Below are 101,065 nucleotides of genomic sequence, written 5' to 3' on the forward strand. Positions count from 1 at the left end.
TAAACTCACCATCATCACAATATTAAAACTTTTTCTTTGACTTCTCAAAAACAAACCATGTGGCGTTTACAACGATATTCGGCAGGCCCATTCAATTATTCGTATGGGCATTGTTAGTATTGCAATTTTTCCATTTAAGTAAAACCAAATGGAAGGCTTGTTAAAATGCATAGAATTACAATATCCTCAATGCAACATATATAACATACATAGAATTTTCACTTTTTATATTATAAATATTTACTGTGTCAAAAGTGAAACAACATATAAACTAATAAATCATTTATTAACAAATTAAACATTTAAGTCACATGTAATAACAAACTTAAGTTTAAACCATTTAAGTTATATAATATATATAATTATTATAATTATACCACAAATTTTAAAGGTACGATTCTGACAACGACTGCAGATGGCAGTTACAGTTGTCACCATGACAGACGTCATTATTTTGCACTAATAATTTGCATAATTATTAGCAACTGACGTTCTGCCGGACAGCAGTTGCAGTCAGATGTCGGAATCAGTCTCATACAGATAAATAGTGCAAAGTAGTAACGTCCATAACGCCGAGAGCTGCAACTGATGTTTGCAGTTGCTGTCTGCAGTCGTTATCGGAATCGTACCTTTAGTCAAAAATGAATACATACAAATAAGACCCAATATATTGAATTTCAATGAAAACTATCTGCTTTATATTTATAAATTTTAAAGAAGACGATTGAATGATAAAAAATAGGACAAAACTATAATAGTCTGTGTTCTCACATTTATATTTCCATACTCTTATAATCCTCAAAATGATTTCAAATAATTATTACAAATAGTTGCATACAAAAAGATCCACAGACACCTGAAAAATATATTTTTTGATTAAGGGACTGTAATGACCAAATTAAAATGATAAAAACAATTTACGTGTGGTATCTGATAATACACACTTAAAAGACTAATAGGGCTTTTTATCGACTGTCATTTGTTTCGAGCATGTGCCATGTGTCACATAATATTAATATATCTACGCGATATGTCTTTGGTGTGTATCATTGGTATATACCAATAACGTATGACGTAGATATAATATTAATATTATGTGACACATGACAGCAGCTCGAAACAAATGACTGTGAATGAAAAGCCCTATACATAAATACTCATGATGAAGAAGTACATTATAATTAAAAATGACTAACCATTTTCATATCGCTGCAACATGAAGCCAAAGCCGTCTTATATTTCAGTTCGTTTAGAGAGAGCAACAAGCACTCTGACTGAACAGCTTGAAAACTCATTAGTTTTTCACCAGAGAATGTACATAGCTGTAACATATGTACATGCATTGGGTTCTTCTTCTTCTGTCTTGCTGTGGGCATACTCAGCTGCAAATAAGATTGCTGCAATATGGCTGCAAACTTCACTATTACCGGCAATACACATACAATGTGCATTTGCTATGCCATTGGAACTGGCTATCACCCAAGCATCTAGTGGTTTGGCATTAGCTTTTTGGGAATTCTTCACCTAAAAAAAATATTTTATCTTTGTGGGAATGCTTCAACTACAAATATTTATTTTCATTAGAGTATTTGCGTTCTTTACAATGATTGAGAATATTTTAAAATCAGACATTCATATAATATAATTTTAGAACAAACAATCATGACTGTTTATTATTCTCTTTTCTATCATAGCAATTACATGTCGTCGACCTAATCTGTAAACTGTGTAACTCCATTTATCCAAATTTTACAGAGGCAAAAAAATTATTTCTCTAAATATGACTAATGCGAATACTACGTATCTCCCATTTTAAAAGATAGAATGCTAAAATGGAATATTTTATAGGTAGGTACTAACATTTGTACCTATATTGTTTAATGAGTGTATTAATATTATTTACCACCAACTCTTTCTTGAAAATATCACTTTCTAAACAGTGAGGTCAATCGTGTGGTATGACAAACTGGGGAGTTACATATTTTTCGTACTAAATTTACTGCAAGGGAGATCAGTGTATACGAAGATGTCACTATTTACTCTTCTGGTAAAAATATGCATGTGTATCCTTTACACAGTTACACAGTTTACAAATTAGGACGGCAATATGTCTGGTTTCATACAGATATATAAACGTAAATAAATGTAATATTTAAAACCCATTTATCTGAAAGACACTAATACTGTTATCTATATATTTTTAATGGTGAATAAATATTATAAAGACTTACCTTTCCAACAATAATATAAAAATCATCAAAACATCAAATGTTTCAAAACAAATCCAGTTGTGAAGGCTTTTATGTGCCTGAAGGCTTTTGTATGCTTTCATCTGCTGCTTAAAGTAGTAACTGTGAGACTCTACCAGTCTATCTATAATAGCATTATAACAGTAATTGATGGAATGCACTGTAAAATCCAATTCTGATGACTGAATTGTATATGGATCTAAATCTCCAATTATTTTCAGCTTCAATGAATATCTAAAACAATAAAAGAAATAATGTTATTGCTTGCAAAATTCATCATTATTGATACATATCAGGGAAAAATGAATAGTAAATAAAAATTGTTTCGCCTACCTTTCTAAAACATCTGCGGAGTTTCCAATAATAATTTCCTTAAATAGGTAATCACTTTGCATTGTGGTAAATTTATAAAATTTACAAATGACAAAAAACAAAAGTTTTAAAAAATACACACAAAACAGCCAACAAAATCCAAATGAATCCAAAATAGGCAAAATACTAACACGTGACTAGGACAAACAAACGACAACGATACAAACAAACATAACCTTAGTTTTGTAACTTTTAAGCTCCAAGCTCCTCCCAATTTCGTGACGTCAGACTTAGGCTGGCTGAAATAAAAACGTCTTTTAAACGTATTTTAACGTCATTAATCTTACGTATTTAAAATCACCTACAAAAGACGTCGATATGACGTAATGTTCAACCACGTGTATATATTCCACCAAATACTGACGTCTCCTCGACGTTGTTGACGTCACTTGGTTGCCTGGGTAGAATGTTCTCATATTATGTCGGCACGGTCACGGAACGCCCTGGCTTAAAATACACTACAGAATATTTTGACGGGACGTTGACGTTACGTAAAATGCGAATCGACCTTTTATACGCGATTTATAATTTGAAATACGCGAAAATGGCCATTTTCAAAGCTTCACAATTCAATTAAATAAAAATTATTATCATGAAAGTCAGAAATAGTCTAGGCGCCAAATAGAGGTCACCGTGTCCTTTTCAATTCTGATGGACAAACTCAACGGTTTCTTATAGATTTTTGGCTGCTGATTACGAATTTCGAGGGTGGATTTCGATCCGAGTGGTCAAAAAATTGTTTTAAACAATTTAATTGTTTATAAATTGTTTATAAGGCTCGTTATTCTCAAAAAACCCTCTAAAAAAGTCGATTTTTTCGTCGAAAAACTGTTATTTTCAAGCGCGAATTACTCGAAAAATATTAGTTTTACGAAGAAAATGTAAAAGACATTTTTTTCTTAGAATCACTTTTTCCATCGACTTACATGGTTAAAATGTAATAAAAAATTCCCACCCCCGAGATGGGGTGGCAACCACCCCCAAGGTTTTAGCGTACAGCGGCATGATATAGAAAATGATCCTTAGACTATTCCCTACCTTCTTTGAAAATTTCAAGTAAATCTATGCTGGACGAAAAAATTGCGAACCAAAATGCTTCATTTTCTCAATCGACTATTGGGGCCGACCGACCGGCTCTGTCCCGTCATACAGCTGACCGACTAGAATAACTTTTATTTATATTTAATTTAGAATGTGTGTACTGATTTTCAGCCTTAGTAAATGGATTTAATTACCTTCGTAGGAAAGCAACTTTGATACCCTCTCAGTAACCCCTGTTCTACGTTTCGCTTGACCGACCGCAGTATGTTTCTCTACACACTCACAGTAATCAACTGTGAAAAATCTAGCTTTAGTAAATTCAAAGAGATTTTTCAGATCTGCCTCTCCGTCTATAAGGATCTCTTTTTGAGTAAGTTTGTGCAAAAAAAAACAAATCGGAATAATTTACCTAACGGAGGCTAGCATACAGCCTGGACTAGGTACTAGTACAACGTAAATTGCAGTGGTTGATATTTGTAGTTAATACGAGGACTGATTGGCAAGTTATGTTTGGTGTGGTATGCAAATGCTGCTGGTGTAATTCCAATTCCAAAGAAACTTTTATTATATATCGCCGTATTTTATAAAAGCAATTAGGTATATTGTAGTAAATTAATGTTAAGGTTTTGATAATGTATTTTTTCGATCACTTTTGTGGGGCGGAAGGAGATCCGCGAATTTTTACCAAATTTTACTAGGTATATTATTGTACCTTATAAAAGGTAGCCTATTGCTATTTTTTAGCCCTCAGGTCCAACCAGGGCCGGATTTAAGGCAGTGGGGGTCCCTGAGCAAAATTGGTGTGGGGGGCTTACCTCCTACCATTAAAAACAAAGTTGATCTACTTTTATAAATATAATTTTAAATAATAAAAAGTACAAGAGCTGTAACTTGTTACAGTAAAATATTAAAAATTATAGTAACATGTATTGTTTTAAAGTCCGGGAACTTTTCGAGATATTTTAATTGAAAATTTCTTGATTATGTGGGACATATCTAGTTGCATTAAGATATCGTGGCCAATGCTCATTGTAGAGAGATCATTCAAACACTCTTGGCCCATCATAGACAGAAGTCGATTTTTAATTAATTTAATTTTGATCTCTGACCACTGCAGTTAGTTAGCGTCACAACTAAATATAAACAAAGTGTCACCTCAACATTTGGAAAAGCATCCTTCATATTCTTTTCTTTTAGCAGTTGGTACATTTGAAGTTCTTTGCTTATATTTGATGAGCTGATTTCCTCTTTAAATGAATTGAAGAATCTTACAAACTGTAATAGATGGACACATAAGTTTTCATCTAAATCATTGCTATAAATTTTGGTAAGTTGATGATAATGTTGGTGAGTGACCTTCAATTTCATTGAGAGTTAAATTTTCCAATTTTCTCAAATGATGTAAAAATCCAAAATTGGAATGAATTGATTCATATCCAGAAAGCCTACGACTTAAAGAGGTAATGAAAATGAAGTGACTGAAATTTTGAGTTCTAAACTTCTCTGATGTTGTCATATCTTTCTAAATTGTCACGTCTTGACTGTATAATATATTTAAGTGTTTTAAGTGCTGCCACTCCTGAATTAAGGTCAAAATTTGGATCTTGAAGAATACGACTTGTGCTGTTTGTTCTCCCTAATATCTTCTCTGTTTCCTGTAATCACATTCGATTTGCAATGCTACGAGTTTTAAATTGTTGGTCATAGTCTTCCCGAAATTTTTTATAATGCTCCTTTAATCTGATTATAACCTTTAACTAGTCCTTTTGCGGTATTACCTCCATGAACCTCTGGTAGTATTTGCTCTTTTAGAAATAATATTTTTGCCACGGTCTGCGTTGCTGTCGCTTAAAGACGCAGTTTTTAAACATTCTGTTAAGTTGTATCTATAGAGGAAGTGAAAAATACAAGAAATTCTAAGAAATTATTCTAAGAAATTGATTGTTAATTGAGTGATATGAACTGAATAATATTTTAACTTCTTAATCCTTGAAACTATTTCATTTAATACGTTTTGACCCATCGGATGTACAATTTCCTCACATATATGGTTGATGAAAGATAGTTGACATGTCCGCTTCCAGGATTTGAATATTTATTAAAATGGTGCATCAAAAATTAATCATATTCAGCTAATATCAGGAGTATTCCCAAATAATTTTCATTTTGTGATGAATTCGACAACTCATTTTCGCTGCGAAATGCTAAATCTTGTTCACAAATAAACTTTATAACACTAAAATAAATTAGTCTTTGAGTTACCATTTTCCAATAATTGTTTATTTCTTCGGCCTGTTTTGCTATTTCAGTATCAATACGCCCAATTCTTTCGTGTGCTTTAGACATTTCGTGATCTATAAGCCTACTAGCTGTATGTTTCCAATCACAAAATCCTCTGTGGCTAAAATGTGTACGAACAGTAGATAAGAATTTACAAACGAAGCAATACACTCACCCTGTGAAACTTGAAAAACATAATCATGAATAATGTATTATATTATTATTCCTACGCTCCTTCATTTTATACTTGTCATACATTGTCGAGTTCCTGTATCTCCTGCCAATATTTGTTTAAATGAACCTCTTATGTTTGGGGCTTTGTGGGGGACCCCGAAATGTGGGAGCCCCGTGCAGCTGCCCAGCCTGCCACCTCTTAAATCCAGCCCTGGGTCCAACGTGACCTTGGGCCGAGATATGTCCCTCGAAAGGGTCAAAAATAGCCGCTTTTACACTATATTTGAAGAGCTACATCTCTCAGCCCAAATTGTGGACCAATTATATCGCACAAGGTCTCGAAAGAAAAAACTTTCATAATAATACCTATATTAGCATTTCGAGCCAAGCAGGCTCATGGCTTGGTTTACAATCTCCTCCATTTCTGTTTGTTTCTTCGTTTTTTCCCCTCCAAATATACAAGGCTATAAAGCTTTTAATTCGCATTTCACGTTCGCTGTCGAAGAGAATTCTTTCTCCTTATTTCATACAGATGATTGATCACATTTGCACCCTTAGAATTATCTTGGAACAAACAAATGAGAAACCGAGAAGTTTTTGGATTACCACTGCGACCAATTGTTAGCTCCATTGGATCTCCTCTACAACTACTGGCAAAATTTCTGGCTGAACAGCTGCAACCATACGCGGAGAAAGCGGATTCTTACGTCAAGAACGCGAGCCACTTCATCGAGCGTATAAAAGATGTGACTCTTGAGCTGGGACATTTACTAGTCAGCTTCGATGTAGTCTCACTTTTCACGAATGTTCTTATAGATGAATCACTGGACATCATAAGCAAAAAGTATCCAATATCACCGGATACTCTAAACCTAACCAAACACTGTTTTAATAACACATATTGCATCTATAAGGAACAAAGATTGGATATATAAGGAACAAATAAGTTGAGGGAGCACCGATGGGTTCCCCACTGTCACCAGTAATAGCGAACTTGTTTATGAAGGAAATAGAACAGCGGGCAATAGAAACAGCTGAACACAAACCTAAACTTTGGCTTAGATACGTGGATGACACTTTTATCATCTGGACCCACGGAGAAGAAAAACTAAAGGCATTTTGTGAACACATCAATAATATCCATAATAAAATTCAGTTTACTATGGAACTGGAAGAAAACGATCTAATACCATTCTTAGATGTGTTAATAATAAAGAAATAAGACGGACACATAGGCCATACAGTGTATCGGAAACCGACACATACCGATAGATATCTAAATGTTGCTTCACACCACCATCCTGCACAATTACATTCAGTCATCAAAACCTTGATTACAAGATCCGAAAGCTTGACAGACCAAGAACATCAAAATGAAGAAGTGCATAATGTGAAAAGAGCGTTAAGGAAAAACGGCTTCTCAACGTACACCATCGAAAAAGCTCAAAATGCTCAAAGAAAAATTAAAGACCCAACAGAAGAAGAAAAACCGATCGGCAAAAACATTCTGCCATATGTGAAGGGTACAACAGAGAAAATAGGGAGAGTTCTGAGAAAACACAACATAGAAACGATATTTAACACCGACAGAAAGATCTCAACTATTCTACCAACACCAAAAACCAAAATATCGTTAGAAAGTCAAGGAGTATACGAGATTCCGTGTGGGGATTGTGGAAAGTCGTACATTGGACAGACCAACCTAAGAATCCATGTAAGACGAGAAGAACACCGAAATGCCATCGAAAGGGGAGAAACCACGTCATCCCTTGCACAACATGTCGCATACAGGACATACAATAAACCTGAACCAAACAACGATGTTAGCTAACATAGAAATAAAAAGAAAACGTGAAATCAAAGAATCGGTAGAAATTGAAAGAAATCCCAACGGTCTAAACCAAAGAGATGATGCTCAACGGCTTCCTACAACATGGAAAACGATACTGAAGAAAAAGACCAAAATAAATAAAGCAGCGACATCTACGCGTGTCACCCTTCCGGACCCCCCAACATACACTGGGCGAATCACAAGATCCAAGAGACGCGCAGGTCCAGCAAATGCATCAGGATCAACTATATAAGTGACGGTATCGTGAATAAAAATTCAGTCTACTTCAAGCAGCAGCGAGAAGCGGAACTACCTGACTTGACAATGGCAAGTGAGATATTGCCTAAACGTCGTCAAAAAAAAAGGTTTTTCTCAAAACCAAAATATCCAAACCCGGAAAACAACAGAAAACACATATAGCTCCCGCGGAAACTTCAAGTGTAACATATATATATATATATATATATATATATATATATATATATATATATATATATATATATTGTTATGCTCTACATTTTTTATTTATTTAGATTAATTAGCAAATTCTTAATTTGATTGATTATCCAATTATTTTATTTATTGCCCATGTAAAGACATAACTAAATTCCAATTAAATGTTCCAATCAATTTTATTATCAGGGCTAATTTTGTATTTGATACAATACCTGTAATCTGTGGCTTCTAGTATTTCTAGTTGCTTACTTCTTCCGGGGTAGAAACAGGGAAATTGACAACACTCAAATTCATATAAATGTAATCTATTGTTTTTATTAAATGCCGTGTACATATGATTCAAAAATATTAAAATTTAACTTTGTTGCAACAATCTCTAACTTAATAAATTAAAACTCTAACTCTGATATCTCCTTGTTTTGACAAAATTATTTATTTAATTAATTTCTTATTTACTCATACTAAATTGAATGAATTTTACTTTTCTTCTTTTGAATTGATTTCTCAAATTTGAAATGACTAACTGTGTTACAAAAATATTGTTCAATAAACAAGTAAACAAATATGGTCTTGATATAAATGACTTTTCTCCATTCAGACAAATGATTTGACTAACCTTTTATTCTTCACTCCCTCGTTTTCTGGATTGCGCTGTCCTTGATTCTCTCAACACGTACTCTCTGGTTGTTGCGAAAAAATCCCCCTCGTCAAAACTGCTTCCAAGAAAAACACACAGGACTTGCTCGAATATCTAGTGCACAAACGGATAATAATCAGCTACTCGTTCTAGACAAAAGAAAAGAATCTCCCTCGGACCAGGAAACTAGCTCTTCAACCGGTCGACGATTTGGTTTCAACTTGATTCTGCTCGCAAAGGCTGATCACACCAACTCTACACTGATTCTACACTTTTAAAAAACTCGGCTGCCTTCTCTCGATGTTCATTACACACTGACCTTATTTTTCTCTCAAATCCATACTCTCACATCCATTATCCCTTCTCCCGATATTTTTCGTCCAATAAACAAACACCCTCTCTCAAACCATTTATTTCTTAAGAAACCCAATATTCTTCCACATAACTTTTTCCAATTTGTCAAATTTCAAGGAAAATCATAATTAGGTAGTTATTTTCTACATCCTACTTTTTACAACTAAAATAATACAGTTTGTATACCACATTAAAATACCTTCCCGGCAGGATCTTAAAAACGTTATTGTCCCGTCAACGCTCTCTCCACTTTCTAATCACCGAAATGTTTTGTTAATGCCCCGTCCATTTCGTCGAATAATTATCACTAATCGTTTTAATTTTTCCGAAACACTTGCTTAAAAGCAAACTTAAATTCTAAACAAATTTGGCCATATACAGGGTGATGAAAAACTATCATTTCATGGTCGTTGATATAAATTTAATTTTTTTTGAATTTACTTAAAAAACAATTCCACAACAATATATATGCAAAAAGAATAAAGGTCGCCTCATATTATAATGCACGTCGCGTTTTCGGCACGTAGCGTTTCGTTTGCGAAAAATATAATTTAATGGTTTTTAAATTGAACCATTCATATTGTGCGTATAAGACACGTAACGTAGCGTATAAGACACGTTACGTCTGCGTTCGGTTCATTCGAAAACAATATTTTTCGGATGTTGACAGCTACGGGTCGTTTTCCCCTCGTTGTTTATTTAGGTATTTCTTTGAATTTGATACAGAGTATTTAGACCGGTCAGTATCGTCGCCCTCGCTAGCGAAATTATTCCTATTCGATTTTTTGCACAAATTTACTCAAAGAGAGGTTCTTATAACATATCCACAGGGTGCCAGACGGTGCCGTGGTCGAAAAATTGTTTAAACAATCTTTTTTAAACAAATTCACAAAAATATTTTTTCATTCGAGCAATATTTTTTTAGATAATTTGGGTAATTCTGAGAAAAAAAGGTTTCTTGTCATTTTTCTCTAAAATTGCGAAAATGGCTATTTTCAAGGCTTAATAACTCGATTAAAAATTATTATTATGAATTTCAATAAGTGACCAAATCAAGTTTCAAACAACTTCTTTAAGGTCCTGAAGAGATTTTTGTCATTATTTTATTACAAAGCTGTTATTTTTAACTATTAACAATTACCGCTATAGTCCAACTGTATCGTCGCCCTCGTTAGCGAAATTAGATTTTTTTGCACAAACTTACTTAAAAAGAAGTCCTTATAACACATCAACAGGGTTCCGGGCGGTGCCGTGGTCTAAAAATTGTTTAAACAATTTTTGTTAAACAAATTCACAAAAATAATTTTTTATTAATAATTTAATTGAACCCAAATTAATAATAATTTGAGTTATTCTGGGCAAAAAAGGTCTCTTGTGATTTTTCTCTAAAATTGATTGTTGTCGAGTTATATGGCCATTTCCGCATTTTTGCAAGATACGTTTTTTGCTAAGAATAACCCAAATTATCTAAAAAAAAAAATCGTTCGTAATAAAAAAATTATTTTTGTGAATTTGTTTAATAAGAATTGTTAAAACAATTTTTTGACAAGGGCACCGCCTGGCACCCTGTGGATGTGTTTGTTATAAGGACTCTTTTTGAGTAAGTTTGTGCAAAAAAATCTAATCGAAATATTTGCTAACGGGGGCGACGATACAGTTGGACTATAGCGCTAATTGTTAATAACTAAAAATAACAGCTTTGTAGTAAAATAATGACAAAAATTTCTTTGGGACCTTGAAGAAGGGGTTTGAAACTTGATTTGGTCACTTATTGAAATTCATAATAATACTTTTAACCGAGTTATTAAGCCTTGAAAATGGCCTTTTCGCATTTTTCAAATTTTTAATCGCATGTAACTCGACAACAATCAATTTTAGAGAAAAATGACAAGAGACCTTTTTTGCCCAGAATGACCCAGTTTATCTAAAAAAATATTGCTCTAAATAAAAAAAATATTTTTGTGAATTTGTTTAAAAAAAATGTTTAAACAATTTTTCGACCACGGTACCGCCCGGCACCCTGTGGATATGTTATAAGGACTTCTTTTTGAGTAAGTTTGTTTAAAAATATCGAATCGGAATAATTTCGCTAGCCGGGGCGACGATACTGCCCGGTCTAATTTAAAAAGTAGTTTTCGAGGCAATTTGTCATGTAAACATGTGTTGTGACAATAAACACATCTGCACCGCATCAAACTGAAACCAACGTAAACGTTCTATGTATGATAATGTGAATGGCAGTCCGATTGCCGGTCTGCAAACGCTACGTGCCGAAAACGCGACGTGCATTATAATATGACGCGACCTTAAAGCTTCTAGCACAGCTTGCTATATCATATTAACAAAACATTCACTCGGATACGGTCCTGCCTACCACGATTCAGGAAATCGCTATCTTTAAAGTAAAATATGCCCGGACGTTGTGACCAGCATACAGTTTACAGTTATACAGTTAAAGCCAAAGCCAAGGTACGCACAACACAACAAACTCCCACCATAATAAACACAACGCATACCCACCACAGATAACATCTCGACATTTAGATATTTATCTAAGTATCGCTTAGAAATAAAAAACGGTGGAAATGGTACCTATCAGGCAGTCGACTTAATTGATCAGCTAGTGAAAGTTTTGTTTTGGTGAATGATTGATTATTGATAGTGCTGGTGTGTGTTGACAGAAATTATTTATTTATAATGGATCGAAGTCTGCGAAATGTTATGCTACTAGGGCTAGCATTTATGCTGGTTTTTACGGCCTTTCAAACTATGTCTAATATACAGGTAAGTCAGTGTTCTTTAAAGCTTCGAAAGTAACGGCATATTGTACAAAACATCCTAAATGACGCAACTGGTCCTTTTACTTTTTTTGTGCTACAAATTGACATTTTTTAATATTTAAATTATGAATGAAAACTTGCTGTATAGCAAAGTTTATAAATTTATTAGTAGAATTCTACCAAAAATATCCCACTTCTTTCTGATACCAAAAACATTTGAAATTTGAGGGCACACACTTTTGGGACCAATTTTTTTGTTCTTAAATCTGAAGAAAGAAATAGTGCCGCCACCCGGAACGAACCATGTCTTTTTTGCAAAATTTCAAAAATTTAATGATAAATATAGACCAGGGTGCATCTGTAAAAATAGTACATTTGGACGTTGAGAGGTGACTCAAATTTTTTTGCAGAAATTGCTTGAAAATAACTCAAATAATAATATTTGAGTTATCCTCCCACTCAAAAAGGTCCGGAACATTGTTTAAATAATCAAAATGTTAAAAAATGAAGGAAAAATTCGATTTTTTTCTTCGTTTTTTGAATATGGAGGTATCCGAATTGCGTCCAAAATTTTGAGGAATTTTCAGGTAATATCGCAATTCGGACTAGACCTTTGATTATAACTTTGAAAGTATTTATTCTGAGAAAATCTGTACTGACATAAAAGTTGCGCAGTTAAATTTCCTACAATATAGAATTAGTTAAAAATTTTAAAAATTTCTACCCTTGTTGCAAAATAGCAATAATTGTGAAAAAACGATAAAAACAAGTATTCGCATTTTACGTTTTTCAACCATTTATGCTAGACTTAGGACCTTCATATTTTACCAAGAAAAACTTTACAATATAAGAAAACAATACTGTGAATTTTATTAAGATCGATTGAATAGATTTTACAAAATAAACTTTGCAATCCAGCTTTCGCAAAAAAAATTAATTTTTTCAAAATCTTGCAGGACTGAATATAAAGCAGACAGCAAGTTTAGTTTTTTTACATATAGAAGAATACCGTACCTTTCATTTGCAATTTGCAAAATTAAAATCGGTTAACCACTACGGCATCAGGAATTTTTTTAAATACACATTTTTTTTGGTGCTACGCGCAGGACAGCGGATAGTTTGCTCTGATTGATCGACTGTCTTTGCTCTAATGACTGTCATTTCTGTCTTGTCATCGTTCTGAGGTCTCCACCTATTTCATTGTCATTTGCTACCAGACTTTCACCATGTAATCAAGTCACACCACAGCTCAGATGTTACCTGGGGCATAATATTAAAATAGTTTAAACATCCATGCTTTAATTGGCATATTTAACTGATGTTTCCTTAACGGACCACTTATACAGGGCTTTGACCCACATATTTTTGTTAAACTATATCTTGGTGGTTAGCATGTAAACTTCACGTAAGCACTGATGATGACTGGTAAACCAGTCGAAAACTAGTTATGTGATTGTGATGTAGCCCTTTTTAGGGATTTTAAATATATACCTTTTATAAAGGATTTACTAATTTTTTTTTGTATTACATGGTATACAGCCAACTACAGGAAAACTTTTTTCTTGTGGATTTTTACTTATTTTTATGTAAGGAATATAAATCTGCAATAAAAAATGTGGGCTCCCATTTAAGATTTTAAAGTAACCCCCACCCCACCTCCGTGGGGGTCGTGTTTGGCGCCATTCGATAGATTTTTCAAAAATATTGAATAAGTGTATGTTTCAGTTTTTCGATCTGATGTTCATTTCGTGAAATATCGCGTGATTCGTATTTAAAATATTAAATTTACCCCCCACCCCTCTCCGTGGGAAGTCATGTTTGGTATCGTTCGATAGATTTTTTAAAAATATTGAGTACGTCTTCTTAAGTTTTTCGATCTGTCATTTATTTCGCGAAATATTCGCTTTTTTCCTGTGAAACTTTGGGACTCACCCATTTCCTTACACCCCGCTCAAATCGTTAGATTTTTACAATATACACTGTTTTGCATGTATGTACTTAACACTTAACTTACCTTAACTTAATCTGACGATTTCAAGTTTTTCTAAGGATAGATTTTTTTTTCGGCCCCCCCCTTAACGAACTCCCCTGCATTAAGAGCCAATATATGGTAGAGGTGCATTTTCAGGGTACAAGGTTTCTCCCCATGTAATAATCTGACGCGCTCGAGTAACTGCAAAAATCCCCGCTTCCCCCCTACCATAAATTTAATTGATAATATCACAAATTCTGTACAATATTTTTAAATAACTAAAGTAAATAAATTGTAAGTTACTCAAATAAATAATCCATTACTGCCATCGACCACTTACATTCAATCTCGATTAACCGCGGCAGGTAAAGTAAAATTCTTCTTTCAATACAATAAAGTGTTATTTTACTGCCGCAAATGAGGGCAAATGAAATGAGTACAATAATGAATTACTTTAATGACGGTTGGCGATAATAGCTATTTGTATAACAAGGGAGGAAAGTACTACTTTTCCTCCCGAGAATGAAGTTTACTGCCCGACGCGTAGCGGAGGGCAGTAATCATTCAAGGGAGGAAAAGGCACTTTACTCCCATCTCCCATGTTATACATATGATTTTTCCACCTTCCTCAAATAACAAGTCATTTTTTCATTGTTAAATAATTTATTTATGTAACTAACTAACAAAATTTATTAGAGAACTAAAACTAACAAGTAGGTACAGTAGAACTGTCAACTGTCAAATATACGTCAAATTATTAATGTAAACATTGTTAAACCAAAATAAGAATTTACTGTTTTTTACCATTCTGCAAATTACAGGCTTTCTACAAATAAACGTTAAAATGTATAGATACTTACGTAATAGATAATAGAATATTGTATAGGGCGTCAATAAGTTATTTCATCAATGACATACCATGACGTCACTTTTACTTTTACTCCCTAGGGAGGAAAAGTACGACTTTGCTCCCTACAATCAGGTCAGGAAAAGTATACTTTCGGTATACTTTTAGGTGCTCCCTACAATCACGTCAGGAAAAGTATACTTTCGGTATACCTTTAGGTGGAAAAGGATTTATCCAAATTATAGCGCAGAACAGGGCCGTCTTAACCATACACGGCGCTGGGGTGCAAGACTTATCTTTGCGCCCCCTTTTGTCAGAAGATTATATAAGTTATAGTTACGCTAAAATTAAAACTAATTATGTTTGCTTTTTTTATTTATATATTAAAAAACATGGCTTCAGTATTTATAAAAGATCTTGTAACACTATACCATACTTTTTAAAGTATATCAAAGTCAACTTTTCTAGTCCATTAAATAGGTCATTGGAATGCCCAATCAGAGCAGACGTATCCGCTGTTTCTCGCGTAGCACCAAAAATTAATGTTTATTTAAAAAAATTCCTGAGCCGTGCTAATTAACCGATTTTAATTTTGCAAATTGCAAATAAATTGTTCTTCTAAAAAAAATTTCAGTAGTAATTGCACGAGAGCTCTAAAATTAACGATTTTTTTCCCGATTGACACTTTGACAGTTTTAATTTCACGAGCCGAAGAGGAGTGAAATTATGTCAAAGTGTCACGAGGGCAACAAGTCGATAATAATTTTAGAGATCGAGTGTAATTCGCTGAGATTATTTGATAAATAAAACTGTCTTTTTAAGGCCCGGTCTTTTCACCTCCGAATAAATAGTTATCGGGAAGTTTATCTGGCAGATTACATGTAAATCTGTCAAATAAACTTTCTGATAACTAGTTATTCGGAGGTGAAAAGATCGGGCCTAAATCATTTTAACTAATACTTTATTGATATCTTCACCTGAATATTTGCTAAACCCGTTTCTTGGCGTTTTCTGTGACAAGTTGTAAAACATTAATGGTCATTAATGGCACTGAATATTCATTTTTGCATAGTAACGAAGGGCATCTGACGTAATGAAGCATTAAGTCAAATCGGGGTATTATCAAAAATTATCGGCATTAATATCACAAGAGAGTGAGAAAAAATTGACAATTAATTATTTATATGGGAAATAAGCCACAATTAAAATGAAAAAAATAATTTTATTAACGTTTCGACGCCCAAATCGGGTGCCGTTGTCAAAATACAAAATATTACTAAAATAAACTAAAGTGTTGTTGCTAAGCAAAAAAATTCTTCTAATAATTTATTTAATCTCACTCATTTATATTGGCAATTCAGACATATATTATACATTTTAAAGTAGAAGACTTTAAAATGATATTGCCAATATTTATGAGTTGCGTTCCTGGGACGACTTACTGAAAGATAGTTCATTCGATTACATGAAATTAACCCCAACTCAAGAATATCCGTCATAAAAAATTATAGCATGTGATATGTCTTTAAAAAGACAACCAAATGCAACGACAGTAAAATTCTCGCGTTAGAGACTTCATAGTAAATCACAAGGGAAAACCAGGAAAAACCCTGTGATACTATCCCGACATCGTAAGTATTTGGTCTTACATTAATTTACTCTCAAAAAATAATACCAAATTCTGACTTGTAACATGTTTAAATTATAAATAATATTAATAATACTAGATATATAAGTAATACTAAAATATAAAATATGTACTAGCTCGATATTATTGACTTACTAATCTTGGTATTTTCTTTCTATTGACTTCCTCTTTCAGTATGGGTAACCACATCCTACTGCATTCTACCGAGGAATTTGCGACACAATTGGTTTCATTTAGCATAATTAGAGCCGCTTCTTTGATTTTTCTCTTTTTACTATCTGATTCTTTCAGGACTATACTTGAATCTCTCCACTGAACTCTATGTTCATTATCCCATGCGTGTTGACATATTTGAGATCTCTCAAATTCTCTATTTTTAATATAAGATTGATGTTCACTTATTCTAACGTCTAATGGTCTTGATGTCTCACCTAAATAAAATTGTTCGCATTCACAAGGTATTTTATAAATGCAATTCTTTGTTCTTTCTTGATCATTGTTAGGTTTAGTTTTAGATAGAATAGATCTCAATGTGTTTGTTGTTTTGAATGTTGTTGAAATGTTGAATTTATTTCCTATTGTTTTAAGTTTCTCGGATAGTCCTTTTATATATGGTATTGATATTTTCCTCGTATTATTTCTGGTGAATGTTGTAGGATCCCGTTCTAAGTTGTTCTGTTCCATTCGATCCAATCTTGACAATTCCTTATTTATAAACGATAAAGGATAATCATTTTTTAATAAAACAGATGTTAACAATTGTTTTTCTGCTAAAAAGGAATTTTCGTTAGAACAAGTAATTTTGGCTCTATCATATAAGGATTTAATGATTCCCTTTTTAACGTTGATGTTGTGATTTGACTTGTAATTGAGATATCTGTTGGTGTGTGTTGGTTTTCTATACACTTGAGTCTCATATCCAATATCCTTCTTTGAGATCAAAACATCGAGGAAAGGTAGGCTGTTATTGTATTCCTTTTCCATTGTAAATTTTATTGTCTCTTCTTGATCGTTTATAATATTCAGGAACGTATCCAACAATTCTGATCTATGAGGCCATATTGAAAACACATCATCTACATATCTCCACCATACTGTGGGTTTTAAATTTTGTTTAGAAATAATATTAGTTTCGAAATCCTCCATAAATATATTAGCCAATAATGGAGATAAAGAAGAGCCCATTGCTAGACCAAAATTTTGTTTATAGAATTCATTGTTTAGTTGAAAATAGGTATTATGGGTACATAATGTCAATAACTCCATTATAGCTGATACATTTAGTCTTGTCCTAGTTGCCAATGTATTATCATTCTCTAATTTCGTTTTGATTATGTTTAAAGTTTTATCTAATGGTATTTATAGCAATGGGCTCTTCTTTATCTCCATTATTGGCTAATATATTTATGGAGGATTTCGAAACTAATATTATTTCTAAACAAAATTTAAAACCCACAGTATGGTGGAGATATGTAGATGATGTGTTTTCAATATGGCCTCATAGATCAGAATTGTTGGATACGTTCCTGAATATTATAAACGATCAAGAAGAGACAATAAAATTTACAATGGAAAAGGAATACAATAACAGCCTACCTTTCCTCGATGTTTTGATCTCAAAGAAGGATATTGGATATGAGACTCAAGTGTATAGAAAACCAACACACACCAACAGATATCTCAATTACAAGTCAAATCACAACATCAACGTTAAAAAGGGAATCATTAAATCCTTATATGATAGAGCCAAAATTACTTGTTCTAACGAAAATTCCTTTTTAGCAGAAAAACAATTGTTAACATCTGTTTTATTAAAAAATGATTATCCTTTATCGTTTATAAATAAGGAATTGTCAAGATTGGATCGAATGGAACAGAACAACTTAGAACGGGATCCTACAACATTCACCAGAAATAATACGAGGAAAATATCAATACCATATATAAAAGGACTATCCGAGAAACTTAAAACAATAGGAAATAAATTCAACATTTCAACAACATTCAAAACAACAAACACATTGAGATCTATTCTATCTAAAACTAAACCTAACAATGATCAAGAAAGAACAAAGAATTGCATTTATAAAATACCTTGTGAGTGCGAACAATTTTATTTAGGTGAGACATCAAGACCATTAGACGTTAGAATAAGTGAACATCAATCTTATATTAAAAATAGAGAATTTGAGAGATCTCAAATATGTCAACACGCATGGGATAATGAACATAGAGTTCAGTGGAGAGATTCAAGTATAGTCCTGAAAGAATCAGATAGTAAAAAGAGAAAAATCAAAGAAGCGGCTCTAATTATGCTAAATGAAACCAATTGTGTCGCAAATTCCTCGGTAGAATGCAGTAGGATGTGGTTACCCATACTGAAAGAGGAAGTCAATAGAAAGAAAATACCAAGATTAGTAAGTCAATAATATCGAGCTAGTACATATTTTATATTTTAGTATTACTTATATATCTAGTATTATTAATATTATTTATAATTTAAACATGTTACAAGTCAGAATTTGGTATTATTTTTTGAGAGTAAATTAATGTAAGACCAAATACTTACGATGTCGGGATAGTATCACAGGGTTTTTCCTGGTTTTCCCTTGTGATTTACTATGAAGTCTCTAACGCGAGAATTTTACTGTCGTTGCATTTGGTTGTCTTTTTAAAGACATATCACATGCTATAATTTTTTATGACGGATATTCTTGAGTTGGGGTTAATTTCATGTAATCGAATGAACTATCTTTCAGTAAGTCGTCCCAGGAACGCAACTCATAAATATTGGCAATATCATTTTAAAGTCTTCTACTTTAAAATGTATAATATATGTCTGAATTGCCAATATAAATGAGTGAGATTAAATAAATTATTAGAAGAATTTTTTTGCTTAGCAACAACACTTTAGTTTATTTTAGTAATATTTTGTATTTTGACAACGGCACCCGATTTGGGCGTCGAAACGTTAATAAAATTATTTTTTTCATTTTAATTGTGGCTTATTTCCCATATAAATAATTAATCATAAAAATGCCACAAGGAAATAGCTTCAGAACAAAATTGACAATAATGCGACAATTTTTCGAAAACTTGTTGTTTGGCAATAGACACGAGAGCCAGCAGGGCTCGAGTGGCTATTGCACAATGACAAAAAGTTTGAGAAAAAGTGGAGCATTATTTTCATTAGAATACAAAGATTGCAATGGGCCGGACATGTGATAAGAATGGGAGAGGATAGGCTACCAAAAAGAGCACTGAATGCTAGAATGCAGGGAGGGAGATTGGTTGGAAAGCCAAGAAATCGCAGGCAAGACACAGTAAACAGCGACGCACAAGCCCTTTTAGGAGTCCGTGTATGGAGAAGAGCAGCCACAGACAAGCAAGGGTGGAGGCAAAAAGTTAAGGAGGGCGAGGTTCAATTTAGTGCCGTAGAAGAAGAAGTTTATTTTCTTATTTATTCTTACTGTCGTGATATTTGTAAGGTTATTTTTTAATTCTTATATATAAAATTCAAGTCTTTGTATAAAAACATTCAATGACATTCATCCCAATTAATGTGGCATTTTTCAACTTGTCAAAGTGAACAGCACAGTTTAGCAAATATTTAGACGAAGACATTAATAAAATATTAGTTAAAATTATTTATAAATACAGTTTTATTCATGAAATAATCTTTCCTAAGTAAACTCGAAGCTTAAATTTGCCGATTTGTGTTCTCCTCGTGATAATTTGGTATTAGATGCAGAACTAAAAGTTTATTATGGATATTTTCCTAAATGTGACAATTGTCAAAACTAGTAAACTGGTTGCAATTAAATAGAAACAATCTACTTAAAAAAAATTCCAACTGTAATTTTGTATAGTAGAAAATTAGCACTGAAATAATAATCTCATTGGACAGAATTAAACACGTGATAAAAAATCTTAATTTTTTATACACGCTGTAATTTTTATTTCTGTAGCTTTCTATTGGTCAGAATCTGCTATGAATGAAATAATCACTCGCTATCTGCTTTATTTTCAGTCATGCGAAATTTTTAAAAATTGCATTTTTTGCGAAATCTGGATTGCAAAATCATTTTGCAATCTATTGAACCGATCTGAATGAAATTTACAGTATTGTTTTATTATATCATAAAGTTTTTCTGGGTGAAATGTGAAGGTGCTAAGTGTAGCATAAAAGGTTGAAAAAAGTAAAATGCGAATACACACTTGTTTTATATTTTTTTTTCGCAAATTTGTGCCAAGGGTGACAATTTTTAAAAATTTTAACGAATCCCATCATGTAGGAAATTTAATTACGCAACTTGTATATCAGTGCAACTTTTATCGCAAATGAATACTTTTAAAGTTATAATAAAAAAAAAGAAGAAGAAATCGAATTTTTTCATTTTTTGACATTTTGATTATTTAAACAATGTTTCGGATCTTTTTGAGTGGGAGAATAATTTAATTATTATTATATTAGATATTTTCAAGCAATTTCTGCAAAAAAACTATGAGTCACATACATATTACAGATGCGCCCTGGACTATTACGCGTCCCCTTTTGAAATTATTGTCGGATTAATCTAAATGGGTTTCATATTTCATTTGCATATCGTAGGTGTAGTAAGCATTATATAACAATAGCCTTTGTAAAAAATACCGAAAGTGCACTTGTATGTTTTTGTTATTTGTAGTTTTTTAAGTACAAAAAGCGCAAGTTTGAGCCTAGCAAGTATTCAGCTAGCGCCCCTTGGACTTGGCGCCCGGGTGCCTCGCACCCTTTGCACCCCCGGCTTAAGACGGCCCTGGCGCAGAACACATACGGCAGCTGAAATCAAGTCGTTTTTTTTTCATTTTTAACGCGTTCTTTTGTTACTACATATCATTACGCCATCACCAAAATAAACGCACATAAAAACTAGAAGATTCTGAATATCTCCTTTGATAGCATTAGGAAATTAGGAAATTGGGAAAAAATATATGAAAACGACGCTGCGACAACGCAACGCAGGCAGCGTACCTACTAATGGGGCCTCGCCCTTAGAGGTATGTCAATACTTTAGTTAAGTAGTAGAAAAGTCAGAGGCGGATCTAGACATTTGCCTTAGGGGGGGGGGGGGGATTTGCCTTAGGGGGAACTTCCAATGAAACACCAACCAAAAGACATAACAAAGATTAACCCAAACTACATAAAAGGCATAAATAATAACTTATTTACTAACCACCGTGTTTATTGGGATGAATTTGTCTGTCTGTGGTTTAATTTTCATCTCAGCTAATATATTTTTATGTTTCAACAATTTTGTTCTATTCCAAAAAGGGGGGTTTTCCCTTTTTCCCTCCCCGTAGATATAGCATTTCTAGCATTTATTTTTTTACGTTTTTTTTTTTAAATTTCGTGATTACCTTTTAAATACATAACAAAAACTTCCAAAAAATTTCCTACTAGCATTCAATTATTCCTTTAGTTTTTTCATGTTTTCCACTTATAGAAGTGTCATCGTCAAGATCGATGAAAACTTTTCTGTCTCTGTTAATTTTTTCTTATTTCTAGTTATTATCATAATATCCACCACATTCCTGGAAACTACTTTTAAAAAACGAGCACCATTTTAATTTTTTTTTCAACTTAAGATTTAAAATGCTTCCCATTTTCAATATTAATCTTAATTTATTTTTCCGATATTCGATAAATGTATTTCGATTATAGCAATAAATTCATATTATGCAATGAACACAACTTTTACAGGAAAAAAGGAAAAATGGAAATAGCACAGAGTACAAAAATGAAAGTATTTAAGGCAATATATAGACCCATACTTAATGTGACCAACTAGCCCGAAAAATCCGGGACATGGCCCGAATTACGAAGTCGTGTCCCGGCGTCCCGGACAAGGCTTCCGGGCCATCCGAATTTTCAACGTTTTGGTAAAATTCCATATCGAAATTTTTAATACATCATTCTTCTAAGAATTCACATCAAATTGAATTGGTGGGACGAAAAAAAGTCGACAATTTCTAGACTGTTATACTGATAATACCACATTAAAAAAGCATGCATTTTATATCGTTATATTATAGTTCTACGAAAACTCTAGGTAATTCTGGACTTTTTCCGGATTCTGTATTTTAATTATCGTTTTCTGAAAAGACGATTTAAAAACATGAATATCAAATAATGATAATTATATTTTAACCCAAGGTTCAATTTACATGGAAATCCAACATTGGTTGATTTTCTAATTTTTCGTTTTTGAGAACGATTTCCGGCTTGAAAGTCGAAACGTCAAAAGCAAAAAAGTCAAAAAACAAAAATGTCATTATCATTACAACCCATTTCATCAAAAAATTTTTTGTCATCATAAAAATTTTAAATAATCAATAAAATGATGATATTAAAGTTTTATATTAAAAAAAAATGGCCCGATTTCCATTGAAAAGTCCCGGATTTTAGGTAGTTTTTTCAGTCTTGTCCCGAATTCGACTAAATTGGAGTTGGTTACACTACCCATACTCATCTTCGGTTGCGAATCGTGTACATTAACAGAGAGGCAGAAGAGCAGAATACAAGCGACGGAAATGAAGTAGGTAACTAAGAAGAACGAGAGGTATCACAAAACTTGACAGGGTAAGAAATTATCAGATTATAAGAGAATATCTGGAGGTGGAATCAATCCTAGAATTCATAGAAAAAAGACAAATCAGCTGGTGCGGACATTTACAACAACTAGACGATAGAAGACCAGTAAAAATGATTGGGAAGCGAAAGTAAATACCTACCAAGAGGAAGAGACGAAGACTAAGAGAAACATGGGACCAAGCTATTGGAAAAGTTCTGCAAAAGAAAGGCAAATCCTGGAAAGAAGCAAAACTCTTGGCACAAAACAAAAATCAGTGGCGGAAATTTTTACACAATATCTAAGTTATTATTGTAATCCCGACACCAATAGTGTAGAAGGGAATTTGACCAGAAGCCTATTTTGAAAACTCTTTTCCACGTCGAAATCGAAACGTCATACAAAGTAATTATTTTCCAATGTATGATTTGTTTCTAAGAAAATATAAGAAAAACTGGGAAGTCACAGACAAACATTTTTAGAGAGCTACGATAGAATCTTCATTGAATCAATTACGAATTATTTTTTTGGTTTTCCCATTAGCATAAAAAGTTTTTATTAATACTTCAGTTATGTATCGTAGGTTTGTTTGACGAATATTAAAATTGATTTTCAGTAAAATAAATTTGTAGTAAAAGTAAAATTGATTTTCAGTCTGTACTGGGTATGCAAAAATACTTTTCTCTGGTGCTGTCATTTCAAATAGAGGGTTGAGCGTATTTTTGCATTTCATAGCGAATAATGCAAGAAGGCTGATTGGCTAGATAAATACATTCTCTTTATGTCATTCCATGAAAATTTCCTCTCCAGTTTTTCCCTTTTCTCGCTCTTCGCTTGACTTTTCTTCAACCGAATCCAATTCTTTCATGTTCTCTTTCTCTTATAATAATTATTCACCAGCTATTATCTGGTCCCCCCTTCTTCTTTTCCGTCAGGTTCGTACCTGTCTGTCTGCCGATTATGTTAGTCTGATTTTTCCTTAGTATATACCCAATCCAGTTTCAAAGATGGGTGTCTTTTTGGCTCAATAAAACAGATTTTAGTAAGTCAGAATTAATTGATTGAAGAACTTAACACATGTGATTTTTTTGCATATGTTAAACAGCATATTAAATGTAAATGGGATAGACGTTGAATTCAGTTCGGTGAAAGTACAGGCACTAATTTGTTTAAATTACAACCAACAGTAGCTGTGAACCAATTTTACAAAGTTGTTGCACTAAGTAGAAATAGAGTGTCGACCATCCTAAGATTAAAAGTAGATCATGGATGGTTTCCGAAGCATCTACCTACACAAAATCGGAGTTCTCCCAACAGGAAGATGTGACTGTGGAACTAGCATAGCTGATCTAAATCACATATTTTTTAACTGTCTCTTACATCTCAATACAAGTATGTGGCTGCTACAAGAATTGCTGAAAGCAGGTTTAAATACTCCCCTAAACTTAAATGTACTTACTAAGTAAAGGTAACATAATTCTTTTTAAACTAATTATAACATTTCTGCGAAAAATTAAATTAAAGGTGTGAATGTAAAACGAATCGTGTGAATGGATAGGTATTTCCTTTGTATTATTAAGTATGAATGAGATATTTCCTGTAATTAATTATATTATTTTGTAACCTTTGTTCAGAAAAAAAAAATAATTATATAGGTATAAAAAAAATATTAAAAACAATAATAAAAAAAAGATTAAAAAATATATTAAAAAAATAAAAAATATATATATAAAAAAATTAAAAAAATATATACAGGGTGATTGATTAGTAGGGTAAAGCTAAATAGCTCCGCTATAGTAATAGATAGCAATAAAAGTTAATAACAAAAATTTTAGCCACCTTTGAGCTTTACATTACAGAATGAGTTAGAATATTACAGGGTGTTAAATAACACAGTGGCAGACCTAACTTATGTTTTTTTAAATGGAACACCCTATATTTTATTTTATGTTCGAAATACTGTTAACTTTTCCATTACAAAATTATAAAGGTTTGTAATGTTATACAGGGTATTTACAAAGTTATAACCAATTTTGTATGAAAATCGTAACAAGTTCAACTCCCTGTATAAATAAAAATAAGCACAACAGCAATGGTTTATTAATGCCATATTTTTTTATTTATTGTCAAAATTTTTAAGAATTATTGATATTGCTAATTTTCTTTATATCAAATACAGGGTGAGTCAAATCGCAAGTACATTATTTTCTTAGTAATGTTAATTGGAACACCCTGTATTTTATATCAATATTGAAAAGTAACGTTAACGTACTTTAATTTTTATATAGCATTCCCTATGCTCAAATTTATTAGTTTTCGAGATATTTTCATTTTTCAGAGAAAATTATTTTAGGTGTTTAAATTTATCTAAATTTTAAGTAAGCCATGACTGAATTGACAATTGAAGATTACCGATTATCAATCTGGTAATCAATGTAACACTGTAGCAAATAAAGAAATAAAATAATTTATTAGTAATACATTTTACAAACAAAAACACAACCACTACATGCAACATTTTTGAAACAATTAAAAACTATATTTTTATGTAAATGCAACAAATAAACAAAGAAAATTAGTAATAAATTTTACAAAAAAACACACAAACACAAAATACAATATTTTGTGAAGACAATTAAACACTACTTTTGTATGTAAATGTAACAATGTTACAAATAAAGAACGAAACATAATTTATCAGTAATACATTTTGCAAAAAAAAACATGTTTGAAAAAATCAGAAGCTACTTTTAATAAAATATTTTTAATATTTAATTACATACGGTGTTCAAAATTATCTCCTAACACATTTATGAATGAGCTACTTACTCTACGGAGCATTTGTAAATTAACAACATCGAAATACACTTTGTATTCTATTTTTCATCTCATCCCTTGTTGTAGGAGGTATTTTATAAACTTCATTATTAACGTAACCCCAAAAAAATCAGTCCAGTTTATTAAATTCTGGTGATTTGGGTGGCCACGCTACTGGTCCATTGAAAAATGAAAATATCTCGAAAACTAATAAATTTAGACATAGGGAATGTTATCTAAAAATTAAAGTACGGTAATGGTACTTTTCAATAGTGATATAAAATACAGGGTGTTCCGTTTAAAATTACTGAGAAAATAATGTACTTGCGTTTTGACTCACCGTGTATTTTATATAAAGAAAATTAGCAATATCGACCATTCCTGAAAATTTTCACAATACGTTAAAAAATATGGCATTAATAAACCATTGTTGTTTTGCTTATTTTTATTTATACAGGGAGTTGAACTTGTTACGATTTTCATATAAAATTGATTATAAGTTTGTAAATAGCCTATATAACATAGCAAACCTTTATATTTTTGTGATGGAGAAGTTAACAGGATTTCGAATTTAAAATAAAATATAGGGTGTTCCATTTAAAAAAAACATAAGTTTTGTCTGCCACTGTGTTATCAAACACCCTGTAACATTCTAACTAATTTTGTAATGTGAAACTCAAAGGTGGCTAAAATTTTTGTTATTACCTTTTATTGCTATCTATTACTATAGCGGAGCTATTGAGCTTTACCCTACTAATCAATCACCCTGTATTAAAAAAAAGATAAAAAAAATCACTAAGAGGTTCTAAATCTCCGAGAGGTTGAATCGGGTTTAGTTCCTATCGTAGTAAAAAAAAATAAATAAAAAAAATAATAATAATAATTAGCATAGTTGTATTTATTAACATAGTACGTAGACATTGTTATTTGTAAGCTTTATTTTTTATTATTCTTTATTTATAAGTGTATACTGTACAATTTTGTATGAATAAATAATAATTTTATATGTAAGTACGTGGCTAAAGGTGTAAAAAAAGAATTAATTTTATTTCTACAACCCAATATATTTACTATTATGTCGATACAACAATTAAACCTATAAAATGTTTCTTAATTATATTTTACAATAAATACATCATCATCATCATCATCATTATCATCATAATCTTTGGCTTTTACAATTCTTCGTGAATCTTTGCCGCGTTTACTATTGTCTTCCATTAGTTCCGAGCCTGTGCTACTATTTCTCGTGGTCTCACCTCTATCTTCTCCAGGTCTTTCCCTGACTGCATCTTTCCACCTTTTCCTAGGCCGTCCTGCCGGTCTTCTACCGTCTAGTCTGGTCTTTCCCAAAACACACTGCTAATCAGTCTGTCGCCATCACTCCGTACCACGTGGCCTGCCCATCTTAGTGTATTGGCTTTTATGTATCTCACGATTTTTCCCGGCCCGAAGAGAGTATCTAATTCATTGTTGTATCCTTGTATCTGCTCATCTATTCATTTGTCAACTGTCCCTGCAAGGTCCATATATAACTCGCAGGATTTTGCGTTCCCATACTAAGAGTTTAGTGATTTCTTTCTTTATCAATGTCCATGTTTCACTTCCGTATGTCACTGCTGGCCGTATTATGGGTTTAGTATTTATTCCCCGCCAGTATTCTTATTTCAACCTCCCGTTCTCCTGTATTTTTATTGGTAATTGTTCTTCCTATGTATTTGAATTCGTTGACCAGCTCAAAATTACGATCGTTTATAAATACATACACTAAAAACAACATAATTAATAATAATCATAAATATTCCTAAGAGGATCGGTACGTATTTTTGGCTGCAATGCTATTCAAATGGGGATTCATTTTTTTCGAATCCTGAGAAAACTAATAAGTATTTTTGAAAAATTTAAACGCAGAATGAAAGATTACGTTATTAGCGAGGGCCGAAAGTCCCTGAGAACTTCTATAATGTTTATTTTAATAAGTTACAAGGGTGAAAAACTAAGAGAAAATTTAGTGTGATTTTTAATTTCAAATATCTCATTTAAAATAAACTTTTTATTTATTCTAAGGGACTTTCGGCCCTCGGTAATAATTTAGTCTTTCATTCTGCGTTTAAATTTTTCAAAAATATTTATTAGTTCTTTCAGGATTCGAAAAAAATGAACACAATGCCGTGGTAATATTACCCAAATCTATCTTTGTCTTACAACGCACTCAGCCGAATATAATATTGTCAGCATATATTGCCAGTCAGACACTGACAATCAGTGACAATTTTAAATATTTGACATTGCATCGGGAATATTTTGAGTTATTGATTATATATTATTGATATATACGCTGTGAGCTCGTACGTAGAGGGGATATTTACAAATTCGCGAGCGCCAGTAGTGACAAGTCTGTAAACCTTTACCGGAAATTTGACATAAATGTCAAAGTGATTAATTTAAAATTAAAATTAAAGACATTAATTATAAAAAATATTAGTTGGTCAAAGCTGTGGTATATATTTTTACCTTAAATATACTTACGTTTTAAATACTGAATTTAAGTTTTTTTAATGTTCGGTAATATGTAATTATAAATTAATCTATTAATCTTAGCGCCATCTACACGATAATTGTGAAAGTATCCGAAGTAAGAAATTCATATTTTATCAATAGAACGTCAAAATGATTAGCAAAATCTTAAAAAAATCGATTACAATTTAATTACTTTTTTGCGTTGTAAATATTAAGCGATAACAATTAAATAATAAATTTAAAAATTACCGGTGAAAGTTGAATTAGTAGTCCGCTAGGAGCGACACCAGCGAAGCTCAGAGCGTATAGTGTATTTGATAAATAATTGATTTAAGACGTGAACTTAATAAAAAGTTATTTATTGTGTGTTATTTGTGGAAGATCCAAGCAGAGAATACATCAGGATAATATATTCTGTGATCCAAGTATTTTGTTGTTAAAGATGTTCAAAATTGTAAGCGTTCCATAACAATATATTATTAAAAAATCACTTTAACACTTTTCCTCTTTTCTTGATTGAGTATTAGTTTTTGTTGTACAAATAAATTATTACAATCACTGAATACATAGTTAATGAAAAAAATATCACATTTATTAATTGAATTAATAATTTGCAATTATAAAAATAACAGTTATCCAAGAACATTCAAAAGCCATCTCTGTAAATTAATGATGACATTTTCAAGTAGAATGACATTCTAGTAATGTTTACATATTTTGACAATTATTTCCCATAAAAATCCAACATAATGATTTTGTTTATTTTACTTTACTATACGATATTAATCTGTTCGAAAATTGTAAAAATGAAAGATTTAAAGTTAAAAACCACAAAGTGGTCAGCGAATTAAAATTAAATTGTGTTTTGTGTTGATTGTTGAGTAGACCATTAACATTTTTATGGAAGTAGTTAACAAACGTCATCCACTTGGAACGTTGCCGTTAAAATATGTTACAAATATGCTACAAAAGAGATTGTTTTGATATGATGTTACGTTTTATGTGGTTTACCTTGTTTAAATTCCTAAAATTCATTTCCCTTTTTCACTCCTTGAGTTGTTAATAAGTTGATTCTTTCAATCTCAGCATTTCGAGATTTCCATAAAGTAGAGCCGTTGATTGATTCGGATATTCAATCAACGGTAGAGCTGAAGTACCCTTAAAGACGAGCGGTCGTAGCTCAGTGACTATGATATTGTTTTACCAAGCTGGACGGCCTAGGTTCGATTTCCAGCAAAGGCTGGTAAGCAAAAGGCAATAGGTGGCTGGAAGAAAAATCTTCAGTTCAAGATTTGCTAGCGACAGCACACCTACGAGCAAATGAATAAGAAATGTTAGATATACAGTACAACCTCCGTTAACCAAAACCTTTTTAACCGAAACGGCTGAAAGATTCAATAATTTCGTCAATAAGAAGTAAATCTTTATCGCAAAACGGAAACAATTCGATATTAATTTGTCAACACCTTTAACATTGCTTTTATAAAACTAAAGAACGCAATTAAATATGTATACAATACATTACGAAATCACCTCATAGTATTTTTTAATACCAACTTTGACCAAGAATACTACGTAATGTGATACAAGATGAATACAAAAAACAATGTTATTTTTAACCGAAATTCTTGTTATCCGAAACGGCCTCCCCCCAATTATTTCGGTTAACGGAGGTTTTACTGTATTGCAAAGAGTTGAATATTTTTTTCTTGATGTACCATGTCCTTTCAGAACGTTGGTTACCATCATAGCTATCTTAATTTTATTTACTGCCACTTTAAATAGCATGTTGTATCAACATCATACCAATCTCGTAAGTTCTTCAACCATGAAGTTCTTCTTCGTCCTGGACTGCGTTTGTCAGCTATTTTCCCTTGCATAATATTTTGTAGCAACCTATATTTGGGACCTCTTATTACCTGTCCGAAATACTCCAACTTTCTCTTCTTGACGCTTTTTACGCAATTTTAGGTGTCTGTTAGATAATACAATAAGTTAAATTACAATCTAACTTAGGTATATCCAAGTTACACAATTTGATCAACTTTTAAGTTGGTATTATTAACATATTATAATATAGACTGTTTTATATTCTTTTGTTTACTTGTTACAAGTATTTTGGTTTCCCGTATGGTCAGATACAGGCCTGCTTCCTTGCAGCTCTCAACGACACTATCAAGTAGTAATGTGTGCAGATCTACTTGAGTAGAGAAAAGTTGAATGGGAAGGCAATAGGGCTTTTCATTCACAGTCATTTGTTTCGAGCTTCTGTCATGTGTCACATAATATTAATATATCTACGACATACGTTATTGGTATATACAATAATACAAACCAAAGACGTATGACGTAGATATATTAATATTATGTGACACATGACAGAAGCTCGAAACAAATGACAATCGATGAAAAGCCCTATAGAGTTAATTTTGTGTGTGTGTTTGTGTTTTCTTGGCACTGGTTTAAACAACCAACTGGCCAGTCAATGTGTTTCAAGTTCTCTCTTTTACAAAATATTGTATCTAAATTTAAAACTATTACTACTACTAAGTTTTTTACTCTGTTTTTTTATTATTTTTTTTATTATATTTTTTGAAGTTATACTTCTTTAGGCGCTATTGGGAGTGCATTTTTATTATTCTGCGCGCATGCGCACACAGACAGTATGGAGTTCGTTGCTAATGCTAAATGATTTAAGTTATGTATGTATCAGTCCAAAAAGGGTGTGGAAAGAATATATTAGTGTTTTTAGTAAATATATTTAATATAATTTTTGTCTTTGGATTTGTTTTCTTCAGAATTAAGATAATACGTATTATTAAAACATTATTTTTATATTTATACTTCAATTCATCTATTTGTTACCGTGATTTGTCATAATGTCCGAGAAAACGTCAAAACAATAGGTTTGTTCGTAGTACGATCCAATCGATCAGCAACCGTTGCCAACCATCAGACGCTTGCGCAGTTAACAGTTAGCGCTGCGCAGTTAACAGTTCGAGTTCGTAGACTACGAACGCGCTTGCGTCTGACGGTTGGCAACGGTTGCTGATCGTTCTACGAACAAACCTAATGTCTTCGTGGGTCATTGGTAAAGCATTCGGCCAGAGAGCGAGAGGTCCCGGGTTCAAATCCGGACATTTGCTGTAATTTTTTTGTTTTTTTTTATTTTTGGATTTTTAAAAAGTGATAAGTAATAAAATTAGTTTAATATTTAAATAAAATAAAAATAAACTGTTTAAAGTATTTTATTTCGTTAAGATCATATAATAGAAGTATAACTTCTTACGTGCGTACAAAGTACACACACACAGAGCTTTAATGCACCAACAACACAGATGCAATCAAAATCAAAACGGTCTTTATCAAGGCCATTTTTGATGACGACCTATTGTCTAATATGTGCAGAGAACATGGTGTCGATGTTCTACTGGTTCAAGAAACCCATAGAGGTACTGCAAGCCGCAGACCAAGGATTCGGGGTATGAAGCTCATACTGGAGAGACCACACGACCAATACGGTAGCACAGTCTTCGTCAGACCAGATATCGACGTAGCATCCACATCTCTAACAGATCAAAATGACATCGAGATCCTCACAGTGGAGATAAACTCCTGTACAGTAACGTCAATCTACAAACCACCAAACGCTGACTTTGCTTTTGAGGAACCGAATAACTTTCAATCACAGCAAATCAAATTCGTACTGGGTGACTTCAACTGTCACAGTGTCGCGTGGGGTTACAACGAAACAGATTCCAATGGCGAAGAACTAGAAAAATGGGCTGAAAGCATGAACCTAAAACTTATTCACGATCCAAAGCAGCCTGCGTCGTTCAACAGCGGAAGATGGCGCAGAGGTTACAACCCAGACAATATATTTGTCAGCGACAGAATTGGAGACCAGGTGACAAAAATCGTTGGAAGCGCCCTCCCAAAGACACAGCACAGACCAATAATTTGTCTTTCCAACGCGGCAATCAGATACGAAATTGTTCCTTTCAAGAGAAGGTTCAACTTTACTAAAGCAAAATGGGAAAAATTCTCTGAAACATTGGATCAAGAAGTTTCCCAGCTAGAACCTTGCCCTGATTCATACGACGAATTTGTAGAAATCGTAAAGCAAGTATCACGGAAATTTATCCCTAGAGGTTGTCGAACTGAGTACATAGCGGGGCTCAATGAAGAATCTAAACCCCTACTTAAAAGATACGAACAGCTATATGAAAAAGACCCTTTCTCGGAAGCGGCAATACAGGCTGGGGAGGAAATGTTACATGCGATATCCGCCAACAGAACGGAAAGGTGGTGCAAGCTGGTCACGAGTCTGGACATGAAACAAAACAGCAGACGTGCCTGGAAGCTGATTCTGAATCTTGGCAACGATCCCGCTGCTCCGGCAGTCAACATGACAGAAGTCACACCCGATCAGATAGCCCATCATCTTCTAATGAACGGTAAGACGACATCAAGAAAGAACAAGGTGAGAGTTCAACGGAATATCGACGAAGAAAGAGATGTTCTAGGTACCTCTTTTTGTCTAGAGGAGATGAGAGGCGCGATCCATCAAATGAAAGATAATAAAGCGGCTGGCCTGGACGACATACGAACAGAGCAAATAAAGAACTTTGGACTAAAAACCGTAGAGTGGCTCGTAAAAATGATGAATTGCTGCATCCGTACATTTCAAATCCCCAAAATCTGGAGGAAAGCTAGAGTGGTAGCCCTCTTAAAACCAGGGAAGGATCCGGCGGATACAAAGAGTTTTAGACCTGTATCTCTCTTGTGCCACCTTTTCAAGGCCTTTGAAAGAATGATACTGAACCGGATCGCAGAATATGTGGAGACTAAAATTATTCCAGAACAAGCAGGATTCAGGCCCGGAAAGTGCTGCTGCAGTCAAATTCTTAATCTCACCCAACATATTGAAGATGGTTTTGAACGGAAGGAAATAACAGGAGTAGCGTTCATAGACCTAACTGCCGCCTATGATACAGTTAACCATCAACGGCTACTCGCAGAACTCTACGAAACTACAAAGGATTTCCGACTAACAAGGCTAGTGAAATGTCTCCTCCAGAATAGACGCTTCTACGTAACGCTCCAGTCCAAGAACAGTCGGTGGAGAGACCAAAAAAATGGGCTACCACAGGGAAGTGTCCTCGCGCCGATTCTATACAACATATACACCAACGACCAACCCATACACCAACAAACAAGGCAATTTATTTACGCTGATGATACAGCGGTGGCAGTTCAGGGAAGAACCTTCAATGAAGTCGAAGTGAAACTGACAGATGCCCTGGGAAAATTAGCTCTATACTATGATAAAAACCATCTGAAACCCAATCCCACAAAAACCCAGGTATGTGCTTTCCACCTGAGAAACAAGCATGCCCGAAGGTCGCTGGAGGTGGAATGGCGTGGTCAGATGCTGGAACACAACAAGACGCCAAAATACCTTGGCGTCCGTCTGGATAGAACTCTCTCTTACCGATACCACTGTCAAGATGTCAAGAAGAAAGTAAGTGCCAGAAATAATATCATCCGCAAGCTAACTAATACAAAATGGGGAGCACAGCCACACACTCTCCGCATTTCTGCCTTGGCATTATGTTTTTCGGCCGCGGAGTTTGGAGCACCAGTATGGGCAAACTCTGCTCACGCAAAGAACGTCGACGTGGCTCTAAATGAAACGGTCCGTATAATATCGGGTTGCCTGAAACCGACACCTATCGAAGAGGTATACCCCATTGCTGGAATTGCTCCACCACCTATCAGGAGGAAGGTCACGTCAGAGGTAGAACGGAAAAAGCAGGAGACGGACCGAAGACACCCCTTATATGACCACCAAACTCAGCCAAGCAGACTAAGATCTCGGAAAAGCTTCCTGAAAACATCAAGATCCATCCCCGAAGCGCCAGAGACGCGCCGAATACACCTATGGCAAGCGTCAGCTACCGCGACACATTTTCCTCCCTCGGAGGAAATGGCTGCTGGACACAATTTACCGTATCCGACTTGGAAAGCGCTAAACAGACTAAGAACCGGCGTTTCACGTTGTGCTAGTAACCTGAAAAAATGGGGATACCAGGAGGACGATACCTGCGACTGTGGCGCGGTTCAGACCAGCCGGCATCTACTATCATGCACAGAGATGAGAGAGACCTGCACAGAACAAGACTTAATTATAGCAAATGACAGGGCCATCTATGTGGCCAACCATTGGAAATACAGAATTTAAAGTTGTTGGTGTTCCGGACACGGAAAGTAAGTAAGTAGAGCTTTAATTTTAACAATTAAAATGGTTGTATAAAATTTTATAAACATCTACATAGATTGTTTGATTGTAAAAGGTATAATATATAAGATTAAAAGGAAATTGTACATTAACTTGAACTAGATTGGTATAGAAATTTGATATTTCAATAAAACAGCATATTATGTTCTTCACATAAACATTCATCATTATCTACAAGTCCTATTTCTCTTTTGTAGACTGGAGTCAGACAGTGATTGCTTCTTATTCGACAAATAGTTTTGCTAAAGCCTCTGTTGGAAACTTGATTAAACCATGTCTTGATTGGAAGTGTAGGCTGGATTTTTTTGTAATACTTTCCTTTGTTGTATTGTTCCTGCCATTTCGTCCGTTCCTTCCATTTCGCAATAGAGTTAGTTTTAAAATGAATAAAAAACAGAAAAAAATAATGGTGACAAACAGATTCAACACTATTCAGCTGGGAAACTACTTGCAGGAATACCAGACAGCAGAAAGCTGTACCTATCTCGGATCTAGTATAGTATAACTAGTAAAGATTAACAGAAAATTCGGAGACGCATTTGTATGGCAAAAATGTGAGCAGGTTACTAACGAAAGTTTGGAAAGACAGATCTATCTCCCAAAAATCAGGATAAGATTAGTGAATGCGCTTGAATTCTCAATATTTCTATACGGAGCAGAAACTTGGACTCTTCGCGCACAAGAATGCCAAAAAATTGATGCCATTGAGATTTGGTAGGGTGCGCATTCCTTGGACAGATCATCGGATAAACGTTTCCATTCTTAAGAAACTTGACATTAAAAAAAGGCTGTCCGCAATATGTCTGCAGCGAATTCTACAGTTCTCTGGTCACGTGGTTTGTAGAGGTGACGATAGTTTAGAGAGATTGATTGTTTCTGGAAAAGTTCCGGGGAGAAAACCAAGGTTACGGTCAGCAACCAGACGGTCCGACCAAATTCAGACTCCAGCAGGCAGGCCACTCATTCTTCGAATCTCTTAGAGCAGCCGAAGATAGAGACCAATGGAGAAAAGTTAAAAGTATTAGAGGAAATCATGATCCTCAGTAATGGGGAAACGGCAAAATAATATTAAAGTTGACGGTGATCAATATGTACATAATTTATTAGATATTCAATTCAATTGCTCTTCTTATTAGTTTGTTTGAACATTACTATGTCTGTATTCATCTCATTAAGGTTTTTTAATACATCTTTCACTTATTATCTAATCCCTGAATGTTCTAGGTTACAAAAGTAATATTTCTGTTTTGTTGTTGCGTCGTCTTGATTTCTGTCCGGAATTGAAATTTTGTTACATATTTACTTTTAAAATCATTAATATCATTCTATATAAAGGCACGTATCCATTACATTGGTGCTCCGTGCTCCGTGTAACTGCTCCAATGGATACGGCATGCGCTCCTCTACATATAAACCGCCACCGATTGGATCGCCGAGGGTGAGCGCCGAGCTGGAGCACCAACGTATCCACTATGTGGAGCAGCTACACGGAGCATCAACGTAATGGATACTGCCTTAAGGCCATCGGTACATAATTCGCAAATATTTTACGGGTATCCCTACTTTTTCTGTCTTTACACGGCAAATTACGTGTAGTAAAATTCACACTGGTATGGATATGACAACATTACTAGAATATCATTCTACTTGAAAATGTCATCATTAATTTAAAGAGATGGCTTTTTAATGTTCTTGAATAACCGTTATTTTTATAATTGCAAATTTTAATTCAGTTAATAAATGTGATAATTTTTTTTCACTAACTATGTATTCATAGTCCTGTCGCCAGGGGGGGTACAACGGCCTCGTTAATTCAGATGGACTTACTCAAGTTTTTTTTATGTATTTTGACCCGTAGAACACGAATTTTTTGGGTAACAGTTGATCCGGATGTCGATAAGGTTGTTATAGACCAAGAACTTGAGGAATCAAATAACAGCGATTTTTGGCAAAACAAAACAATATTTTGTATTTTTTGGGCCATTTTAAGTAAAAAATATTTCTACAAGTTTTTTCGTAGGATGCACAGTTTTCGAGATAAACGCGGTTGAACTTTAAAAAAATCGAAAAATTGCAATTTTTGAACTCGAATAACTTTTGATTAAAAAATAAAATAGCAAGTCTGCTTACCGCATTTGAAAGTTTAAGTCAAATTATATCGGTTTTGATTATTTGCATTGGTAAAAATTTATTTTTTTATTGTTTAACAAAGCTATAAACACGTAGGGTTTCCCGTGCTTTTACATGCGTTTTAACGCATGTAACGTAGAAATAGTCTTGATTGCACTAGTACCTATTCTACCTACTCGTTCGATTTTAAATGAGAAATCATAGAAACATCACTCACGCACTAGTTGTTTGTAGCTTTGTTTAACAATAACACAATAAATTTTTAGCAATGCAAATAATCAAAACCGACATAATTTGACTTGAACTTTCAAAGGCGCTAAGCAGAATTGCTATTTTATTTTTTAATCAAAAGTTATTCGGGTTTAAAAATTGCAGTTTTTCGATTTTTTGAAAGTTCAACCGCATTTATCTCGAAAACTGTGCATCCTACTAAAAAACTTGTAGAAATATTTTTTGCTTAAAATGACCCAAAAAATACAAAATATTGTTTTGTTTTGCCAAAAATCGCTGTTATTTGATTCCTCAAGTTCTTGGTCTATAACAATCTTATCGACATCCGGATCAACTGTTACCCAAAAAATTCGTGTTCTACGGGTCAAAATACATAACAAAAACTTGGGTAAGTCCATCTGAATTAACGAGGCCGTTGTACCCCCCCTGGCGAAAGGACTAGTACGTAGAAATTCTGTATGCGCGCCTACTCGTTCGATTTCAAATTAGAAATGCATTGAAAACATCATTCAATCACTATGTGTTGATAGCTTTGTTTAACAATAAAAAAATTAATTTCTAGCAATGAAAATAATCAAAACCGATAGAATTTTACTTGAACTTTCAAATGCGGTAAGCATAATTGCTATTTTATTTTTCAATCAAAAGTTATTCGGGTTCAAAAATTGCAATTTTTCGATTTTTTGAAAGTTCAACCCCGTTTATGCCGAAAACTATGCATCCTACCAAAAAACTTGTAAAATAATTGTTTGCTTAGAATGACCGAAAGAATACAAAAACATGTTTTGTTTTGCGAAAAATCGCTGTTATGCGATTCCTCAAGTTCTTTGTTTATAACAATCTTATCGACATCCGGATCGACTGTTACCCAAAAAATTCGCGTTCTACGGGTCAAAATACATAAAGAAAACTTGGGTAAGTCCATCTGAATTAAGGAGGCCGTTGTACCCCTACTGGCGACAGGACTATCAGTGATTGTAATAATTTATATGTACAACCAAAACTAATACTCAATCGAGAAAAGAGGAAAAGTGTTAAAGTGATTTTTTAATAATATATTGTTACTATGGAACGCTTACAATTTTGAACATCTTTAACAACAAAATACTTGGATCACAGAATATATTAGTATCCTTATGTATTCTCTGCTTGGATCTTCCACACACAATAAATAACTTTTTATTAAGTTCACGTCTTAAATCAATTATTTATCAAATACACTATATATCAATATTATTTAATCAACAACTCAAAATATTCCCGATGCCATGTCATATATTTAAAATTGTCACTGATTGTCACTGTCTGACTGACAGTATGCTGACAATATTCTATTCGACTGAGTGCGTTGTATGACAAAGATAGATTTGGAAATATTACCACGGACATTGTGTTCATTTTTTTCGAACCCTGAAAAAACCAATAAATATTTTTGAAAAATTTAAACGCAGAATGAAAGACTATATTATTACCGAGGGTCGAAAGTCCCTTAGAATAAATAAAAAGTTTATTTTGAATGAAATATTTTAAATTAAATATCACATTAATTTTCTCTTAGTTTTTCACCCTTGTAACTTATTAAAATAAACATTATAGAAGTTCTCAGGGACTTTCAGTCCTCGCCAATAACGTAATCTTTCATTCTGCGTTTAAATTTTTCAAAAATACTTATTAGTTTTCTCAGGATTCGAAAAAAATGAATCCCCATTTGAATAGCATTGTAGCCGAAAATACGTACCCATCCTCTTAAGAGATCATTCTTCTACGGGATATGCGGATATGTAATGAGACTGTTCTGTCAGACATTAAGACACGAGGTATAGAATCTAATTTATTTTAACTGAATCTTCAATGTCATCAACAATACCAAAATATTTAACGATAAGTAATAACGATAATGGGGAAGCACTTAATGTCAATTAATATAAATGAGTGATATAATTTTAAAAAGATTACAGGTAAGTAAAATAAATTCAAAAACTAATAAATATCTCATACTGATAAAAATGGTAATTATTTTCCAATGATAAAAATATCACAAGGAAAAATTCCTGTAACTGGCAACTGGCTGTATACCATACATCACAAAAAATAAAAACCTTATCTTGTAAAAGGTATATTTAAAATACCTAAAAAGGGCTATATCACAACAAAACGTTTTCGGAATCAATATTCCATCATCAGTGTTACCACCTAAAATAAGTATAACTCTACAGGTAAAGCAAACGTGAGGTTAAATTTTGACAAAGGTAAAAAAGTGAATAGATAGTTTTATACTTACAGGTTTACATGCTTTAAGCCACTAAAATATACGGGTAAGTACCCTTGAGTTGTTATTAAACAGTTGAGGTTACATTATATTATCCGATTTTAAAGGATGTTAAAAAATGTTAAAATCGGATAATATAATGTAACCTCAACTGTTTAATAACAACTCAAGGGTACTTACCCTTATATTTTAGTGGCTGAAAGCATGTAAACCTGTAAGGGTCGATTTCTCCATACCTGAGGTAATCTATGGTTCAGTTGAACCCGGTTCACTGGTGAACTACCGTTTTGTTTGAAATGCATTTCTCATTGCGCGTTCATATCAGTGCACGTTGTACTGCTTTCGAGAAATGCCAATAGATGGCAAAAGGTAAAAAACTGTCGCCATTTTGAACTACCGTTTTTATGCTGTTTTTGAATAAAGTTAAATTTAAGTAAAATTTAATAAAAAATTTTGGTCTTGGTAAAAGGTATATTATTTTAAAAAGCCCTATAGGGCTACAAACATCGAACAGAACGTTTTCGCTCTAAAAAGAGCATCATCAGTGTTGCAAGAACATGGTGAGCCAACCAAAAAATACGAAGGTCAAAGCCTTTCAAAAATGGACTAAAAGTCACATCAAAATGCTAACATAGCAAATTCCAAAGGATGGATATAATCCCTAAGGATATGGCCCTAGGATAACATATGACTCCCACACGTTGTAAGTGGGTCAAAGGTAACAAATTAGGTCATTATGTTACAAGAGCTGACAGGCAACTGTCAGCTTAGTTGCCTGTCAGCTCTTGTAACATAATGACCTAATTTGTTACCTTTGACCCACTTACAACGTGTGGGAGTCATATGTTATCCTAGGGCCATATCCTTAGGGATTATATCCATCCTTTGGAATTTGCTATGTTAGCATTTTGATGTGACTTTTAGTCCATTTTTGAAAGGCTTTGACCTTCGTATTTTTTGGTTGGCTCACCATGTTCTTGCAACACTGATGATGCTCTTTTTAGAGCGAAAACGTTCTGTTCGATGTTTGTAGCCCTATAGGGCTTTTTAAAATAATATACCTTTTACCAAGACCAAAATTTTTTATTAAATTTTACTTGTAATTAATGGTATACAGCCAGCTACAGGAAATTCTTCCTAGTGGATTTTTAAATTTAAGTATTTATAGTCAAATAGTAATTTTAATAATTATAAATAAATGTTATAAAAACAAAAATAATGTTATCGTTTATCGTTAGGCTTAATATAATAAAATAGGATATATTTATATTATGACAGCGTTTCGTGTTAATACGCATCCGTAATCCATGAAATCATCTGAACTGGGTTCAGAAATCTTTGAACGGCCGAATTCCACCGTTCAAGCATCGTTCAAGTTTAAACTGCCATCGGTTGAACGTGAATTGAGAAAGACGATTTTGACTTTAAACTGACGTTCACTAAAAGTTCAGGTTAAACTGGAGTTGAACTCGATATGAGAAATCGGCCCTAAGTATAACTATCTATTCACTTTTTTACCTTTGTCAAAATTTAACCTCACGTTTGCTTTATTTCCTGCTGTTTTGTATTTCTGTATTTCCTGTATTTTCTGTATTTTATGTATTTCCTGCTGTATTGCCTGTTTGCTGTTTCCAATATTTTGGGAAATATGTTGATTTATTTCCGAATATAGTCTCCTTTTAGCACGACACATTTGATCTAGCGATGCTCGAATTTCTTTAAGCCGTTTGAAAAATACGTTTACTCGAGTTCTGTAAAGAAGCGGCCATGAACTCCTCATTCGAATTAAATCTCTGCCGAGCTTGTGACTTTTTCAAGTTCAGAAACAAAAAGAAGTCGCACAGGGTCAAATCTGGAGAATATGGTGGATGGAACAGCAGTTCGTAGCCTAATTTGACCAATTTGACCATGCCGATGGCGGAAGTGTGAGCCTGTGCGTTGTCATGGCGGAAGATCATTTTTTTTCTTCGTCAATTGGGCTGTTTTTTCTGCAATTCGGCGTCGAATTGGCCCAATAATTCGGCTTAGTAAAGCCCTGCTATCCTTTTGTCGTTTTCCAGAAAGTTGATTGTTGATATGTCACACGTAGTGAATCCCAGAAACCGGTGGCCATCACCTTTCCGGCCGATAGGACAGTGTTCGCCTTCTTCGGAGGACGTTTGCGGAGTGAAGTCAACTGTTTCGCCTTCCTTGGGCTCTGGTGTATACAGTGCATCCATGTTTCGTCAACAGTTATGAAATAATATAGAAACTCCTTCAGATTACGCTTAAACAGCCTCAAACACTGCTCTAAAGTGGTCTCATGGTTGCGCTTTTTGTCCTGAGTGAGCAAATGCGGCGCTCATCGCGCCGATAGTTTTCTCATGCCCAAAATTTCACGCAGAATATGACCCACACGATTTTTTGAGATGCCTACTATCTCAGCTATCTCTCACTATCTCATCGCAGGTGTACCAATACGAGATCGTAGATTTTTTTTCACATTTTTTTTGCGTGGTAACCGTTCTCGGGGCACCTGGCCATGACTTATCAAAAACAGACATGCTACCTTGTTACAACTCGTTAAATAGACCAGGACTCATATGTATAAAAATATTAGTACATTTGGACGTTGAGAGGTGACTCAAATTTTTTTGCAGAAATTGCTTGAAAATAACTCAAATAATAATATTTGAGTTATCCTCCCTCTCAAAAAGGTCCGGAACATTGTTTAAATAATCAAAATGTCAAAAAATGAAGGAAAAATTCGATTTTTTTCTTCGTTTTTTTATTATAACTTTAAAAGTATTCATTTACGAAAAAAGTTGTACTGACATAAGAGTTGCATAATTAAATTTCCTACAATATAGAATTGGTTAAAAAATTTAAAAAATGGTCACCCTTGTTGCAAAATAGCAATAATTGCGAAAAAAACCATACAAAAAGAAGTATTCGCATTTTACGTTTTTCAACCATTTATGCTACACTTAGGACCTTCATATTTCACCCAGAAAAACTTTATGATACAATAAAACTATACCAAAGTAGCACCAAAAATTATTGTTTATTTCAAAACTTTTCTGACGCCGTGGTAATTAATCGATTTTAATTTTAAAAATTGCAAATGAAAGGTACAGTACACTTCTATAAGCAAAAAAAATCAACTTGCTATCTGCTTTATTTTCAGTCCTGCGACATTTAAAAAAAAATGGATTTTTTTTGCGAAAGCTTGATTGCAAAATTTATTTTGCAAAATCTATTAAACCGATCTTAATGAAATTTACAGTGTTGTTTTACTATACCTATCATAAAGTTTTTCTTGGTAAAATATGAAGGTCCTAAGTGTAGCATAAATGGTTGAAAAACGTAAAATGACTATTATACGTATAAAAGGGTGACTATTTTTTAAATTTCTAACCAATTCGTTATTGTAGGAAATCTAATTACGCAGCTTTTATGTCAGTACAACTTTTCTCAGAAATGAACAGTTTTAAAGTTAAAATAAAAATAAAAAAACCAATAAAAAAATCGAATTTTTTCTTCATATTTTGACATTTTGATTATTTAAACAATGTTCCGGACCATTTCGAGTGGGAGGATAACTCAAATATTATTATTTGAGTCATTTTCAAGCAATTTCTGCAAAAAAATTTGAGTCACCTCTCAACGTCCATCTCAAAACAGATGCGTCCTGGACTAAAACCAATGTTTACGCTCTGGTTGAAAGCTTTCTTTTTTAAACATTGGAACATTTGTTTTAAACACGTCTCTCATTTTTCCGAATGGAGCCCAAACTAAACTTATTCGTATTAGAATATCGATACGGTCCTGTGCTCCATGTGTTCATTGCTCTTATCATTGTACTAAACTACTAAATTATGATATAAATTAATAAATTAGACTTGTAAATAATTTGGTGTTATCGTAACGTACATATTTCCTCGTCATTTTTTAAATAGAGTAGATGTGTTATTGTTAATATTATTGTCCACAATTAAAGACTAATAATATGAAGAAATGTTGTATGTTATCATAACATTAATATATTTATTTTCACATAAATAAAAAATCAGTTAAATCGGTTTCACAATGTGAATAATAAACTATGTATAAAAAATTCGAACGCAATAATCAAAAATATTTTTTATTAAAAAAAACAAAAGTTATAAATTTAAAACTTGTTATTAGCAGGATGCTAAATTCCATGTGCTCGTTCTATTACCCAACTGGTTTACATTCTGAGACCCAGTGAACCGAGGAACATTTTTTTTTGGGTTAAGCCTTCTATGAATCGTTAGCAGGCCTCCACTATGCTTTTAAATAGAGAGCTACCCCTTCCCAAATTTTGGATATAAGGGCACTAATATCGGCAGAGATAGGATGCGATCATAAGCTAAATAACACGGATAAGTTGGAGGCATTTGACATGTGGATATACCGGAGAATTTAAAAAATTCCTTGAACTGCTTGAAAAACGGATGAAGAAGTTCTAAATAGACTAAATATAGGAAAACGAGTTATTTACTTTCCGTGTCCGGAATACCAAACTTTGGTACCCTTTCAGACTAAGACACTGGTGTCTGACACCGGTGTCCGCCACCGGTGTTCAATTGCAGCAAAGCATTGGTGAGCCACTAAGATCAGTCAGACACTCAAAAGTGGCTCGTCTGTAATCGTTCATTTAAAACAATGCTTTGCTGTCGGTGGCGGACACCGGTGTCGGATACCGAAAGGGTACTAAAAGGTTCTGAAAGGGTACTAAAATTCTGTGCTTCCAATGCAATGGTTGGCCAAATATATGACCCTGTCATTTTCTAAAATTAGGTATTCGTCTGCACAGACCTCTCTTATCTCTGTGCATGGTAGTAGATGGTGACTATTCTGAACCGCGCCACAGCCTCAGGTATCGTCCTCCTGGTCCTGATATCCCCATTTTTCAGGTTAGGTACTAGCACAACGTGAGACGCCGGTTCTTAGTCTGTTTAGCGCTTTCCATGTTGGATACAGCAAATTTTGTCTACAGCCATCACCTCTGAGGGGACAAAATGTATTGTGGTAGCTGACGCTTGCCATAAGTGTATTCGGCGTGTCTTTGGCGCTTCGGGGACACATCTTAATTTTTCAGAAAACTTTTCTGAGATCTTAGTCTCTTTGGATGAGTCTGGTTGTCATAAAAGGGGTGTCTTCGATAGGTGTAGGTTTCAGGCAACACGATATTATACGGACCGTTTCATTTAGAGCTACCTTTTTAACGTGAACAGAGTTTGCTCGCACTGGTGATTCAAACTACGCAACCGAAAAACATAATGCTAAGACAGAAGTGCGGAGAGTGTGTGGTTTTGCTCCCAATTTTGTATTAGTTAGTTTGCGGATGGTGTTATTTTTGGCGCTTACTTTTTTCTTGACATATTGACAGTGATATGGATAAGACAGAGTTCTATACAGATGTAGGTACGCCGAGGTATTTTGACGTCTAGTTGTGTTCCAGTATCTGACCATGTCATTCCACCTCCAGCGTTCCTAAGCAATGCTTGTTTCTAAGGTGGAAAGCACACACCTGGATTTTTGTGGGATTGGGTTTCAGATGGTTTTTATCGTAGTAGTCTCCTAGGGCATTTGACATTTTTACTTCGACTTCATTGAAGGTTCTTCCCTGAACTACCACAGCTGTGTTATCAGCGTAAATAAATTGTCTTGTTTGTTGGTTTATGAGTTGGCCGTTGGTGTATATGTTGTATAGAATCGGCACGAGGACACTTCCCCGTGGGAGTCCATTTTTTGGTCCTTCCATTGACTGTTCTTGGGATGGAGCGTTACACAGAAGCGTCTATTCACGGAAAGACAATTGATTAACCTTGTAAGTCGGAAATCCTTTGTAGTTTCGTAGAGTTTTGCCTGCAGCCGTTGATGTCATAGGTGGAAGTTAGTTCAATGAAGGCTACTCCTTTTATTTCTTTTAGTTTAAAACCATCTTCAATGTTGACAATGTTAGAAAATACCATTAAGAATAAAGACAATAAAAAATCAGTTATTTTAGTCATTTCTTACTTAATGAAAAGTACCTACTACGTTCCTCAATTGATCAATAAAGGTAAAATAAAGGGGGGACAAGGGACAAGGGAAGACTAGCCTCCATTGATGGAGACGGTACATGAAGAAGAAAGCTTCTTTTATTTAGATTTAGAGTATAGTTCAAAAGGCGTTTTTTTATGGCAAGTGAAGTCTTATTTCCTTGTGATTTGCGGATACACATTGATACTCAGTATAAATTATTATTATCGATAAGAATCAGATTTAGGTTAAGAACTTAATAAATACAATTTCAAATCTAACAAACAAATAATGAATGCTATCTAAAGTTATATAATTTAATCTTAAGTTTTTAATGTAACATAAATTCTGAACATCGTCTTTTATTTAAAAAAAGAAACATTTATCTTTATAACAGGTTGCTGTAGCCTAGTATAAAAAGAAATTTAATAAAAACACCAACGTTGAAATGTTTGCTAATAGATTACCGTCTTTCCCTTTCTTTGACCCAAAAATTTATCAGTGGCGCACATACAACGGTTAAAACATACTTTTTCTAACTGCAATTTCTGGCTAATCTAATAACAGTAGAGTCATAGGAAAATATGGAGAAGATAGTAGTCAAATATTGATAGACAAAGCTAGTGATAACGTTCATGGCGCAAGGAGATTACTTTAGAACCCATGTTAGCGAAGTGAGATTTTTCATTACAAGAAAATGCATTACCAGCTTTGATAGATAACAAACCAGTGTTTTCTCTTCTTGATTTTTTTTAATGCTTAGATCTGACGCTTCTGCCATTCTTCTTCTAGATCGTCGGTACCTGCTTTTTCCTGTCTCCTGCTTCCTCTCTCTAATTGTTCTGCTACGGGAGTTTATTTAAAGATGCCATACTTGATATACTCTTCTTTCCTTTCCTTTTCTTGGTTTCTTTTTTGGCATTTTTTCTTTGATTTCGACTACTATTAATACATCAAAGTATGCAAGAAATTAGTAAACTTAGTTGAAGCCACCATAACTCTCACAGAAGCGCAAGTACGAGTACAAAATCAATTATTGATAGATCCCTTCCAGATAACTAAAGGGCTAAGACAGGGGATTGACTGGCTCCAACTCTGTTTAATATATGTATGCAATATGTTGTAAGAAAGGTGTCCGCAAACCCATATTGTTTAATAAGTCTAAGCAGATTGTGATGTACGCAGACGATGTAAACTTAATGGAACGAACGGCAAGAGACATCACAACTTTATGTGGAGCTTAAAGAGAGTGAGAAAGAAATAGGGCTAGCCGTCAACGCAGATAAAACTAAAGCCCTAATACCAACAAGAAACCAACCAAACTTACAGAATTTTCGACAATAGACTACGCAAGTATTAAAGTAGTAATAAAACAGCTCACATACCTTCTTCTTCTTTAAGTACCGTGCCCAAATTTTTTAGGCGTGGGTAGCTTCCATAACAATTTGCCGATATCGTTCTCGATCTTGTGCGGCATGTAACAATTGATCTGCTGATAAGCCAGTCCATTGACGAAGGTTTCGGAGCCATGAATATTTCTTTCGACCAATTCCTTTTTTTCCGTCGATCTTTCCATTGAGTATTAACTGCAGCATCCTGTATCTGCTACCTCTCATTATATGCCCCAGATATTCAAGTTTTCTATTTTTTATCATCTTCATTAAGTCACCTTCGCCTTGACCTACTCTGTTTAAGATTTCTCTGTTTGAAATGCGTTGAACCCAAGATATTCTGAGCATTCTACGATACTACCACATCTCAAAGGCTTCTAATTTGTTCATCATGTTAACCTTCATGATCCAGGTTTCACATCCATATAGTAATACAGGATACACATAACATTTTAGGAACTTGATTCTTAGTTGTAAGTTCAGCTGAGAGTTGCTCAGAATAGATCTAAGTTTCATAAATGCTCCTCTTGCAATTTCTATACGAGTTTTAATTTCTTCATCCGGATTTAGTGTCTCGTTTATCCAACATCCTAGGTATTTAAAATGGTTAACTTTTGTTATTGATTCATCATTGACAATTAGTTGCATAGGGCCGACGTCTTGTTTACTAACCACAAGTAACTTTGTCTTTGTTGCATTTATGTTAAGTCCGTTATTGGAGCATTCTCTAGTGACTCGATCTATAAGGAATTGAAGATCTTCGATATTTTCAGCCATGATCGCGGTGTCGTCTGCATATCTGATGTTGTTAATAGTTTCTCCCCCGAATCGAACTCCACATTGTCCTTCCAAGGCTTCATTAAAAATTATTTCTGAGTATACGTTAAACAAAGTTGGGGATAACACACAACCCTGTCTGACACCTCTTTGAATGTAAATTTTGTCTGTTTCTTTGCCGTCTACCAGAATAGAAGCTTCTTGATTCCAATATAGATGTTGTAAAAGTCTCAGATCTTTATCGTCTATTCCAATCATTTCTAGATATTCAAACAACCTATTATGTTGAACTCTATCAAACGCCTTCTCAAAATCTATAAAGCAGACGTAAATTGGTTTCTGTACTTCCCATGATCGTTGAAGTAATGTTAACATTGAGAACAAAGCTTCCCTTGTTCCCAATCCTTCTCTGAAACCGAATTGTTTGTTTCCCATTGCCTCTTCACATTTCTGCTTGATTCTATTAAGAATTATCTTAAGAAGTAGCTTGAAAGAGTGGCTCATGAGACTAATTAGTCTAAAGTCTTTACATGATGATGTATTAGGCCTTTTTGGGAGTGGAATAAATGTAGACTCTAACCATATCTGTGGCATCATGCCAGTCTCGTATATATGGTTATAAATGTTTGTTAGTTGTGAGACATTGTCGTCATCCAGAAGTTTGAGCCAGTCTGATGGTATTTGGTCAGGGCCTGGAGATTTCCCATTTTTGCTCTGTTTGATGGCTTTCTCTACTTCCGCTTTTAAAATACTAGGACCAGTATTCGTATACTTTGTGGTGTTAAGTGGTGGCCTCGTATCCAGGAAGAGCTCTTTTATATAGTTAGTCCATTCTTCCTTTTTTTCATCCTGGACACAGATAATTGAGGACGGCAGCGAGGAGGAAGAAATACGGAAAGGGATAATGCTGTCAACAAAGCATACTTCTCTCTGTCGTAGATATTTGGATAAGACATCCATAGGGAAGTAAAATTCAAAGTATATAAAACTATCATACGACCAGTAGTAACATACGGCGTAGAAACATGGATGATGACAGAAAAGACAATATTTAAACCGATATCAAAACTTTTGAAAGAAAGATATTGAGAAGATAAGTGAGAACCGACACTAAACAGCAGTGCTGGATTAACCATGAGGCAAAATAGGCAGTTGCCTAGGGGCCTCGGCCTCAAAGGAGGCCTCGCAGGGACCAAAATGAAAAAATAATAATTAGATTTAAATAAAAATTATAAATCATATTATGTTGAAAAAATCAAATATCGCGCAATACCATGAAAGTGATGATGGGCGTATAAAACTACATTACAATGCATACTTTTGTTCACATATGAAGCATGTGTAGCAAGCAAGCAAGCAATACGATTCAACCCGACCTGTGGGAATGTCCACCCTCTCGAAAGAGTACATTCGGGTCTAACAATTCATTGGGGCGAGGTGTTTTGACCCGAGTATAAACAGGGATCACCCCACCTCGCTCCAATGCCCCAGGCCATCCCTTTCCCCCCCATAGCACGCTGATGCGCGATGAGGGCACAACTATCGTAGCCAAATGCTCTTCACAATGGAATCCTGGGTAATAAGATTCCATGTGGTACCCTAATCGAATGCAAAAATCTTAGGCTCAGCGTGTTGCGCGCTATGCCTTTATCGTCTTACTTACTTATCCGCGGTAACTAAAATTGCTTGCTTGGGCCCCAAGTCATTGTGCTGAGCCCTATTGAGCTCTGCCCAATGACTTGTTGCTCGAGTTTTTATGTGTTTTTTTTGGTTTTTTATATTTTTTTGGGGGCTTACGTCTTTTTTATACCTTATATATATATATTTTTTTGGGGCTTGCGCCCTTCTGTAATTTTCTATAATTGGCTTACCTTGAAGGTGATCGTGGTGTTGGATCTTCGTGTGTAACGCTGTCTTCGGCACTTGTTTTCGAGCTACGAACTGACTACTATCATTTTTCACTTTTGTTCACTTTATTCCACTATTTGCTGTTTCGGACGTTTGTGCTTCTATCGGTGGAACTCGTCATACCTTAGCATCTCTCGCAGTATATGACTTGGGTGGTGCTCCAGTTCCGCGAATTTGACCCTTGCCTTGTCTGTTATAATTTCGGTGACTCTCACCTGTTGGAGTTCTCTGAACAGGAATCTTTCTGCTACGTATCTTGGGACTCTGGCGGCTTCTCTCAAGCTGCTGTTGTGGACCGCTTGTATCTTCTTTTTGTGGGTGTTACATACTTGTCCCCATGCGAGAGATGCGTATGTTAATACCGGTAGTATAATGCTGTTTATCAATCTTAACCTTGTTTTTAGTCTTAATTTGCTTTTTCTGCCTGTAAGTCCTCTTAGTGTTGCTTTCGCTATGTTGGCCTTCTGGACTGTGGCTTCTACATGTTTTTGGAAGGTTAATCCTTTGTCCATGATGACTCCTAGGTATTTAGCTTCGTTTTTCCACTCGATGGGGCTGTTCTGTACCGTCAGCTGTTCCTCTGACTGTTGTCTTCCTTTCTTGTATAGAACCGCTTGTGTCTTTTCCGAGTTGATGGCTATCTTCCATTTTATACTCCATTCCTCTATTTCTTGTAGCGCTGTTTGCAGGTTGGTCACTGCTATATCTACGTTTCTATGTTTGGCCGCTATCGCTGTGTCGTCGGCGTAGAGGCTCATAAGGGTACCCGGTGTTCTAGGTACATCAGCGGTGTATATCGTGTACAGCAGAGGTGACAGGACGGCTCCCTGGGGTACTCCAGCCTCCGGGTTCCCGAGCTCGGACAGGAATTGTCCTATCCGAACCCTGAAACTCCGGCCGCCCAAGTACGATGAGATTAGCCTCGTCATCGCTCCGCTGTACCCGTAACCCCGCATTTTGTATAAAAGCCCGTTATGCCATACTCTGTCGAACGCTTTGCTTACGTCCAGGAACGCTGCTCCAGTGTACTGCTTGTCGTTGAATCCAGCTGCTATGTACTCGGTTAGTCTGAGTACTTGTAGCTCGCTGGAGTGCTCTGCTCTGAATCCGAATTGAGCTTCTGGGATAATTTAATCTATTTGTTTCCGCTTGCAGTCTGCTAAGAATGATTCTTTCCACTATCTTGCTGATCGCTGGAAGTAAGCTGATTGGCCTGTAGTTCTGCGGGAATGTGTGGTTCTTGCCAGGTTTTGGGATCATAATGACATGGGCCTCTCTCCATCTGTTCGGGAATATCTTATATCTTAATATCGCGTTCACTATGTTTGTGAAGTACACTATAGCTTTTCTGGGCAAATACTTTAGGGCTCTATTTGTTATTTCGTCTGGACCAGGCGCTTTTTTAGGTGAACTGTTTCTGATGTGTACGTTGATTTCTTCCGGTGATGTTGGGAGCATGTGTTGTGAGAATAAGTCGCTAATAAATGACGTTTGGTAGAGATAGTGCAAACACTCCTGACCATGTAGCTGCGCGAAGGCGGAGTCAAAATTCACGTAAAGGCTACTGCGCTGTGGTCAGGAGTGTTTGCACTATCTCTAGAAGGAACAGTACTGCCTATCCTATCAGTCTGCACAGTTTCTTAGAAAAGTAGAGAGAAATGAGTCAACGCTTCCTCGCTACCCTCTCCTTCATTAACCATGCATTTCGCTACATGTCAGGCAAATACAATGGTCTCCAGGCTCATTTTCTAAGATTAACAAAATTGCAGTTTACATTTTTTATGCCGCACTCACTTTAGTTAAAGTAAAGGCTGCTAAAAGTACCGTTGAACCCGTATTTTGGATTTTGGAGCAACATCGTATTTTGAATTTGTGTAGTCCCTGTACAACTTTTTTTCAGCCTCGATCCACCGTTGGGAAGCTACTATCAAGTGCTTAAATCTTAAACAAAACTCAAATAAACGATCCCATTCGCCACAATCTAAACCTTGTCCTGAAAGGAACAAGCAGCACTCGATGGACTGCAAGGGTTGATGCAACAAGAGCTTTGTCTAAAGGTTACAACGCCTTCAAATCTGCTCTTCATACTCTTCTTGAAAGAAATGTCAAAACAGAAACATTCATAATGAATGAGTTTTAGACAACAATTTTAGAACTCATCAACGCTGTCAGTAAATCATTACATAGAGAAGAGATTGAACTTGAAACTTCAGTTTAGCTTCTAAAATGACTTTTGGAGTTCTTAAAATCCCAAAGAGATAATTTTGCTTACTACGAGCAGAAGGTCTGCGATCTACAATACTCTGAATATACCGACGAGAGTAAACAAACGCGAGCAATAAAACTACATTTTAATGATACTAATTCCAATGAAGTTTTTCTACAGGGTGGAGAAAAGTTAAAGGTTGAAATGAAACGAATCTACCAATTTTGGATAAGCTAATAATTATTGAGCTGAGTCGTCAGTTGACAGCGTACGAGTCAGTAACTCCAGTATTTGGTTTGTTTTGTGTGTTTTTCCAAAACTGAGTGATATTCAAATAAAGGAATGTGCTTCAAAACTACATGAAGACTCGAATATTTTATAGCCCATCTTGAGGACTTGTAGCGAAAACAATTTATTCCTGCTTCATAGTCTTTTTGGGCTACTTATGAAAACAAATTCGAATCGAAGTTTCGAAATTTGTCAGTAGCTTGTAAGGTTTATCTTACGCTAATGATTACAAATGCAACAGACAAACGATCATTTTCAAAAATGAAAATTATTAAAAACTGTCACCGTTCGACAGTGGTGGCACAAAATAGACTAGCATTAGCATTTCCCTCAATTATGGCTATTGAGAATGATGTGCTCGAAAATTTTGAAGTTGAAGATATTTTAAGTAGTTTTGTTTCTATGAAAGTCAGATAAGTTGCTTTATAATAATTATTATAAGGCTTTGAAAACTCAAACTAAATTTAAACTATAATTATTTATTATTGCATAATTAGGTAATAAGTAATAGTATATTATTCAACGAGAATGTAATGATCGGTATTACTCACGATGATGAAGTTTGCGACACGAGCCGAAGGTGAGTGTCGTTATTCATCGGAGTGAGTAATAGCCATTACATGAGTGTAGAATAATATACTTTTTCTACGCTCTTCTTTTTTTCATCATTAGAAAAATTATTATACATACCCTAAAATGAATCGTTCGTTTATTGATAACTATAATAAAAAAAAACTAAGATAATTTTTTATTCCAAAATTTAAGCATAATTATAAAAATAATCAGCTTCTTGACTATTTCTTTGTTTTATCTTCTCAAGCAACAAAAATGAAACAAAAATTAAAGTTTAAATCTACAAAATGTCCACTGATATATTATTAAAGGAATACCGCTCGGAGATGGAGGAGTTACCCGAGGTTTTGGAGGGAAAAGACAAAAGTCTCTTGGGGCCTCCTAGCTTGGGTTGCCTAGGGGCCTCAAGATTCTTAATCCGGGACTGCTAAACAGATATTGAGGGTGGACAACTGAAGGAGAGCAGCCAGGGAAAATTAAATTATAAATTGTTACAAATATAATAAATTATAAATTCCTAAATTATATTAAAATATAACTATTATAAATTGTAATCTAATTCGTCAGTTATCTTTTTTAAAACCACACATGATATATAATTTATGTACGCTACTGGTATACACCCAAAAACTTAAAATTTGCAGTGGGTTTACTTGAAAGTTAATGAACAGATATAAAATTTGAGAAATTTGCATTCTAATTTTGGCGAATCGAATTTGTATGCATCTCTTGTCATAAAAACTTTCAACGCGATGTTTTCTTTAAATGGTACGTAAATCATATAGTTATGCAATTTGATGTGTAATATATTCCACTTTAACCAGTTTGTTATACCTTAACATGATAGTTCCCCAAAAAAGTATAAAGAGTACGTATTTTTATATAGATTGTTAACATTCTTCCTTTTGTTTTCAAAATATCGGAATAAACAATAAAGAAAAATCAATTGTTGCAGTCAAAATTATACCTAATATAATGGCCCGTTTTCACGCTACGTTTTCTTGTACGTTTTGTGTGTCATGCAAAACGTACGACAAAACGTACGTTTTGTGAATAAGCGGATTTAATTTTTTCGATTCGACAAGACGTACGTTTTACTGTTTACACGCCACATTTTATTGTATAGGATTTGTCCTATCACGAGCCTTTACAGATTGGAGCCCGATAGGAAGAAGCAAGAAAGACAGGCCCCGAAAATCTTCCTCTCTGTGGCCCCGAAGGCCAGACCCGAAGGGGACTGGCAAACAGAAAGAACTGAAGAGAACGGTTGAGTGAAGGAATACAGTGAAAACTGTGGAAATCCTTAGTAATATATAGAGTGTTTCTAAATAAATGCGACAAACTTTAAAGGGTTATTCTATATGAAAAAATAATGGCAGTTTGCTCGATAAACGTATGTCCGAAAATGCTTTGTTACCGAGATACGGGGTGTCGAAATTTTTCTTACAATCTGACGATTTATTTATTGCTCTAATATCGGTTGAGATATGCAAATCAAAATTTGATGGGTTTTAAGAGGTAATTATTGCGCATTTTTGACATAAAATTAAGAATTTGATATCTACCATTGGCGCGAATACGGGTAATGGTCTAAATTTTTTTAAAGAAAAACATAATACGCCACTGAGATATTTCAAATAAAAAATCATTTTGGAATTCCTCGTTCAATTTGTGGTACAAAAATCTATCCTTCCTTTTTTCATACGTCGCACCGTTTTTATGCAAAAAGTAAAACATCTTAACCTTAACGCTTACAAAGTATTCGAAATAAATTTCTATACAGGGTGTCCAGAAACTCTACCGACAAACGAAGATAGGAGATTCCTCAGATAATTTTAAGACAATTTAACCCAATTCACCTAGTCCGAAAATGCTTCTTAAGGGAGCTAGAGCTCCTTGAAGATGGCGCCATGAAATTAGTTTTTCTTAAATACCTCCAGAACGCTTCTATTTAGAAAAACGAAAATTGGTATGCTTATTTACTTTTCAGAGATGAATCGATTCCATCTATTGCAAATTTCTAGTACCGGTCATAGGCGTCCGCTTTGGGTAGAGCAACGGGTATTTTATCTCATAACTTTTTTGTTCTTAACTTTTATGCATTTTTGACACCGGATTATTAAATTGTGAGGTATTCTAGTACTAAAAGGTACTCTTGTTTTAAGTCGGTAGGACACACCGTTTTCTAGAAAAATCGATTTGAAAGTTTTTCGTTTTTGGAATTTGAAAAAAAATTGAAAGAACTTTTCTACAAAAAACGAAGTATTTTACCAACATAAAGTAAGAGTAACTTTTAGTACTCGAATACCTCATAATTTAATAATCTAGTGTCAAGAATGCTAAAAAATTCAAGACAAAAAAGTTATGCTATAAAATAACTGTTGACCTACGCAAAACGGACGCCTATGACCAGTACTAGAAATTCGCAATTAATGAAATCGATTTATCTCTGGAATATAAATAAATGTACCAGTTTTCGTCTTTCTAAACAGTTTTTTTTGAAATTTTTTTTTTATTTAAAAAGCGAAAAATTTTTTAAATCGATTTTTCTAGAAAACGGTGTGTCCTACCGATTTAAAACAAGAGTATCTTTTAGTACTAGAATACTTCAAAATTTCATAATCCAGTGTCAGAAATGCATAAAAGTTAAAGATAAAAAGTTATGCGATAAAATAACCGTTGCCCTACCCAAAACGGACGCCTATGATCGGTACTAGAAATATGAAATGAATGGATTAGATTTATATCTTGTAGATAAATACGCGTACCAATTTTTGTTTTTCTAAATAGAAGCGTTCTGGAGGTATTTAAGAAAAACTAATTACAAGACGCCATCTTCAAAGAGCTCTAGCCCCCTTAGGAAGCATTTTCGGACTAAGTGAATTGGGTTAAATTATCTTAAAATTATCTGAAGAATCTCCTGTCTTCGTTTGTCGGTAGAGTTTCTGGACACCCTGTATATTCATAAATATGAAAAAGAACTTGTCATTTCTAATTCATACATATTATCTAGTTTGTTTTTATTTCAAATTACACACCCACGGACACACGACAATGTTGATAGTGCAAAGTTTACAGAACAGAAAGACAAAACTATTTAACCATTGAAGCTATGACAAGCGCCAGTATAATAATATCGCCGACTATTCATAAATTTGTTGATACTTTGTAAATCTGATCTTTCGTGTATTTTAAGAATAACGTTGTTACCACAAAAGTGATAGGTACCTAAAATTGAAGAAAATCTTCTGTGTAAAAGGTATATTTATTTAAAACCCCAATAAAGGGCTACATTAAAAGACAGAATGTTTTTGCTCTAAAGAGAGCATCATCAGTGTTCTAAGCAAGCTCTACATGCTAAGCCACAAAAAAAAACAACGCCAATGTAAGACTTTTAATCGGCGTTTTAAGGGTTTAAACCCATGTATTGTTGGTGGCTTAGCATGTAGAGCTTGCTTAGAAGCTTAGAACACTGATGATGCTCTCTTTAGAGCGAAAACGTTCTGTCTTTTAATGCAGCCCTTTATTGGGGTTTTAAATAAATATACCTTTTACACAGAAGATTTTCTTCAATTTTTGTAATTAATGGTATACAGCCAGTTACAGGAAATTTTTCCTTATGGATTTTGATAGGTACCTGACAAATGACCTTTTTTGGTTGCATTATTTTTATTAGAGAATTTTTGTTTTTGTGACATAGAAACAGTTTTCTTATTGTTACGATTATTCAATAATTGTCTTAGGGATATTATTAGCTCAAAGATAATCTATAAAGTCTAAAAAGTAATGAATGTAAAAAATATTTTTGGCGCCCCGGGCGGTCGCCCGGCTCGCCCGCTCCTTTATCCGGCGCTGTTTTAACTATGTATAATATAGTGCGTTCTACCAGTTCCTATATACGGAGCAGAAATCTTAACCCAATCCGCTTATTGTGTATGACCCACAAAACGCACAAGAAAACGTAACGTGAAAACGGGCCTTAAGATCGGTGACACTACAGTGACAATGCTTTAATGCAATAATCAAGCACTGAATTGGCCGTTCACACTATGCCAATGGCGCTAGAATATACCATTCCAGTGAAAGCCAGTCCAGTTGACTGAAATGACGGTCCTTTTTTGCGTTTCAGCTTGCCGATTCCAGCGCCACTGGAATAATGAATGTGAACAGACAATCCTGTGCTTGTTATATTAAAGCATTGTCACTGCAATGTTACTGATCTTACACATTTTGAATGTCTGGAATAATGTGGACGATATGATCCAGTCCAGCACTGTACTGGATTAATGAACTGGAATAATGTGAACCGAGCATGACGGTCTATTTTTCATTCCAGCTCGCCCATTCCAGTGCTACTGGAATAGTGTTCACGATCAATCAGTGCTTGATTACAAGTTAAACAATGAGTAGCATTATTTTTTTTGTGGCGTTCTCCTTCTCCTTCTTCATTGCTTTCACTTATCCACTTTCTCACCCAAATCCCATTTTTTCTTTTTAGTTCTTCTTCCACTACATCGGTTACCTCTTCTAACAGTAATAATTGAACAGTTTTAAAACAGTTTCTAAACGTCTTCTATGATACTACTGTTGGCGGTAGAAATTTTAGTAAGTTGGTTAATTCATACAATGATAAAAATTCCGAAACAACGTCGTTAGTCGACTTCATAGTAAAATTACCACGGCATTGACCGTACCAGCCCCTCCTTGTCTGTATCTTCTGACTTCCTTTGAACCGTGTTCATTTGCCGACAAACGATGGGAGACCTCGTGCCGATACGAGTCAGCCATAAATAGAGGGTTTGGTCCTAGCCCACGGATCATAAATGACACATTTTGAGGGAAATAACGCTATTTCACGTTGCGTCTATAGTTTTTATCTTTTTCTATTTCTCTTGGCGCGCCACTCCACGTTCCATGGGATCCCAGCTTTAGACGATACTTTAATCGAACTCTTCTTGGCAAATTTTCTCTACACTTATTTTTAAAGCATCTGTGGTACCTCATTAAAAAAATCGGTTTTTTTTTGCGTGAATCGTGAGTCAGTTCGAGAGTTGCTGGAAATTCCACAGTGATTATTATCGATCGCAGTAGAAAGTAATCTTATGACAAGATTGTGCTAAGTATCTCACAGATGCACCTGTTCTCAATATGTACAATGTAACATAATATATACTATATACCGACAGTAAATAGAAACTTTGAACTTTATGTGTCGACATAAACTTGAACCTTATTCTTTATTTCCTTATTTGTGAAATCGACTTTTCACATAACTTGATATCTTTCGTGTTAATTTGATTAAATAGTAATAAGAAACATTATTCACATTTTTTATATAATATCGATTATAGATTTTAAAGTAATTTATTGAAAAGAGGTTAGAACATATAAATATATATTTTATGCTTCTTGGACTGTATCTGTATTCCATCGTCGTGCTTATAATCACGTGTAGGTACTCCATACATCGTTTTGTCAAGTGTTTCTTTTTGTTCTTATCTTTCACGCTTAGTCTGTGGTTGTCCCTTCCGTTCTGCTTACTTTTACTTGGTCGTTCCAGTTTTAAGCAGGTCTTCCACCTCTAACTCTTATGTATTTCTCGTGTCTTTTTTCCTATGTTACTACACAGGGTATCTCTTTCATGTTGGAGTGTTAGATCCAGTTTGTTTTTTCCAATGGTCTCATAGATTTTCCTGCAGCTAAATTTTTGTCGCTACTGGCAGGTACTGCCATAATTTGTGTACATTCTTTTTATATTTTTATATAAAGTTTTATTCTTTAACTCTACCTACATTGGATCTTTGATGAATCTAGCAGAGGATATGCACATATAAATATATAATATTTATATTTATTTATATTAGGCATCAATATTGCATCGTCCAATTCCAATTCCATAAGTGGAATTGGGCAGGACACGTCGCCAGATTGCCAGACAACCGATGGACAAAACGTATTGTCGAGTGGAGGCCGCGAGAAGAAGCACTACGGAGCAGAGGACGCCCACTAACCAGATGGGCCGATGATTTGAAACATGTTATCGGTAACTGGATGCAAGCCGCACAAAATAGAGATGAATGGAAAGAGCTGAGGGAGACCTATGTCCAGCAGTGGACGCGTACGGGTTGATGATGATGATTGCATCGTCAGCGTAACAGAGAATTTTTATTTCGTTTGTTTCCTATTTTGTATTCTTTTATTGTCGCTCTTTATGACTTCATCTATGATTAAACTGAACAGCATAGAGCTAAGTGAATACCCTGTCTTATTCCATTGCCTGTATCTATAAATTTCGTAAGTTCTCCATCTATTCTGACTTCCATCTTATTGTTTTGATAGACGTTTTCAATTATTTTTCTAATATCCAGGATTTCTTTATTATACAGGAGATGTATTACATCTTTAAGTCTTACTCTGTCAAATGCCTTCTTTAAGTCGATCAAATATATGTATGCGGGTCCAGGGGCGGCCCGTCGGGGTAGGCAAGGTAGGCGCCGCCTACCCTCTTCAAATGTAGTACAATAATATAAATTATTAATATAAATTACTTATTTCAAAATTGTAATTTATAAATTTTGACACAATATCTACAATAAAATAGCAAAAATTATCCAAATTATTTTTAAAAATATCCAAAAAATTTTCTCCGTAGTTATAATATTGTACGCTCCTTGTAGTATCAGTAGTACTGTATAGATTCTATATTCTCCTTGGTCAGGCACTCGGGAACGTAGCCTGAAATAGAACGACGCCAACATCGAATTGACGTGCGATCTCTCTCTGTTTACGCGAGCAGGCCTGCTGCAGGTCTGCTCGTAGCGACCCGTATTCTACGATTTTGAACGGGCGGATAGGCACAGAGTCTTATAGCCGGACCTACAAAATTTTATCAGTGGCTTCTCTTGTGTCTTGTGAAACTGTTTTAAAATAATTGTTTTTTGATTTTGGCTGTTATTAGTAGGTTAAGTATTGAATAAAACTAGGTAGGACAATTTAAATTTGTTTATGAAAACTGAATAATGTGTTATTAGATTATATAGATAATTAAAAATTTAAAGCGAGGTTAATTGTTAACTTATCAATTTATTCGAATAGTAAATTATTATTTGACACATAAATAAAATAAGTAATATTTGACGTTGTTGAAACGTAGGTGTGTTAGTTTTATTGGTGGAAAAACTTTAGTCATCGAATATGAATATTTTAAACGATGTAATATGCAGTTTGATCGAGACGCCTTTTTCAAGGCGTCAAAATCAAGAAAGATTAGTAATTATTTCAATGGGCCGGCCTTTACAAAATTTAACAATTTTATCCACAGATAAGACAAAAGACAATCAACCATTTTCGAGATCGTTTAAAACAATATGGTATGAAAATCATAAATGGCTAAGCGGAAGTTATTTTAAAAATTCACTTTTCTGTTGGCCTTGTCTGTTGCTCTCAAATTTGAAGCAAAATGTTTGGGTGAGTCAGGGATATTCAGATTTGAAAAATTTATCAGCTAGTGTAAAAAAACATGAATCTTCGAAAGAACATTTAAACAATTGCTTAGGTTTAAAACGGTTAGAAAAAAATAAACAAACTACTGACAGTGCTTTCGCTGGACATATTTCTCTATCTAATAAGATATATAATGAAGAAGTTGAAAAATATTGAAGAAGTTGAAGAAATTGATGTTACAATTCTTTTAGCAAAACAAGAACTTACATTTCGCGATCGTGATGAGAGCCATAATTCTTCAAACATGGGTAATTTTAAAGAAATTTTTAATTTAGTAGTTAAACGCGATCAGGAAATCCCGGATCATGTTAAAAAATAGAAGGGGTGTTCACGGGTTTGTCAAAAACAATACAAAATGATTTAATAGATTGTCTTGCCGATTACGTAAAAAATGAAATTTCAACAGAAATTAATGAAAGTCAATTTTTTTCTATACTAGCTGACGATACTACTGATATAACCGAAAAATCACAGTGTACTTTAACAATCCGTTTTGTTAACAAAGTTGGTCAGGTAACAGAAAGATTTTTAGGGTTTTTTGATGTTAGCGATAATAGATCTGCAGACGCTCTATATAGTTTAATTTCAAACGTGCTTGAGCCATATGATTACAAAAATAAATTAATTGCTCAATTTTACGATGGTGCAAGTGTAATGGCTGGCTCTTTAAACGGATTACAATCAAAAATTAAAGTAGATGCTCCAAAAGCAATTTTTACACATTGTTGCGCTCATAGATTACATTTAGTATTGCAAGACGGCTCAAAATGTATTACAAACTGTAGGATATTTTTTGTCGCCTACCCGAAGTATATGTGTAGCCTACCCGCATACTGAGGTCACGAGCCGCCACTGTGCGGGTCTATTATATTCTAATGCCATATATAGTCTGTTCGCTAAACTCAGACGCAACTTTCTAGATATTTTAGTCGGTAATTTTGCCAATTTTAGTAAAATTGGCAAAAAATAATTACTAAATAGTTAAAAATCACTAAATAGTTAGTAATTTTGCCTCAACCAAAAAAAAAAAATTATCGACTAAAATATCTAGCCAGTTGCGTCTGAGTTTAGCGAACCGACTATATGTAGCCCATTCTATGACGAATACGAATACTGCTTGTATACACAACCTACCCGTACGGAAACCGTGTTGCCCATCTGCTACGTTTATGAGCTGATTTATTCGTTCTTGCAAAATTTTAGTTGTAAGTTTCAGGGTAGCATTTAGCAAATTGAAACCTCTGTAGTTTTCTGGTTATTTCTTATCGCCCTTTTTAAATAAGATCGGCATGCTTGTCCGTGTCCTCCACTCTTCAGGCATTGGGCATTGTATTGTGTCTTGTTAATTAATGTTGTGAGTTGATCCGTCATTGCCACTCGACCATATTTCAACATTTCATTTGATATCACATATTTACCTGCAGATTTTCTGTTCTTTAGCTTTTCAATTGTTTTCACGCATGCATGCTTATGAGAACTTCTTCGTTTATGGTCATTTCTGGTGTTTGTGGCTCCAACGTCATTTTGTTATTCCTCTGTATATAACTTCTTTAGATAATCAATAAACTACAATCAGGGCCGCGTTTAGGTCAATTGACGCCCTAGGCAATTCTCTAGTAGCCGCCCTTCAAACATGTACCATTTTTGCCAAAAAAAATTCAGAAATTTTTCTTTAAATAAGAATACACTAAAAATGGATTTAAACTACGATTTTTATATACCTATAACAGAAAAAATTGTCATTCCAGTTCCATCACATCAGAAACTTCTTTTCAAAAAAACTTTTTTTTTAGACAAAATCGACAAATTGTTAACACGTTCTTGGGTCATGCTTGATGGGAAACTATTTTTAATTCTTGACATTTTCGAAAATGACCTTTCAGCGGACAGGTTGGCAACTGGGATGCACAAATAAATGTGCAAAGCAATGTCAAAATTAGGGAAAATATCTTTCAGTCCACTTAGTGCAGTCACTGAAGGTTTTTACCTCCGATTTCGTTGAATCTTCATCGATTTTCATGAAAATTTGTGAATAGTTAGAGCAGCGTTTCCCAAACTTATTTTTCCGTGGCCCGGTTATTTTTGTGGTTATCCTTCGTGACCCACTAATTTTTTTGCATATCCTGGCGTGCGTATACAAGGAAACATATTTAAATATCTATTATAGTTTTATATACAGTAAAACCTGTGTTAACGGCCACCTGTCAAAACCAGCCACCTGAACTAGCCGGCCAGTTTCAAAGTTCCCCAAACCAAAATTTGTGGACTGCAAAACCTGGTATTAGCGGCCACCTTTTTATATCGGCCAATAGTTCTGTCATTTTTAGTGACCGTTATTGACAGGTTTTACTGTATTAATAAAAAGTCATTAGCTCAAACATAAATGTAACAAAGCAAAATAAAAAGCAAATACTTTATTAATGAGAAGTATGCAGTTGTTTCTGGTTAACTGAATATTTCAAATTTGGAGAAAAAGATGTTAATTTTATCCTCAGGCCGGTTCGACTTCCAAATGGTTCCTATATTTATTGTTGAGAAAAAAAAGTGTTGAATAGTGAAAACCCTGCCTCACACTTACAGGTCGTAACGAAAGGAAAAGCCGCTGAAATAACATTCGGCAATGAATTCACATTATACTCTTTTTGTAGTTCTGTTAGATTTGTAATTTTCTGCTTCCGCGCGACGTGTCCATAAATTAAGCAAATATTTTTTGTTGCAGCATCCACCTTCTCTTGTACTACATTGCTAACTTGTAATGTCATATTTATATTGTTGGAGAAGTCAAAAATATAACAAATATAGGCTACCTTGATTAAAATCATGAAAACTGTCTTTAAATTGAAATATTGCATCCCTAGCCGTTGGTGGATGTTGTTCTAAAAATATTGAAATTTATTCCTTTAATTATTCAATTAGTCGGTCTTGACGGTCCAGTTAGCTGGGGCTCAGTCGATCGACAAGTTTAGTGGATTTGCGATTTGCGGTCGCTGGTTCGAGCCTCAGCTAGGTCATGAAATTTATAAAAGGCCAACGCCGTAGTATAAAACTCAATAGAGTCTACGGCTTGGTCTGGAATAAACTGGCGTCTGATCGACCTATGGAGGAGCGGTACGGGAAGGGATAAGGGCTTCCGGCTTGGTGATACTCCTCCATAGATCCCTACCGAAGGGCGTTGACGCCTAAGAACGGTGTATACATACAATTATTCAATTAATGTTTTTTTTAACATTCCCTTTTGATAGTCAATGCACTTCGCAGTCTGAAAGAAGATGTTCATGTGAAACGGCGAGACGAGGCGACCCGGCATTTTGCTTTCGTGGTCCGGTACCGGGTCGCGACCCACCATTTGGGAAACGCTGAGTTAGAGGATACCTCAAGGAACAAAGCTGACGTGATGCCAACTTGCGCTTTTACCGTGGTGGTGAATGCCACCCCTTCTCGGGGGTGAATTTTTTTAAATAATACAATAAATCGATAGAGAGACAAATTCTAAGAAAGATTTTATTTTTTCGTAAAAAGCTGTTTTTTGAAGCTGTTTTTCACGTATAACTCAAAAACTATAAGCTTTTACAAAAAAGTTATTATTGCCAAAATTGAAGATAATAAAAAGCTAAATACACTCCTCACTTAAAGAACTAAACTGATGTTAATTAAAAGTGAATTATGGGTAATTGAATGTATATTTTTTTCGACGAGTACTCGAATCTAAGTATTCAAGCTTAAATAACGGGAAAACGATGAATTTCATAAAATATACCTATTTCTGTATCAAATACTTTACCTTTTTACTATTTCTGTAGGGTAAAAAATAACCGAGATAGAAACGTTTAAATCTTAAATTTTGCTGCGAGAATCATGTAACCGGAGCAATTTAACCTTTAATTTTTAAAAAAGTAAGAGGTTTAAAATATTAAATTCAACTTGGTTTAATAGCCATTAAAATTAACTTTCAAATGGTTTTAGGCAAACCTGATATCTTAAAAATTAACGGAGTTTAAAAAAAAACAATAACTTTTTTGGAAAATTTTTTAAAAGATAAATTTTGAAAAATATTTGGTGCTTAAATTTTAATGCTATCAACTTGTTCGGGGGCTCATTTGATAGATATTTCCAAGTACTTTGACAAATGCTTAATAAGGTTATGTTATAAAATGCATCATTTTCCCGTTATTTAAGCTTGAATACTTAGATTTGGGTACTCGCCGAAAAAAATATACATTCAATTATTTCATTAAAAGGTTTTTCCCGTAAGGAAATTATTTCATTTTTTATTAGCTTCAATTTTGGTAATAACTTTTTTGTAAAATCTTATAGTTTTTGAGTTATTTATGAAAAATTTTAAAACTTTATGTAACAAATTTTGCTTAGAATTTTAATAGCTCATATCCACCTTCAGTGACTGCATTAACTCTTCTTTTAATATTAAGATTCGTATGCCAATAATTGGTGATTTTATTGTGGTATCCAAATGACCCTTTAAGTGAATGCATTCATGTATGAATGATGTACCTTGATCGTCTTTATTTTGTATCAGATTTTCAGCTTCTTTAATAATTTCTTCATTGCTTAATTTTGCCAAAGCTGTTAATAACACGAAGACGTTGATAAATAAGTCGATAAGATTCCAGACGTCTATTCAGGTCTCTTATCAGAGTGTCGATTATAATATAGAATGCGTGGATTTTCAACTCGTCACTAGCTGAAAAGTTTAGTTCATCATCGGCCCCCTCGTCAAATTGAATTTTTCTTTTCCTCTTTCTTATTTCTTTATATGTTTTATTTGGGCACAAGTTAGCCTTTGTTGCCTTTTGGCTTCCTTGCGGTAAAGTAATTTTAAAGAGCTTCATACTCTTTAATGACATAACCCAGATATATAATCTTTATATACAAATATTTCTTGTACAGTATTTTTGCCGCCCTCTTATAATGTGCCGCCCTAGGCAACTGCCTATGTTGCCTAATGGATAAAGCTGCCCTGACTACAATTATAGTCAGACTATAACTAGAGTTGACTAGAGATAGTAAACTTACAATTAAAGAAAGAAAGCTACAGTATCTCGGACTTGCGATGCGGGGCAAGAAGTATGGCATCCTGCGACTCATAATGCAAGGAAAGATAGATGGCAGAAGAAGCATCGGAAGAAAACGAATTTCATGGCTGTAGATCCTGAGAGAATTGTTTGGATTCAGCTCAAAACAACTATTAAAATAGCCTCAAAAATTAAAATAGCTATGATGATTGCTAACCTCCGTAGCGGAGATGGCACCTGAAGAAGAAGAAGCAGAAGAAGATAGTCAGTCCTCCGCTCTTTGACATCTTATAAAGTGCCATATTTCTTTTTGTAAACCATAAAAATTATGCTCCATTTTTTTTGAGAAGCTTTCCCGCAGTGCTCATTTATAATTATTCTTCTTACAATTAAGTATTTTCTATGGGAAATAAGCCACAATTTTACTAAAAAATGAATTTATTAACGTTTAGAAGCCCAAATCGGGTTTCGTTGTCTAAATACAAAACACAAAATCAATAGTATTTTGTATTTTGACAACGAAACCCGATTTGGTCTTCGAAACGTTAATAAATTCATTTTTTAGTAAAATTGTGGCTTATTTCCCATAGAAAATACTTAATTGTAAAAATGCCACAAGGAAATAGCTTCAGAACAACATATTCTTCTTACAAGTGCATGTGTTTCATCTCTAATTCTCTTGTTTCATTTTCGTACGCTTGGTGTGTCTTTTGATATTATGTATACTTCAGTTAAACATTTTTCTTTTTCTTGCATTTTTCTTTCACCGCTGTACAGAACCACGGAGTTTTTGCTTTGGGAGCGGCTTGCTTTAAATAGGAGAAAACGACGAACACCGCCAACTAAGGGATTTAATGAAGTTCTACAATGAGGGACCGGGCAATCAAAGAAGACTCCTGGAGTGACAAAAAGGTGTGGTGATCGAAATTCAGGATGCGGCAGAAGCTGTAGGACACCCACGACATAAATTAATTGTCATGTGATTTCTTGAGCTGTATCAATCCTTTATATTTTTTTGTAAAAAAATTTTTGACACTAATTTTTTTGTTGATTTAGATATTATTTTTTGATTATGATTGATTGATTATTACATTAATTATACATTAATTAAAACAGTTTATCAATTACAGTTGCCAACAAGTACCGATAGGAATGAAAATATTGATTTAGCTTTTAATATAATTTATTTTTGTAGTGAATCAATAAGTCCAAAGTTGTATTTGCTTTGAAAGTACTCTATTTTTTGTTAGAAAACAATAAAGTAGGCGTAAAAATATATAATATCACAACTTGTTTTTCTATCTTATCAGAATATTTGGATTTCGCGGTTGACAAATAATAATGTATCTGATTGATGAAGTGAGCAAATATATATCTCGTTATTTTTTTGTCCATTTTAGGATTAACTGTGATTAACACTGATTTCATATGAAAATGTTAATTTGTTAGATATGCTGAACATGGGAAGATAGTGACGTAAAAATGAATTAACAAGATGAGTGAATTTTTCATGGAATTTTGGTTTCATCATCATAAATTGGTGCTGAAGCCCTTCATCTTTGTGAGCCTTGACCTGCATCAAAACATTCTCCCACCCTTCCCTGTCGAATGCCTGAATAATAGGGAGTTTTTGTGCACACAAATACGTAAACGTAACGCATCTTTTTGATATATACGCTTGCGCATTAATGGTTGAACTCCCGTATCGCGATACGTATTACCTAAGGTTACGGGCTGGTACGTTAGGTTCATACGCATCCCTATCGAGCCGAAAGTCACCGAATGCACACGAGGATCTTGCCCGATTACCTACCAAATGAACATTTCATCAGCGTACTATCCGTTTATAAACATTTTAAGGTTATATTGGTTATTGGTTTAGTCTATTTGAGTAAAATTATTCTGTTTGTAATTGGAAATTGGAACTTCATAATAGATTTAAAATTTTATTGTTTTTAAGTTGTCTACTAATAAAGCAAAACAAACAAATCTTGTATTAATTTAAGAAATACAGTGATCACCACAATTAATAACTAGATAAACAAATTACCTAGTTTCAGTAAAATTTTCAAATAAATATTACCACACTATTTACATTATACATACTGGAATTCTGATGTAGGTATACAATAATTTACAACTAAAAAGTAGGTATAAACAAAAATAAAAAAATTTTAACCTAAGGAAAAATAATATTTTTATATTTAAATAGAAGCAATTAAAACCATACAATTTCATTATTCATTTATCTTTTTTTACATTTGTATATTAATTGTATATTGTGTGAACATTGTTTTATTTTTTTGAATGTCAACGGAATTTAAAAGTGACTTTACGATTTGCTTTACGTTACGTTAAGGCAGTTACAAAAACTACCTATTTTAACATTCATCCTCTACGACACGTTAGTTGCTTTACGTATACGGAGATGCGTACGTTACGTAGCAACGAAAACTCCCTAATAATAAATAAATAAAATTCGGGCCGCCGCGCCGGTGTCGGTTCACAACGAAATAACATGATGACATGGATGCCGTGGCGGCATCTGCTAAAGACGAATTAAAGTTTTACTTTTAATATTAACAATATCAAAAATATAACTTTATTAGAACTAATTAGGCCAGGAACCGAAGCTTTTCAGCTCGCAATTTTTACAGAATGGATCGATTTGCTTGAAAATTCGAGAATAAATAGTGGATAGTCCAAGGATCAAAATCTATATGATGCCGAAAAGCGCTTTTACCATGGGGGTGGTTGCAACCCCATCTCGGGGGTGGAAATTTTTTAATATATTTTGACTGCAAAAGTTGATAAAAACATTCATTCTAAGCAAAAATGTTCTATACATTTTTTTGATAAAATTAATAGTTTTCGATTTATTCGCTATCGAAAATGTTAGTTTTATATCGAAAAAATCAATGTTTTTCGTTATACCTACTCATTTACGATTCACTAAATTTTTGTCGTAGAAAAATTGTTTCAAACCAATTTCTTGAGAATTAAATCAAAGTTCTAAGAAAACAATTAACAAATGGCGAAAAAGAAATAACGAAATTAAAGGATCGAGATTTAAATATCATCATCAACAGAGATAAATTATTAAGGGTAGTAGAAGACTTCTATACAGAACTATACAACAGCCAATTGAGAAAAATGAAAAGAAATAAAGCTCCGGGAGAAGACAATATCGTTATAGAAGCCGTAAAGATTGGAGGAGACAGACTTTTAAACAACATAAAGGAATTGTTCAACTTATGTCTGCACCAAAGTGAAATACCTACAAGATGGCACAGTGCACTTACCATCTTATTACACAAAAAGGGCGATCCAAAAGACCTCGAGAATTACCGGCCCATAAGCCTATTAGACCACCTCTACAAGTTATTCACAAGAATAATAACAAATAGACTGGAAACAAAATTGGATTTTTACCAACCTAGAGAACAGGCGGGCTTTAGGAAAAACTTTGGCACTAACGACCACCTACACTGCATAAAAGGAATTATAGAAAAATCTATCGAATACAACCGACCATTGGTCCTGGCTTTTGGCTAGATCTTCGCAAAGCATTTGATACGATAGAAATTAACAGCATAATGAGAGCATTGGAGGAGAGTCGTATAGATTATCGGTACTCCAAACTGATAGCGAACATATACAATAATGCAACCATGACCGTCCGACTACACAAAGATACCAAATCTATAAAAATCAAAAGAGGAATTCGACAGGGAGACACGTATCTCCCAAACTCTTTACGGCAGTACTTGAACATGCTTTCAAACAATTGGAGTGGGACGCCAAAGGAATAAATGTCGACGGTGAAAGGCTCTCCCACCTACGATTCGCAGACGACATAGTTCTTATAACAGACAACTTAAAAGAGATTAGAACTATGCTTAATGAGTTAGATGCCGCCTGTAAAAAAGTTGGTTTAAACATAAATTTTGGAAAGACACAATACATAACAAACCTGGTACCAAGCGAAAATCCAAAAGTCGACGTCAACGAAATAGCATTGGTCCATAAATATCAATACTTAAAGCATGAAATCCAAATTGCCAGGGAAATCAAACTGCTGAATTACAGAGAAGGATCACCTTCTCTATTAGACATCTTCAAGAGCAACTTGCCAAATTATTTGAAAAGGAAGACGTTCAACCAATGTGTGCTTCCAGTCATGACTTACGGCGCCGAAACATTATCGTTAACCCAGGCCACAGCAACGAAATTTAGAGTGGCCCAAAGAAGAATGGAATGGTCACTACTTGAACTGACTCTCAGAAACAGGGTCAGAAACGAAGAAATCAGAAGAAGGACAGGCGTCACGGCACAGATGTCATAGAGCGAGTAGCATGGCTGAAGTGGAATTGGGCGGGCCATGTAGAGAGAATGAAGGACGGGAGGTGGACCCAAAAAATTACAGTGCGGAGACCAAGAGAAGACAGAAGAAGTAGAGGTAGACCACCTACACGATGGACAGACGACGTCAAAAGGATTGCTGGGAATTGGTTGCAGAAAGCCCAAGATCGACAAAACTGGAAGAAATTAGGGGAGGCCTATGTTCAACTTTGGATGCAGAAGGCTGGATGATGATGAGAGGGAATCAAATATGCATTCCCTGAAGAAACCCTAAGAAGGGTTGAAACTAGTTAGAGTGCTTTTGGCGCTCTCTGAACTAACTAAAATAAGACGGCTTTTGTTTCGTTTCATAACGAAATGGTTGTTTATTATTTTTATTAGTTCTACTCCTAATCTGAGCATTGGGAACTAATCTTTGTTGGAATTTTACCGTGTTGGGCAGGCGGGTAGTGAGATGTAATCTGATAGATCTCCCTCGGTCTTCTTAGCTCCGGCAATTTGTTGGCTTGCAAATTTTAGAAGCCACGAACAGTGTAACCAGAAGATTAGTTCTAATAAAGTTTTATTTTTGATATTGTTAATGTTAAAAGTAAAACTTTCATTCATATATATATATAATAAAAATAAATAATAAATCGATCAATTACGTGTCTGTTTTAATTGGAATGCTGTTGATGTCCGAAGGGAGCGGTTTCAGGAACTGCTACAAAAATGGAAATAGGTATTTAATCCTTGAATACAAATATTTTGTAAAAGCCGTTTAATCCAAGCAAGGGCAGCTACTAGAATTTAAAAAATATAAATACAAACAAAATGTTTACGGCCAATCCCAATTTAATAGATACAGGTTTTGTGGCCACTGAACTTATGCAGATCATGTCCTTTAGAAACAACGCTTTTATTTTATTGATTACTTTTAAGATTTATCAATCTCGTTATTTAGAACTTTAGGCTTGTTTAAAAACCAAAAAGAAAATTTAAAAATATGTTTCTACTCCGAAAAAGTTTACACAAATTCTTCCTTTTATACTTACCTAAATAGGTACCTACATATTTACTTTGCTGTTTTTGTACATACTTTCTTAAAAACCAACATTGCAGCCACATTGTCCTAGAAAAGACATAGATAATATTTCCCTAATTCTACTTTTTATTTTCCAGCAAACTATAACAGACAGTATAGTAAAAGATGATCCAACATATGACGGAGACGCATACTACAGTCAGGCTATCATATATGGATTCTTCTCGCTATTTAACTGGTCAGCGCCATCAGTTGTTAGTATAATTGGTCCTAAGTTTTCAATGTTCCTAGGGGGCACAGTTTATGTGTAAGTATATTCTTGTGATTTATCTTATAAAAGTTGATACTTTTTAGGAAAGTAGATTTAAGTAATAAGTCTAAAGAAATAAATGATTCTAAATGCGTAACAATATAACAACCAATGGAATTTTATAGAGAAAGCTTACAAGAATCATAAATAAGAACAATAACAAATAACAAATACAATTTACTAAAATGACATAAATCGTCAATATAAATAAAATATAATGAGTAAAATAAAAAACAGTAACAATATATTGCAAAATTTTAAAAAATTTTGCAAATTGCATAATCTACCTTAAGAAATTTAATAAGTTAAGTTAAGCTGCTGCATATGACACTCAAATATAGATTAAGATTCTACTTATAAATAAGAATACCTACTGTACTTTCTTAGTTATTGGTTAAGAAACTCTGCTATTGAATAATATGGTCTTTCAGATAAATAGGCTTTAGTCATTTTACGGAACTTGGGGAAAGATGTTGCAGATTTAAGTTGTAGAGGGATATGGTTGCAAAGTTGTTTTGCAGAATATAATATAGATTCCTTTACTAACTCACTAGACGGGATCGGTAAATAGATGTCAAAGGTAAAATTTCTGGTGGAATAGTCATGTCTAGGTCTTGCTGGAAAGACATGTAGATGTTTACGAATTAAGCAAACAGTTTCTAAAATATATAAAGAAGGTAGTGTTAGAATCCTGTGATCTTTGAAGTAGCTTCTGCAATGTGTTGTTCTTCTGAGGACAAACAGATATCTTATTGCTCTTTTTTGTAATATAAAAATAACATCGGATTGGGCAGCCGTACCAGAACCCCAAAAAGGGAGACCATATCGAAGATCGGACTCGAACAAAGAAAAATATGTTATTTTGGAAGAGTCTAAATTCATTTCCTTCGAAACAAATCTTATTGCAAAGCAAGCTGAGGATAGTTTCTTGCTTAACACATCGATATGACGGGACCATTTAAGGTTGCTATCTAAAAAAAATACCAAGAAACTTTACAGAATCAACTATACTGATCTGGATGTTATGAAGAGGTAAGGGTTGAAGAGCTCCTTTATAGGATAATGCTACTGTTTTATCTACGTTAAAAGAGAGTAAATTTGAATCGGACCAGGATTTTATTGTGAGTAGATAAGAAGTTACAGTAGCATGAAGAGTTGCGATATTTGAGTTGCTCCAAGTGATACTGGTATCATCAGCAAAAAGAAAAACTTTGCCCTCGATTTTTAAGCTAGTAATGTCATTAATAAATATAAGGAAAAGTAGAGGACCCAATACTGAACCTTGTGGTACCCCACATACAACATTTTTGAGACTAGAGTCTGTATCATTTGCTCTAACCAGTTGTTTCCTATTATCCAAGTAAGATTGAAACCAGTTCGAAGAAATACCTCGAATTCCATAGAAATCTAGTTTTTTTATCAAAATGCTTTCAAAATTAGCTTCGACTAGCTCTGTCTCTCGGGTGTAGGTACGTCTTATCGTAAATGCAAATCTGAAGAAAGAGTTTGGCAGGGACAAATACAAATTTTTATTAACTATCATATTTATAGTTACTTATAAAATAGAAGCCATACATAAAAAATACGTAAAAAGTAGAAGCCATAGCTAGCCATATAAGCAGCTTTTGGACAGTGCAAAACGAAACCTGTCTCTGGTTTCGACCCTTGAAAAAAACAGCCACACTGTTCTGTACTGTGAAAAGTACTGTGAATCTCTCTCTCTCTTCTGTTGACCTCCACAGGTAATAGACGTGCTAATAAATCTCTTTGGGATACCGCTTCCCGTACAGTACCACATGCTATAATACCGCAAATAGCTGTGATTCTGTCTCTCGTGATAAACAAACTTTTTTCTCCTTGTAAAATAGTTTAAAATGCAAACAGTGACGTGTACACGTGTACCCGCCAAAGACAGACAGACTAGACATTCCGATTTTATCCGCTGTAAAACCTGCATATGTAATGGTTATCGATACCGCGAGTGAAGTAACAGTTACGTATATGGGTAAGCCTTTTTCCTGAACTTGATTGTCTACATAATATTTATTATCGGTATAACATTTAATTAACTTTACTAATTCATTTGAACCACACCCTCTAATACAGTCCACACACTCTGAAATTATTTTAATAATTTCACCTTAATTGTTCATAGATGACCTACAACGTTCCCAAATCGAAATGCGGCACAATATTAAATTCATCTTATAATTATTAGTACACTTTGTTTTAAATCTTTGTTAACACAATCTACTTTTTATTTTCCAGTGCCTTCATACTACAGTTCCTAGCTCCAAAAGCATGGGGAATGTATTTGTGTAGTGCCTTATTGGGTATAGGAGCCGCTATGATTTGGACTGGTCAAGGCAATTATTTAACTTTAAACTCTACGAAGAAATACATCACAAGAAATTCGGGAATATTTTGGGCGTTACTTCAGTTAAGGTAATTTTTTTCAGTTCTTATACATGAATATATTATAACTTATGAAGCAGAGTGTTGGCAACTCACATCAAAGGAAGGAAAAAATATAGAAGTAGCGGAGATGGATTACTTACGTAGATCATGCAGGGTATCTAGATTAGAACACGTACCAAATGAGGAAATAAGACGACGGACAAAGAGTGTATATTCCACGGTTGACCATATAGAAACAAAGAAATTGCTATGGTATGGTCATGTTATGAGGATGTCAGAGGAAAGATGGCCAAAAAGAGCATTAAATTACACACCCATAAATAGAAGAAGAAGAGGAAGGCCTACAGAAACGTGGAAGAAAGGCATAGAACAGTCTATGGCAGATAGAGCTATTGAAGAAAACGAATGGGTGGATAGAAAACAATGGCGAGCGAAATGTGGGATGCGGAGGAGACCGTAGGAACCCCACTGCTTATATATACATGCATGTATATGCAGGTCCATTTAATACAATTAGTACTTTATCTAAAAACATATGAAAGTAAATATTATGTATGGAATTGTATTATTTACATAGATTCTTTGGCAATATTTGGTTTAGAATTCACATACAATTCCTGGAAAAAGGCAAAACAGTTACATGGTTACTACTATTCAAGGAAGAAGTGCTCTTCCACCATAACAACGTACTTGCTCACATCTTAGCCGTGGCCAGGGCCAAATTGGTCGGATTGGGCTACGAACTACTGTCCCATCCCCTCTATTCTCCATATTTGGCCCTGTATGACTTCTTTATGTTTTCAAACTTAAAGAAGTCATACTTAAAGAAGTCAGACGCCGGGCACAAATTTAAGTTGAGTGAGGAGTTCATCGCCACCACGAAAGCCTATTTTACAAACCTTGAGAAAACGTATTTTTCAGACGGGTTAAAGATGTTGAAGTTACAGAAGTTTCAGACTACTTTCAAAAATATTCATAATTTTTCGAAAATTTTCGTTTTTATTTTGTAGGCTAAGTACTTATTGGGCTATAGTCTGGGCAGATTATCGGAGAATAGGCCATTTTTGGGAAAAGTTATTTACCAGCAATTTTATTGCTGGAATCGAACCTTATCATTGTATATATTAATAATATAGGTATGCAAAGTCCGCAGATAGTGTGCTACTTTTTTATAAACAAAATGGCGCCCGAAAATCTTAATTTTTTCAATTTTTGTTCTATAACTCCAAAGATTTTAACTTTACACCAATAACACCCAAATAAAAATTCACCGTAATTAAATTCTGCATAGAGACGTGTTTTTCCGATTTATTTCGACGAAAATTTTCCCCGGAAAATGCGGGTTTTTCCAACAAAATCTTTAATTTTCAACTAAAATTTTAGATAAGTAATTGTTTATCAATAATTAAATAACTTGGTAACATTAAAGCACTTTTTGTATCTATAGATTACAATTCCAAAAGCCGATGGAAATTGAGTAAACAGTTTAGCAACAATTGAATTGTTAATTAAAAATTTACGGTCGCTATAATAACCACAATAATTATCATACATAAGAATAAATATGATTTTTGTATAAATAGACACTGTACCTATCTAACTTACTTTACTGAATTGAAATTGGACTATTTAAGCGGCCTCAGGAATATTTTAATATTATAAACAATTTTTTGGCTTATAAACAAATAGAATATCTCGGGAAATATTAAATTAAATTAAATTATGAAAACGGTATTGGAAAAACAGCGGCAGGACGCTTCTTTTAAAATAAAAAACGTTTAATTGTGACGAGTGGTTCCTGAGATACAACCGGTCAAAGTTGACCGGCATTTACGGCGCAAAGATGTAAACAGTAGGTTCATAATTTTCGAACCTTCACCTTTTTATTTCGGTTCTATTTCTCCACACCAATTTTCATATCTTTAAAATACTCATAACATATATTATTATAATAAAAACTATCGATATAACGAGTGAAAATTGCCAAAAATAGCAAAATTCCAATAAAAAATTAGGTTGAAGAAAATGTAATCTTAAAGTTCCAAATCGGTATACGCTAAAAAAATGCATTTTCTCGGCTTCCCATGGAGCAATTTTCTTCATTCTCGTTTTGTTCCCAAGTGACTCGAGTAGAATCTTCTAACTAACGCATTATTAAATGTCAAAGTTGCTTTTGTTTTGTTATAATAAGTTAATTTATTTATTATAACAAAAATTTTTAATTTGTTTAAATAAAGAGTGTTTAAGTAATTATAAAGCTTTCAAATGAGAATATTTGTATTTTTAACGTTAAAAGGTACACTTGTAGTTTATCTAAAAAACGTCTACAACTGGAAAAATATGTAGTTTTCTTTTCTTATAAAAAAATTAGGTAATCTATTATAACAAAACAAAAGCAAGTTTGACATTTAATAATACGTTAAGATGGCTCTACTCAAGTTACTTTGGAACAAAAAAAGAATGAAGAAAATTGATCCATGGGAAGCCGAGGAAATGCATTTTTTTAACGTATACCGATTTTGAACTTTGAGATTACATTTTCTTCAACCTAATTTTTGATTGAAATTTTGCTGTTTTTGGAAATTTTCACTCGTAATATCGATAGTTTTTATTATAATAATATATGTTATCAGTATTTTAAAGATATGAAAATTGGTACGGAGAAAGAGGACCAAAATAAAAAGGTGATAGTTCTAAAATTATGATCCTACTTTTTATATCTTTGCTGTAAATGCCGGTCAATTTTGACCGGTTGTATCTCAGGAACCACTCATCACAATTAAACGTTTTTTCTTTTAAAATAAGCGTCCTGCCGCTGTTTTTCCAATACCGTTTTCATAATTTAATTGAATTTAATATTTCCCGAGATATTCTATTTGTTTATAAGCCAAAAAATTGTTTATATTTTTAAAATATTCCTGAGGCCGCTTAAATAGTCCAATTTCAATTCTGTAAAGTAAATTAGATAGGTACAGTGTCTTTTTATGCAAAAATCATAGTTATTCTTATGTATCATAATTAGGTATTGTGGTTATTATAGTGACCGTAAATTTTTCATTAACAATTCAATTGTTGCTAAACTGTTCATTCGATTTCCATGGGCTTCTGGAATTATAAAATATACAAAAAGAGCTTTTATATCACCAAGTTATTTAGTTATTCATAAACAATTACTTATCTAAAATTTTAGTTGAAAATAAAAGATTTTGTTAGAAAAACCCGCATTTTCTGGGGAAAATTTTCGTCGAAGTAAATCGGGAAAAACACGCAGAATTTAATTACGGTGAATTTTTATATTTGTGTTTTTGGTGTAAAGGTAAAATTTTTGGAGTTATAGAGCAAAAATTGAAAAAGACACGATTTTCAGGCGCCATTTTGTTTATAAAAAAAGTAGCACACTATGTGCGGACTTTGCATACTATATTATTAATACCTATATTATTAATTATACCTATATTATTAATATATACAATCATAAGATTCGATTCCAGCAATAAAATTGCTGGTAAATAACTTTTCTTTGTATTTTGCTAATTAGCCCAGAGTACTATTAAGGCCGCGTCCCACCACCATCAAATAATTTGATCAAACTGGTTTGAGCAAAATCCTGAGTGTTCATTGTGGATAATAATGAAAAATTTTAATTTTAAATAAAGTACAAACAAGTAGACAACTCAATACAAAAAATTTGATCAAACTAGACTGATAGTGAGAGCACAGATTTTTAGAATTTCAAAAAACTGCAATTGTGACGTCACTTTGACGTACTTCCGGAGTTTGCTCAAACTGTTTGATCAAATTATTTGATGGTGAGACGAGGCCTTTATAGTCTATATCTATCACATTGTTTATTTACTCAAAAATTTTAAAAAATGTTCATTTTAACCGAAATATACATTCCTTTATCATCTCTTGCATACTCATTTTCTTCCAGTATGTTTGTTGGAAATACGTTCGTCTTCTTTGCTTTTAAAGGAAAGACAGAAGTAGATAAGAGCACAAGAACATTCGTGATCATCACGTTGGCTGCAATTGGCGCTGTTGGACTGATAGTTCTATTCGTGCTACCGAAAGCTTTTAAAGAAGAAGAAGACGAGGAAGAGGAAGTAGAAGAAGCGAAGCCACAAGGCCCAGTGGAAGCTTTCCTCGGATCAGTGAGACTGTTTTTCACGATGAGGATGTTTTTGCTCAATTTCGCGTTTTTGTATACAGGTAAGCCATTTTTATTACGTTTACTTAAAAAGTTACTTAAAGTTACTTATCAGCAATTTTATTGCTGGAATCGAATCTTATGGTTGTATATATGAATAATATAGGTATGCAAAGTCCGCAGATAGTGTGCTACTGTTTTTATAAACAAAATGGCGCTCGAAAATCGTGTTTTTTTCAATTGTTGCTCTATAACTCCAAAGATTTTAACTTTACACCAAAAACACCCAACCCAATTCACCGTAATTAAATTCTGCACAGAGACGTGTTTTTCTCGATTTACTTCGACGAACATTTTGCCCGGAAAATGCGGGTTTTTCCAACAGAATCTTTAATTTTCAACTAAAATTTTAGATAAGTAATTGTTTTTCGATAATTAAATAACTTGGTAATATAAAAGCTCTTATCGTATATATTATAATTCCAGAAGCCGATGGAAATTGAATAAACATTTTAGCAAGAATTGAATTGTTAATAAGAAATTTACGGTCGCTATAATAACCACAATAATTACGATACATAAGAATAACTATGATTTTTGTATAAAAATAGACTGTACCTATCTAATGTACTTTACAGACTTGAAATTGGACTATTTAAGCGGCCTCAGGAATATTTTAAAATTATAAACAATTTTTTGGCTTATACACAAATAGAATATCTCGAAAAATATTAAATTAAATTAAATAATTAAATTGTGAAAACGATATTGGAAAAAAGCGTCAGGGCGCTTCTTTTAAAAGAAAAAACGTTTAATTCTGATGAGTGATTCCTGAGATACAACTGGTCAAAGTTCACCGGCATTTACGGCAAAGATATAAAAAATAGCATCATAATTTTCTCAGCATCACCTTTTTATTTTTGTCCTGTTTCTCCACACCAATTTTTATATCTTTAAAATTCTCATAACATATATTATTATAATAAAAACTATCGATATTACGAGTGAAAATTGCCAAAAATAGCAAAATTCCAATCAAAAATTAGGTTGTAGAAAATCTAATCTCAAAGTTCAAAATCGGTATACGTTAAAAAAATGCATTTTCTGGGCTCCCCATGGAGCAATTTTCTTCATTCTTTTTTTGTTCTCAAGTAACTCGAGTAGAGCCATCTAACTAACGCATTATTAAATGTCAAATTTGCTTCTGTTTTGTTATAATAAATTAATTTATTTATTATAACAAACATTTTTAATTTGTTTAAATAAAGATTGTTTATATAATTATACAGCCCTCAAATGAGAATATTTGTGTTTTAAACGTTAAAAGGAACACTTGTAGTAAGTTTATCTAAAAAAAGTCTACAACTGGAAAAAAATGTAGTTTTCTTTTCTTATAAATAAATTAATCTATTATAACAAAAAAAAGCAAGTTTGACATTTAATAATGAATTAGTTAGATGGCTCTACTCGAGTTACTTGAGAACAAAGAAAGAATGAAGAAAATTGCTCCATGGGGAGCCAAGAAAATGCATTTTTTTAACATATACCGATTTTGAACTTTGAGATTACATTTTCTCCAACCTAATTTATGATTGGAATTTTGCATTTTTTTTTTCACTAATTTTTGGCAATTTTCACTCGTAATAGCGATAGTTTTTATTATAATAATATATGGTATGAGTATTTTAAAGATATAAAAATTGGTGTGGAGAAAGAGGACAAAAATAAAAAGGTGATGCTAAGAAAATTATGATCCTATTTTTTATATCTTTGCCGTAAATGCCGGTGAACTTTGACCAGTTGTATCTCAGGAACCACTCATCACAATTAAACGTTTTTTCTTTTAAAAGAAGCGTCCTGACGCTTTTTTTCCAATACCGTTTCCAATTGTTTATAATTTTAAAATATTCCTGAGGCCGCTTAAATAGTCCAATTTCAATTCTGTAAAGTACATTAGATAGGTACAGTCTATTTTTATACAAAAATCATAGTTATTCTTATGTATCGTAATTATTGTGGTTATTATAGCGACCGTACATTTCTTATTAACAATTCAATTGTTGCTAAACTGTTTATTCAATTTCCATCGGCTTCTGGAATTATAATCTATACGAAAAGAGCTTTTATATTACCAAGTTATTTAATTATCGAAAAACAATTACTTATCTAAAATTTTAGTTGAAAATTAAAGATTCTGTTGGAAAAACCCGCATTTTCCGGGGAAAATGTTCGTCGAAGTAAATCGGAAAAACACGTCTCTATGCAGAATTTAATTACGGTGATTGTGTTGGGTGTTTTTGGTGTAAAGTTAAAATCTTTGGAGTTATAGAGCAAAAATTGAAAAAAAAAAACACGATTTTCGGGCGCCATTTTGTTTATAAAATAAGTAGCACACTATCTGCGGACTTTGCATACCTATATTATTAATATATACAATCATAAGATTCGATTCCAGCAATAAAATTGCTGGTAAATAACTTTTCCTTGCATTTTGCTATTTAGCCCAGAGTATAGTGCTACATGTCGGTTTATAATGTTCTCCGCCATTTTCCGACTTCCAATCGTCACTTCGTCCCGTTGTTCCATGGGTCCTATTCTATGTTTCCTTCCCTCAGCTCTTTGTCTATTTCTTCGTTCCAACTTTTCCTCGGTCTACCTCGTTTTCTCTTTCCTTCTGGTTGCCATTTTAGTGATTTCTTTGTTATTCGTTGCTCATACATTCTTTGAATTATGTCCGAACCAGATAAGTTGTTTGGTCCTGTGATTGTTCGTTTGATTCCCATTTTTTCTCTAATGCGTTCCTTGATAATCCTTTCTTTTCTAGGTCTTCCTGCTGCTCTTCTCCAAAAATTCATTTCCGTTGCTTTCATCGTTACCACTGTTCTTTCTTGCAATGGCCATGCCTCGCAGCTGTATAGAGTAATACTTTTCATTATAGTCTCATATGTCCTCACATTATGTCAGATAATAAGTGTTGTCTATGACTTCTTCTTCTTCCTTCTTGTATGTAGGCTTTAAAGCCTGTTTCTTCTTCAATATTAGCCTCCTAAATTGTTTAATTTATCGCACCATCTTTTTCTTGGTCTGCCAATACTTCTTCGTCCATTTGGTGACTTATCTCGTGCTATTCGTACTATCCTATCCTCTGCCATTCTACTAATGTGTTCTTTCCACTCCTGTTTCCGTTTTGTCACGTCACCCATCCAATTATGTCTTCTACATCGCATGATCTTTTTATGTTTTCGTTTTTCTCCCTATCCAACAGACTTTTCCCTGATATTCGTCGGAGTATTTTCATCTCTGTTGTTTCTAGTAGTCGTATAGTTTTAGATGTGTCAGGTCTTGTCTCCGCCGTGGATGTCAATATAGGTCTAATTGCTGCTTTTGTAGATTCTTGCTTTTGTGTCTTGTCTTAGGTGTTTGTTCTTCCAGATTGTGTCATTAAGGGATCCCGCCGCTTTACTTGCTTTTAAGCTTTGTTGTCGTACTTCCTCTTCAACATCTCCGTAACTGATTATATCTATTCCCAGATATCTAAACCTTGCTTCCTGTTTTATTATTTTCCCATCAATTTCGATTTTACATCGTAGTGGGTATTTAGATGTCATACATTTGGTTTTTTCTGCTGATAATTATCATATTGTATTTCTTGGCTGTTGTATTGAAGATGTGTGTTAATCTTTGGAGATCGTCTTCTGTCTCGGCGATTAATGCGGCGTCGTCTGCATAACATAATATTAATTTGGATTTCTTTGTTCCCCATTCTGTAACCATGACCTTTACGTATAGTACTGCTTCTATTATTTAGTCCATTATTATATTAAAGAGCAGTGGGCTTAACGAGTCACCTTGTCTGACTCCGCTTTGTACTGGTATACACTGCGTTAGTTTTCCATTTATCTTTGCCTGTATTCGATTACGAAAGTAGATGTTTTCGATGGTTTGTATAATATTGATTGGTGTGTTTCTTCTATACAGTAAATGTAAGACATCTTCGACTTGGATGCGATCGAAAGCCTTTGTCAGGTCTATAAAACATAGATATACTGGTTTATTATACTCAATGACCTTTTCTGTGATTTTTCTCAGTACAAATACGGCGTCTACGCAGGATCTTCCGGATCTGAATCCTTGTTGTTCATCTGATAAAGTTGTTAGTTCATTGATTTTGTTAGTTAGGACTTTTGTGGTTAGCTTAAGTGCGGTGTTCAGTAGATTTATACCTCTATAGTTGTTGGGGTCTTCTTTGTCTCCTTTCTTGAACATTGGTATCATTATGCTGTTTCTCCATGGGTCTGGTATCTTGCAGTGCAATATTAGTTTTTCTCCTCCGTATTTTAGAGGCTCGTTGTTTATTCCGTCTGGTCCTGGTGAGTTTCTATTTTTGAGTGAATTTATGGCTATCTCTACTTCTTGAAAACTAATTTCTATTTCGTGTCTTAATTCAGGTAGGTTATTGTTTTGATTATTATTTTCCTTTCCTTTAAACAGTTCCGTCAAGTATCTTTCCCATTCGTTTGCTGGTATGTTATTGTATTCCTTCAATTCTGCCATTTCTTTCCGTTGGTTTCTTATGAATCTCCATATTTGTTTTTGTGTTCCGTAGAAGTCGCTTTCCATCCTTTTTGTAAACTGTTCCCAGTGTTCATTTTTTGTTCTTTTTACCAATTGCTTTGTTTCATTTCGTATTCTTCTATAGGTGTTGTATATGGCAACACTTATTATCTGATCCAATTCCTCTAGTATCTCTATCTATAAAAAAGAAACTAAATACGTAGATATCTATTTAGTTAAAAAAATATATTTTTTATTGAATATTTAGGGATTAACATGACTTAACGTAAATAATAGATAATGTTTAATCTATCAGTGTATTAGATTCAATCACAATGAACTGATAAAACATTACGAAACCACACCTCTAAAACTATTTTCATTTGTTCGTTAATAAAATATGCATAACGTAAGTATATCCTAAAAGTTTTGGCACAAAATTCATTGGCTTTAATTTTGTCAAAAACAAAATAATTTCAAGTTGCCTCTGGACACAAAAGCTTGTTTACATTGTTTACTGTCAGTTTAGATTTATTTATTTTGAAACTTTCGCTTTAAGATGTATAAATTACAAATAAGAAAAATTATCTACAAGTTTGTTCGGCAGGTGCACATAGTTGAAATCTGTCGAATATTTCAGAATGAAAACAATTCACGCAGAACCATTTATAGAACAATAACGAAGTGCGAGCAGGGAATACCATGGCTAAATCTACCAAAATGTGCAAGATCACGTGCATTTACTGCCCAGAAGTCAGAGAGATTGGCGAGAGGAGCAAAAATTCAGCTTGGAATGGAAACTAGAGGATTGGCTCGTCAATACAGATCTTCTAAGAGTACTATATCGTTGGAATTGACGAATAATGAGGCCTTGAGACCTTATACTCAAGAGATACCCAAAACTGGCCGCTACAACACCAAATATCCTTTGTTCCCAAAAACGATAATCCTCCAAACTTGCCGCAGGCTTACCCAATAAAGGATTTTTGGGCTTTACTGTCTTCTTCTACTTCAAGTGCCGTCTCCTAATCGGAGGTTGGATATCATCATCACTATCTTTACTCTATCCACCGCTGCTCTAAAGAGTTCTATAGAACTGCATCTAAACCAGTCCCTTAAATTCTTTAACCATGACACTCTCCTTCTTCCTATACTCCTTCCGCCTCTTATCTTTCCCTGTATTATCAGTCTTAGCATTTCATATCGCTGTCCCCTCATTACGTGTCCCAGATATTGTAACTTTCGTATTTTTATTGTGTTTATTATTTCTCATTATTTACCCATTTCTCGCAGTACTTCCGTGTTCGTTTTCCTCTGTGTCCATGTTTACTGTCTAGGAAAGTTATTATGGTGGCTGGGAATCCCAAGATGAGGAACACTTAAGACGAAGAATATGCGAACAACTGAGGGAAATTGATCTGAATTCCGTCCAGGACCTCACGAAAGACATTCGAAGAAATTTGCGTCTAGTAGAGAAGAATGGGCAACTCCACATAATTCGATAGTATAGTTTAGTTAAGTATTGAATTGTAATTTATGATAACTAGTTAGTGTCTAAATAAATGTCTTCATTGTTCATTAATAAAAAAATTCGGTAAATATTTTGTGCCAAAACTTTTAGGACATACGTTATACATACAGTCGAGTGATAGAGATGATTAAGACATGGTTTATTGCAACCCTGACTATTTTTTCAGTTCATATAGCATATCATCATAATTAGCTGGTAATCTCCTTCTCACAGGCATCTTTCAGTGCGTCACAGTTTTTCGATTTATTTCTAACGCATTGAGTTGCAAGTGACAGAAAAAAAAGGTACGTCCGTGATTAAAATCATTTCTAACATTTATTCTAGTTTTTGATAGATGGCGCTATAATCGAAAAAAAAATGATTTATACCATATATAATAATATTAATAATATTATTATCTACACGACTATAATCTGTACAATTTATATGACTATACAAATCAAAGAATGAAAAAAGAATCAAAAAATTTTAAAAATCAAATAAACACAATTGATTTGTTTTTATACCAAATTACGATTACAATTCTGACAACTGTCAGATTTAACTAAAATGTCATGCCATGATTCACTACATTCTTAAAATCATATATTACGTCATTAATGACACACTGAAAGACTGAGAAGAACTTTGAATTATAGTCGTATAGATATGTAATAGGTAAATAATTAAATAATTTATTTTCCGATTATAGCGCCATCTATCAACAACTGGAAGAAATGTTATAAATGTGTATGTATCATGGACGTGCCTTTTTTTCTGTCACTTGTGTCGCAATGAAAAATGCCTCTGAGAAGAACCATAGTACATTTGGGTATTGTAGAAAGAACCATTCAATAAGACTCTTCTTCCCCTTCTTGTTCGGATTTTTCCCATTATGAATTCGCCGTTTTCGTCCTATCAGTCACCTTCCCTGAGCATCTCTGATCTACCATAGCATGTCCTATGTATATTTTCCATCTTATAGCAGAAGCAGGTCTTCCTCTAGATCTTCTTTCCGGCGGGCTCCAACCCAATATTATTTTCGGCTACTTGTGATCTGGAATTATTTTTACATCTCTCTCTCTCTCTCTCTCTCTCTCTCTCTCTCTCTCTCTCTCTCTCTCTCTTTCTCTCCCGTCTCTCTCTCTCTCTCTCTCTTGTCGTTTTCCCGTTGCTGTGGATCGTGATTTCCTCCAACACTCCTAACAAATTTTCTCCATTGGTCTCTATCTTCAGCTGCTCTAAGGATTTCGCATAATAAATGATCTGCTGATTTCTGAATTTGATTGAACTATCTGGTTGAAGACTGTCCTCTTGCTTTTCTCCCCGGAACGCTTCCAGAAACAATTAATCTGTAATAAGGTTCTGAAACTGCTTTCTTGTGGCATGTCTGATTTAAGTAGATCTTATGTTTACTGCTGAAACAACTGTATATCAACAACACAGCAAACGTAAGAGTCAACAACACATACTCCGATAATTTTAAACTAAAAGCCGGTGTTCGTCAAGGATGTATTATCTCTCCCACGTTATTCAATATATATAGCGAACACATCATGCGCATTGTATTCGACGGATGGCTAGGAGGAATATCAGTCGGAGGCCGAAAAATCAGCAATCTCCGCTATGCTGACGACACTTTAGTACTAGCATCATCAACAAATGAACTTGAATACATCATGTACAGACTAGATACTATTAGTCGTGAATATGGACTTAAAATTAATGTACAGAAGACCAAGGTAATGATAATCGATCGAATTAGAAATAACCAGCCGGAAATACGAAACGTAGCGGGGTTTGAAGTGGTAAGCCGTTTCAATTACTTAGGTTCTGTTATCACAAACAATGGTGGATGCGAAGAAGAAATACGCCGACGCCTTACAATGGTCAGATCAGCAACGGTCAAACTCACTAAAATATGGAAAGATACGGCCATAACCAGGAACACGAAACTGCACCTGGTACGAACTCTTATCTTTCCTATCGCTACCTATGCTTCAGAAACTTGGACCATTAAAAAGTCCGACTCACGACGTATAATGGCCTTTGAAATGTGGGTATACCGTAAAATGATGCGCATATCCTGGACAGCACATCGCACAAATATCTCAATATTATCAGAACTCGACATCAACACTAGGCTTACCACCATCATCAACCAAAATATGTTGAGGTACTTTGGACACATTACCAGACGAAGAGAAGGCATGGAGAGGTTGGTGGTTGAAGGCAAGGTAGAGGGTAAAAGAACTCGAGGAAGATCGCCACTCCGATGGTCAGACCAAATAAAATGCGCCACCGGTTACTCTCTGTCTGAGGCAGCACACCGCGCCCAGGAGAGAGAAGAATGGATAGCAACCATTCGTCAAATACCATAACGTCACCACATCCTTACGAAGGATAAAGGATAGAGGAGGAGGATGATTATATGGGATTAAGCAACTATTAATGGTGTGATGAAAATACATTTTTGATTAACTAATGTTTGACGTTGCGATTTCCGCTTAAAAAGATTATTGTAGAAAATTCTAGAAAGAAGTATCACCTGGTTTTATTAGGTTATGAATGGTTACGTACTTGGCCTGGATCTTGTATGTGTGTGGTTGAAAGAAATTTAATTTTTCCACTACTGTAGCTTAGGACTAATAAACAAATGCTAAAGCTACTGTTTAATCTATAAACTATTTCTTAGAATTTTGTGCCACTCCATCTTTACAGCTTAACTGTATCAACAATGTCTAAAAAATCGTAAAAATAAGATAATACATTTGATAAACAATAACAGCTTTACAGTTGAAACACTGGGTTTACCGTGTCATTAAATTGGTGATTATTAAATAGTATTCAATAAATTCTGCCTTTCATTTTTTTTCTGATATTTATATTTTTCCATCTTGTTTCATTAAGGCAATATTGCTGTTTGCTTTATTAACTTGATCTTCCACTTCTGTTTCGGGCCTTCCGTAGCTAGATAGTGTGATATTTAAAGTCCATCACTATTGTCCTATTATAATTATCGGACCCTCCAGCTTAAATTTACATTTTAGTAGATTTGCTGTTATAACCATACATTATGTCATGTTTGGAGATATTATTATGTTAAATTTTTTGGTGGTTATATTAAGTTGCAGCAGCATACGTTGTAAATCATCTTCACTTTGAGAAAAGATGAGCATCGTCTGCCTAGCAGATTATTTTAAGTTGTTTTTCTCACACTTGATAGCATTTTTTAGTTTTTACTTTTTTATGATTTCAACCAAGACTAGGTTGAACTATATAGTGGAGTCAATGAAGGTTTTCACCTCCGATTTCGTTGAACCTCCATCGATTTTCATGAAAATTGGTAAGTATGTAGAGGATACCTCAAGAAACAAAGGTGACATGGTGTTAACTTGCGCTTTTACCCTGGGGGGGGGTATGCCACCCATTCTCGGGGGTGGAAATTAGTGTAAATGACAATATTTGGCCTTCATCAGTTAGTGTTAATACTTAGATTTTTTGGGAATAGACATGAAAACCTTATTATACATGTATCATAATTCGACAAACACGCTCGGACAGGTCGATTTTTAAAATAGTCATAGTATATTATAGCATCAAAGTTTCGAACTTTACGCGATCCCTCTTCAGGTAACAGTCACACTTTTGATTTTTTTAAATGGGAAAGTACATCATGTGATAGCTCATTTAGAAGCTTTTGAAATACTGATTACAAAAATGTATAATACTTGGCCAAAATTTCGTTCAAATGCTTTTTAAATGCATTCATTTTTTTTTTCGAATACTGAGAAAACTAATGAGTACTTTTTTAAAATTTAAATGCAAAATGAAAGATTACATTATTAACTAGTGTCGACAGTCCCTTAGAATTAGCAAAAAGTTCCTTTTGAGTGATTTGAAATTAAAAATCATACTAAATTTTCTTTCGTTTTCACCCCTGTAACTTATTAAAATAAACATTATAGAAGTTTTTAGGGACTTATGGCCCTCGATAATAAAGTAACATTTTATTCTGCGTTTAAATTTTTCAAAAATTCCTATTAGTTTTCTCAGGATTAAAAAAAATAATGGATTTAAAAAGCATTGGACCGAAATTTTGCGCAAGTATTATACGTTTTTGTAATCAGTATTTCAAAAGGTTTTAAAAGAAGTGTCACATGATGTACCTACTTTCCCATTTAAAAAAATCAAAGTTATGACTGTCACCTGAAGAGGATTCGCGTAAAGTTCGAAACATTGATGCTATAATATACTATGATTATTTTAAAAATCGACCTGTCGGACCGTTTTCATTATGTGCTAAAAATAAATAACTAAGTTAAGATGGGGGGTACCTGGAAAACATTAACTTCAAAACTTTTTTTGCTATAAGTTATTTTTTGTCTCCGCTGAGCTCATCATAAAAATTTTTATACGTTTTATCCGTTTATTTTTAAATTTTGGTGTAATACCCCACTATTCTGTTATTCCTGCTGCTTTTGCTAAAGTTTCGGAAAACGGATTTCTCATTTCTCGAGTATTATCACGAGGTTTTTGAAAAAGTTGAAGGACGACCGTTAACTCTGCCATTTCAGATTGCAAAAGTCTTGATGTTAGATTAATAAAGTTAAGTATTTTAGATTGAATAGTAATATTAACGACAAATTCAAAATTATTCATATGCTCTAATATGCATTAGTTTCTATATACTAATTTTTATATATATTAATTTTTCATCGTTTTTTGGATAGCAATGAAATTTTCGTTAAAGATTTCATTACTTGTCGGAAAGCTCGACGCAAAGCCATGACAGCATCATGTCTGGATGACCACCGGGTTTAACCTTTTAAGTGTTGGCAAATGCGATGAATCCAAAGTCATAATAGTACATAGTACATACCATCTTTTAATACTTGCACTAAATAAATTGTTAGAAGAATTTTTTTGCTTAGCAACAACACTTTAGTTTATTTTAGTAATATTTTGTATTTTGCGTCGATTTGGGCAACGGCACCCGATTTGGGCGTCGAAACGTTAATAAAATTATTTTTTTCATTTTAATTGTGGCTTATTTCCCATATAAATAATTAATCATAAAAAATGCCACAAGGAAATAGCTTCAGAACAACACTTGCACTAAAGAAAACATAATCGGTTAATTATATCCTAAAAAAACAACTTCTGTACACCATCAAAGGCATCATTCAACACTAGGTTAAGATTATGGGATACACAATGAAAATAGGAAGCTGTTTTTTTAATATCAGTTATGCAGCTTTGTATGCCTGAATATATACCACTCATAACGTCCCATCATAACCCTTTCCTCTGCAGTTGTGTACGGAAAGGTGCTTTGATTGTATAAATTTTAAAATTTAATTTACAAGACTTTCTGCAATTTGGTCTAATTTGCGAATAAATCCCAAAACACTTTCAACAACTTCTGCTTTGGAAGGTAGATTATTTTCATCGCAACATATATTTAAATACCGGAAAATAAACCTCAGCTGATCGTGTTTTGAAATATCTTGAGTGGTATCAAGAATTATTGAATAAAAACAACAAAGTATGTTTTGGTTCCCAATTTAAAGAAAGTAGAAGTATTAAGGTTGAAGGCTTTAGGGGGCCCCTCCTAACGTCGGAGCCCCCCGCCTTGCGGGCCTGTCAGCTACGCCACTGCGGAAAAATAATGCTATTATGCAATTGCATCTGTCTTTATTTGAGATTTATATACATATTCATCTTAATTTTTTTTTAGGTTTGGAGTTGGGATTCTTCAGTGCGATATATAGTTCATGCCTTGGATTTACCAAAAATTTTGAAAATCGTAAAGAACTTGTTGGGATATCTGGGATATTTATGGGACTAGGAGAGGTCCTAGGTAAATAAACACATAAATTATAAATAATATAGTTGTTACTTAATACAGTCATTACATAAATACATTACTTAATACAATAATTTATGTTAATGTGTACACTGTTTGCTATGGATGGAATACAAAAGTGGTATTTTACCCTATAGCCACCTGACGGACAATTCCTGAGTCAGAAAAAATTGGAGCGGAAAAAAATACCTACTGACATTGTTACAGTTAAAATTCCTTTAAAAATTTTTCGAAGTTAATTATTGGTATAAATTACAATAATTATTGTATTAAACAAACAAGTTTAAGTAATTTTATATACGATTAATATTAAAAGTGGCATGCGCCACTTGAATCTAACTTCAGCCCGTGAGTAATGAATTGTTACTCACGGGTACAGTAATGGGTGCTATTATCTATGAGAAAATAGCGAATAATGAGCATGTTATTAAACGGTCGTAGAAAAAATATTTTTTTGTTTGTAGGTGGTGGAATTTTCGGAATATTCGGTCACAAAACCGTGAAATGGGGAAGAGATCCCGTAGTAAGCACTGGATTCCTGTTACATATCCTAGCATTCGTCCTAATATTTTTGAATTTGCCTAACAACTCGCCATTTGCAGACACTGATGATAACGCAATCATCACCAGCAACGCCATTTTAGCTATATTTTGCTCATTCCTTCTAGGATTGGGAGACTCTATTTATAATACTCAGATATTCTCACTTTTGGGAACGGTATACGCTGATAATAGCGCTCCAGCTTTTGCCATATTTAAATTTAGCCAGGTAAGTTTTTAATTAAATGAATAATTGCGTATCGAGCATCGATACACCGAAAAAAAATACACAAAAAAAAACAAATAAAAATAGTTTTATATCTGAAAAAGCAAACTAAATTCAGGAATGATTAATACATAATTCAATTATTTGTTTTCACATGAATAGATGATCCACAGACTATCATCCTACTCTGAACTCCCAACCTGTTTACCTCTGTTTCTTGTTCAAATATTCTTGGGGGCACATTAGTAACACCGTAATACTCCTGCAGGCACAGCATATTGTCAGATCTCCATTTTTATTGAAATCTCTTATTATTACTTCGTCTGACTGGAATTCAGAAAATGTTTCTGTGTCTTCATTGGAGATGAGAATTCTCTTCAATCGTTCTTTCTTGGAGAACGTTTTTAACACCATTCGAATCTTTATCTTTTTGTCTATTTGATTCCACAACTTTTTACCGATCAGATATTTCAGCATCATCATGGAACTCTCTACATAGTTGTTAAATTGTCTTTTAATAAAGTCTACACCATTCTTATTCCGTTTGTTAAATTTTCTTATTCCACATACTTTTTCCGCCTTATCGGTTACTGCCCTTTTGAATATTTTCCACTCTTCTTCGAGATTTCTTTGGATTTCTTCACTTTATAATTTTTGGAACTTTTCGTCTGTTTCGTGTTAATATTTTTCGTGTATTTTTCTCTTCTTTAGTTTGTATATTACTATTTTTCTGTATTCAGTTTTATCTTTTTTTCTTCCTAGTCTTATATACTATACATTTTGCTACAACTAGGCTATCTGTGCTCCTATTTCTGCTTCTCTTCTTGTTTCAATTTTTTGTATTACCTTGATCATATTTATTCCATTTCTGTTTATGGTTTTCTCTCCGCATATTCTCCCATACCGTTAATCACTCTATTTTGCCCACTCTGGCGAAATTCTAGCCTCTAGAAAGCATTCTATTTTGTATTCCTCTAAAGTCTGCTTTGTACCCTTAGTATATTGAAGAAGTAAATTTTAGCGAATTCTGTTGAACAGCAGGTTATTCTTCTTAATCAGCATCATCATCATCAATATCTATTCCATCCATTGTAGAATGTAACGCTCTCTTAGGTGCGTCTATTCATTTATGTTCATGTTCGTCGTATGCAACCATTCGTGGTCAGCCATTCTCTTGATGTTATCAGTCGATGTTCAGTCATCAGATGTTTGAAGGCCTTTACTTCTCTTACTTGCTCTTGGTCGACATTCAACAATTCGCTTCGTCCAATGGTTGTCTTCTATTCTTCCTATGTGTCCTGACCAGTCCCATTTTAACGTAGCAATCTTTTGGGTTACATCTAGTACTTTTGATTGTCTTCTTATTTCTTCTTTGGATTTGCGATCGCCGTGTTTAATGTTGCACATTTTCTGTCCCATAGCTCTCTCAGTCACTGGAAGTTTTTTGCCTTTACGAAGGATTTTATATGTGAGATCGAAGGTTTTTGTGACAATGTTTTCCATCTCTTCTTTTAATAATTCGCGAGAAGACGTTTTGTCATTTTTTGTTATCTAGTTCATCTCCTTAGGATGATGGAATACGCAATATGTATTTATAGTAGTATATTGTTGAGTAACATATATTTATTATATCATATTATTACACTTGTTTTAGTCTCTTGGAGCCGTTATCACCTTCGTTTCAGCCAAATCTCTTGGACTTCATTACCAGCTAGCCATCTTGCTGGTCATGTCAGTAGTAGGTACTTTATGTTTCATTAAGGTGGAATGGTACGCCAAGAAAAAAGCAGCACTGTTATCCGCCGAAAAGAGCGGGAAGAGCGAAGAAGCGTTGACCGGTCCAGAATGAGGAAAATAGAAGATTTTTAGTGAATGTGATTTTAATTTTATATTTTGTTTGGACGATTTTTTACAAGAAATGTCAAATATTTTTTGAAATAAAGAATTTATTTTTTATTTAATTAATAATAAATTGTCGACCGCGCAAATTATGGAGTGACAATCTTGCATAGAGGTATCAATCGCCAATGAACAAACAGAATTGCTTATAAAGAGGAAGAACAAGAAGAATAATAATTAATTAACGTAGTGTGATGTTTATTTTTGGTAATTTCTTTGTGTAACCAACTATAAAACTAAAAGAGGACTTGGTTGGAAATAATTTGGGATTTTATTTTATAAAGACAAAAAAACAATATGACTAATCATCAGAAAGTTGGGTAGTCATATTGTTACACTTTTGCATCCACGTTGGGCGCCAATTTGTAACAGTATAACTACCCAAAGAAATTTTATTAGATCAGAAACTTTTGTTTTTCTCTCCTCTCCTAACCATGAACTCCAATTTACAATATTAGCACATGCGTATCTACGTTAACTTATAACCCATGGAATGGTAGCTGAAACACGGCAATCGGTTGTATAGAAGCTCCTTTTTTCAGCTCTATGACGAAAAATAATATAATACGTATCTAAATATATATAGGCGAGATTCAAGAACATAGAGCGTATGGGCCTAGGTATATTTTGAAAAACGCTACATGGATGATGGGTGAAAAATGGGCTACATGGATGAAGGGCAGGGCAAACAAAATCTTTTCAGGCCATAATAATGAAAAGACCTTCTCCAATGATATAAAAAACTTATACTGAAATGATGGCATCTCCTGAGGTAAAATGTGCCGAGCCTCCGTTCGGATTTCCAGGTGAGGGGAACACCATTGCAGGTTAGAAAAATCGGGATAGGGTCGTGGAATCTTGATAGTCTTACAGGTAAGAGTCTGGAGTTAGTGGATGCGCTCAAACGAAGGAGAGTTCAAATTGCTTGCATTCAAGAAACTAGGTGGAAAGGACAAAGAGCAAAATAACTAGGTGAAGGATACAAATTGTGGTATGCGGAGTCGTAACACTAGAAATGGAGTTGGTATAATTGCTGATAGTGAAACGAAAGATAACGTAGTGAAAGTTGTAAGAACGAGTGATAGAATGATGTCAGTGAAATTTGTAATTGATGAAGAGGTATTGAATGTTGTGTGTGTATGATCCTCAAACAGGTCTGGGTGAGAATGAAAGAAGAGCTTTCTATGACCAATTAGGAGACGTCCTGTGTGATATTCCGTCAGAGGAGAAAGCTGGAGATGATATGCTTGAATTAGCAGTAGCACTAGATATGGCGATTGTTAACACATTCTTTAAAAAGAGAGAAACTCAACTTATTACGTACAAAAGTGGACAACATCAATCCCAAATAGATTATTTCATGATAAGGAAAGAAGACACACGTGAATGCAAGGACTGCAAGGTAATAGTTAGTGAGACAGTAAGCCAACAACATAAGCTGCTTGTTCTGGACATCGAAGTAAAAAGTGAAACTAAACCAAAATATCGGAGAGGACCACAAAAAATCAAGTGGTGGATGCTAAAATATGAGAAAGAATAGGGAAAGAATAGTAGAGAAAATATGTTGGAACATGAAAGGAAGCCCTACTACAATTTGGAGAAAAATGGCCATTAGTATTAGAGAAACTGCTATTGAAATACTGGGGAAAATGTCAGGAAAAAGGTTTGAGGATAAAGAGACTTGGTGGTGGTCAAACGAAGTTCAAGGAAAAATAAAAGAGAAGGGAATATTATATAAAAAAGTGGCAAGAAACCAGATCGGACATAGATCTTCAAAACTATATGGTCGCGAAAGTAGCAGTAGCAAAAGCTAAAGCAGAAGCGTATTCAAACCTATACGATCAACTTGATACCAGGGAAGGCGAAACGAAGATATATAAAATAGTCAAACAAAGAGCAAAGAAAGCAAAAGATTTTAATCAGATTAGATGTATCCGAGATGAAAATAATAAAATACTATGCTTGAGCATAGCTTACTATTGTTCAATTTAATTTCAATATCTCCAACAAATCAAATTAAAACATTTTCACAATCACACCACAACTAATACACAACTGACCAATCTTGTTTAGGAAAATTTCACAACCAATCTTACATCTATAAGTTCTTGAACATCCAGAACAACATCTAATAATCCCAACTAAATTAAAATATACACTATTAATTAAAAATATAAAAATAACATCACTTTATATATAACTAACAATTTTTTGGTTTCACGGTTTAATGTCGTGTTTCCTTACTAATCCCCTCAAGATCCTGCCAATTGTTTTGTTAATATATTACATTCAAATCTGTCCCTCTACCAACTCTCCCTTTAGCATAGTATAGAGAAAAAGTATGATATTGAATACTACTATATTCTTCCCTTATACCGGAAAGTAAGTGTATATCTTATACTGATACTTGACATACTTTTGTTGCCACTACATTTAAATGCGTGCATGTATGTGAGTGTGAGGGTTATACACCATATTTACGTACATGTGAGTATTTATATGTATGCATAAATATATATACTTTAATATTGGTTTGATCATTACCCTTTGATTTCAACCAGACCACTTAACTAACTCTGGTTTTTTGTTATTTGTAGCATTTAATTTTACTTTTACCGTGACCTGAAGATGCTGTGAATATTGTAGACAGCGAAACTGGTCGTCAGTTGTAAAATAAATTGTTTGTGAGAACGTCTCTCTTTTCTTTACTACAATAAAATACTAGTTCACGAAAAGGATGCCAAAAAGAGATGGAGAAAGTATTTTGACAGCTTATTAAATGAAGAATTTGACATACAGCCTGTGGAGTCAACGGAGACAGTAGCAGCAATGGTCACCAAAATAACAAACGAGGAAGTGGCTCAAGCGCTTCAAAAAATAAAGAAAGGAAAAGTGGTAGGACCAGATGATATTTCTGGGGAAGTGTGGAAAGCATTGGGAGAGACAGGAACAAGGTGGCTAGCAGGTATATTTAATAGAATTATGGAAGTTGGACAAATGCCAGACGAATGGAGAAGCAATATACTAGTACCTGTCTTCAAAGACGAATGATATACAGCAGTGTACAAACTACAGGACTATAAAACTGCTTAGCCACATCATGAAAATATGGGAGAGAGTAATTGATAGACGGATACGTGAAGAGACCGACATATCCGAGAATCAATTTAGCTTTATGCAGGGCAGATCAACAACTGACCCAATTTTCATTATAAGGCAGTTGATGGAAGAATACCGGAGTAAAGAAACAAACGCTCATATGGTATTCATTGATCTTGAGAAAGCATATGATAGAGTTCCTCGAGAGATTCTGTGGTGGGCACTCAATAAGAAAGAAGTCCCTGGTGCATATGTAAAGATTGTAGGGGATATGTATGAGGGAGTAACGACTAGTGGTAGGACAGGTGTGGGAAAGACTGATAAATTTCATGTGAAAGTAGGATTGCACCAAGGCTCGGTGCTTAGTCCGTATTTATTCTCATTGGTTTTGGACCAGATAACAGCGAAACTACAGGGTAACATTAGATGGTGGTTAATGTATGCTGATGATGTCGTGTTAGTAGGAAATAGTGAAAGAGACTTAGAACAAAAACTGGAACAGTGGACACGAGCTCTGGAGGAAAAAGGTTTAAAACTTAGTAGGACAAAAACAGAGTATTTGGAATGTTCATTTAAAGATGGAGTTACTACAAATAAAATGGTATCTTTGGATGGTGAACTGATTGTAAAAAAGCAATAGTTTGAAGTATCTGGGATCGGTATTACAGAGTAATGGAGAAATAGATGGAGATGCATGCAGTAGAATTAGGGCTAGATGGCTGAAGTGGAAGGAAGCGAGTGGTGTGTGACAGAAAAGTTCCAATGAAGCTGAAAGGAAAATTCTATAAAACAGCCATAAGATCGGCTATGCCAAAATGAGAGAGCATAGGTTGAGATGGTTTGGTCATGTTCAACGTCGAGACGTTAATCATCCAATACGAAGAGTAGATGAAGTGCAGATTCCTGGAAGGAGTAGGAGAGGAAGACCAAAGAAGACGTGAGGGAGACGATTAGGCAGGACATGTTGGTAAAGGGGATTAATATTGATATGACTCAGGATATAATAGTGTGGAGAAATGCAATTAGGGAAGCCGACCCCGCATAGGGATAAGGCAAAGAGAATGATGATGGATGATGGGTGAAAAATCGATAAAACTTAATCCGAAAATTATACTTAGTAATAATAGAAAGTTTAATGGAACTCCTGGCCTATATAATTTGCTATTTTATAAGAAACCTCAAGACTTTACATCAGATAACAGCCGCAACTATAAGAAAGTTTTAGAATCTACCGAAGTGCACCGTGACTAGAGAGAATATCTTAACACATTCACTGCCAATTATATTCAGTCATTTTCGTATGGAGCCAATACGTTAAGAACCCTATTTAATTCCACAGGTTATGAACGGCAGAAGTCGTCGGTGTCGACTCACGCACGCAAAACGCAGCGAATGAATTAAACATCAAGCATTTTAAGCTAAATTTAATAAAATTATCAAACCTATGTTTAAATGAGCAAACGGCTCGAAAAAATGGCTTCTAGCTCCCGACAGATTCATCTCAACTGGGTCTACAGCATGGCGATGATCTTTCTGAGAGAAGCTTTTTAGATCAAAATAAACCTGCCAGATGGGTTGAAGATAACGATGTTACAAACAAGTTTTGAAAAATAGAGGTCGTTTTCGTTCAGTCTTTATTATATGAAATGATAATACATAGTATGTAATCTAATTCTAGCAATACACTATAACCGTAGCATTGGGCGATATCAGAGAATTGTAGCAGAGAGCTATGAAAAGAATGGTGTAGACTTAATTTGTAATTATAATAATATTTACTTATGTATAAAACTTCAAATAATAAAGAAAGGAAAAGTAGTCGATATTCCTGGGGAAGTATGGAGAGCATTGGGAGAGACAGGGACAAGTTGGCTAGCAGGTATATTTAATAAAATTATGGAAGTTGGACAAATGCCAGACGAATGGAGAAGCATTATATTAGTACCTGTTTACAAAAACAAGAGAGATATACAACAATGTACAAACTACAGGGCTATAAAACTACTTAGCCACACCATGAAAATATGGGAGAGAGTAATTGATAGACGGATACGTGAAGAAACCGAAATATCCGATAATCAATTTGGCTTTATGCAGGGCAGATCAACAACAGATGCAATTTTCATTATAAGGCAGTTGATGGAAAAGTACCGGAGTAAAGAAATAAACGCTCATATGGTATTCATTGATCTTGAGAAAGCATATGATAGAGTTCCTCGAGAGATTCTGTGGTGGGCACTCAATAAAAAAGAAGTCTCTGGTGCATATGTAAAGATTGTGGGGGATATGTATGAGTAGTGTGACCAACTCCAATACAGTCAAATTCGGGACAAGGCTGAAAAAAAATACGTGAAAACCGGGAATTTTCAATGAAATACGGGCCATATTTTTTTAATGTAGAATTTTATTGTCAGAAAATGATATTGTCAACATAATAATGAGCAAAACACATTACAAAACGAAAAAAAGTCCACAGTTTGAGTTTTCGTAGAACTATAATGCCACGATATACAATGCGTGCGTTTTGGATGTGGTATACGCTGCTTTTATACACCAAGAATTTGAAACGTGTGAGGGTTAGAACGCACGATTACATTCCAATGGTGGCTCAAGCAATCCTATGGTACCTTTCTCATAGGATTGCTTGAGCCACCATTGGAATGTAATCGTGCGTTCTAACCCTCACACGTTTCAAATTCTTGGTGTATAAAAGCAGCGTATACCACATCCAAAACGCACGCATTGTATATCGGGGCATAATAACGAAAACTCAAACTGTGGACTTTTTTTCGTTTTGTATTGTGTTTTGCTCATTTTTATGTTGACAATATCATTTTCTAAACCTCGCACGTTTCAAATTCTTAGTGTGTGAAAGGAGCGTTAGTATTACACTCTAGAAATTGTCGAATTTTTTTCTTCCCACCACTTATTCAAAATTTCAAAATAGAATTTTACCAAAACGTTGAAAATTCGGATGGCCCGGAAGCCTTGTCCGGGACACCGGGACACGACTTCATAATTCGGGCCATATCTCGGATTTTTCGGACTAGTTGGTCACACTATGTATGAGGGAGTAACGACTAGTGGTAGGACAGGTGTGGGAGAGACTGATAAATTTCATGTGAAAGTAGGATTGCACCAAGGCTCGGTGCTTAGTCCTTATCTATTCTCATTAGTTTTGGACCAGATAACAGCGAAACTACAAGGTAACATTACATGGTGCTTAATGTATGCTGATGTAGTGTTAATAGGAAATCGTGAAAGAGACTTAGAACAAAAACTGGAACAGTGGAGACAAGCTCTGGAGGAAAATGGTTTAAAACTTAGTAGGATAAAAACAGAGTATTTGGAATGTTCATTTAAATATGGAGTTACTACAAATAAAATGGTATCTTTAGATGGTGAAATGATTGTGAAAAACAATAGTTTTAAGTATCTAGGATCGGTATTATAGAGTAATGGAGAAATAGATGGAGATGCATGCAGTAGAATTAGGCCTGAATGGATGAAGTGAAAAGAAGCGAGTGGTGTGTTGTGTGACAGAAAAATTCCAATGAAGCTGAAGGGAAAATTCTATAAAACACCCATAAGACCGGCTATGATGTACGGAACTGAATGTTGTTATGTACTCGATTTTGTTTTTGATCTTACCCTGGCATTCCTCTTTTTTCTGACCTAATACTGCTCTTTCCATTGCTCTTTCTGTTGTGGCTAGTTTAGTTGTGTAGATGTTTGACTTGATTAGGGCTAGGACCCAAGTCTGACATCCATATGTCATGATAGGAAGGATGCACTGGTTGAACACTTTGCTCCTCAGATATTGGGGTATTTTGCGGTTCTTAAGTATCCAACTAAGTTTTTCAAATCCTGCTCATGCAAAATTAATCCTGCGTTAAATGCATGGGCATTTAAAAATATGAAAAGGATACGAAATAATAAACACAATACAAATAAGAAAGTTACTATATCTGAGACACGTAATGAGGGGACAACGATATGAAATGCTAAGACTGATAATACAGAGAAAGATAAGAGGAAGAAGGAGAGTGTCATGGTTGAAGAATTTAAGGGATGGTTTTAATGCAGTTCTATAAGCCGTTGTTGGAGAAGAATGCTACAAATTCCGTGGACCGACCATAGTTCAATTTTAAGAGAGCTAAAAGTTAGCCAACGACTCTCCAGTAAAGTCCATCTACATTAATCTACAACAATTAAAATACTTTGGACATGTTATGAGAACAAACACAGAAATCATGGAAAGACTCATTATACAAAGAAAGATCCCGAGGAAGATCCCCAACAAGATGGAACGATCAAATTACAATAATGTGCAAAAGAACTATGCATGAGTTAAAAGAAATGACCAGAGACAAAGATCTTTGGACAATACACGACATCACGTCGACCACTACACTCCCTCCGGGGGTCAGGATTGAAGATAGAGATAAGCAGTTGTATATAACTGTACAGTGGCGCACCTAGAATTTTCCTCTGGGTGGTGGGGGGTCTTGGCTTGAAATTTTTTTGTATTGTTTGCGAAAGACAAGTTACCTTTGTTCCAGTGGCGACGCGTGATTTTTTCTAAAGTGTTACCAAAACCGCAAAAAATCTTATTTAATAAAATGAAGATATGGCTAAATGTTATATATTGCTTCAATAATATCATTTTGTATATCACTTGAAACTCTCGAAAAAACAGTTAATGTTTCTAGTGTTGGCAAAATTTTTGATCTACTTTGGCAATTAATGTTAAAATTCCCTGTAATTGCATCGATTGTCAGAGTCGTCGCCCTCAAAATGACCACGAAACGCTAATTCTTGTTTGGCCAAAAAACATACGGTATCTATTACAAGTGTGGTAAGGATATACCTATCTATTTTTTTAACAAACTCATGTTTAGCAATATTTGCTTTAAAAGCTTGGTTAAGAGAACTTTAGATTCTTGTTTTGCCAAACTGAATCAAATTGGGTACATCTTACATGAAGGTAACGGAGAAATTTAATGTCTCCTTTTTAAAACTCTAAAACTATTAAAATCGTGAACCTGGTCCACCCATTTTTTCTGTAGAAACCAGAAGACATGGCCAACAATACAGTCTATTTTCTTGCAATCACATAACCAAGGATTTTCACTGTACCAACTAAATTTAATATATCGAACTACTTTTTTTGATTCCATTTTTAAATGGTTTAAAATAGGTCTTTCATTTTCAATAATCTGATTTTTTTCTTCAAAATTATACAAGGAGAACTACTTTTCAAGTAGTTGATCGATTACGCAGCGACACTCATCCATGGTTAACTGCACGCACACTTTTTATAGATACTGTAACCAAATTTAATTCTGGTAACAGGGTTACTGATATACACAGCGCACTCACGCTGTCCCTCCTTCAAAATTTTCAGACCCTAGCCGGTCCCGAGCGATAGCAAGGATTAACCATTGTAACCACAAATGAAACTGGTAACAGAGTATAATAAAGTGCAACTGAGTCACATAAACTCGCCAATATTTTCGTGTGTCTACTAGTAGTTGACTATTTACTGAATTAGGTACTATTAACACATAATATAATAATATATTTCTATTAGTAAAAATATAGGTAAATGGAATTATTCATCGTCATAAAATATTTATTTGCAAGATTTTTAACTGTTACCAATGGTAATAGTGGTTAAATGGACGCTTCGCCAGTGCTTTGTTCTACTATTCTATACATTTATACCTATATGCTCTGGGAGGGGTTTTAACTCCCTTGGGTGCGCCACTGGAACTGTATTAACTATATGCAGTTATATAGAACTCTTCAAAGCAGCATTAGATAGAGTGAAGGTAGAATGATATCCAACCTCCAATAATTGGGAGACGGCACGGCA

General features: G+C 34.2%; 2 protein-coding genes across 3 annotated transcripts; one reads left to right on the top strand and one right to left on the bottom strand.

The window, feature by feature from the left end:
- Nucleotides 1-267: 267 nt before the first annotated feature.
- LOC126887732 (uncharacterized) lies at nucleotides 268-2,991 on the bottom strand. Of its 2 annotated transcripts, XR_007699174.1 has the most exons (4): nucleotides 2,583-2,991; nucleotides 2,232-2,483; nucleotides 1,197-1,524; nucleotides 268-856 (listed from the first exon to the last, which is right to left on the bottom strand). XR_007699174.1 is itself a non-coding variant. In XM_050655448.1 (3 exons), the coding sequence occupies exons 1-3, from the start codon at nucleotides 2,642-2,644 to the stop codon at nucleotides 1,521-1,523; spliced, it is 318 nt and encodes a 105-aa protein (XP_050511405.1). In that variant the 5' UTR covers nucleotides 2,645-2,991; the 3' UTR covers nucleotides 268-1,520. The 2 variants fall into 2 exon arrangements, 1 of the variants encoding a protein (XP_050511405.1); XM_050655448.1 differs by having other exon boundaries at nucleotides 268-1,524.
- An 8,848-nt stretch (nucleotides 2,992-11,839) lies between these two features.
- On the top strand, nucleotides 11,840-92,145 carry LOC114325982 (UNC93-like protein MFSD11). Its single transcript, XM_028274139.2, has 7 exons — nucleotides 11,840-12,178; nucleotides 70,750-70,919; nucleotides 73,191-73,367; nucleotides 77,275-77,552; nucleotides 89,295-89,417; nucleotides 89,888-90,192; nucleotides 91,844-92,145. The coding sequence occupies exons 1-7, from the start codon at nucleotides 12,092-12,094 to the stop codon at nucleotides 92,036-92,038; spliced, it is 1,335 nt and encodes a 444-aa protein (XP_028129940.2). The 5' UTR covers nucleotides 11,840-12,091; the 3' UTR covers nucleotides 92,039-92,145.
- Nucleotides 92,146-101,065: the final 8,920 nt, after the last annotated feature.

The sequence above is a fragment of the Diabrotica virgifera genome, chromosome 7 (assembly GCF_917563875.1).
Source record: "Diabrotica virgifera virgifera chromosome 7, PGI_DIABVI_V3a".
Taxonomy (NCBI): Eukaryota; Metazoa; Arthropoda; class Insecta; order Coleoptera; family Chrysomelidae; genus Diabrotica; species Diabrotica virgifera.

Coding starts and splice junctions, on each gene's coding strand:
- LOC126887732 (XM_050655448.1), bottom strand. CDS start 2,644: ATGCAAAGTGATTACCTATTTAAGGAAATTATTATTGGAAACTCCGCA. Junction 2,484..2,582: donor TCCGCAGATGTTTTAGAAAG/GTAGGCGAAACA, acceptor TTATTGTTTTAG/ATATTCATTGAAGCTGAAAA.
- LOC114325982 (XM_028274139.2), top strand. CDS start 12,092: ATGGATCGAAGTCTGCGAAATGTTATGCTACTAGGGCTAGCATTTATG. Junction 70,920..73,190: donor CTAGGGGGCACAGTTTATGT/GTAAGTATATTC, acceptor TTTATTTTCCAG/TGCCTTCATACTACAGTTCC. Junction 77,553..89,294: donor TTTCGCGTTTTTGTATACAG/GTAAGCCATTTT, acceptor ATTTTTTTTTAG/GTTTGGAGTTGGGATTCTTC.